The sequence below is a fragment of the Tachypleus tridentatus genome, chromosome 6, assembly GCF_004210375.1.
Source record: "Tachypleus tridentatus isolate NWPU-2018 chromosome 6, ASM421037v1, whole genome shotgun sequence".
In the NCBI taxonomy this organism is placed as follows: domain Eukaryota; kingdom Metazoa; phylum Arthropoda; class Merostomata; order Xiphosura; family Limulidae; genus Tachypleus; species Tachypleus tridentatus.
Window position 1 is genome coordinate 123,467,479 of NC_134830.1, and position 144,179 is coordinate 123,611,657.

At 34.8% G+C, this 144,179-nt stretch overlaps 5 protein-coding genes and 1 pseudogene across 17 annotated transcripts in view; 1 reads left to right on the forward strand and 5 right to left on the reverse strand.

Annotated features, from left to right (window-relative positions):
* Positions 1-8,738: 8,738 nt before the first annotated feature.
* LOC143253533 (zinc finger protein 277) lies at positions 8,739-31,250 on the reverse strand. Of its 3 annotated transcripts, none has more exons than XM_076507565.1 (13): positions 30,893-31,250; positions 26,964-27,156; positions 25,950-26,041; positions 25,448-25,530; positions 24,086-24,177; positions 22,788-22,852; positions 20,857-20,902; positions 17,137-17,269; positions 16,839-16,909; positions 12,909-13,005; positions 12,291-12,383; positions 11,769-11,890; positions 8,739-9,847 (listed from the first exon to the last, which is right to left on the reverse strand). In XM_076507565.1, exons 1-13 carry the CDS (start codon positions 30,933-30,935, stop codon positions 9,682-9,684), a joined length of 1,296 nt encoding a protein of 431 aa, XP_076363680.1. In that variant the 5' UTR covers positions 30,936-31,250; the 3' UTR covers positions 8,739-9,681. The 3 variants fall into 3 exon arrangements, with proteins under 3 accessions (XP_076363680.1, XP_076363679.1, XP_076363681.1); XM_076507564.1 differs by having other exon boundaries at positions 30,887-31,250; XM_076507566.1 differs by lacking the exon at positions 30,893-31,250 and adding an exon at positions 30,043-30,834.
* Positions 31,251-34,067: 2,817 nt separating this feature from the next.
* LOC143251708 (uncharacterized) lies at positions 34,068-34,829 on the reverse strand (annotated as a pseudogene).
* Positions 34,830-40,257: 5,428 nt separating this feature from the next.
* LOC143253535 (WASH complex subunit 1-like) lies at positions 40,258-64,852 on the reverse strand. 3 transcript variants are annotated; one of them, XM_076507571.1, is made up of 8 exons: positions 64,717-64,852; positions 61,278-61,528; positions 49,811-50,103; positions 49,068-49,285; positions 48,185-48,609; positions 47,771-47,852; positions 47,354-47,503; positions 40,258-46,113 (listed from the first exon to the last, which is right to left on the reverse strand). In XM_076507571.1, the coding sequence occupies exons 2-7, from the start codon at positions 61,509-61,511 to the stop codon at positions 47,358-47,360; spliced, it is 1,398 nt and encodes a 465-aa protein (XP_076363686.1). In that variant the 5' UTR covers positions 61,512-61,528; positions 64,717-64,852; the 3' UTR covers positions 40,258-46,113; positions 47,354-47,357. The 3 variants fall into 3 exon arrangements, with proteins under 3 accessions (XP_076363686.1, XP_076363685.1, XP_076363684.1); XM_076507570.1 differs by having other exon boundaries at positions 64,708-64,843; XM_076507569.1 differs by lacking the exon at positions 64,717-64,852 and adding an exon at positions 64,653-64,694.
* Positions 64,853-64,929: 77 nt separating this feature from the next.
* Positions 64,930-92,206, forward strand: LOC143253536 (IQ motif and SEC7 domain-containing protein 1-like). Of its 7 annotated transcripts, none has more exons than XM_076507578.1 (7): positions 64,930-65,204; positions 86,433-86,645; positions 87,065-87,146; positions 87,994-88,133; positions 90,459-90,555; positions 90,935-91,056; positions 91,782-92,205. In XM_076507578.1, the coding sequence occupies exons 4-7, from the start codon at positions 88,113-88,115 to the stop codon at positions 91,863-91,865; spliced, it is 324 nt and encodes a 107-aa protein (XP_076363693.1). In that variant the 5' UTR covers positions 64,930-65,204; positions 86,433-86,645; positions 87,065-87,146; positions 87,994-88,112; the 3' UTR covers positions 91,866-92,205. The 7 variants fall into 7 exon arrangements, with proteins under 7 accessions (XP_076363693.1, XP_076363692.1, XP_076363687.1 ...); XM_076507577.1 differs by having other exon boundaries at positions 64,941-65,204; positions 86,433-86,785; XM_076507572.1 differs by lacking the exon at positions 87,994-88,133 and having other exon boundaries at positions 64,958-65,204; positions 86,433-86,785; positions 91,782-92,206.
* Positions 92,207-97,715: 5,509 nt separating this feature from the next.
* Positions 97,716-119,062, reverse strand: LOC143253534 (transketolase-like). Of its 2 annotated transcripts, none has more exons than XM_076507568.1 (12): positions 118,872-119,062; positions 106,723-106,840; positions 106,281-106,394; positions 105,896-105,993; positions 105,344-105,535; positions 104,815-104,942; positions 103,552-103,751; positions 102,901-103,222; positions 102,416-102,630; positions 99,253-99,469; positions 98,303-98,500; positions 97,716-97,975 (listed from the first exon to the last, which is right to left on the reverse strand). In XM_076507568.1, the coding sequence occupies exons 1-11, from the start codon at positions 118,958-118,960 to the stop codon at positions 98,328-98,330; spliced, it is 1,866 nt and encodes a 621-aa protein (XP_076363683.1). In that variant the 5' UTR covers positions 118,961-119,062; the 3' UTR covers positions 97,716-97,975; positions 98,303-98,327. The 2 variants fall into 2 exon arrangements, with proteins under 2 accessions (XP_076363683.1, XP_076363682.1); XM_076507567.1 differs by lacking the exon at positions 118,872-119,062 and adding an exon at positions 111,949-112,349.
* A 10,949-nt stretch (positions 119,063-130,011) lies between these two features.
* LOC143253537 (uncharacterized) overlaps positions 130,012-144,179 on the reverse strand; it is an 18,101-nt gene continuing 3,933 nt past the window's right edge. Inside the window, exons 2-8 of one of the 2 annotated variants that reach the window (XM_076507581.1) lie at positions 142,376-142,516; positions 141,997-142,140; positions 140,945-141,094; positions 140,274-140,399; positions 139,146-139,257; positions 135,876-135,996; positions 130,012-132,670 (exon numbers count right to left, since the gene is read on the reverse strand). In XM_076507581.1, coding sequence (XP_076363696.1) covers positions 132,317-132,670; positions 135,876-135,996; positions 139,146-139,257; positions 140,274-140,399; positions 140,945-141,094; positions 141,997-142,140; positions 142,376-142,516 — 1,148 coding nt within the window. In that variant the 3' untranslated portion in view covers positions 130,012-132,316. Of the gene's footprint in view, positions 132,671-135,875; positions 136,027-139,145; positions 139,258-140,273; positions 140,400-140,944; positions 141,095-141,996; positions 142,141-142,375; positions 142,517-144,179 lie in introns of both variants that reach the window. The other variant, XM_076507580.1, reaches the window with a different exon arrangement.

Consider the following 144,179-nt stretch of genomic DNA (forward strand, 5'->3'; position numbering starts at 1 on the left):
CAAGTATTTCCTGCACCCTTAAAGCGTTAAGTCTTCGAAAACTGATTTGAAATGGAAGGTAACTGTTCATTGAACAAACACAAGAAGTACGGAAATCTCCAGACGATACACAGAGGTATTCAGTAGTCGTTTAAAACACATTGATAGATAATGTGCATCAAGCCTAGCAAAATATTATGGCTGTAGTTCCTTTCAAAGTGTTACTGTCTGTTCATCATACTATCATGATGCTACTAACTGAAATAAATATTTTTTTGTTATATCAATTTTGATCACAAAGAGGCTCAAAAGTGCAATCGAAGCAGTCAAATCATTAATTTTCTTTGTGAGCCAATCAAAATTAAGATTATTCATGAAATAAATGGTAGTATATTCATATAATAATTATTTGTAAAAATTACTTATATTAACTTCTTATATATATATATAAGCCAGCGCATTTTGGTAACATACATTACAACACTGGGCTTTATGTAATGTTGCCTAACAACAATAGTATAACCTGATATTGTTATTAGCCTATTTACTGAAAGAATAAATTTATGTAGTTCTAATTTTATTTCAACGTTATTAGACTATAACTAGAAAGCTCGTTAGTTACCTATGTATAGACATACAAAGATTCCATTTTAATGATTGTTGTTTTTGTTTTGAATTAAGCACAAAGCTACCCAATGGGCTATCTGTGCTCTGCCCACCACGTGTATCGAAACCCGGTTTTTAGCGTTGTAAGTCCGCAGACATTCCGCTGAGCCACTAGCGGTTCCGTTTTAATGATAATATTTAAAGCGTACAAGGTCGTAATCAAGGGGACTGTGTACAAATTATGTGGTTAGTTTTTTGTTTTTTATCATAAGGCGTATCTGTAAGTTCTAAGTATTATTTCTTCATTAGTTGTCGGCGTTTAACACCTTAAAATTATTTCTTTCTTGCTAGCGTAATAGTCCGAATAAATTACTTTTACAGTTTAGATTGTCTCTTAGGGCTAACTCCATAGGTTTACTGGTCAAACAATATCATGAACCTTATTTATAAGATAATATCCATAAGTTTATTGGTACAACAATAACAAATATCTTTCTTTTTTATTATAAGTTAACAACTACGATAGGTTTACTGACTTGACAGTTTGAAGAACCATGTTTTTACTGTCAAGTAGTACATAGCCCGTGAAATATAACGGGACAAGTAGCAACCCCCCCCCCCATCCAATAGCATACTCTAACGTTACGGTTCATAGCTAACTGAAATAAATAAATTTTGTTTAATCAAGCTTGACCAACAAAGAGGCTCAAAGGTGCAGTTGAGGCAATTAAACGTGATTAAATTTCTTTATGAACCAATCAAAATTAAGATAATTCGTGAAAGGTTTGTTTGTTTTGGAATTTCGCACAAAGCTACTCGAGGGCTATCTGTGCTAGCCGTCCCTAATTTAGCAGTGTAAGACTAGAGGGAAGGCAGTTAGTCATCACCACCCCCCGCCAACTCTTGGGCTACTCTTTTACCAACGAATAGTGGGATTGACCGTCACATTATAACGCCCCCCACGGCTGGGAGGGCGAGCATGTTTAGCGCGATGCGGGCACGAACCCGCGACCCTCGGATTACGAGTCGCACGCCTTACGCGCTTGGCCATGCCGGGCCTCGTGAAAGGAGTTCGTGGTGTAATCGTAAAATAATTATTGGTAAAAGTCAGTTAGATTAGCAACTTTCAATATGCAGGAAGCCAGTTTGAAACACAACGTTCAGTAAGTCATGACACTTAGCAAAAAATGTATCACCTAATACCGTTGTCAGTCCATGTAGTGAAAGTATAAAGTTAATTCTATAAAGTGGAAAAATACGTTTGAGTATCTGATGATTAAAGAGGTTTCTTTATTTATTATTTAAAATGTTGGTGATATAACAGAAAGTAGATTATTTCAGAAACGTTTTAAGTTTAAAATTGAATCTATATTTTTACTTTCATGATTAATATTATGCACTTGTTCCTAGGCCAGATGATTCCACACCACATCTTTACCTTAGGTTTATTATAAGAACACTCACTACACTTATAAGGTTTCGCGAAACCTTCACCCTCACGGTCCTCTTGCATCCTTGTAACTAAAATCGTAATGGGTATAGAGCAATCGAACTATTCGATCTGAATAAATGAATTTTAGGTTTTATGACATCTATTTCGACAGATCAAGCGTGACGTGACACACATTGGCTTTTATATAAATTGGCTTATGTGTGTTACGTTTCTTCTTATTCAGAAAACTTATATTACAACTTATAAATAAACTTACATCTGACTCACCGTGAGGCAGGGATATTAGTCAACTTTAGATTATGAAGTTAATATATGTTTAGGCGTCGTTTACTAAACAAACTACATAATTTTTTAAATCACTGGACAGTTGTTTCCTGTTCGTCATGATCACCAAGCAGATAATGACGGAGAAGGCACTAAATTGTCTAAAGTAAATTTTTGGCTGGCTAAATTCCAATAATTATGAACCCAGTGTCCAATTCTGGAATGGTATAATGTAGTTTATTCGCCAAACTAAAAAATATTACGGGATTATCAGTTTTTCACATGTTCTGAAATGTACGAACACTTTCTGCTCCTCCTATTTTTGGTTATTTGTTTATAAACAGTTTATTTGTCGCTTAATTTACATAAACATTTATGTAGATGTGTGTTCATATAATATTTATAATATACTATACTTCTATTAGCCTAATCATGATACTTTTTAAGTTATGAGCAAAAAACCGCCCGGGATGCAGGGGTACGAACACTTTCTGTCATAACTGTATTAGTCAACTCTAGATTATGAAGTTCATAAGTGTTTAGGCGTCGCTTACTGAACAAAGTACATAATTTTGTCATCTTTTCAATTTTCAACCTTAGCGACCAAGACCAAATATAAGTCCAAGATGCAGAAAAAGCAAAGAAATAAAGTTACAAGTGACAGTGAGAATAAACAAGCCAAATTTTATAATTTTTAAGCCTAACTGGCAACTTTCATAATACAATTTGCCAGTATTATTCAGTAACTCCCTGATAAAGCCCATCACAGAATGTTTGAAAAACACTTTTTTTCACAAAGAACAGTCAACATGCTGGTCTGGGGTCCTCACAAGAATTATGAAAAATATATGCTATGAGACTGAATCTGGAAATAATTTTGCATAAAATGTGGCTTTAAACAGTTGCATAGTTATTCACATAACACAACATCCGATGAAAGAACCAATGTTTTATTATAGTAACGTACTATACTATTTACATATATAAATTAGTTAATAACTGTTACATTATATCACTAATTTAAATAACTATGTACAGCAATAGGATATTAGATATATTAATCATTGGCCATCATATAAGAGTCAAATAATGCTAATGTTTTGTAATAAAAAACAACAAAACACGTTTATTACCATAAAATAGCTTTTTTGTACAATGTTTTGTATTACAAAAAAGTGGGAGTCGTCCCCACTGTGTACGTGCATATTACCTAAGATTTAGAAATAAGTTTTAACTAATTTAATAGTTACACAGTGAGATATAGCTTTGAATTTTCTCATAATATAATAAATTTAAGGTTTCATGAAGATGTTTATTTAGCCAGTCTAGATATTGAATCTCTGTTTTGTAACTTTCCACTAGACGACGCTGTTAATCCTGTTTTCAAAGACGTTGAATGTTTTGGCTAGAAACGTTTCACCATAAAACCTTATTTTTCAGTTTATTGATGAATTTTATGAACAGATTGGTAGAATCAGCTTAGTGCTAGTAATGACTGCCATTTTCATGAAAATAATTCGCAGCAACGACGTCAACTCAGGCCACTGAACCAAGACGTCACAAAGCCACAAGTGATGATGTAACGTACATAGGTTCATAAATGTTTAAGATAAACCTAAGCACCATAACCAACTGACTCTGTCCACTTCCAGTTTGTGTTCATGCATTTACTGAGAATTAAGAATATTTCAGGTCACTGAAAGTCAGTGTGCAGTTTTGTATGTTAATAACTGTACAGTGTTAAGTGCACAGTGACTTTCTGAACACCCTGTAGATCGTGACCAGTTTTCTCAACAGTCGACGTGTTATTTATTAATTCCGCTGCCCTTCATGTGAGGGCGATTAAGTTGAATCGAGTATTAGAAAAGTAGAGATCGTTTATTAAAAGAACATTCTCGTCCTAACTTTATGGGAAGGTTAATCATTGTTCAGTAAGGAACACTTTAACTCTAGCTTTTTGGACATTTCAACCATTGTTCGGTTAAGTAAATGCGATGTGGTGTCAACCCCAGTAGTTCAAGCTAATCGGTAAGATTATTTCACAGATGAGGGAGCATTTTCTTGTCCTTTAGATGAAACCTAGGCCTAGCTTAAACTATCACATAAGGAACTTTCTCTTGCAATTGAAGTTGTACAACATTGTTATACATTGACACTCAGCTGTGTAATTTAAGTGTTTCTTTGTTTGTATATAGAAACAAGTTAGCTCCAAAATGCTTTCAATTGAAATTTACATAATAAATGGTTCTGTCAAAACATTAATAAGAATAAACTCTTGTACAGTTAACTAGTGAGATAAGTGGTGGAGTTATCTGTTACCCACGTATAAACACTTCATTGGAGAGTTAAGCCTAATCGCTACATATCTAATAAAAATGTAAATCATTTTCTAAAACGCTCTTTCTATGTGTAATGCTTTTCTATTCACCTTTTGAATGAAACGTATAACTTCTCTGTCAGTCCTACATACTCAGAAATAAATGAACGTTTCACGTCATCATATCCTTGGGGCATGTTTCAGATCAGTGAAAACAATGACAAAATGTAGCCATTCTTCCCTGAATCTACAAACGAGAATCTTTTTCGAAAATAAGCTGTATCTCGTTTGTTTAACCAGCAAAAAGATAACACGTAGATCGTTTCCATGGAAAAAAAGAAGAATGATATTCCCAGGATTACTTAAAGTTCATGACCTATTAACTTCAACGCTTTATCCAGATACTTAGGAATCCATTTTGTAGTTCAAGACACGCTTTTTGTCGAACTTCAAATCTGTGATTTATTACATCACCTTCGTCTTATTAAATAAACATGAATAATTCCCCACTGAAACGATTTCTCGATAGCCATTCTAGAATTTATGAATCTCCATCACTAAATAATGGAGAACTACAAACACGTCAAATTATAACAAACAGTGTTAGAACAGGCAAACTTTATACCGCTGACTTTAAAATAATCAAATGTCAAAATGGGTGAGAACAAATATCAACAGATAACTAAAACACCTACATAGTATTTGATTATGCTAAAAGATGGCAACAGCAGGCCGAAACATATAAGTTATAAGTGTCTTTTCTTAAGCTACATTCGGCTATCTGCTGAATCCACCGAGGGTAATCGAAACCCTGATATTCTGATATAGCATATAGTTGTTACATGTAACAATTTTTCAAGTTATCTTCTAAACTGATATAGTTGTTACATGTGACAATTCTTGACGTGCATTTTGTAAACTCCTATAACGTGTATAGTTTTTACATGTAACAATTCTTGAAATGTTTCTTGTAAACAGATATAACATATAGTTGTTGCATGTAACAATTCTTGAAGTGTATCTTGCAAAATGCTACAACATATAGTTGTTATATGTGACAGAGTTATGGAGGATGTTACCAAGTGTCCATACGAAGTTGTGGAAAATGTGACCAAATGTCCATGTTGGGTTGTGGAATATGTTACTGAGTATCCATAAATAGTTGTGTACGATGTGACCAAGTGTCCATCTTTCACAGTGTTGTGAAAGGTGGTACTCAGTATCCATACAGAATTATGGAAGATGTTACCAAGTGTCTGCACAGAGTTGTGGATGGCATGACCAATTATACTTAAGAAGTTGTGACCAAATGTCCATGAACCATTGTGGAAGGTGTAACTGAGTATCCATTCACAGTTGTGGAAGATGTTACCAAATGTCCATACAGAGTTATGGAAAGTGTTACCAGGTGTCGATACAGACTTGTGGACGATGTGACCAAGTGTCTATACAGGGTTTTAAAAGGTGGTACTGAGTATGCATAGAGAGACGTGGAAGGTTTGACTAAGTATACATACAGAGTCGTAGTAGTTGTGACAAACTATCCATAGAGTGTTGTGGAAGGTGTTACTGAGTATCTACACAGATTTGTTGAAGATGTGACAAAGTGTCCATACATAGTTGTGGATCGTGTGACCAAGTATCCATACAGAGGAGGGGATGACATGACGAAGTATCCATACAGAGTTGTAGACAATGTGAACAAGTATCCATTCAGAGTTGTGGAAGATGTTACTGAGTTTACATACAGAGTTGTGGAAGAAGTTACTGAGTATAAATGCACAGTTGAGGAGGACATCACCAAGTATCTTTAAAGAGATGTGGAAGATTTTACCAAGTATTGATGCAAAGATGTGGAAGATGTTATCAAGTGTCCATACAGGGTTGTAAAAGGTGTTACTCAGTATCCATACAGGCTGTTGAAGGTGTGACCGAGTATCCATACAGAGTTGTGGAATATGTAACCAAGTGTCCATACAGAGTTGTGGAAGATGTTACCAAATGTCCATACAGAGTTATGGAAAGTGTTACCAGGTGTCGATACAGACTTGTGGACGATGTGACCAAGTGTCTATACAGGGTTTTAAAAGGTGGTACTGAGTATGCATAGAGAGACGTGGAAGGTTTGACTAAGTATACATACAGAGTCGTGGTAGTTGTGACAAACTATCCATAGTGTGTTGTGGAAGGTGTTACTGAGTATCTACACAGATTTGTAGATACTGTACAAAGTCCAGTATTGTACTTTGGAATATTTTTTTATATTATAAAAAAATATGTTTATTTTTTACATATGTATTTTATGTATCATCCATACATAGTTAGGGATGATGTGACAAAATATATTTGTGTGCACCTTTTATTCTTCTATTTTTAATAACTTGTATACTTTTTAACATTTTATTTTTAGTAACTCTTGTGTGTAGTCATTTTTATACTTGTGTAATTTTTATCATTTAATTTTTAGTCATTCTTCTAAAAGTACTTATTATTTTATTCTAGTCACTGTTTGAAGTGTGTACTTTTTACTATTTTAAGTTAATTATTTAACATTTTGTTTTTTACTCACCGTTATAAGAGTATACTTTTTACTATTTAATATTAGTAACTTTTATTGAATGATATTAAGTCAGTCTTGTATGTCTGTCTTATTATTTTGAGTCTCTTTTCTGTAATTTTTACTATTTTATTTTTGGTCGCTATTGTTAAGTCTGTACTTTTTATTATTTTAGTCACTCTTGTAAGTACATACATTGTATTATGCTTAGTCAGTCTTGCATGTACTTTTTACTCTTATTCTTCAGTTAGTCTTGTGTCTAGTTTTTAATATTTTATTTTTGTCACTCTTTTAAGTGTACTTTTTAATATTTTGTTTTTACTCACTCTTGTAAATGTATACTTTTCAATATTTCAGTTTTTAGTTGCTCTTATAAGTATACTTTTTAACATTTTCTGATCATTCTTATTAGTGTATTTTTCTATTTTAGTTTTAGTCACTCGTGTGTGTACTTTTTACTATTTTATTTCTTACTCTTGTAAGTGGATAGTTTTAAACATTTTATTTCTAGTCAGTCTTATAATTGTGTACTTTTACTATTCTATTTTTAGTTACTCTTTATACTTTTTACTCTTATATTTTAGTCAGTCTAGTAAGTGTACACCTATTGACATTTTATTTTTAATGTTTTAAGTGTATAATTTTTTAACATTTCATTTTTTACTCACTGTTGTAAGTGTACTTTTTACAATTTAATATTAGTAACTCATGTAAAAGTGTACTTTTATTATATTATATTTAGTTGCCCTTGTATCTCCTTTTTATTATTTTTAAGTACATCTTCTGTGTACTTTTACTATTTTATTCTGTAGTCACTCTTCTAAGTGTATTCTTAACATTTTAAGTCATTCTTATTTGTAGTTTTTACTATTTTATTTTGTAGTCACTCTTATCAGTGTGTACTTTTTACTCTTTTATTTTGTCACTTTTGTGTGTATTTTTTAACCTTTGATTTTATAGTCACTCTTATGGGGTTTGTTTTGGAATTTTGCACAAAGCTACTCGAGGGCTATCTGTGCTAGCCGCCCCTAATTTAGCAGTGTAAGACTAGAGGGAAGGCAGCTAGTCATCACCACTCACTGCCAACTCTTGGGCTACTCTTTTACCAATGAATAGTGGGATTGACCGTCACATTATATAGCCCCCACGGCTGAAAGGGTGAGCATTTTATAATTTATTTCCCACTCTTGTAGGTGTACTGTTAACATTTCATTTCTGTCACTCTTATAACTGTACATTTTAAAATATTTTATTTTTGTTCACTCTTGTAAGTTTATACTTCTATTTTTATTCACTGTTATAAGAGTGTAATTTAAGATTTTATTTTTAGTCACTCTTGTAAGTGTATACCTTCTATTTTATCTAGCACTGTTCTAAGTGTTTATTTTAAACCATCATGTTAGTGTAAGAGTTCCATGTCAGTAACCCTTGTACAATATTTTCATTCTGAGTTTGTGAAGGAGAAAGTTTCTCTATTTTTTTAAAACATTCTACATAATTTGAATGAAGTTAATACAATTGTAGATAAGGGACAACTTTCTATATGAAACCAACAGAAGCACTGAATGATAATGTTTTTATTTGTTGGAAGGAAATTACACAGACAAGAATGATTAATCCTTTACTCACATTAAAAACTTGTAAGCAAAATTTGACATTTGTGAAAAAAAAAATCACCAACATATTGAAAGGTTACAAGCAATATTTATTTTTTAACAAATTTAGGCATGTTAGCTGTGGTAATATCAAACAATTTTTGTTGGGAGTTAACCACATGTATCAAACCAGCAAATTAAGAGATTTAGTGCAAAAATTTCATCCAGGAAAAATATTCATTTGAGATAAAATATTATGTCAGTTGAACATTAAGAAAACAAAACAGAATATTTCCTAAAACTTTAAATAAGAGTGCACTTTAAACATCCAAAGAACAAGATGAAACATTATGCAAAGAAAGAAAATGTCATAATAATGAGGCATTATTATATTATATAACTGATGTTAAATACAACTCAGTTTTCACATTTATGTTTCAGCTGCAAAGTCTAATCACAGTGACTACTTGTGTATGAAAAATCACAAAATATAAACTACATTGAACAACTATATAAGATATGACTGCAGTCAAACTGATTTGTGTGAGAACAAAGTTATCTTATGTATAAGTTGGTGAAACCTTTGTGTAACCTGATGTATTCCTGATTCTTAGTAAAAACTAAAGCAGAAACAGCTGATTGTGTGTGTCAACTCACCTGTATGCATTAGACTTCTAAAGACCAGCAATGTTTTGGATTTGACATTTACACATCTTCAATATCATACTAACAGATGTTATCTTTACAATAACTTGTAATTTTTTCCTTAATATTACAGATTTCTTATTTTATTTTACGGACATAAAAATTAGACATCCGTTCTGACTTCTCTTATTCACTTTCCCATACAAAATGCAAAGAAATATAAAATAACAACACTGCCTTTACATAAGAGTACAGGAACACAAGATCATGCTATGGACTTTCTCAGATGTTCATCATGTAGAACTGAGCTGTCTGTCTTTACTGGCACAGGCTCTGGCACTACGACCACATCCTCTTCAGGCTGTCCTTCGCCTACATCATCATCTAAAGCACACAGAAATCTATCGTCTTCATAGGTTGGGAAGAAATATCTGTGTGTGAAAGAAACAAAAATTAGGGTCAGTTCTGTATTTCTATCAAGTTACAGTGAAAGCTTTTAGACAAAATAAAAACCTTCCACTGATAATGTGATTAGGTATGATAAAAATTAACAAAACTATCTACAAGTACTTAACATGAATCACCTTTTTAACAAAACTAGTACTGTGAACAAAGATTGACCAACAGTTTAAGTGTACTTCATTTTCATGAGAATCAATCAGCTAAGAGAATGTCCAACAGTTGACATTCAATACTTCTTAAGTCTGGTATATTTTACCAGTTTTCAGCAGTGAATACACCTTTCAAATGAAATGCAGAACTTCTACACCCAAACCTTGTATGCTTTAAACCTACTTTAAAGCTAGAGAAGTGTTAACAGAACTAACAGTATGGTATATCACAAATATAATGTGTTGTTCTTATGATTAATAAACATCAGAGTTACAAGAACCAATCTTAAGGTATTTTACAAACATAACATCTTATGACTTATGAACATCAGAGTTTACAGATATATAGTTGTATGGTATGTCATGTTCTCATGACTAATGAACAGTAAGAGACTGACTAAACTACATTTGTGTGCAGTCATAGCCTGTCTGTAAGCTTCACCTTACCCCTGTTTCGAACTGAACTAGTTACCAGTGCCCAACTACAACATACTAGATGGCTTCACTGCACACCATACCAAAACTGAAGATAACATACTAATTCCTTGGTCAACGAAGGAACTTGGTTGTAGTGATTAATGTATTAATAGCTTTTAAAAGTAGTTTAAGTTATGTAACAATAAGTAGGATGTTTCAAGAATATTTTACATAAAAATGTACAATAGCTACACCTTACAAAGTCAATATTTGAAGGATACTCTAAGTACTGTTGAAATGGTAGAATTTTATATTTGATAGTTCCTGGAGGACATTTTAGTAACGTTTGTACCCTGTATTTCCTAATGAAAGTTAAAGACTTTCAAACACTTTGTCACCATATACATTATAATTTCTAGAACCAGAATTTAATGTCATGTCTAAAATTTATTGTAAGTCATGACATCCCCCTCTCGTCCTACACAGCACCTTGTTTACAGCAGTGTTGTGGACTTAAGTATTAACACAGCACCTTGTTTACAGCAGTGTTGTGGACTTAAGTATCTAACTACACAGTTACTCAAATGCTTTGAAATCAAAACCAAGTACCTTAGTTTTGTTATTGAAATGTGAATGTTTACAAATTACTTATTCACAAACCATGGTAACATACAAAGACTTCCTGGATTTTTATCACACTACTTCAACTTGTAAATTCTTTTAACATTAAACCAAAGGAAGTGAATAATTATAATTAATGTTACTTGACAGGCAAACCTCGTATTTTATATTTTCTGAAATTAATATAAATTTAGTCCAACACAAAAGTAATGGCAAATTATTTAATATTAACTTTTGATACTTGTAACTTTTTCTTATAATAGTTGAAGGGTTTTGAGAAATAAATAAGAAAACCAAGAAATTTGTTTATGTAACAGTTAGTTAGGATACCAGTCCTTTACAGTGGACCTGTTGACCAACAAATAGTGGGATTGACCATTGCATACTAATGTCTCTACAGTTGGAAGGATGAGCATGTTTAGCAATGGGTTTGAATTCATTGACTTTTGATATATACATGACTAACCTTTAAGACGATGTTTCAGAAATATTTATGTTACATTAAGTCAAAAGCACTTACAACCTAAATCAAAAGTTTGTTATATTTCAGTTTTGAACTGTTTTCTGGGGAGGGGAGAGAGGTTAAAATAACCTTACCATAATTAGATGTAAGGATAACAATACCATAATTAGATTTACATTGTAACAATAGTCTGTTTTAAATAAGATGGAAGTAGCATACATCTGTACACAACACACTCACTCTGGCTGGTCCCACATCTCTGGATCTGGTGATGATATGTGGTTCGTATTTGTCATGTGACTCAATAAAGCCTGTTGAGTCTCAAACTTTTCTTCACATGCAATACAACCTTGTTGATTCACCTGTCCAAATCAAACAACCTGTTAGTTTGTATTTTAGTGAACATGAACAAACACTGTATGTCAAGTCTATTAAAGATTTCTATCCTGATTTGTGTGCCTAGAACCACATTTGTTTACAATATGGTCTAGTATATTGATGACAATATGTATCATGACAGCATTACATATGGTTATAAAAACATATTACACACGCATGTTCTGCGTCAGTTCTTCATACAAAAACAATGAAATGAGATTAAGGTGATTAAATAACTTACAGAAAGGTTTCCATTTTATGTCAACTAAGAAGAAATGAAACTCCTTTCAAATCAAAATGCTTTCTTTCCTTCACACAACTGATGATTTAATTTATTTCTACATTACTACTCTATAAAATCAATACAAAAATATTGATACACACCCTCCTCCTGATAAAATTGACTAGTTTAACTTGCTTGTAGAATGATAACTGGAGTTTTGTTTTAACTTCATGAAAGTCAAAGCTGTGAGTCTCCTGTCAAAATAAGAAATATAATATACAAACAATTGCAGACATTACTGTAGTTAACACCACCGACAGCTACCAGAGACAGACGTTACCATAGTTAACTACATCGACAACTACTACAGACAGACATTACCCAAGTTAACCCCACTGACAACTACTACAAGAGACAGACATTACCATGGTTAACCCCATCAAATACTACTACAAGAAACAGATATTACTGTACTTAATGACACTTGCAACCAATTCATTGTCATAATACCACCTAATCCATTGTTAAAATACCATTATATATAAACTCACTTTTATAAACAAATCGTATAATTAAGTACCATAAAGTGATCATATGTATCTAATCATCATCAAGAAAGTTACAATACAAAGTCTCCAGTGAACTTAGGGAACATAATTATATAGAATTCCTGATTCAATGGAAAAGATATATTATTTCATCAAGATGCCTACAGATGCCATACAGCAAGTAAACCCAAATGAAGAGATTACCAAGACAAAAACAAAGTACTGTCATACCTTCATGTGTTCAAGTAGAACCTTTAAATCAAGTGAAGTAGTATCACAGAAAAGACACTTGGCACCAGGTCCTTCTTCCTCCCAGTCCTTCCATTCACTAAGACACACAAAATACTGAGTTAGTCTTCAGAAAATAAGCAGCATCAAACATAATTCATTCATTCTTACATATACCTTCCTTTGAAATATATTTATGTGTAACTTATATGAAATGTACAAAAAAACAAACGTTAGTATAAAATTGTAAGAACTAAGATTGGATACCAGGTGTCCACACAGAGTTGTGGAAGGTATTACTCAGTCTCCACACAGAGTCACGGAAGGTGTTACCAAGTGTCGATACAGAGTTCTGGACTACATGAACAAGTGTCAATACAGAGTTGCAGATGTTACCGAGTATCCATACAGAGTTGTGGAAGGTGTTACCGAGTATCCACACAAAGTTGAGGAGCATGTGACCAAGTATCCACACAAAGTTGAAGAGCATGTGACCAAGTATCCATACAGAGTTGAGGGAGATGTTAGTAATTATTCATAGAGAATTGTGAAAGATGTTAATTATTCATACAGATTGTGGAAATTGTTACTGAATAGCTCTATAGTTATTAGGTATCTTAGGGTGAACTGTATAATTCATAAAACGTGCCTCATGGACCATTTTAAATTGTGGAAACATACAGTAAACTCTCATTGTTTCGAAGTTGCTAGAACCGAATATATCACTTGTATCGAAGTTGTTGACTGGTCCGGCCAACTGTCCATATAAATACATAGTAACAAAAGCCCCTTGAATCGAACTGCATGTATCGAAGTGTCGGCTTGTAACGATGTATAATTATAGTCCCTAGGGTGTGAAAAGCATCAATATTACATCCTTTGTATCAAACCAGGTACGAAGATATTTATTTTTCTCTTCTTTCCTAAATTAATTGTCACCGCTGCCGGCCACCCGCTACACCGCTAGCAAGTGCAATTAGTCTGTCTCCGCGCAACAATGTGTGGTGCCACCATCAAAATCTTACACTTGAGAAACAGCGGACTGCAGATGGGGTAGTAGATTAGCCTAGCAATGTTTTTACAACAATTATGGTCAATAACACTTTAAACCCCTACCCGCTCCAACTCACCCACCCTCCCAGCAAAAATTAACTTAGATATAAAATTTTCAGATTATGGCTTGAGTAGATTATACCTGGTCAGCCTGCATGCTGTGGCCTATAAAAGGCTAATCACAGTCAAATTAAACAGATCATTAATCATTGATAATGGTGAAGCACAAGCTTGTATCGATAGAAACTAAAATTGCAGCAATAGAAGAAGTTGAAAAAAAAGTTAAAACAAAAACAGAAATAGCAAAAGCATTTGATGTGCCTCTGAACACTTTGTCAACATGGTTGAAAAATAAAGAGGCCATATTGTCTTCTCGAGACAACTTTGTCCCAATAGAAAACGCATGCGAACTGCAAAACATTCTGACCTAGAAGCGGCATTGCTTCTGTGGTTCAAAAATGCTAGATCAGAGAATGTTCCTATCTCTGGGCCTGTTATGCAAGCAAAGGCAAAAAAACTTGCTGGTCAAATGGGAATCACTGACTTTTGCATGAGTGATGGGTGGTTAACCCGATTCAAAAAAAGACACGACATTCAATTTCGTACGATCTGTGGTGAGTCTGGTAGTGTAGAACCAGAGCAAACAAACCAGTGGATATCAACAACACTGCCACTCCTGCTAGAAAACTACAGCCCACGGGATGTCTTCAACGCAGATGAGCCTGGCTTATTCTTTAAACTTCTGCCAGACAAGTCTCTTGTTATCAAGGGAGACTCCTGTCACGGCGGGAAGAGAGCGAAGGAGCGGCTGTCTGTTTTGGTATGCGCCAATATGGACGGCACCGAGAAGCTTCCTTTACTTGTCATAGGTGAGTGTCAAAAGCAGGTAAAAATATTTTCCTGTGTTTTCTATAGAAGTTGTTATTTTATGATTTTCTTCAGATTATTGACATGTAAATGTTTCATTTTTAATTTCAAGACATTAACCATGTACATTTTCTTTCTTTTTTTTTTAGGAAAGGCAGCAAAACTGCGTTGCTTCAAAGACGTCAAAACCCTGCCAACACCATACAAAGCCAACAAGCGAGCTTGGATGACATCAGATCTATTCACCAAGTGGCTGAGAGAACTTGACCGAAAGTTTGTGCTGCAGAAAAGAAAGGTCCTTATGATAATTGACAATTGCCCCACCCACTCCAACCCCACTGGACTTAAGGCCATCAAGCTGGTGTTCCTGCCTCCCAATACCACAATCAAGACAGCCCATGGACCAAGGCATCATCGCCAATCTAAAACATCATTACCGCACCCTACTGCTACAGCGTCTTATTGATTCAATAGACAATAAAAGTGTTTTCACTGTGACTGTGCTTGAAGCCATGCGACTGCTACGCTTTGCCTGGTCATTGGTAAAGCAATCAACCATAGCCAATTGCTTCAGAACTTGTGGCTTCTCCTCTCCAGAGCCAGCAGAAAACAGTGAGGACCCCGAGGATGACATACCATTGGCCCAGCTCTTGACACGGCTGAATGACACTGGGTTTACGGTGGATGGCACAGCAGAGGACTACGAGACTGCTGATAATGATCTGATCACTATCGCACCCCTGACAGACAGTGATATTGTGGCCATGGTGCAAAATAAACAGACACCAGAAAATGACAGTGAAAGTGAAGATGACGACAATGAGGAACCCCCCATCCCAACACATTCTGCAGCTCGTGAGATGTGCCTGCAACTTCAGAGATATTTTGAACACCAGGCTAACGCAGGACAGTTTATCTCTCAACTAAACATGATGGAGAATTTTGTGACCAAGTGCCAGAGGGACAGCAGTTCACAAAAAAGCATTGTGCAATATTTCAAGTGACTCCAGTTAGACGTTCTTGCTGGTGTTTGTATCCTGTACATTATAATTACATATGTTTATATTATGAATGTTATTTTTTTTTTGACATGTTTTTTTTTTTACAAGTGCTGTTAATTGTCCTTTTGAATTTCATTAAATGTGTTTTAAGTGTTTACACACGTGTGACTTCTGAGTCTTTAATCCAATTACCGGTACTGCAACAGCCGTCAGTTATAGGGCCTACCATTACCAGACTTGGCTAGTGAATGAAAAAAAAATCCTTTTTAACGAACAATTCTCTTTGGTCTCTACGACTTCGTTACAACGAGAGTTTACTGTATCTAATATTTAGGAAAACAGTTAATATACAGTCTGTCTTCCAAAAGCCAAAGTCTATGAAGAAACTATTGTCAAAAATAGAGAATTTAGAACAGAAATATCAAGTCTGGTTTAAACCACATAGTCTTTTCCTTGTTTACAGCTATAAGAATGAAGGTTAAAAATGTTTTTTTTTTTGCCATGTATTAACAGAATTTCAAAAACAACTTTATTCTCATGCTGTTGTTAAAAGACAAAACTGAGACAGTCACCCAAAATATGCTTTTCAACCAAACTTTACTGGAAGGAAAATAAAACTAAATTGATTGCAAAATGATACAACCAGCTGAGTTAGAACCTTGCTGTAGTTATCCTGCTAGCCATAGGTGTGGCAAGTACATATAGTGATTCAGTTATAAACAGTTCACAGTGTTAAAACTTTCTGCTCTATCACGATCTGGCTTGCTTTGTAATACCAGTAATTAGTACTACCAATTTACAAAGTCATTTTTTCATACTTATAATTTCATTTCTCATTTTTTTACTTTCTCAGTTGAAATAGTCCACATCTTATATTTTGCCATTTTCTTGTATGATTCACTGAAGATGACATTTGTAATACACTGCATAACTTTAGAATAATCTGTCTAAGAGAACTGTTCTAAACCCACTCTGTTAAGTACATTAAACATGAGACACAAACATAACTTACTCTTCACCCATAGCTGATGGATCTGGTGCATCAGACTCGGCCTGAACAGCTTCCCAGTTCTTCCCTAGTTCCTGAAAACAAAGACCACATCTTGTTTATTAAGATAACTTTAACTCAAAAAAATGTTAAATATTATTTCTATTAATTAAACATATCAGGAAAGCCTTTTAAAGTCACAAGCTTTAAATAATAAATCTTCTTCTAAACAATACATCTTTACAAAAGTGAAAATATATATAAAAGTTTTATCACAACGACAGCCAGCAGCAGAAGAGAGATAATCAGTAACTGTACTTACAAGATAATTGATGATGTAGAATTTATCATATGACATATTTTTGGGGTTTATTCTTTTATGTTGCTTCTTTCTCATATGTTCCTTCAATACAGCCCAGTCTTTGAATTCTTTTTCACAAAATAAACACTGAAACCTAAATAAATACAAAAGAATTGATAATCCTGACATTCACTGGCATTAAACCAACATCAAATCAGGGATAAATAAAATGCCGAAATGAAACCAACATCAAATCAGGGACATTAAAAGGCTGGAGTTAAACCCATATAATATCTGGTAATAAGCTTCTCTGACAGTGAAAATCTTTTATTACAGCCCTGCTAAAAGTAAAAAAAAAAAGTTTATATGATGTTATTAAAAATAATTCAAGAAAAAAATTCATTTTTTTTCACAAACAGGTTTGAGCTGCAACTGACCACTGTCGAGAAGAGACCATCTCATCATGGCTAGTTATACCACTGTTAAAAAGAGACCTTCTAATCATAATGGTCATCCCATCAAGAAGGCTTCTTGAGAAATTCTGTGGAAGGTTTCCACAAGAGGATTGAGTACTACCTAAGGTATAAGCAGTTGCAAAGAAGCTGTCCATAGAACTGTACATGGATGAGGAATTATAGATACGGAAGTAAGATGTTTGTTCACCATAATTAAAGACTTTTAAGATTCTTTCTTATCAATACAGTGTTCTTTGATAAATATAATTATTACACAATCTCAGTTGCCAATGTAAATGGTCTGCAAAATTAGAAACTATATCACCAGAATGTAATTTCATTGCACACCATCACAGCTGGGTATAGGGTTACAGTCTCCATTTGATCTTTTAGAATTTCATCTCTAGATTCTGTCCACATTACCTGTCATACACACAATGCCAATCTTTTAGGAAGCCATTTGAAGAAATTTAGAAGATACTTCTCACAGGTTCTCTGAAGTTATCATATAGCTGAACAACTAAGACATTAAATACATGTGACATACAGTGGAACTACCCATACATAGCAACACCTTACCATTCAGAGCATTTTGCTTTATACCAACTATAAAATGGAGAAGTGTCAACACACCCCTCTTCACTAAACGTTTTTGTGGTGCTCTCCCTTTATTAAATGTTTTTCCAATCTGCTTTTCTCAGAAACAAATACAGTATATATGTAAACAGGATCACTAGTTAGCTGAGGAGAAACTTCTTAACATGTGACCACAATCACGTTAACTGAGGAGAAACTTCTTGATGCACATGAACACGATCATCAGTTAACTGAGAAGAGGCTTCTTACCACACGTGAATAGGATCACAAGTTAACCGAGGAAAAGCTTCTTAACACACATGAACCTGATCACCAGTTAACTGAGGAGAAACTTCTCAGTAAATGGGTATCAATCATTCAGCAACACAGTGTTAAGGTGTAGTCCCCCCCCCCCTTTCCAGGAGGTAAATTACAATTTTCATAAACACTAGATGTACAAGAGGAAAGGTTTGACTTCACCATGTTTGGTCATGTGTTTTGACATGGATTTCTTCTGTAAGAAAGATATATTTAGCCACCACTATCTGTGGTTTTGAAGTGACCAATATAAATCAATGTTAGCTTGCTTTTACTTTTTATACAGATATTTATTACTTTTGACACATTGTTTGGTTTATAGACTATAGTTGTTTGCAGGTTTCAGATAGTAAGATCATACGTAACTGGAACTTAGTCAAAGTATACTTGTGCTTTGTTTCACTTCCATTACTGTCATGGAACAGTAGTGGGAGTGTGAATTACTCAAACATTACTTTCTTGTTGTATAAGTCATTAACATTGGTTTCTATTAAAACATCACTATCACAGAAAACTATAAGAAACAATTTTTTTTCTCTCTCTTTGCAAAATTTAAAACATTTTTACCATGGACTTCCATGTCAACCAGTTAGGATATTTCACTCACAGCTCAGTTATGATGTTACCATAAATCCCACAATTTGTTGATATGAGAAAACCCAAACAACTGTTAACTAGATAAGCTGGCTTCCTTCTATCAGTTTGAGAACAGGACAACATTTGAGTAACTTTACATGGATATTTTACTAAAACTGATTTGACAAGTTTGTTCAATATGACAGAGATACACTATGGTAAGTTACATCAGTGTCCTACTGTGTTATGTAAACTGATTTGACAAGTTTGTTCAATATGACAGAGATACACTATGGTAAGTTACATCAGTGACCTACTGTGTTATGTAAACTGATTTGACAAGTTTGTTCAATATGACAGAGATACACTATGGTAAGTTACATCAGTGTCCTACTGTGTTATGTAAACTGATTTGACAAGTTTGTTCAATATGACAGAGATACACTATGGTAAGTTACATCAGTGTCCTACTGTGTTATGTAAACTGATTTGACAAGTTTGTTCAATATGACAGAGATACACTATGGTAAGTTACATCAGTGACCTACTGTGTTATGTAAACTGATTTGACAAGTTTGTTCAATATGACAGAGATACACTATGGTAAGTTACATCAGTGTCCTACTGTGTTATGTAAATTGATTTGACAAGTTTGTTCAATATGACAGAGATACACTATGGTAAGATACATCAGCGACCTACTGTGTTACGTAAACTGATTTGACAAGTTTGTTCAATATGACAGAGATACACTATGGTAAGTTACATCAGTGACCTACTGTGTTATGTAAACTGATTTGACAAGTTTGTTCAATATGACAGAGATACACTATGGTGAGATACATCAGTGACCTACTGTGTTATGTAAACTGATTTGACAAGTTTGTTCAATATGACAGAGATACACTATGGTAAGATACATCAGTGTCCTACTGTGTTATGTAAACTGATTTGACAAGTTTGTTCAATATGACAGAGATACACTATGGTAAGTTACATCAGTGACCTACTGTGTTATGTAAACTGATTTGACAAGTTTGTTCAATATGACAGAGATACACTATGGTAAGTTACATCAGTGACCTACTGTGTTATGTAAACTGATTTGACAAGTTTGTTCAATATGACAGAGATACACTATGGTAAGTTACATCAGTGACCTACTGTGTTATGTAAACTGATTTGACAAGTTTGTTCAATATGACAGAGATACACTATGGTAAGTTACATCAGTGACCTACTGTGTTATGTAAACTGATTTGACAAGTTTGTTCAATATGACAGAGATACACTATGGTAAGTTACATCAGTGACCTACTGTGTTATGTAAACTGATTTGACAAGTTTGTTCAATATGACAGAGATACACTATGGTAAGTTACATCAGTGACCTACTGTGTTATGTAAACTGATTTGACAAGTTTGTTCAATATGACAGAGATACACAATGGTAAGATACACCAGTGTCCTACTGTGTTATGTAAACTGATTTGACAAGTTTGTTCAATATGACAGAGATACACTATGGTAAGTTACATCAGTGACCTACTGTGTTATGTAAACTGATTTGACAAGTTTGTTCAATATGACAGAGATACACTATGGTAAGTTACATCAGTGACCTACTGTGTTATGTAAACTGATTTGACAAGTTTGTTCAATATGACAGAGATACACAATGGTAAGATACATCAGTGTCCTACTGTGTTATGTAATTGACCAACTATGAACTTATTACAAACTACACTCTAGATTGACATGTATAAAACCTACACATACATACATACAAGTTTTGAATATCTTTAACCATACTTACTTGTGTAATTTTTCTTCAATCAAATCCAGCAGTTCATTTCCAAAAACTGTAAATATAAAAAATGTAGGTTTTTACAAACACAGTGGTAAGATATATTAGTGACCTACTGTGTAATGTTTATACAGCTGACTTAAACAATGAAACTGCAGTGATACTACACATAACTCGCTTTAACAATGGAACTATAGTGATACCACATGTAGATCACTAACAATGAAACTCCACTGAGACTACATGCAACTCACTAATAATGAAACTATACTGAGACTGTGTAACGCACTTTAACAGTGAAACTATACCGAGACTACAGTATAACAATGAAACTATAATAAGACTACATGCAACTCACTTTAACAATGAAACTATACTGATACTACACGTAACTGACTAATAATGGTGCAGTCACTCTCACTGAAAGAAAATGTCAAAGGTAGTTTCAGAAGTTCATATCAGGTGACTACAGCTTAAGTGATATGCTACATTCAGATTGCCCTCTTGAGTTTAATGATGATTTGATGCTGGCTAAATTTGATGAAGATTGTGCTGTAACAGTTGAAGAACTGGCACAGAAGCCTAATTCAACCCATTCAATAGTTCACTGTCATCTGCAACAGCTTGAAAAGGTGTCAAACCTTAGAAAATGGGTCCCCCATGTTTTCACAGAAGCAAACCTTAGAGCAAGAGTGAACATTTGCACTTATCTACACTCTCATGAACATAACTCCTTTTTTGGACAGGTTAGTGACTGGAGATTACATACGGATATCTTATAAAAATGTTAAGTGCTGCAGACAATGGCTCAGTGCAAGTAAACTGGCTAAAGCACAGCCCAAAATGGACCTCCACTCTAAGAAATTCTTGTTAAGCATTTAGTGGGATATTGTTGATGTCATTTACTTTGAGTTGCTGCCACTCAATGTAACAATTACATCACACTTCTGTTGTCAACAGTTAGAGCCCTTGAACATTGCACTGAAAGAAAAGAGGCCTGGCTTTGATCACTCATAAAAGTGTTGTGTTACACCAGGATGCACGGCTCCATACAGCAAGGATCACATCTTCAAAGAATGAAGAGCTAGACTGAGAAAAACTTCCACATCCTCCTTATTCTCTAGACCTAGCCCCATCAGATTATCATCTATTCCAAAGTTTGCAGAATTATCTTGATAGAAAAGAGCTTGGAACACATGAAGATGTCCAAACTACCTTCTCTACATTCTTTTCCTCCAAACCCCAAAAATTTTTATAGAAGCAGCATTCAGATGCTTGTGAATCATTGGCAAGAAGTAATTAATAATGATGGAACATATATTATTGCTTAAATAACATTAAAATCATTTGAAATCCTTTCTGTTTTTCTAAACTTTAAATCAGACATTACTTTAGGTATGACCTGATACTTTCATTTTTATAAAGAATTTTCATGCGTTACAAATCTACTTACAATCTAAGTAGATTGTACTTGTATGGATAAGAAACCAAAACTTTAAGAATATAAACCTTATAATTTTAAAATACATTTTAGTGTAATGTTTCTTCACACAAATAAGCAATAAAGTAGTTTCATAAATGTTTATTTCCACTTCTGTAAAATCTTGTGACCCTTCTACATGTAGTTCATCAAGTCTAACCTATAATATGACAACATTCAGTTTTTACATACTTAATGTTCATGTTAAGAGTAAAATATTTATTCTTCAAATAATACTGATCAAGCCATTGTAGTGAAATATTTACTTTTATTACTATCTCAAGAGTGAAATAAATTTATTTTGAATTTAATTATCAAATTGTCTATTCACAAACTCAAAAAGGCATTCACAGAAAACCAGATAAATACATTTATATATTAAATATTAAGATATCAAAAAACAATAGCAAAACTAATAATTCATACTTAATGCTCTATAGGAAAATTACAAATTTCTTACCAATATTATCTGGCTGACCAATATTCACATGATGTTCACTAGTCATGTGATCAAACAGTTCATGTCTAGAAAATATAATACTCAAATTGAAAAATCAGGAACAAAATGACATACAGTATCATAATTAATTAATAGGAAAAAATCTACAACAGTTTAGTGATTTTCTTCCTCTGACTGGTTAGTATGGAACAGTTTATAATCTACAACAGTTACCAAATTACCTTCCTGTGACTGGTTAGTATGAAGAATAAGTTACTCTACAACAGTTTATAGATTACCTTCCTCTGACTGGTTAGTATGGAACAGTTTATAATCTACAACAGTTACCAGATTACCTTCCTGTGACTGGTTAGTATGAAGAATAAGTTACTCTACAACAGTTTATAGATTACCTTCCTCTGACTGGTTAGTATGGAACAGTTTATAATCTACAACAGTTACCAGATTACCTTCCTGTGACTGGTTAGTATGAAGAATAAGTTACTCTACAACAGTTTATAGATTACCTTCCTCTGACTGGTTAGTAAGAACAACAAGAGGTTAATAATCTACCACAGTTTATAGATTAACTTCCTTTCTACATGTAACATCAAGTATCAGGTGTAAGTAACTACATGACTATCTCTGCATACAACATCAAGTTCCACATGTAACTACACAACTCTCTACATATGACATCAAGTATCACATGTAAATAACAACACAACTATCTCTACAAATAACATCAAGTTTCACGTATAACAACATATGTATTTCTAAGTATAACATCAAGTAAATGTGACTACATAACTATCTATATATAACACCAAGTATCACGTGTAAATGACAACATAACTATCTCTTCATATAACATCAAGTACCACATGTAAATAACATCTCAACAAACATTATAAAATGTTGTCATTTACACATGGTACTTGATGTATGTAGAAGTAAACTATCTTTACTTATATAACATCAAGTACCATGTGTAAATGACAACATAACTATCTCTGCATATAACATCAAGTACCACATGTAAATGACAACATAACTATCTCTACATACATCAAGTACCTCGTGTAAATGACAACATAACTATCTCTGCATATAACATCAAGAACCACATGTGACTACATTAATATTTCTACATACAACATCAAGGATGTGACAACATAACTATCTCTATATATTACATTATTTTCTAAGAGACGTACACTCACAAGATAAATATATTAACAGCTGTGTCTTAATGAAAAAAACTTGTAATTATATACTTATTACTAAATTAATCAGTTTACAAGTTTTTCAAGACTTACAGATGTCCTTCAAAGTGTTTCTTACAAAAAAGGCAGTCTCTAGAGAAGGACGTATCAGTTCTTTCTTGCTGCTGAACTTCCAGGACGTACTCCTATATGATAGATACTAACCTCATTTGAATGAAACAAGTTGACATACTACTATGATATCCACAAATTAAACAATGTTATTATGTGTTCTTACTAGGGTAGTCACACTATATTTCAAACATTTTCATTCATACCTGATTTCTATCTAGTCAGATAAAGCTCAGTGAGAGGAAGAATATAATGCTTAATTTTTCAAAATATATTGGGTATATCAAAAGTTGAGCATTTGAATGTCAAAAATTAGGTGTTTTTTTTCGACAGGACGATTATAATGGAGGCCTTTTTTCACCCCACTGAATAACTCTGCATGTTTCTGACCAATTTTTTTATCATTAAATATATTTAAACTATTTTTTTTTGGCTTTCACACTGTAACTTTTAGTTTTGTGAGAAATAATGATCAAATAACACTGTTATTTAATAGATGTTCAAAGTCAGCCGAGACCTCGATTGGGAAACGTCAAATTTTCACAAACATTTTAATGGCCAGACATGGGAAGCTCTAACAAATGGATTCATATTTTGCACACAGAATTTCAAAGCTGAGAAAATTCTTTATCTGGCAGAGTTTATTTCAAGTAGATAAGATAAAACCTCAAGAGGTGCAAGCATTTCTTAATCACTGTATCAGCTAAAAAAAATGGTGCCAAAGATCATCCGAGCGAGAAATACAAAGGGCTTTCACATGCTTATTCTGATATTGATAGAAAATTGTTATGCAATTAAAACAAGTTGAATTTGGTATCATGAGAGACTATTTTTTCGAAGATTTTAGATGTAATTTTTAGTTTTGATAGTTTCAACAACAGAAATGTAGAGATAAAAATGACAAATCATGCAACGATTTCCCCATTATAAACGTCCTGTCAAAGACATCATCGACAGAACTGACTGCCCTATTCTTACATCATAATTAGCTTCACCTGGTGAAAATAACTAACAGTCAAAGAGCTCTATCAGTGTAATTGTATACATAATGGACATAAAACAGGGAATCTTTTACAGTAATCATTCAACCAACAAAAAGTGTACAATATAACATCATTTTTAATTACATACTTCAACACTCCTTACCTCAGTCATCAGGAGAGTTTAATATTTAACATGAGTTATATATAAATCATATGACACTTTATAAACCAAAACTACTTACCTCAGTCATGAGAAGAGATTTTAATATTTGATGTATATAATGTACAAATCATATCATACCACTGTTCATTAATAATTAATTCTCTATTAATAACATTTCACACTTATTAGTGGACTTACCAATCGTTTCTGCTGGAGTTTCTCACGTAATTCTCTATCTTCGGGCAAAGCATCACAAAGTAGGTAGAAATCTTCACTGTCCTCTACAGTACAGAGAACACTTCTTTAAATAATCATAAGTTGTTGGTAAATACACCAAAAAAGAACATCATCAAACTGAGGTATAAATGTTATATCTTGAAGGCTGAACCACTTTCTTTGTGTCTTGATTACTGTTGTCATATTGATAAATATGAAAACATTGCTTTCAACTATAAGTACAATATGCTACAAGACAACCAGTAAACAGTTTTGACTGACTGATACACTGCTGGTCCCAGTAACAGTCAGTCTGACTGACTGACTGACACTGTTGGTCCCAGTAACAGCCTCACTGACTGACACACTGTTGCTCGTAGTAACAGTTTGACTGACTGACACACCAGTGTCACATATCTTCATCGGTTGCTCCACTGTTGATCCTAATAACAGTTTGACTAATTGACACACCAGTGTTACGTACCTTTATCGGCTGCAGCACTGTTGGTCCTAATAATAGAGCAGAAATTGGTGATGTCATCTTCTTCAAATCTTTTCCTCCAATACTTTAGGTAGCTTGAAAGTAAAAGATTTCACCATTTGTTTCCACAGAAAACATTTTATTAACAAAAGTAATGCACATACAGTGATAACAAATTATGTAATTCTAAATAACCAACAGTTACTTGACAGAATACAAAACTGTTTCACACAAGATTAAACTAGTAAATAACCAGCAACTGTCAGTTGAGACAACACAAATGTACTGTAGTTTCACAACACAAGAACAGATGAATTCAACAATTAAATAACCACAACAAATAATATTACCCATAATAACCTGATATTCATGAATACGGACAACCATGAAAACCAATAGAAATAATTTGTTGATAAAATAAAAAATCTGATATTCTAAAAAACATCATCCTATCTCTGATTTATAATGACTTAATGAGATTAACAGTTCATACTGAAGGGGTCATGGTTCAAGTAACTGATGAGAAAGGTTCTCAAGAACCATTACATTTGGTGTGTACCAGCCAGCCTGATAAAACTTAGTACTTGTGTTACTAGCATGGGACATAACAGTGTATGGTTGACATAACAATGTCTTTAATTTCACCTGGAAGTTTCTGTAATAAACCATGACAAGGGAATAGAAACAAACATTAGTTTGAGGTTATTTCACATGAATTGCTAAGTATTACCAATAAATTATTTTACACTTCTTGTACCACTACTATCCTTGATAAAGCTGCAACAATGAAACATTGGCTGAAATAAAATATATTATCTTTAGTTTCATTTTTTTTCTCTAATTTTACTGAAAAACTTACTCCAGTTTGCCCTACAAACTTTATAAAACCAGCCATTCATCAAACACAAAAAACATCCTTTATCTTGTACAGAAATAGCCACTTGTTAAATGATACAAAAATACATTCTATATAAACAGCTCTTTATTAAATGACACAAAAACATGTCCCTTATTTACCTTCTCATATCAGCAATCAGCTTCATGTCAGCAATGACAAACTTGTGGGAAGACACAAGGTGGGCAAGGAGGTGACTGTATGTTGGATCTTCTGCTGGGAGAAATGTGGCTTCACAGAACAAACAACAGATAGGCTCTGATGTAAGGTTACGAGGCAGAGGTGCCACAGAGCATCCTCCTATCTTTCCACCACCTTAAAACAACAAATGTTTATCATAAAGGACAAAAGATAAAATGTCTCACTACTGTTTGGATGTGTCAGTTTACCTTTACACTAAGACTAGAAAGTAAATGAAACCACATAACAATTTCAGCTCTGATTAAGTTATTAACTTACAGCAAAATTAAAAAACAACAACCTGGCCATCAGTATATCTAATTAAATATAAAAATCACCCTGGCCAATATTATAACTAGTTCACTATTAAAACTAACCTGGTCATCAATATAACTACTTAAATATAAAAAACAACCTGGCCATCAGTATACCTAATTAAATATAAAAATCAACCTAGCCAAAATTATAACTAGTTCAATATTAAAATCAACCTGGTCATCAGTAAAACTACTTAAATACAAAAATCAATCTGGTTATCAGTATAACTAATTAAACATAAAAATCAACCTAGTCCTCAGTATAACTGTTAAACATTTACAAAATTTTAGAAGCTACATAAATACAAGGAACTGGATAAAACATTTTCTTCACACATTTCAATTGTCACAGTCAGATGGACTCCAGTATTTCACATACATGTCACACTTGTAATTTATATACACATCGGACTCCAGTAATTTACATACACAACTTTAAAAACATAGCTAAAAAAGAGAGCAAAACCTAACATCTTAGGAACCAAAGAACATTTTAACTAGTATCAAAACCTGACATCTTCGGAACCACAGAACATTTTAACTAGTATCAAAACCTAACATCTTAGGAACCACAGAACATTTTAACTAGTATCAAAACCTAACATCTTAGAAAACACAGAACATTTTAGCACCTAATATCTTAGGAACCAAAGAACATTTTAACTAGTATCAAAACATATCTTGGGAACCAAAAAATATCTTAACTAGTGCAAAAACTAACATCTTATGAACCAAAGAAAATTTTAGCTAGTATCAAAACCTAACATCTTAAAAACCAAAGAATATTTTAACTAGGATCAAAAGCTAAAATCTTAGGTACCAAAGAACCTCTTAGTTAGTACCACAAACTTCAAAAAACACTTGATTATATGCGAAACAAACATTTATCCCTAAGCTTTGAAACTATAATATATCCCACTGTGCTTTAACTTCTTCCAGAGATTAAAACAACTCAACAGCAAATGATATAGTGATTTATAACTAAGTATATAACACAATTATCTAAAAGCATTAATTAATATTATGAAAATAACCTTATCAAAATTAATGTTTTGAATTATTCCAACTGTCTAAGGCAAATAAAGAAAAAAATGACTGGTAGATTTGACATTCCAAAGTTTGGAAAACATTACCAAATGATGGTTTGAGCATCCAACAGTAACAATCTGGATTACATTTTTGTTCTCTCATCATAATAACTAATTACATTTTAATAAAAACTTTTATTTTATAGGTAAATCTATACAGATGAAATAAAACTGATTCACCATTTGAAACAGGTTATAGAGAATAATAAACATGTTTTTAGATCAAAGTAAATATTGTTTATGTCATGATAATTGTATAGCAACATAAGGAAAGCACCCTATCAAAAGAAAAGCAAGTGGCCCAAAATAAACCCTCATTTAACAAACCCAGTCCCTTCAACATAAAACTGTTAATTAGTGAAACATAAATAATATAAAAATCAGTACAAAAATGGAGTATCACTAACAGTTCTGTTAGAAACTAAATACAGACCAATCTGTTATTAATAACCACTGTTTTTAACAAAGATGCTAGTTAATTTAATGCATGTTTTGGGGGAGGTTTCAATTTTTCTTCTTTAGTATTAAAATTACTACAATTATATATCATTCTACCATTTCTCTTGCATCTTGTACATAAGACATTCAATAGCTTTTATTGAAACATTGTATACATCACAAAAATCTGCTCCAATGCATAGAAGCTGCTAAGTCTGTTTTGATGGTTATGTATTGTTTTTCTGTTAAGTCTGTTTTGGTGATTATGCATAGTCTTTTTCTGTTTTGGTGGTTATATCTTGTTTTTCTGCTAGATCTGTTTTTGTGGCTGTGTTTTTTCTGCTAGGTCTGTGTTGGTGGCTATATATTGTTTTTCTGCTAAGTCTGTTTAGTTGTAAATTGTTGTTTTCTCTTATTAGGTTGAGGAATAATTCGTGAGCATTTTAAATAATTTCATTCAAGCATTACATGCAAGACTATACAATACTTCAATGCGTGAACATATTACACCCAAAACATTTATTATGATACTTTATTTCATGTAATACCTAGGTATATAGTATGCATTGTTTTAAACAAAATTGCAAGAAATTAAATCCGAAAAGCAGATGGTGTCGAAAATGCTCGATTTTGTCCACTTGACATTCCATTTAATGAGCTGAAAATGAAAGCAAAAATTAAAGACATATGAAAATCAAACACACCATCTATTAGAGCAAAAAATTATCTACCAAATGGCATGAAATATTTTGTGAAAGCGTTTCATTTATGAATATATTTGTTTAACTTGAAAAAACGCTCACGAATTATTCCTCAACCCAACAGAATTGTTATTCAAGTAATAAGCATTATACAAGTCAATTTTCCACGATTGATATTTAATATGTGGTTACTATTCAAAAATCCTCTAATGGTTTTTGTTGACACAAGAAGAAATTTTAACACTGTTAAATTCCACCTGACAAATCTTTAAATGCTTAGAACTATCTCTGAATTCCTGGCAAGTTTACAAATCTTCAAACACAGCTTTAAATGAAAGAGCAACTGATTAGTTGATCAAAGTTAAAGAACACAATATTAAATAATTAACAACTTATTCTAATTTCCAAGCTATAACTGTGATACCACTTATTAATTATGACAAGTTTTAAACACTTAGAACATCAATACAAACTCACCCAAACTTTCATGAACTTACAACACTAAATGCTGGAACCAAATTCTGTTAAATTCCCAAATTCAGACACAAATTCACATAAAAATGCTTTTTGAAAGTTGTGACTAGTTATTAATACATATTTATTTGTCTTGCATTCCTTTAACATACTTTTCTCTGTTCTCATTAATTTTTCCATGAGACTTAAATATTTAATGCTTTCTGTACTCAGTGGTATAAAAGTAACGATTTTTGTCTTGATCCACTTCACATGACGACTGTCCTTACATGTTTGAAAGAATCAGTTTGATATTGCTAGCAACAGTTGGGCAACGTAACCACTTTAATTAGTACAAGTGGTTTAAGAATTAATTTAGATTATATAACATTCCAGATAAGTTTAGCTTGCAATTATACACTTGTGTTAACTTGTAAACTTGAAACTAAAATATATTTTAAATTAAATATTTTGCAACATAAAAAAAACAATTACATCCAGATATGCAACAAATACTTTTATCTTAGCCTAAACTGAACGAGAAGACGAGTTTGAAAACTCGTAAACGGCAGGCTAGACTAACTTGAGTTTTATTTTTCTAACACTAACACTAATAACATGGTTTAATAAGGCGTCGTCTATTGTGGAATCCGACACTTTTCAATTACAGGTTAGGGAATAAATGATTCCCTAAAAATCAAAACTAAGAGATATTTAATAAGAGCGGGAATGCGAAGACAGCCTTTAAGATATGTCTATGTCACAAGTACAGCTACTGAGTACCGTCATAACATAAATAGTCTACAGTAGTGCAAGATAGTTTAATGACGTCGTTTTGACATTCTTGTACAAATTATAGTTGACTTACTCCTACCATGACGTTTTTGCCTCTGCTTGAAATTGAAATTCTGAGACATAATTAACTCCGCTTTCCAGCAATTATTTTTTCAATAAATTCAGAAAATGCGATTTTTGATTTGCGAAAGTCTAAATTTACTATCCTCCAGTTCCGCATATGACATCCAATAACTGCACCTCGACTCAAAGTATTAACTAAACCGTTAAAAACAAATTCCCGTATCGAACGACCATTATGATCCGCGTGTAAAACTCTTCCTCTTTCCTTTACAATATTTCAAACACTATTGACACGCACGATATGTCAATAACTACATTCGAACTATTATGCAACAAGCATAAAAACAACATGCAAAAAAATTCAAAACAAAAAACAACCTATAAGATACACCTTGGAAATTTTGGTGGCATTTAAAATGTTTATAATAATTCATTGTTACCCCAGTTCATTTTCTGGGTTAATTCCAGTGATCTTATAAAATATTTAAGTCTGAGTATTTACACTTATGAAAACCAACCCACAAAAGTCTTTTCTAACATTATTGATTATATTACGCCATGAGGAGTTTACTATTTATACCATGAAATTTGGCTTAAAATTATCTGTGATACTTTTTATAACGCTTTTATTTTCCAGTAAATGACACTGATATTAAGTTAATTTATTATCAATTAAAAACTACATGCCTCAGAAGATCTGAATTTTTACAAGAAGCGCATTGATAACCGTTCGTTTATTTAGAAAAACTGTCACAGAGAATGTTCAATAGCTTTTCTAAGTCAGCGTATGAAATCAATAACTTTAATGAAGTTTTTAGAAAGGTCAGAAATAAATGCTAATATTTGGGGTTTTATTGAAGACAGTTCATAATGTAGCTCTCTGCACAAAGCGAATCTTCATGAAGGTTCAAATCATTAATCTAGTACAGAGGAAAGAAAATAAGATAAAAGATAAACAAAACGGAACTAATAGGACTAGTATTTGTTGTAAATATCATATAAAAGTAGATTTTGTTCACATTCCTATAAATTTTTTGAAGTATATAATGCGCAACTTGAAAGTAAGGTGAATATTAAACCACCTTTCGGATTTTAAGCCGTACCTTTGAAAAGTATTGTGTTATCCAGACGTACTAGGCATTTTCTACTCCTACTTTCCCCAGTGACACTGCAATATGTCTGCAAACTTAAACGCTGGAAACTGGGTTTAGAAAATCTTGGTGGACAGAGCACAAATAGCCCATCGTGTAGTTTTGTGCTTAATTATACAAAAAACAAACAAACAACATACAAAAATACCCCGTTATGTGTTTTCCTTTAGAAAAGGAGGCCAATGTAGCACGAACGATGATATGAATTGAAACAGTGATCTCTTATAGTGACAAATTATGATATCGTTTATGGGTATTACTCACTTCTTGTTCACATGAGAGTGGCTGCCAATAACATGAGTAGTGTGTGTACCTGGAGAGAGAACTATGCATATAAAGCAACGTTTTCCTTTGTTTAGCAAGCATACATAGATTTTGAGATTAACAATCATTTTACTGAAATTCAGGCTTTTGAAATGTTCCTGAAAGTGGTAATTTGAGACTGAAGATTTAGACAGAGAGTCAGATTCTGATTGTATTGAAATCTCTCTGAGAAAGCTGTTCAAAATATAGTTTATATCTGAACGTATATTTGATTTACTTAGGGGATAAATACACGGGTGCTTGGTCTTAAATGTGATTTAATACCACATTATACTGTTAGTAGCAGTACAGTACTGTGGCACCGTACTCATACAAATATGATTTAAGACTGGGCACCCTCGTTTTTATCCTTAGTTATAAACAGCCAACAAAATTTTGTCAGATATGCCATTTTTAGATCAAAAATGTAGATCATAATTATATTCTCTTTACTTCTTCCTTGATCTTATCCTGACACGATAATGCCCTGACCCGGCCTGGCCCTCTGGTAATATTTTTTATTAAACGAACGATCAATCCGAGACAGAAACGCGGACAACGACGACAAACCTTTAGGTGTAAATCCAGGTAAGTATGTGTTCTGTTACATTTCTTAAAAGCTGGGAAAACAATTGACTGATCGAATAGTCCAAAGGCGATAATTTGACCTTTTTAGGTCAAAATGCGTAAGATTTCGACATGTACGAACGAATCTCAAATCGATTCGAGACTGGTCTCAAATAGTTTTCAACCAATCAGAATGCAGTAAATCAATAAAAGTATTTATAAATTCATGTTTCTGCGCTGATGGACCTTGGTCCTAGGATAACGTTTTGAAAATCTTTGTTTAAATGTAGACCTAGAGTTTAAATGTTTGACTGTCTTACAAACGTTTTTCTTTATGAATTTCAGTGTTTTTCTAATCATCATAACTATATATGAATCCACATTATTTTGTGTTTTTTGTTTCTGTATTTTTCAGACTGCAAGATGAAACATGTTCAATTAAGTGGTGCACAAAAAAGAAAACTGGCAAAAAGAGAACCAACAAAATGATTTGGAGTTAGTTACCAAGACTCGAAAGATGACTAATTATTTTACTAAACTTACACAACATATTTTCCAAATAAAAACCCATTTCTGCCATCAGAATTGACTTGTACTGCATATGACTCTAACAAGATTGAAGTTGAACCAAGCTCCACACCTACAAGCACCACTTTGTCCACTTCAAGGTCAGAACATCATGATGATGTTGAGGTGTCGCAGGCTGGCTCGACTGGTACAAGTCTCACAACTGATCTCACTTTGCCTGTAAATTCTCCTGATATTTCTAGTGTTTATGTTGATGCAAGTTGCTTTACAAGACAGTCTGAAGTTGAAATAATTGCTGAATATGAAAATCTATTGGACTATAGTAAAATATTTTAGTCTACAAAAGATGAAGAAACTAAAGCAAAAGATCCAGGATTGTGGTTCGATTTCTCTGCTGACTATGTGGCTTATTGGATTGCTTATGGACCCATTTGTTGATATGTGTTTATTCATTGAGAACACATGTACAGAAAGAAAAAATATTCATAACTACAGGTGGCAGCACTTATCTCAATATTCTTAACACTCCCACTTAATTTTAAGTTATACACAAACTTACAATTACTGTTAATAATCTTACAGTTATTCTAAATGTTTTACAATTACTTTCAATCTGTTATTATAATGGTCACTTTATCTGGTTCATTTATCCATTGGTGCCAGTCCAACATTATCTCTGAACCTTTCAAATGCATTTCTAGCAAGTGGCTTCGTAAGAATGTCAGCAGTCATACTGTTTGTAGGACAATATTCCAGTTTTACTGATCCGTTCTGCACACATTGGCGAATGAAGTGGTAAAGAATATCAATGTGTTTTGTTCTTGCATGACCCACTGGATTCTGTGTCATGGCGATTGTACCTTGGTTATCTTCCATTATATGAACAGGGTCATCAACTTCGGAACCTATTTCTTGCAGTAGTCTTCTCAACCTTACTGTTTCCTGTGCTGCAAGACTCAAGGCTATATACTCTGCCTCTGAGGTGGACAGGGCCACCGTGGATTGCTTTTTGCTAATCCAACTTACATCTGCTCCTGGTTGAATGAAGATATTTCCTGATGTTGACTTCCTATCATCCAGGTCTCCAGCAAAATCTACATCTGAGTAACCAGTAATGACGTCTCCTGGTACCTTTTCAAACTTAAGACTAAGATCAACTGTTCCTTTTAAGTAACGTAGGATTCTCTTTGCTGCTGTCAAATGTGCTGTGTTGGGCTGAGCATAATATTTCAATATTGCTCCCACTGCATATGCAACATCTGGTCTTGTTCCCATTGCAGCATACAGAAGGCTGCCTACCAACGACTGGTACAAACTGCGGTCAACCTGAGTGCTAACACCATCATCCTTTTGCAGTTTCACGTTTACATCTGATGGAGTTGCAACTGCCTCACACTCAGTCATTCAAAATTCCACCAGCATAGTTTGGATATACTGTCTTTGATTTTACCATACACAGCCATTCTTTTCATCCTGAACAACATCCTGAGTCCAAGAATGTAATGGATCTTTCCAAGGTCTTTCATGCGGAATTTTCCTTCAGTGCTTCCTTTATAGTGATTATTTCATCATCACTATCAGCAACTAAAATAATGTCATCCACATATACTGCAACTATTGCTAGATTTTCACTATTCCGTATGTAAACACATGGATCTGCTGAACTCTGAACAAATTCCAGTTCCATCATCTGTTCATGAAATGATTTGTTCCAAGAGCGTGGTGACTGTTTTAATCCATACAGTGATTTTTTCAGTTTACACACAAGGTTTTCCTTCCCTGGAACAGCGTAGCCTTCCGGTTGTTCCATGTATATCTCTTCATCTAGATTTCCATTTAGAAATGCAGTTATGACATCCATCTGGTGAATTTTCAAGTTGTTCTGCACAGCAAATGCAATCAAGGAGTGAAGTGATGCATAGTGCACCACCGGGGAGAAGGATTCCTCGTAATCCAGACCATAATTCTGTGAGTAACCTTTGGCCACCAGCCTACTCTTGAACCTCTCTACATTTCCAGTATTTTCATACTTAACTTTGAACACCCACTTGCAACCTATAGGTTTTCTTCCAGCTGGTAATTCCACCAGATCCCAGGTGTCATTTTCTTGTAAAGACTCAAATTCAAGATCTGTGGCTGACTTCCACTCCTTTGCATTGTCACTTGACATTGCTTCACTTAATGTGCTTGGCTCTAACATACTGCATAAGTTTGCAGTGTGACAAACTGATTCATTTGCTGCTGCCATATCAGCATACTCATCATATCCATAGCAGATGGGGGTTTCCTGTTTATTGCTGGTCGTTCAGCTTTAACTTCTGTTTCTTGGTCCACTATCTGTTCACTTGATGAGATATACTCATTTATCACAGGCTCTTGACCAAATTCTGTTTCATTAAAGATAACATCTCACCGTATGAAAATCTTCTTGGATTTTTCATCATACAGTTGATATCCCTTGGTGCAGTTATCATATCCAATGAAACGTACCTTCATAGACTTGTTGTCTAATTTCTGTCTTGACGCATCTGGCACATGTGCATATGCAAGACATCCGAACACTTTCATGTGTTCTACATCTGATTTCTTCCTATACCATCTCTCATATGGCGTACTACCATCTTTTATTGCTTATGTGGATAGTCTGTTACCCACATACGCTTCAGTAGCTACAGCTTCCGCCCAGTACATTCTTGGTAACTTAGCATGTGACAGCATGCTTCTTGCTGATTTCAAAAGAGTTCTATTCCTTCTCTCAGCAACACCATTTTGTTCTGGACAATATGCTACTGACATTTCATGATGAATGCCTCTTGACTTCAAGTATTGCTGGAACTCATTTGACGTATATTCTCCGCTATTATCTGTGCACAGGATTTTTATGCGCTCTCCAGATTCATTTGAGTACAACTTCTCAAATTCCATGAATTTCTCAAAGACTTCTGACCTCTGTTTCAAGAAATACACTCTGCAGCATCTTGAGTAATCATCAATAACTGTAACAAAGTACTTGCTACCTCCAATAGATGGAGTTTGCATAGGACCACAGACATCACTGTGTACCAGTTGCAGTCTTCTCTTTGATCTGATTTCTCCCACTGGCTTAAATGGCTTCCTTTGAATTTTATCTTCAGTGTATCCCTCACAGAAACTGGCTTCATCAGACTTCTGGAATTTGGTTCCACTTACATTTTCACTCCTGACCAGCTTCTGTAACTGTGAAACACTGACATGACCTAGTCGTTGATGCCATATATCCAAGTCATTCATGCTGCTATTTGAGGCTACTGAGGCATTCTCAATAACACTGGTCTTACAGTCCAGTTTGTATAGACCATCATCCTTTCTTGTACCCATGCCAAGGAGTTGTCCTGATTTACCTCGGATGTAATAGCGACTAACTCCAAACCACACAATATTTCCTTTTTCAGTATCAGCTTCTACTGAAAATAGATTGCTAGCTAATTTTGGTATATGAAGGACATTCTTCATTGTGACATGCTTTGAATTACTGACTTTAAATGTCATTTCTAGTTTACAGTTTCCAACTCCAAGAGCTTCAAGAGTTCTTCCATCACCAATCCTAACTTGTTGAGGAGTGCTAAACTTGTGATAATTTTATAATATGTTCCTCTTGTGTGTCATTTGCCTAGACGCACCAGAATCCACCAACCATTCCCCATTTCCTTTATCCTGGTTTGTTACAAAGGCAACACCATTATTTCCATCAGTATAATCTTCTGCCACATTAATATCCACATTCTTAGCTTTGTGGACCATTTTCTTTTGTGTTGGACAATTGCATTTTATATGTCTCTCTCTACCACACTTGTAACACTTGAAGCTGTAACCCCTTTTCTTTGTTTCTTGTGTTCCATGTGGTTTGAGGTTGCTGCGAGTGGCTAATGCAGTTGATGATGTTTCATTTGATGTGGTCTTTTTCTTCTTTTGTTCTTCATTAATCAGAGCATGTTGCACAAATTCAAATGAGATATCATCAATTTTGGTTTCCAGGACTGTTACAGTTGTATCATAGCTAGCTGGCAGACTACCAAGTAAGGTAACAATCTGATCTTCTTCTGCTATTTCTGCCCCAACCGCAGCAAGCTGATCTGTTAATTCCTTCATTTGTTTGAAATGTTCCTGGACTGTCATGCTTTCTTTCATCTCACATCGAAAATACTTCTTTTTCAGGAATAGTTTATTGGCTAGTGTGTTCCTATCAAAGTGAGCACGCAGTACATTCCATTCCATGCTTCCTTAGGAGTTGTGCATGAGGTGACAAGGTAGAGTTGTGCACCTTGAATATTCAGAACAATTATTGAAAATGTTCTTTCCCTTTTCCTGTTGAAATCTGCCCTTGTTTGATTATTGGCTGTCTCTGCCAATACCTCTGTTTCAGTCACATGGCCCCATAGGCCTTTTCCTCTCAATAAATGTTCCATTTGAAATTTCCGTGTGGCTCAATTATTTTCTCCCAACTTATCAATTGATATTTTATCTTCCATTGTCATACTATTTCAACCACAACTGTAATACTACAATATTCCTTTCTTTGATTTAAATAATTTCTCCCTTTATATGACTCAAGAAAATAGAGTGCCAATCAATATGTTACTTACAGTTTATCTTAGTATTTCACAATGGCTTCCAGACAAAGGAAACGAATCACCCAGCACTTGTGATAAAGTATCCATGTAAATCCTGTACCATCCAACAAAAATTGTCATCCAAAACTGTTCAACAGTAATCCTCAGTATTTCCTGAATTACTTGTACTAACAATTTTAAAACAGTTTCATCTGTTTAAACACTATTAGAGCATTCCTGGGCCCATAATCTGTTGATATGTGTTTATTCATTGAGTACACATGTACAGAAAGAAAAAAAATCCTAACTACAGGTGGCAGCACTTATCTCAATATTCTTAACACCACAATGGGCCATTTGGCAAATCTTGCCAGACTTTCAATAGTGACACACCAACTAGATACTATTCACAAAAATTTTTCTTTGGGGTAAAAACCAGTGGTGACCAATACAACAGAGAGTAGTTATTGTATTCACCAGCAACAGGGTCAGTTTACTGTTTTGTTTGTAAACCTTTTACCCAAAATTTTCCTCATGTTTTGTTGTAAGAGAAGGGTTCAGTGACTGGCAAAATACTGTTGTAATTGATCATCATGAAAGAAGCACTATTCACTACTCTATGCTAACATACTTAACTCACAGACAAGGTTTAGGCTTGCGACAAGAGTTGGAAAAACAAATTACAGAAGAATGCAATTACTGGGAACATGTCTTGGAGCGTCTAATAGCTGTTATTCATACGTTAGCAGAATGTGGCTTGGCTTTTCGAGGAACAGATGAAAAAAAATTGGTTCACTGCAGAATGGGAATATTTTAGGGCTGCTTGAGCTCATAAGTCAGTTTGATCCATTTTTAGCAGGGTATATTTCAAACTGGAAATTCTGGAAAAGGAAATCCTTCTTGCTTGTCCAAAACCACCTGTGAAGAACTCATTGAACCAATGGCTCAGAAGGTCCACACATTCGTTGTTGATGAAGTAAATTTTTCTGGTTGTTTTAGCTTCTCAGTTGATTTGATGCCACATCTATCACACACATATCAATCAAATGTTGTACTTTGATACATAAAAGATGGGCAGCCTATTGTTTAACCTTTCTGGAACTGGAAAGCCATACCAGTGAAGAAACTGCAAACCATATATTACAGTACTTGTGTAAAGTTTGCAAACTTAATTTTTCAAAATGTGTCAGTTTTACGACAATGATGCTAACATGTGTCGACATTATAAAGGTATGTTGCAAGAGATTTTAAAAGAAAATAAGTTTACCATATATGTGCTCTGTGCAGCCCATTCACTAAATTTGGTAGGCCATAGTGCTGTTGGCTGCTGTCAAGTGGCAGTTAATTGTTTCTATACAATGCATTTGCTCTATACATTTTTTTGAGCCTCAACCAGCTGGTGGAAAATTCTTAAAGTTTGTAAATGAAAGTGTATTAAAATCCCTCTCCGATACCTGATAAACAATCTGGTTTGGAAATAGAATAAAACCCAAACCATACAAGTTGTGAGGCATGAATAAAAGTCACAACTTGGATGATTGAAAGCTGTGTACTTCATAAGACTGTTCTGTCAAAATCAGTGTAAAATATCCTCATCTCAAGATACTGATGTTGTGTGGAAGTTTGATGAAGTGTAGGAGTACAGAAAAGCTTTAATGGAACATTGAATAAGTACAAAAAGATATAAATAACAGAACAAAACATCTGGAAAAAGAATTGGTAAATGCAAATCCCAACCAACTACATTTCTGTCCAATAACTGAATCTAAAACACCACCTACTATAAACTATAGAACAGGAGAACTTATTCAGTTTATGTCCACCATGGCTGTGTCATCTGTAAGTACAAGACCTTCTTAGACCTGTCCAACTGTGGTCAGTTCAACAATATCACATGATCAAGAAAGAAACGTACCAAGATAAATAGGTACCATGGGAGTTATGTCAGACTCAGTTCAACAACATCACATCATTAAGAAACAAACAGACTATGAAAGAAAGGTACTGTGTGAGTTATAACAGACTCAGTTCAAAAGTCACTATTCTAAATGAGTTCTACAATAGATAATATTCTACAGTATTAGATAATGTTCCCATTTTGTTCATTATTAGATTAACAGCCTTATGTATCCACCACTGACCATCAACACTGTGTTAGTGGTACAGTATTGTTTCCACATGTAGTTAAGCCTTATCCACCTTTACAGTGTCTACATTTGACACACTTGTAGTCAACAGACAAATTGTACATAAAAGTTTTTATTTTCAAAGTAAAATAGAGATTCTTATGAACCATATTGAAAAGTTCACGTTTACAGTATCTGAAAGTTTTTATACGGCAATTATGATATTTTCTGTGGTTTAACGAGATAACAGGACATCAACAGTGACATTGTAGCAAAACATTTAAATAATAAATTTTATCACTTAGAGATTTAATAACAAAACTACTGTATTCTTAAGACGACTGCCAAGTTAACTATAGTTTAAAATACTTTTGTCTGTTTTACTTCTGGCACATTTCAGTTTAAACTGTAGTTTTGAGTTAGTTGTTTTGTGTCTAAAATTATGTACAGATATCCAGAAATAACAGATGTCTTATAATCACTTTACATGTTTGGCAACCTTACTGTTCTACTTTAAATCTAACTTCAATAAGTTTTGAAGTTGAAAACTGAATTAAATCAACTGAACCATACTCATACTACATTAGTGTCAGTCTATAAGTTTTAAAAACTGCATTAATTTATTGTGTTCTTCAGTTTCCTCCTCTTAAGGGGCATATCAGTTCTATTACAATTCTTATTTCAACTTTGTCTTAGGTGCCACCAATGTGTAGACATGCTGGTGGGTGTACCAGCAGGTAATTCATGGTAGACTGTCACATTACTGTAGGGATTTCACTGTTCTGTTTTATATTGAGGTTTTAACCATGGTTATAACCATCATCAACTTACAATACATTATTAACAATTTTAATAATTTAAGCAACATACCAACCTTACAAGTCTTATGAGTGAGAGAAATTCATAGAATGTTTTTTGAATTCTATGTTGAAACACTGTACCTTTCTTATGATGTACATTTGTGAAGGGCTTTCTAGTGATTAATGTATTTTAGGCAATACGTATGAATAGTCAGATATTGTCTGAAATTTGAATATTTATCATACTTTATTTATTTGAAAATATTCATATAATTTCTCATCTCACTTTGAATAAAGAAACACAAAGAATGCACATATTTACACACCTCAACATAAATCATTTTGAAAGTGTGAAGAAGTGAGTTTTGTAATGTAAAAATTAATACTGTTATCCAAATGGAATTATTCCTGTAATACAACAAACTGATGTACAAAGTGTTTCTTCTATGTGATTTTTACACTGTGATGTAAAGTAAAACTTGTTTTTTCCAGTTAGTTACTGCCAAATGTTTATCAACAATAATTAGACTTAGCAGCCTTATGTCACCAACAGTTTCGACATGAACTATGAATATTCTAGCCATAGGCTTAGTATTGTTTCATGTTAACAACAAATCCTTCACAACTTGTGATGTCCTAGAGACAATTTTAGTAGTCTCATGCTGCCATTGTTTTTTCTAATGATCTATCACTAACATCACAGTAAGCAAGTTTAGCACAGCTTTGTGTTGTAAGCAGTTTCTTCATGGTCTGCAAATAACTATGCAGTAAGTAGGCTTAGAATATATTTGTTACTAGATAACAACGTACACAGCCTTCTAGTTTGTCACATAGGATAATCAAGGGTCATGACCAAGCCAATGTTTAAGTGCAGGGGAAGAACTGTTCTTGTTCTGTAAGCTGAAATTCTATTATTTAAGGATTTCATCTAGGCACCATAGGACTGGTAGCTAAGTGGTAAGATCAAGAGATAGGAAATGTTTATGTACTGTTGTTGCTTACCATCCTAGTTTATATCTTGGTCAACATAAGTGATATAACATCACTAATATTTAACCCAGTCACAGCAGTAAAACTTATGATTCAACATCTTGTTACATGGTTACATATAATGAGCTATTTAATTACTTCTGTCTAAAGACCTCCAACATTTAATCCAGTCACAGCCATAAAACTTACGATTTAATATCCTTATACGTGGTTACATATAAACTATCTAACTACCTCCATATACAGTTAAGACAGAAAGTGTTCATACCTCTGAGTCCCGAGTAGTGTTTTGCTAATAACTTAAAAAATATCACGATTAGGCTAATTGAAGTATAATGTATTATAAATATTATACTAACACATATCTACAAATTTTTATGTAAAATGAACGACAAATAACCAAACATAGGAGGGGCAGAAAGTGTTCGTGCATCTACTTTAATGGTCAGTTATGTAGCCTTTCAGGTGAATTACTTGGTGCAATCTCTCCTCATAGTCCTCTACGATTGGTTGACAGTACTCGACTGGTATTTTCTCCCATTCTTCTTTACAGAAGGCCTCCAACTCTTGCAAGTTTTTGGGAAGACACTGATGAACTCTGGTCTTCAACTCATTCTAAATGTTTTCAATTGGGTGGAGATCGGGTGACTGCGATGGCCACTCCAGAATGCTTATATGGTTCCTCTGCAACCAGGATTGCACATATTTCAATGTGTGCTTAGGGTCATTGTCATGCTAGAAGATCCAATGACGCCGAAGCTGCAAGTTCCGAACATCATTCTTGATATAAGTTCCCAATACCGTGTTTATCCGAAAATAAGACAGGGCTTATATTAATTTTCACTCCAAAATATGACACTAGGGCTTATTTTCGGGGGATGTCTTATTTTGATATATTAAAAAAATGAAGTTACAAAGTAAAACTATTAAACTAACCATTTAAAATAAACTATTATTAAACTATTAAACTAACTGATTAATACTTAAACAAACTAATTAACTAACTATTAAACTAATTAATAAATTAATTTTTTTTTATTTCTTTCCTCTTCCTGCCACTCTTAACTAGGGCTTATTTTAAGGGTAGGGCTTATATTAAAACTATCCCCAAAAATCACACTAGGTCTTATTTTATGGGTAGGTCTTATTATCGGAGAAACACGGTATATCAACGTACTCTTCTTTTATCATGATTCCGTTGATGCGGTGAAGGCTGCCTACACCAGAAGAGCCGAAGGAACCCCATAGCATGATTGAGCCACCTCCGTGTTTAACCTAGGGACGGTGTTCTTTGGACGATTTCGTTCCCCCTTCTTACAGAAAATATTGCAAACATCATTGTGGCCGAAAAGCTTGATTTTATTCTCATCTGACCAGAGAATACTCTTCCAATAGGTAAAGGGTTTATCTACATGCTTTCTTGGATACCTCAATCGTGCTTCTAAATGAATATTTAAAAAAAATATGGAGTTCTACGAGGATGGCATGCTTTGAACCCAGAAGACTGTAACATGTTCGTAACTGTAAAGATGCTTACTTCAACCCAAATTTCTGTATTTCATTACGTGTTAAACGAGGGTTCCTGCTAACTTCTCCGAGAACCTTCTTCTTAGTTCTCTCTGTAATTTTGGTGGGGTGTCCGGAACGAGGGAGGTTAGCAGTTGATCCTGTAAGCTTAAACTTGGCAACTATGCTTTGAATAGTAGATTTAGGCACACTAAGTTGTGTAGCAATACTGGAAAGAAACACACGAGACTTGTACTTTACAATAATTCAGTTTTTAAACCACTGGACAGTTGTTTCCTGTTCGCCATGATGACCAAGCAGATAATGACAGAGACGGCACTAAATTGCCAGAAGTAAATTTTTTGCTGGCTAAATTCCAATAATTATGAACCCAGTGTCTAGTTTGAATGGTATAATGTAGTTTATTTGCCAAACTAAACAAAATTTTTGCGGGAATATCAGTTTTTTCACACATTCTGAACTGTACGAACACTTTCTGCTCTTCCTATTTTTGGTTGTTTATAAACAGTTTATGTGTCATTTAATTTACATAAAAATGTATGTAGATATGTGTTAGTATCATATTTATAATACATTATACTTTTATTAGCCTAACTGTGATACTTTTAAGTTATGAGCAAAAAACTACTCCAGACGCAGGGATACGAACACTTTCTGTCGTAACTGTAAGGACCACCATTTTTTCAGTGATGCCAGATTAGCCTCTTGAAGATCACATTTATTCCAAATTTCTATCAATACAAATGTTAGTTACACACAGCTTCTAGAACCCAGAAAATCACCATGTTAATCTTTAGGGTGTTATTAATAAACATCAATGTTCAAGTCTACATGAGAGGAAACAAGTCACTTCAGTAAACTGAAATTGTATTTAATGAGCCACTGAAGGTGGGATGTCATGTTACTTTTGTTCATACAAACACAAAGTGTTACTACTGTTTGTGTTATTTTTAGATATTCACCAGTTTTAAATGGTTAACTTGTAAATATATTAAATAATTTAACCATAACCTTCACTTTGTATGTTAACATCCAAGGAACCTTCACATTGTGGATGAATTATATCCAATAATTATAACACAACCATATAAATTTAAAATATTTGTGCTTCCTAAAGCTACACACACCCACTTGTCTGATTTAAAAACATTTTAACAAAAGGTCACCATCAACACATTGATGTACAGATAAACTGGACACTTAAAGGTTATGTCTCCACAATAAAGTATTTCATTATTTGTTGAATCATTGAATCTTAGAATTAGATAAAGTTCTGAAAAGCACATTATCTTACACCCAGTATTAAAAAGTTTTGTTATACCCAGTATTAATAGGGGTTTGTTAATTGTTATCTTATTAATAATAGATTTTTTATTAAGTGTTATTTTACACCCAGTATAGGGTTTTTATAACAGTGTCATCCAATAATCAAAATGAATGGGGTTTTGTTAACTGTTATGTTAGAGCCAGTATTAGTGAGATTTTGTTGAATGTGTTATCTTACATACAGTACCTAAAATTGTAAAGTAATATTTCTTAACAAGAGGTATGGAATGTCTGAATATAACACAGAAAATAGTTTAAGAAATAAGATGGACATATGACTAACTATATATATGGTGAAGTAACATATGGGTAACTACGGTATCTTCAGTATCTAAGTGTATTAAGTCAGGAACAGTAATATGAAACATTATATTGTACTTTGTTGTTATGTTTTATATGTAATTACAGGTGAGCCAAAGTTATTGTACAAAACGTGTAAGTTAACCTGAATGCTACTAACAACTGGCAAAATTATAATAAAACAGACTTAGTTTCTGTTTGTTGATGAACTTACTTCAAGTTAGTTATCTGTGATAACACATTCTTTTTCACTACTTAAACCAAAATAAATGAACAGGTGAACAACTCTCATTACAATAACAACTATTCAAATCTCTGACAGCATTTTTCAAGTTACTTTACAAATTTATGTTATTATCTACACTAATAATCCCTCCTCATATTACAAACAAAACATGTTGATGCTCATAATCATAATGTCATTATGTTATTAACCAACAAGAGTTACCAATGTATTAAAGCTATTAAATAATAAGAATTACCATTGTTTTACAGCCAGTAACTAGCAAGAATTACCAACTTATTTGTAACTACAGATATTATCAATTTATGAATCACTAATCTGAAAGAATTATGAGTCTATTACTTCTATTAACAAACAAAACTTGTCCTTTTATTAAATATTTTTCTAGTGAGCTTTCATTAACTATAACTATTAGACAGGTGTGCACTGTATCTCTTGCACACCTGTCTGTATCTGTATATCTTCAGGGAGGCCAACAGTACATTGAATTGCTAATTTGAAAGTTAGAAGTATAAATACACAATATAATTCTCAACAGAACGTCAAGATGTTCAGTCCACTGAAGCATCCATGTACATCTGATGTGGGATTGCTATTGTTCACCCTAATAGAAAATCTAGATGTTCAGGTCCACCATAGAAACCAAATACACCTGATGTGCAATTAATACATTTAACATGTTTTTCACCCCTATAGAAAATCGACATATTAAGGTGAACTGTAGTAACAAGTGCAGTTGAGACAAGCCTTTAATATACTGTCTATTTCAGTGAGGTCTGCAGCATGCTGGAAAGAAAGAAAGAAAAAAAACAATAACAAATTTTCAACTTCAGAGAAAATAACGAAAACATGAAATGTGATAATTTGAATTCACTATTTGAAAAAAAGTTGTTTTTTTTCAAGGAACCATGACATGACATCTTCGAGTAACCGAAATGCTGACACTGGAAACACTGGAGAGGGTTTGGAATGTATGACAGTATTCTGCAATTAAGATAATCTGCTTTGATGATGGCAGGTGGACGTGGTGATGTAAATGTGAGAATGAGGACATTGGTCAGCATCATAATTCCATCTTTGCGAGTGGAAATACGCCTCACTGCAGAAACTCCTTAGGTGGAGAAACCAGCAAGAATCTCTAACTCAGGGATGTTCTTCAAATCCCTCTCAACAATAACTCCTTGTGAAGAATTCAAAGTAGCATGAGGTGTAACCTTAATAGGTATATCCCCAATTGCCTTTGAATGCAAGAGGAGTTCACTATGTTGAGATGTGGATGTTTCCACCAATAGTCACTACATCGAAGCTTCTTCACTGACTTTGGAGAGCCAGCAAGTCCCTTCTGAATGAAAAAGGGAGACATTTGCCCTAAAGATTTGTCTGAAAGTGAATGCAATATAAGAAAATGAGGTACAACAGGTGGTAAAGATGGTGAGGATTGCTGCTCAGAATCGTCAAGACGTGGTCGTTTACGTATAGACTGTTTTATCACTATTTTATTAAGATTTTTAATTGGAGTATTCATAATAAGAAAATTTTGGTGTCCACTGACCACACACACCATGGAGCCCTACGAGGGGATGTACTACAATGCCAAACAAGGACACTGCAGCAATGCCAGGGTTTCGTGAGCACTATACTCAAACATTACCATCAGATACAATGTCCACAACACCTGATGAGAACATCCAACACTGGTACTTGGTTGACCTTAATCCAAGTGGACTAGCCAATTGACCCAAGGGTGGCCACCCCAAGGCTGCACGTCTACAGGAATTCAAGGCTTAATTGATGTGTCAGGGTTGGACCCTCAACCACCAGGATCCTCTTGTCCCCTTCATAGGTTGCCACGCATGGCAAACACGTGGGTGGATGTTTAGATCCCAAAGGAGGTAAACTAAAAGATCAGAATCTTCCCTTAGAGGTACCCTCACCACATACAGGAATCCACACTGAGGGGTACAATCAATGAAACCATAGTACAAAACAAAATTATTTGAACAACAGACAAACAAACAGAACTCACAAACTTAGTCCCACTCTTCATCTTCACCAACATCTGAGGCAAGTTTCGGTGGAGAAGGTATCATGGCAGAAATACGTCCCAAGGCACTGGATGCTGATGCTGGAGAAGAGGCTTCTTTTTGAGGTTCTGCTGTATTACCTTTTACAGTGCCTGAAAGAAGAATTAACACTGTCTAACAAAAACAACTTAAACATAATTCATACTTGTGTACATCTAACAAAACAAAATACTTGAAATCACTTCAAGTAATTCACACAAACCTTGTTTTCACTTCACTAGAAATGTTGTGTAGTACACTGTTAAAACTTGTCATCAAATCATTTCAATGTTGCACTACATATTGTAAAACCACAACTCTAAAAGAAATTAGTTCTAATGAATGTTTTATTTGTTATTTTTCAAGGTGTCAAAACGTGCCTGATATTCCTTTTCTTCTCATCTGTAATTTGTTGAAGAGATCTGTCATCAGGTCACCTGAACCAGCTACAGTTTTTTCTTCCTACAGAAGTAAAACTTTATTATTAGACTGTTTTCATCAGTGCTACGAGTGTTGAGAAAACAATGAGGTGTGAAGTTAAAGCATAAAGGAAGTTTAGATGACAGAGTGAAACTTTAATTATTTGATCAGTATAAGATCCATCATCACCTAATAATTAACCAGAAGTGAAATTTCAATGTCTAAGTTATTTTCTAAATAACATTTAGAAAAAAAAAAGCATAATAACAACAATTATTTTGTAAACTATAAAATATATTGTTTCTAATTTCATCTTTGATACCTTGAAATTTACAACCTAAAATAGCTCTACTATGAAACCAAGATATCCCTACTTGTTTCTTCTTCTTTGCCTCAATCTTTCTCTCCTTGACACTTCTCAACTTAGCCTTCCCACTGCCTCCCACTTGCCTAATAGATTCTAACAAGCTAGCCCTGGCATCACCAGGATGAACTACAGATTCTGGTGCACCTGTGACCAGCTTCTTGGATTCTACTGCAGGCTGAGAGCTGTCCAAATTATCTCTAACCTCAGGTGGAGGTGGTGATGGAAGCTCCTCTGGCAGAGGTGGTGGTGGAGGAGGGGGTGAAGGAAGATCCTCTGGTGGAGGTGGTGGTGGAGGAGGAAGAACTGCACTGCTTTTGTTAAGAGCTGGTATTTCAGGTTCAATGGTCGGCAATTCAGGTATTGCAGTATTAGGAAGCGATGGTGCAATGGATGGACCCAGATCAGCACTGTACAACAGATCATCAGCAATACCTACAGAATATAGGGACAATTTGTTTAAAATTATGTTTAAATAATATATAAAATCACATCATAAAAAAAGTTAAACATAGTACTCTGTATTGGTATTGCTTGTTCAAAGTTCAAACAAATGAAACACAGTTTGGTACTTCAAAGAATACATAATACCTGTTAACAGTAAGGAAGTATTTCAGTTAGAGGTAGTTTTGGTAATAATAAACTGGACTTCATAACTTAAAGAAAGAAGTCCAACAATAGTTAACAATAAACATATAGTATAAATGATAGCAAAACTACCTTACATGCATACAAGAACAAACACTGACAAACAAATATGAACTCAGTAATGATGAACTTGTACCAATGAAATTATTCAAATAAACATTATCAAACTGCTACTGCTATTAAAATGTATTATTCAAGTGTACAAACACTATAATACAAATTTTATACTTCATAGAAATTCTTACCTGGCAGGTCAGGTAATGCTAAAGGTACATCCATTTCTGGTACTTGTCCAAGGCCAGGGCTGTAAAAGTAGTTATGCTTGTCTAACTTCTCCAAGTGTTCTCTTTGTAAGATTGTATAAGGAGCATCTCCAAGACATTCCTTCTTTACCTCCTCCTCAATGCTCTTCCTTGTTTTCGTAACAGCTCCAAGAGGGTCCAGTATCACATATTTCTTGTAGCTGGAGAAATAAGAACTTTTAGAAAGTGATAACTGTAATTATCAAGTTACTCATTGTTTTTGCATGTAATTAATAAATTATCCTGTAAAATAGATGGGGAAAATAAAGTTCTGATAACCTGTATTAGGTGAAGCTAGTATTACTGATAATAATGGTACAGTTCAGGATCTAGTTGTTATTTACAGAATTGGTTTAGGCCTAGTAAGTACTCTTGGTATGGTTCTAGGTATAATTGGTATTTTGAGTATGGTTCCTGGTCTAACTGGTGTTTTTAGTATATATGTCTAAGCCTATTGGTATTCTTGTTATGATTTTAGCTATAGGTGGTTTTTTAATGGTCTGGTTAAAGATAGTACTCTTAAAATGGTTTTAGGTCAAACTCTAGCTCCATATGGTATTTTTGGTATGGTTCTAGGTGGAGTTGTATTCTTGTAGAGAAACAATACAGAACATAAATAATTTGACACAAAGACTTTAAGATAAAAAAGATTTTTAAACGCTCAGCTGTTGTTTGTCACGACTCACGGATTCTCTGAAGTATTAAACAGTAAGAGTGTTGTAACAGAGTCCAACTCCCTTGGTAAACTTCCCAAACCTTCTTCAGTTAGTTGTTCTTTATCTCTAGTTCGTTCACAAGCTCGAACATTGTAAAACTGAAGTTTCTCTTTCAAAATTCGCTCATCAGGAAAAGGGTGTTTTGCAGCGATGTGAGGTACTAAGTGAGGCATCTCTTCCAAGCTTCTGTCACCACTTTTTCCAAAACAGCAAATGTATTCCTCAGCTTGGTCAATTCCTGGATACTTGTAACTAGAGAAAACCTACAATACGAATTTTTAGAATGTTTATACAGTATCTCCAATCATTTTGCCAAATAGATTTTTCTATACTAAAAACAAAAAGCAAAGAAATATTGATTCAGTCAAATGAAAAAAAAAATCAAATCCTTTTCTTATAATAAACTGTAGTTACTAACATAGAACATCCACAACTGACAGCAGTGATTCACAGGAAATCTCATGATTTAAATGGCCATTACTACCAGTTAATTTATACTTGTCACAAAATTTATTCTCAGTAACTTGTAAGTTTAGGAATGAACAAAGTTTCAAAAATAACAGCCCTGCATCTAAGGGGAAGCAATACAAAATTGGATGTCAGATTAGAGTTCAACGATCCTAAAAACCTACTCTTAGACCCCAGTTATGTGTGGGTGGTTTCAGACAAATTCTGCATCCCATTCCCACTGGTATCTCAATAAATGTGTGTAGTTGGTTAACCCACATGCACATAGATATCCCAAATCCATTGGGTAGTCAACATACATATTGTTCTTAACAGTAATAAAGTGTGAACTGAAGTTAAAACACACCCAAAAATATTCTTAAACAACAACATCTGTTGGATTCTAAAAACCAATAACTTTATAATTTTCCTAAATGAAAATGCCTTTCCAATAGGTACTTCCCTCTTACATAATTAGCTTTTTTCATTTTGTTCTGCCCTCTATTTGTAAACTTCTTTGCATGTATGCCACAAGCATTTATCATTTCTCTGTTGGATTTCAAAGTTCCAACACATCTCTCATGTAAATTATCATGTGTCACCTTTCTTACAATAGGAAAGCATACTCTCAAGTGATACATGTGAGACTCTCTCTATGCACCTGTACCGAATTATTACTTCAGAGTTTGGCAGAAGACATGAGCACTGGAAATGTGTGGGGAGGAAAGGTAGATAGTGGGAGAGGAGGGAAGTAACTACTGGAAATACATTTTAATTTAGGAAAAATTGTAACTTCCAATATGGTATTCACCCTCTTTTCACAAGATTAGCTTTAATCTCACATTGAAATGGAGGATGGACCTGTGTGAGGGAAGCATCTAAATGACACTTCCCAAAAGGAGGAACAGATCAGATTCTCTGAGAAATGGCATTGCACCACATCTAAGCCAGGTATCTCTTAGCCATGAAATGTGAAATGGTCAGGAGGACCAAGACATGGCAGAACATGTAGGGAAAACATCCACATGGTGTGAGTAAAAGACAGAAAAATTGGGTAATCACTCAATTACATGGTGAAAAGTGAGTAATGGATGATGTGCCCCATGGTATATAGTGGCTAGGGTGTGACAGACCACACTTGGTAAGTCAGCTATATCCAAAACCTCACTTGCTGGGTACTGACATCCTTGAGATGATAAGAAAAAAATTATACCATCTTCACCTTGAATTGCAGACTTTAGAGGGAACTTACAGGAAGGCACAGGATGGCCTAATGCCAGAAATCCAGAAATGTGTCACCCACAATCCAAGGGATGTCTATTGCATGCATTCAACCCTCATGATTCTGAAACAGTTCTGCAACAACCTTGTAACAATGAGGAAAACCCATGACAGAAGTATAACAATGCCACAGAGACCTCTTCTGACCCACAAAACAAAAGACCCATCAAAAGTGGAAGATGGTCAATCCAAAACTTTTGTGAGGACTCTGAAGTATAGAATAACTATGAATGTATATTGGTCTCTGAAACATCACTTGCTGGTCCCAACATCCATGCTAGGATAGGAGAAGGATGCTCGGTTGGAGGGGTGAACTGCATTTGGGCATCTCAACTCCAGGAAAATCATGCATCTGGAGGATGTTGTGACTCCTTCACCAGTAGAAGATCACCACCCTACTCTGAACTGAATAGTTATAGCCATTGTGTGAAACTTATCCAGCAGATTGTCTCCACAGTAACCCACCCCAGTAGCTTGGAATTGGTAAATGGTAAGGACTTCCACACTCTACTGGAAGAAAGAGAGGAAAAAATGCACTGGAGAGTCCAGAGGAATAGCAGCACCCAAAACAGTGCAACTGATGATCATGAAACCCTAGTTTTAAAAGCAAACCTCACCAACTTATTCAATCTAGGCATGAGAACGATGGGCAGCAATCCCATTTTGGATTACCTATGTCATCCATGTGTCATATGGTCTTAGATGAGCATATCATGATGCAATTATCATAGGGAATTTATACTATGATTATTTTGTAAAATACCCCACCTAGAGGGTGAATAAACATAACCATGGAAAATATACAAGAATCAACATGGCTTCCAGGGCAGATATGAAAGCAAAATATCTAAGTGGATTGGTTGGTTGATTTAGTGTGTTATGGCACAAAGCAGCTAGATTATATGTGCCAAACATCCAGTTAAAAGGTAAAATTAAAGTAAATGTAGTAAAATTCATAAAAGGAAATGAAGTTAAAACAAAACAGCATTTACAAACATAAATAGCATAAAACCAATGTTGACATCCAGTCTACAATGTTAAAAGAGAAACTACAGTAAGAGAAGTTGTAGTTGTAAAGGACTTTCTGTAGCATAATGGTAATTATCATAACCCGCAAGGAAGAGTAACAGGTAAGTACAAAAACCACCATCAGTCACCTGAAGTTGGCCTTTCCAGTCCTGGTTCCGGGTTATGTGTCATTATAACCATTTTCAAAAAGAAAAGTAATAAAAGTTTTAAAAACACATGCAGCAAAATTGTAATAATAACTCACCAAAATGATTAAAGGGTAGTTCAAACAGCAGCATTAGTCACCTGAAGTTGGCCTTTCCAGTCCTGGTGTCAAGTTATTTAATGCTACGGCCATTTTCTAATTTCAAATCGAACTAGAGAGATGGTGATTCTTAAAAGGGAACCACATTAAACAAGGTTTAATGTATAAATTTACAACACTTAAATGAGAGTCACCTGATTTGAAACCATCTGTATAAATTGGAATGGAAAGATAATTCAAATGATGTTCAGTAAATAAAAGATGGTACTTCCAATTGGGTGTATCTGCTTTTCTCAGATGACTTAAAGAAAGGTCACATTTGAGGACTGTAATAAGCCATGGTGGGATGAGCTGACCAGTGGATACTGCAGTCTTATCCAAGGACAGACCCAATTCATCCAATTGCACCTCGACGTGAAGGCCAAACGAAGCAATGGCAGATCGTCTGTCCTAAAAAAGGATGGCCCACCGAGGAAAAAAAACCCCAGGTGGGATGCTTTGGTAAGGAACGAAGTTGTGAAGAATATAGTAAAGACAGTTGCAAACAGCAAAGGTGCAAAGAAGGTTCATGAGATTCTACGTATAAGCTCTGAACTGGGGAGGTGCAGTAAGTCGAAGTCCTTGATGATGAATGGGGTCCAGCATCTTTAAGGCCGATGGTCTGGCAGAGCCATAGAACAGTGATCCATAGTCGAGTTTTGATCAAATAAGAGCATGATATATCTTCAACATAGTACATCAATCCACTCCCCAACTGGTGGTAAGAGGACACGGAGGATGTTCAGTGCTCTTGTGCATTTGACCAGTAGCTGCTTAAAGTGTGGTATAAAGGTCAGCTTAGGTCAAAGATAACCCCCAAGAACTTGGTCTCAGGAACCACAGGTAGTGAAACTTCACTGATACAGAGTTCAGGATCAGGGTGAATACCCCATTAGCAGCAAAAGTGCATGCAAACGGTTTTAGAGAGAAAGAAATTAAAGCTGTTTACCGTGGTCCACTTCAGTACACGATCGAGGGCAGTTTGCAGTTGCCGCTCAATATATCTCATGTTCGACGACTGACATAAGATGTAAAAGTCGTCGACATACAACCCGTTTCCAACAGCGAGAGGGAGTTATTCAGTGATGGCATTAATCTTTATACTGAAAAGTGTGACACTCAAAACACAGCCCTGAAGGGCTCCAAGTTCCTGTAGAAATGTATGGGAAAGTGTTGAAGCGACACGAACTTGGAATTTCTTGTCCATTAAAAAATTTACATGGGTTACATGTCCATTTACCCATATATATGGAGGTCTTGCAAAATGCCATACCTCCATGTTGTGTCACAAGCCTTCTCAATGTCAAAGAATATTGATACAAGATGTTGTTATTTGAGAAAGGCTTCTCTGATTGACATTTCAAGTCAAATCAAGTGGTCCATGGTGGAGTGCTGTTGTCAGAACCCACACTGTGTGGGCGAGAGGAGGTTGTTTGATTTTAGGAACCAAACAAGTCGAGCATTAACCATCCTCTCCAAGATCTTACAGAGACAGCTCGTCAAAGCAATTGGACGGTAGTTTGAAGGAATCTTGGAATCTTTCTCAGGCTTAGAGAAAGGTAAGCTAATAACCTGGTGCCAGGCATTAGAAAAAACATGCTCCTGTCAGATCTGGCTAAAATCAATTAGAAGAATATCAAGAGAAGCAGGAGATAAATGGCACAGTGTACAGTGATGTCATAGTGTACATCATCATTTGGCAACAGATGTACTGCCAGACCAATGATGGGCCAGTTTCAGTTTCACCAGTGTATAGAGACGATTATAGTCATACAGACAGTCAGTTCGAAAGGAAAGAGGTGAATGCTCTGCCTGAGTCTTGATGGCCAAGAAGGTGGAGGAATAAGCAGAAGTGCTAGATATCTGGCAAAAGCTTTCACCTAGAGTATTGGTGATGCTCCGGATATCAGCTACATTTTGGCCATGAGAGAGTAAGATCAAGAGGGGGCAGAATTGTAGTGCCCACTGACCTTTTGAACCCTGTCCCATATGACTTTGGAACTGGTGGTAGAAGATATGCCAGTTGGGAACTTAATCCAAGATTCCTTCTGGCATTGATGTCTTACCCACCTTGCATGTGCATGGGCCCAATGGAAAGTGATGTGGTTTGAAAGTGTGGGATATTTACGGAAAGTATCCCAGGCTCATTTTTCAGCCTTCCATGCCATGTGGCAGGCAGGATTCCACCACGAGGATATAGTGGAAAACATGTCAAGGTTTTAGGAACACATTGAGCAGCGGCTTGTATAATAAAGTCAGTTACTGCTGCCATACAGTCGTCTACTGATGGCTGGCAGACGATGGCAGGATCAAGTTCTACAAGAGAAGTGAAAGTGGACCAGTCTGCCTGATCCAGCTTCCACCAAAGCACGTGGGTTGGGTGGCATCGATCACGGCCAGTCTCTCTCAAAAGTATAGGAAAATGATCACTACCTCATGGATTATTGTCAACCTTCCATGAAAAATGGGAAAATAATGAAGGGGAGCAAACTGAGGGATCAATAGCAGTAAAGGACTGACTAGGTGCATGAAAATAAGTGGAAGAACCAGTATTGAAAAGAGAAAGGTTGTGATCAGAGAGCATAAGCTCTACAGAGCGACCCCTCCTATCAATAACAGCACTTCCCTCCCCAGAGGGGATGATGTCCATTAAAGTCCCCCAGTATTAGAAATGGAGATGGCAACTGTACCATGAGAGCATCAAGGTCTGATTGATCATATGTCTCCAGGTTACAGGTAGAGAGAACAAACAGTGATGATATGACCCAAGGAAACATGGATGGATATGGCCTCCAAGGGTGTGTTGAGTGACAAAGACAGGGTGGGCACTTGCTGATCAACCAACAGTGCCACCCCTCCATGTACTCATCCATCACACAGACTCTCATTTCTGTGCAGTGAAAACTGCCGAAAGGAGACTGTATTGGCAGGTTTCAGAAATGTTTCCTGTAAAGAAAGACATACAGGATGGTAGGAAGCAATTAGCATTTTGATGACATCCACATTAGAACATGAACCTCGACAGTTCCATTGTATCAAGGTAGCCATGTTTAATGACATGTAGATGAATTGGCTGGAGAACTCTTCTGTTTAAGACCATGTCTTTTTTCCTTAATGTCCTTATTCAGGGGAGGTCTATCGACCTCCATGGATCCTGCCCTGGGTCGATTGGGCAGGTCTTTGTTGCTGGAAGGGGATTCCTGGGACTGAGGATGCAATCGAATGATTGTTTTGCATCTTGGGGTGGGAGAAAAGATGTACCCAAAGAAATGCCTGGACCTGGAACCAAAGGCTGTGGATCTTGGGGTTTGTTGAAATGTATGGGAGGAACAGAGATGGGTGTTGAAGTTGATTCATCAACTTTTTTACCCATGGAGGTCAAAAGGCTTTTCATTTGTTTTGAGAACGATTCTCTTGGAGGCACAGAGAGATATGTGTGCACTCCCACTGTAGTTGTGGAACAAAGTGCATCAGCATATGTCCGAGATGAAGTGGTGGACGGCAATTTCAGAGTTTCAGGATAAGTAATGTCATGAGTCATTTTCAAACGCTGCACCTCTTTTTCCTCCAACCATTTAGGGCAAGAACGAAAGTAGGAAGGGTGAGAACCATTGCAGTTGACACAATGTGGATCCATGCCACACTCATAAGCATCATGGTCCTTGCCACAACAACAAGTATATGTCAGGGAACCACGACATGACATTTTTGAGTGACCGAACATCTGACACTGGAAACATCTAAGAGGGTTTGGAATGTATGGCCATACCCTGAAATTTAGATAGCCTGCCTTGATGGTGGCAGGTGCACGTGATGATGTAAATGTCAAAACGAAGATACTTGTCATCAGTGTAACTCCATCTTTACGAGTGGAGATGCGCTTCACTGCAGAAACTCCTGAAGTGGAGAAACCTGTGAGAATCTCCGACTCGAGGACATTCTTCAAATCCCTCTCAACAGCAACTCCTCATGATGAATTTAAAGTAGCATGAGGTGTAACCTCAATAGGTATATCCCCAATTGCCTTTGAATTCAAGAGGAGTTCACTTTGTTGGGATCTGGATGTTTCAACCAATATATCTCCAGATTGAAGCTTCTTTACTGACTTTGAAGAGCCAGCAAGTCACTCCAGTCCCTTCTGAATAAAAAAGGGAGACATTTGCCCTAAAAGTTTCTCTGAAAGAGAATGTAAGATGAGAAAATGAGGTACAACTGGTGGTACAGATGTTAAAGATTGCTGATGAGAGTCTTCAAGACATGGTCATTTACACATTGATTGTTTTTCACTATTTTATTTAAATTTTTATTTGGATGATCCATAGGAAAAAAAGAAAATGTCGGTGCCAACTGACCCTACCCACCATGGAGCCCTATGAGGGGTTTCACTACAATGTCAAGCAAGAACACTGCAGCAATGCCAGGATTTTGTGAGCACTATATTCAAACACCCATTGAGAACTTCCAACATTGGTACTTGGTTGACCCTAGCCCAAGTAGACCAGCCAACTGATCGAAGGGTGGCCACCCAAAGGTTGCCATCTACAGGAATTCAAGGCCAAAGTGGTGTGTTAGGGTTGGAACCCTCAACCACCAGGATCCTCTCCTCCCCTTCATGGGTTGCCATGCACAGCAGACACATGGGTGGATGTTTAGATCACAGAGGAGGTAACCTGAAAGAACAGAACTTTCCCTGAGTGGTCACCTCACCACGTACAGGAATCCACACAGAGGGGATCTAAGTGGAACCCATTCCATGTAGAGACACAATAAGAAAGGAAAACATTAGTCAAAACTTACCTCATGTCACAGCCACACCAATGTCTGTAGAGAATCAACAGGTGGTAAGGGATACCCATAGGAAGCAGAAACAGCAATGTGGTGTAGACACTGGGAGGTGAGCATGTGCTGAGCCATTCATGAGCCCAAACTTAGAATCTCCTCCATTGGTCAATGAAGTTGAAGGGCACGAGAGATAGATGATGGATTTGATGTGAGGAAACATGAAAGAAAACATGGTCAAAAGTAGACAAAGCAGAAGAAGCCAACTGGATCAAACATTAAACAAAGCCATGGTATGAAGCTGTGTGAGCAATATAGCAATGAAGGGCATAAACAGGACAGAGGAGTTTATCCTCATCAGGATGAGAGTAGAGCTGAGAAACAGAGGATAGGCTGATGGTGAGAAGGAAGATTGACCATCTTGAGTCACAAAGTCTTAGAAACAAAAGCACAATCTGGATAAAGGATAAGGTATGAAAAGTGGTACAAAGTCTTGGTAATGTTGATGTCAAAAATATCCAATCTACTATCTTTTGCAGGCCAGGAGGAAGAGGAAATATAACTTCCAAGTGAGATGAAACAGGGAACACATAGAGAGTGGTTCAAACAGAGGTAAAGTAATAATTAAGAACCATGTTAATGTTACAGTCTGGAAGTGATAGATGCTTAGGTGACTAATGAAGCCAGAAGAAATGTTTGTTTGTTTGTTTTTGAATTTTGCACAAAGCTACTCGAGGGCTATCTGTGCTAGCCGTCCCTAATTTAGCAGTGTAAGACTAGAGGAAGGCAGCTAGTCATCACCACCCACCACCAACTCTTGGGCTACTCTTTACCAATGAAAAGTGTGATTGACCGTCCATTTATAACGCCTCCACGGCTGGGAGGGCGAGCATGTTTGGCGCGAATCGGGCGAGAACCCACGACCCTCAGATTACGAAGCTCATGCCTTAACACGCTAGGCCATGCCAGGCCTCAGAAGGAATGAATCAACATGGAAAAGACAAGAAGCAAAGACCCTGTGGAAAGGAGGAAATGGAAGGCATGTAATAATGCTACTCAAAACCTTGAAATCAAGGAGCCTGAAAAACCCTTCTAAGAGCCACTTGAGAAACTCAGAGATACAGACAGTTGTAAAGTAAGAAGCTCAAAAAACCCTGAGCTAAAGCCCAGAAGTGAAAAACATTGCACTTCCTCAGGTAAACAGCCAAAGAATGGATAAATGGAACAAGCTATGTGAGAAACTACACTGTGAGAGAATCCAGAACTCCTTGCAAGGGGCTGGACAAAAGCCAGGCTTAAAGATTGTGGACAGGAAGTGCAGTAGAAATGGCAAAGGGGGTTGAAGTAACTGGTCTGGAAGTGAAGGAAGAGAGATTACCAGGAGCTGAAGTAATTGAGGAAACAATGCTTGTGTGGGCCAGTAACAAACATTCAGAAGAAAGCTACATGGAATGACAAGGGTAAGGGAGACTATCTGATAAAACAATCACATTGGAGAAGAATCGAGTGGGATAAATTCCTATTGAAGATATTTTTGATACTATTGTATAACTGTCAGAATGGATCATAATAGCTGTTGATAGAATAGAAGAAAAAAGGATCTAATGTCCAATGCAAAGTCAGGAGTTCCAGAACACTGATGAAAAGAGAACGTTCTTCAGCAGACCAGCATCCCCAAAATGTTGGTGATCAACCCATGTACCACAGCACTAAAATGATGCATCCTTGAAAAGGTGTAATTCTTGCCTCAGAGGAGAAACTGGTAAAAGTACTAACACATGGTTCTTTTCTCACCACCAATGGAGAATGTCCATCAAGGAGAAGGGAAAGAGAATAGGATTATTCAAGGGATCCCATGAAAGGTTTCACAGGTCATGAAGGGCTTATTGAAGCAAACACGAGTCCTGCCAAGGGGTATGAAGATAACCACCTCCTTAAAAGCAATAGAATCTTGCCAGTAGTAAGGCAGCATACAGAACCTTTCAAATGGTCAGTTTCATAGAAAGAAGTTGAATAGAAGGTTAGTCCTGACCAAATTGGTGTTGAAGAAAACATCTAGATGTACAAAGTATTGGGGAGGATGAAGAAAGGACCTCTCCAGTGTGATCAAACATCCCATCCACACAGTTTAAGAAGGAGCTGATAAGCAGGACTAGCCATCTACCATTTAAAATGGGAAAGAAAAAGCCAGTCATCCAACTACATGTATCAGAGTAAAACCAAGGCAGGTATAGAAGGCACAAGTAAAATGAAATGAAAAAAATGAGACCCATTCCCCCAAGTGGGTCAAACTGAATACACAACAAGTGGTAAAGAATTAAGCAGCCTGTCCTAAATATTACAAGGGTGGATTGACCTGAAACATGCAATAGACTGGGCATTCTAATGCCATCACCCCATTTGGGTAACACCAGCTTTGTTATACAAGTTAGATACTAAACCAGTAAAAAATGCATAGCAAACATACTGTAAATCAAATGTTCTCAAAGAAAAGTGAAATAAGACTAAATTAGGTTCAACAAAGGTAAATAAAGTTCAACCACTTCTAGGATAATCAGTGTTTTAAAGAATGACATTTGCATTGCGAAACAAGAAGTGACAGTTCAATAGTGGTAACCAGAGGGAGTCCTGTGACAGAGTGCTTTCCTGTTCATGGGAAGATGATGCATGATAATTTCATGTATTGGAACTTTGGATTCCAACAGAGGGATGATGAAGATTTATGTCATGCATTCTAAAAAGTTTACAAAGAGAGGCAGCAAAAAACTAGTCAAACTAATCTTGTGATCAAAGAGAGAGTACCCTATTGGAATTTATACTGAATGACATTAAAAACATTTGTTGGATTATAAATATCATTACCTTTACACTGATGACATTAGAAACATTTGATTCTAAAGGTTATAAACTTTATATCGGTGACATTAAAAACATTTGCTAGATTCTAAATGTCATTAACTTTATACTGATGACATGAAGAGCATTTGTTGGATTCTAAATGTCACTAACTTTATACTGAATAACATTAAAAACATCTGTTGGATTCTCAATGTCATTAACTTTATACTGATGACATTGAAAATATTTGTCAGATTCTAAATGTCATTAACTTTATACTGAGTGACATTAAGAGCATATGTTGGATTCTAAATGTCATTAACTTTATACTGATGACATTAAAAGCACTTATTCCAAACAATAATTTGAATACTCTGTTGGTGAACACTTATTCATCTTAACTCCTTAATCCTACTCAGTGGTGCATTTAGATCAGGTTCAGCCCTAAGGCCCATGGTCTTAATGGGGGCCAATTGATAATTTTATGTAAAATTACATAGGATGTTGGGCCTATATAATTATCAGTCCCTGAGCCCACACACCCTTAAATACACCACTGACTATACTGTAAGAAAACATTCCAACAATAAAACATTTGATTGAGTACTTTGCTGGTAACCACTCCAAAAGACTGTCAAAATAAAGATAACAGTAGGAGGCTGATACATTCAAGAGTTGAGATGAATGTTAATGTAATACTGGTTCTACCATTGGTAAACATTTTTCAGCTGGTTGCTGGTAGGAGAGACCATAAGAATTCTTTTGCTAAAAAATACATACCTTCAGAGCCTTACTGGTCCCTCGAACTTTATCAATTTTTGCTTGGGCAACAGAGGCTCTCTCGTTGATAGCTTTAAGACGTTGATGATATTCCGAAACCTTGGAATTAATTTTAGAAAAAATGTCATTCGTTATCTTTTCTAGATAATCTAGTGAATCTGCAATACAGTGAATAGTTTCTTCTCTCCTCAGGTCAGGAGGAATCATATTTACATTGTACACTTGGACTGTCATCTTGAATGTTGTTTTCCCTGTAGAGAAAACTGTCATTAAGACTTTATTCACACTTAGACAACCCAGTCAGTGCCACAACTGTGGTTATTCAACACCCACATATACACTTATCCTTGCACACATAGTTACTATGTTGTGTCTCATTTCAAGAATACATACACAAAACTGTTTCACACCCAGTTACTACATTGTCTTGTTTCAATACATACAAAAAACTGTTTCTCACATAGTTACTATGATATGTATTATTTTAAGAATGCATTAGTGAAACCTTCATAGTTACTAATGATGAGTCTTCTTTCAAGAATACATAAATGAAACTGTTTCACACAGTTACTATATTATATATTATTTTAAGAATACATACATGAAACTTTCAGACATTTACTATGATGCATCTTCTTTCAAGAATACACCTTCCTATTTGTATTTTGGTGGGAAAAAATAACTTCCCATCAAATTGCATTTAAAAACAGAAAAAAAGAATTACTAGAAATAAAAGTGTGATCAGATTTAGCTACACAAACATGTTTATGTAAACTAACAACTAAATATATTTAAATTTTGGTAGTCATGAGTAGCAGTCAAATAATTCTTAAAATTACAAAACAAATAATAAAAACTGCTGGCAATGCTATTATACAATAATTTCCTGCAAATGAAAATTACTAAGTTTTGGACATAGATATAAATTGATACTTATGTTTTAGCTCTAGTTAAAATTTTCATTTATCTGTATTTGTAATACTACAAAATTTTTTGTTTAGTCCATAGAAGGCCTACAGAAATCATTATATAATTAGCAACACCTTGTTTATCAGAGCCTACCCTGAAAGAATCCAGGAAATCACAAAGAATAATCTCAAAACATTTTCCATGATGCCTCACTTGATAATTTGCTAAGCCTTGTGCTCATCCCAATGGACACAAAGAAAGAATCTAGACTGTATGACTGACTTACGAGTTTGTTATGAAACACATGGTGAGTCTTGGTAGTACCAAAGGGAAGTGGACTGTATGACTTACTTACAAGTTGTTAGGAAACATATGGCAAGTCTTGGTTGTACCAAAGGAAAGTGGACTGTATGATTTACTTTATAAGTTGTTAGGAAACACATGGTGAGTCTTGATGTCAGAGGGAAAGTTATTCGAGTTACCAGATATTATTTTTATTATTAAAGTACAGGTAGTCCCTTCTAGATTATTTTAGAATCTACAATTTATGAAGAATGTTTAAAACACAGTTTTTCTATATACTAGATATCAGGAGAACAGTAACAAAGGGTAACTTATGGCCTTTGAAAGTTTAGATGTCAAAGGTTCCAACCTACAATAGCACTAATTTGCATAGTTGATTGATGACGTTATCATAATTTAAGTACTATTTTATATTTGACTGAAAATTCATTTTATACATAATACATTGCTAATTGATTGTTTTTTAACATCACTGAAAAACACTTAAATATAGCTTAATGGATAGACTTCATATGATTTGGTCTTAAATCTATCATGACATAGCAATCAAAGATAAACTTTATAAGTGATAATTTATGGAGACAGTTCAGTTATAGAACACTGTTCTTGTCATTCATATATAACCCAGTTTTCTACTGTCTTGTCATCCACATATGATCCAGTTTACTTCTGTCTTATCAGCCATACATGATACAATTTACCTACTCTTTCAATGGATTTTGTTCCCATGTGGATTATATTTCTTACAAAACCAACAATAGAAAGGCTTGAGCTATTAAGTTTTTAATGTCTTTGTTCAGAATAACTGGAAACAACACGGTTAAAGTTTCATTTCTTAAAAAATTATACATAAACTAATCAAGGTAGAACAAAAAATGTTCACTTATTCAGATGTTCTATAACTTAGATATTTCATCACCAGATCTAAAATGTCTGTCACAGAATATATGTACCTAAACATAAATACATATACAACAGTTTTTCTTCCCTCCTTAATAACAATATTTTCTTCATACTAACATTTGTACTGTGTATATCATACATACATATGATTTATGAAACCATTTTATACTCTTGATGATCACGTGTTAATTCTGAACCTTATGAATATTAAACATTTTCCTCTTCCGATTCTGTTTTTAAATATACTTCATTTTCTACCTAATGAATCAATTGGAAAAATAAAACACTTAAAAAGAGTCTGGATTTACGGACCAACCAAAGTGTCTAAGAACATTGTTTTATAAGATGTACCAGCTAATTCCATTAGGCTCATATATATGCTATTACTAAGTTAGCACTTCCTCACTGTGTGTTCAGTTTTTATAAGGTTTAACACTTGGAATACTGCTGTCTCTGTAATAAGAGAGTGTCCCTTCAGAATAATTAACTCGCACATTTAAGTTATAAAATTATTAGTTTATATGAATAGTAATTTAGAACATACACAAATATTTATCGTTAACATATTGCTAACAGTAACTTGCTAGTATAGCTAACCTTGGCTGTGTACCAGTGGTATATTCAGTGTATCCACATATAACCAAAAATTGAAACCACGAAAATAACATAAGGTTGTTACTATAAATAGTTAATTGATAAACTAATGCTATACGAAAATATCAGGTTTACTGAAAAATAGTTTGTAACATATTTACATATGGTCAGACAATAAAAAAGCACAAATACAAAATAACATAGGTAATACGAGGTATTAGTAACATAATCAAATAGTAACAACCAGTCTAGTTTAAAGTTAACAGTCGTATTTCTATCAGAAGTGTAAAAAAGTGCACTAAATAAGAAACTGTTACTTGTAGCTATGATTTAAATTAGTAGGCCTACTTTATTACAATTCGCTTAGATGCATCAGTTATAAAAGCCTATTAGTATAATAATTTATAACATATCACACATTCTCACAAAATTACAATTAACACATAACTATAAGCGTGAAGCCAATTGAAAATTTAGTTTTAACTTAATTACGGCAGTTCAGAAGTGTTAAAATTGTGCTTTATCACTAGTTCGTATTACTGAAAGTATTTAAATCCTATCCTCCTGGATTCATCATGTAAAATCGCATAACCAAAGTTATAATATCTAGCGAAAAAACAGTTTGGAGAACTTATACTACATCTTACAAAATATAATTATACAAACATAAAAATATATGCATGTGCTATACTACAAGGTATAAATCTCATATACATCTAACCTGACACACCTCCACATAAACCTTGATGTTTCTATGCGTTCACGTGATAAACATACAAAAAATGTGCACTTCCAATTTTAGTAATGCAACATTTTTATTCAGTAAGTAAATTGTTCTTCATTTAAAATTACATAAAATAGTTAAACTTGGAGTTATTAATTTTTTATATATGATAAAATATATTTGAAACTAAACATTTCACTATGATTTACACGTCGTGTTCATTTGTGGCGGACACCAAGTAGTAATGTCTATCTATACAGTCCTCACGTAAACAGAGTTTAGATGTCCGAAAATTCGAGGAACGATAATAATCGTTTGGATGAACTCCAAAGAATCATCGATGATTAAATTAGTCACAAAACAGTTTATCAAGATTGTGTTATTAGAAAAAGAAAATGCATTTTTGAGTCAGCAAAAAGAGGTTTGACAATTATTTTACGCAAAGTTCAATTGCAGTTGGAAATGTGTGAAGGGAAACGACGAATGGGTAAAAGGTTAGTGATATTTTTAGTTTTTTTTTAAAGATAAGTTGTATCATATATCTGTTTACTGTCTTGGGTCAATAAAGAAAACAACTTGTAAAAATCATGCGAGTATGAGGCACAAGTCTTGGTCACAACTAGTGAACCGTTCGCTAGATACGTAATCGTCAGCTTTAATTTAATTACGTTAATTAATCATGTACTCTACGTTAACTTCGTTGACACTGTATCAGAACTTATTTCGATAATACATGATATAATACGACGGTCAAAGAAATTGTTTCTCGAGTCCCAGATAAAAATAAAAAGTTTGAAATATGTTCTTCGTCTTTTTATTAAGTGTCTTACTGTAAATAGGTTTGAACCTTGAGTGTACTTCATTACTTGTAAATTGTAGTTTACAGACTTTATTTGCTGCTTTAGATATGGGCGTTTGTATACCCATAGATTGTTTTGTTTGCGAAATAATGTTACAATTTATTTTCATTTTTCAGTGTATGAAGGTGTATAGTTATGAGAAGTGTCAAGGCCTGATCTTCTTGCTTAAAATCAATAAAAACAAACAACTGGTGTAAAATGTATGAAAAAATCACCTTTACTGCAGTTGTATTCTTCACAGTCCTTTAACTTATCTTTGCTTTGCCAGTATAAGTTGTAGTAATATTTTACTTTCTGCTAAAACGTATATAAACTTAAACAATCTCGGTTACTTCTGACAGAAAAACAATGATTTTTTTTTTCCTTATTTTAGCTCACCTCAACCTTGTAACTACAACTGATTGTTAGTTCATGTAGCTGTCTGTTCCTCGAACATTGTGTGCAAATAGACATGATATTTGAGCTTCGTGTGTTTTGAAAGAAACATTTATACGCGTTATTTTGAACTTTTGAAGCAATAAAACTTTAAACAACTAGAATTTCGAGTTAAATATTGTTCGATTTTTTTTTTAATTTTGCGCAAAGCTACACGAGGGATATCTGCGCTAGCCGTCCCAAATTTAGCAGTCTAAGACTAGAGGGAAGGAAGCTAGTCATCAACACCCACCGCCAACTCTTGGGCTAGTCTTTTACCATCGAATAGTGGGATTGCCTGTAACAGTATAACGCTCCAAGGGCTGAAAGGGCTAGCATGTTTGGTGTGATGGGGATTCGAACCCGCAACCCTCAGATTACGAGTCGAGAGCACTTAAGCATGAGCTTGTTTAAACACGCATGCGTGTTTCGTGTTGTTCGTTAATAAACGCTTATTATCTGGGAAACTGATGTGCGCAGATGCCTTAGGGTCCAGATGTTTTTTGCACACGCGTTTGCAAACAGATTTTATTTCCTGAAACGCGTTCTTCAGAGTGGCGTGTTTGGCCAGCTGTAATAGTGAACTACCTGCATGTTCTTAATATATTTGTTGAACGGGCTACCACCCAACGAGCTTAGTAGAATGGTACATGTAGTTACGTTCATGAGTGTGCAGTTCTTCGTTAGATTGTAGATAATAAAATATTGCTGAAGCATATATTTTCAAATATTTGATTTAGATGTTAGGTAAAGGGTGCGTGATATTAAAGTAATCCTAGAGCACTTAGACAATTTTAGATGACGTCAAGAAAATCTAGTAACTTTGTTGAATTTCTAGACATCAGGTATCGGTTATAAATAGGAGTTAGAAGAGTGAAGTATTCATTGTGTGAATGCTGAGCAATTATTTATCTAGTTGTTTCCAATCGGTATGGTGCAGGGCAGTCAGGTTTAATATTAGTTATTGTGTATATGCATTTATTTGATTGATTACCTGTAAAATTGTGGATTTAACTTATTTTACATTAATTATAGTACCATTAACTAAGTATTATCGTTTGAACGTCACTTGTAAACTTAGGCTTACAACTACAAATGTACTTGAGTATAAGTAATTTATCCTTATTTGGACTGGAGTTCAAATAATTTTATCAAATAATTTAACAGAACTCTCCCAGTGAAATAACAAAAACAGTGTTATATTAGTATTTATTAGAAGTTTAATAAATTAAAAAGGTATTAATAAATAGTATTGATCCGAAAATAAATGTATATTGATGGAGATACTTGTAATTATCATATTTTAAGTTTGAAGTCTTAAACACTTTTCCTTTTATTTTTATTTTGTCATTTTGAAAAGACGAATAATCGAATATTGAATAACGTAAAATTACAATATCTGTCATTAACACTAATAACAGAATTTATCCAGAAAAGAGGGGGAAAAACTTTTAAGAACTGAGCTTAAACTAAGTGATAACCCACTTCTATTTCCCATAAAATAATTTTAATTACAAAAACGGACTTATATAACTAAGTAATCCCAATATTAGTGGCTAGAATGATGAGAAAAAATCACTTAAATGCAGTTGCCTAGTAACACCCAAAAACTGCTGTGGTTATTTTTTCTGGTGGGTGATGTTTTTTGTTTTTAATTACTAAGTAAAAAATAAAAGTGAAAAGTTAATCCCTTTTAATGATAAAACGACTTATTTCTCTAACACCTGCAGTTTCATTTCTAATCTGATATTTTCTAATACACACTTATGGAATATAGTACTATTCCACAAAAAGTGGATTGATTGGATGCTTTCCAAATTTCCCACCGATATATTTTCTTGACGTAACAGTAAGTTAAATTTAATTTTTGATTAAGATATTCAAAACAGTCACAGTTTTATACTGACGTTCAATTCGAGTAGCGAAAATCTTTGTTTTCCAGATATCGATTATGAAGTAGTAACTGCTAACAATATCCCCCCGTCAGTGGCTTAGCAGTATATCTATGGATTTACAACGCTAAATTCGGGTTTCGATATCATTGCCGGGGAGAGCACAGATAGCCCATTGTATAGTTTTGTGGTTAATTATAAACAAACAAATAATGTTAATGCTAAATTTAGATACTTGTGAATGTTGTCTTGGAATACTTGGAATATTAATAATCCAGAGACTTTGCGAAATATCTATAAACAAGAATATGTTACGAAAACTAGAATTAGTGAGTTCTCCAGTTTCAGTTGTACCACATTATTTCTTCCTTACCACTTGCGAATAACTCATCTTAAACTATACTTTAGATTGTTTCCTCCTTTTTACATTATTTAACATTTCCCTTATTCAGTCTAGAGCGATGAACGGTGTTAGTTTTACACCTGAAGTTTTTGGTGTCATCTTACTATTGACCTTCTGGATTCACTGACTACTTCATTGTTGGATGATCGTTTCAAAGTGTAACATAAGTAATGATGCAAACACTTGCTAGCTCTTTCCAATGTTTATAATACCATCTTTCTGCAGCACAGCCTTGCTATAAGAGGAAATCAAGTGCTAGACGTGTGACAGAACTTCTCCCCATGCAAAACAATTGACATCTGTGTGTCAAATGAATGGATTTTCAAGGGTTGGGTACACTAATACAGGGATAGCTGTTAATTATTTCTTCGATTTGCTGAATGCTTTTTCATATCCAGCAGTACTGAGTAGCTACCTTTCATCTAGTCTTTCTCTGATAAATTAGAGATGGCTAGTGCAGAAATTCTCTTAACTCGCGCAAGTTCTTTGGTGATGGCTAGCTCTAGGTAGTGTCAGTCTTTAATAGGTTTGTTGAGATTCTCCTGACTGTTTGTCTCAGGAAATCAAATTTTGATAGAACAATTCACACTTCTTGCGATTCAGTTAAAGGTTCTCTTGTCTAAATTAATGTAAAACTTTTCTCAGTATATCTTGAAGATTATCAAAGGTTTTCCCATCTGTGGTTATGTCATTCACGTAGATGAGCATACTTCTCCAGGATAGTTCAGACAGAGCACACATAATATTAGGTATTGAAATTTAGTAAGAGCAGTAAACAATCCAGATGGTAACATAACGAATTGCCACAGTGCTTCCTTCAGTCAAGGCTGGCTTCTCTTTATTTCTGCTTGGTTTGTCGATTTGTACTTTACAATATTCCCTTTCTAAGATCCAATGTTGAAAGCCATTTTATTCCAAGCAGACCATAGAAGTAGATTTAGTTTTTAGCAGTGGGATTTTTTGTTAATTCACCTTTGTCAGTTCCTGCAGAACGTTATGGATCCACCATTCTTTACAACAATAACAAGTGATAACCAGGACTAATACTTTGTTCTATCACTTTTTGTTCTTTCGTGCTTCCATCTCCTTGAAAGCCTCATCCTGTTCTGCAAGTCTATGTTGTCTGGCTTACTGTTACATTGGGACTGCATTTGCAGTAATGTTACGAGATATTTTGTTTAGCTATGTCATGATATCTACTAGGGAAGGTATATTGATGTTCTGAGTAAGTCATGTATTCTATGGCACTACGTTTATTTATATAGCTCTTGTAAGTGGGATGGTCAACTGCCTTAAATAAGGATTAGACATCACATGTCGTACTTTTTTCCTCATAGGTGACAACTTCTAATTTCTTTTGATGGGAAAAGACTACTTTTAAAGCTCCACATTTTGCAGTGCTTTATCCATAGTTCAGTGTTTGTTTTGCTGCGTTCTTGAAACTAATGACAACATATCTGCTCTTGAGTTGTATGTGAACTTTTAGTAATCCTCCAGGATATATTGGAGTATTTGGTTATACTACCTCCCCGTCTCTAGATGTACATTTATTGCTAATAACTCGTGGTGTGAGTATTTCATTTCTTGGTGGTACAATGACCATCCACCCAATTGTTACTAAAATTTCAGCATTTAGTGTAGTAATTATAACTAGGAATTTCCTAGTTGTAGACTGTGAAACTATTGAAATTAGCCTAACCTCTCATCCATGTTTTCACAATAACTCACTTCCCAATGTGTGTTATTCTTCAATGCCGATGACCCACACATCATAATATCAGGAGAAGCTTCATACAGTAAGGGTAACCCCTCCAACTTTCCTCTTGTTGGAACTTTGTTCACATATACCCGTCTTCTTGTATCATTGCAGTTTATCACCTTTCACGACCAAATTGAGTCGAACTATTATACCTTTTAGAACTATCTTTAAGAAGCTGTAAGGAATGCCGTCAATAAACATGTGGGTTAATTTCTTTAAATAATGAACTTCTTATTTTATTTGCGATAGATGGGGTATTCTCAACTTAACTTTACCCCACAAATCCAGTCATTTCTAGTTTCATAATATCTGGTTAGCACTCTGTTGTTCCTCTGTTCTGATTGAGATTGGCAGTATTGTGTCCTTGGTGTAACAACAAGTGTTATTTCCTTACAGTTTCAGTTACAATGGTTTCTGTTGTGTTCTTGGTGTAACAACAACTGGTAATTCCTCCCAATTTCCTATATTTGTGTCAGTTCCTCTAAAAGTTCTTATTCTCTATATATGTTTACAGTTTCTGACATTTCCTGTCAAGTTAAAACATCGATTGTCTTGCAGTTTATTTCTTCAATTCTGTGCAAGTGGTTGTCTGAGAAATCTGAAAATTGTCATTTCAATATTATTCAAATGACAATCTTTTAAATGCTAGATGCCGTCTTTAGTTGTTTATCTGCGACTTTTAATAGATTCAAGATCCATCGCCAAGTGGAAAGTTAATTAAAGATATACAACTTCTTTGTTTTATCCAGTTCTTATATCTCCATCTTTATGGCACCTTTTTATTGCTCGTGGCAACAAATCGATCATTTCAAGAGCAGCACTTGAGCAAGATAATTGGGCACGTCTTTTCAAATCTTCTACAAGTTTGGCTAAGGTCTCTTGTTTTCTTTGATCTGCAAATTTGCTCTTGATACTTCTTTCTGGTGTGTCACTTTAAGCTTGTTTTGATATGGTAGCTATAAATGCTTTATAATTGTTACAACTGTCAGCTGAAAGTTTACCTAATGTTTTTAGAGCTGGTTCCATTAAATGGGTAGTAATATGAATGATTTGTTCACTGTTCCACCTGTTAACTCTAGGAATTATTTTGAGTATAGTATAACGTTCATGGCTTCTTTCCATCAAAATCTATTTTCTAATTGTGTGATGTTTTTGAATTGATCAACTAAATTTTGGAACTGGATTTGTTTGCGAAATAGATGGACTAGTCCAAGAAAATATTGTAGTAATACATGGCATATCAGTAAAGATAATAGGTTTAGACTATATTAGTTCTTTTGGTAAATAGTTTTGTTTTTAGGTTGGGACTGTTGGTCACATGGGTAGTTTGTGTTTTTCATTTATCAGTTCTTCTCCCAAATGTTTTAGTCTGTTATTAATGATTTATTGGACTTTTCTATTTTTGACAATACAGCTTTATTATATTTTGTTCATGTCATTTTGTACTTATCATCATGGATTTCTGTATTCTTTGGTAATCTTTGCAACTTATTGCCACTCATTTTTGTTCATCTTCAATAACTTCGTAAATATTTTTGTATCAGTTTTCTAATTTTCAGTCTATTTCTTAATTTTTTCTTGCTTTTTGTTACTTTCTTTTAAATGTTTTATCATTTCTAGCAAAGCTTGAATGTCGTTTATAAATGTGATTTGCCATTTTGAAATTGATTGAAGCAATATTTTGTTTTCACCAAAATAATCCCACTTCTGAAATAAATATTGCAATATTATTCTTTCGTTCGTTATTTGTACACAGATGCAGGCTCAAGTTCAACGTACATATATAAACTTGGACAGTTTCAGGGCTAAATAACTGAATATATACGATGATCAACACACATCTGAATATAGCACTGAACGACCTAAAAATGAAGACGAACGCAATAATTCAGTGATTGTCGTATTTATAATGTATTCTTGTTTCTAGATATTTTGCAAAACCTTTGATTTTTAATATTCGTGCACATTGTAGGTATTCTACAATTATTATGAATGTTCTAAATCCAGCGTCATCATGTGAATAGCTCCTTCAAGCAAATTACTAAATAACAACTTCGAAAATATAACTCTCAAGGACATTATACTTTGTTGTAGTTACCAGTATATTTCAACCAGGTTATTATAAAAGTATATTACTTCCATTTAGGATTTCCCGACATGCATTTATACTCATGCTAATTCTTTCTCTTTACTTAAACATCCATTTTGTAATATTGACTGCAGTTGTACCGAAGACGAGACCTTGGACCGAAGATACGTCAGAGCGGCTATTTATTAGTATTTGGCTAGGATGTTACCAGGATCGAGATTTTAATGAATATATTATCTTCTAAGTGCTTCCATTTCTGTCTATTATCCTTGACAAGTCCAAGACAGGAAGCTGAATGGGTGGGGGGGTAGCTTCTTTCTGGTATTAGAGAGGATGGTTAATGCTCGTCTTGTTTGGTTCCTCGAATCAAACAACCTCCTCTCACCCACCCAGTGTGGGTTACGACGACAGCACTCTACCACGGACCACCTAATTCGACTTGAAACATCAATCAGAGAAGCCTTTCTCAAACGCCAACATCTTGTATTAATATTCTTTGACATTGAGAAGGCTTATGATACAACATGGAGTGCTATTGGTGATGGTAACACTGTCCACCTTGATAAAGTTTTTAGTTTTTTAATGGCCATTAAACTTTTTAATGTCATTTAAGTGTTGGATATTTCTTCATTACACATTTTTAATTGTGGCTCCCTTTTTAGTCTCAATCTCTCCAGTTCAATTTGAAATTGGAAAATGGCCGGAACATTAAATAACTCGACACCAGGGCTGGAAAGACCAACTTCAGGTGACTAACGCAGCTGTTTGAACTATCCGTTTGAACTACCCGTTAGTCGTCCTGGCGAGTTGTTATTCCAATTTTGCTGCATGTCTTTCAAACTTTTATTACTTTACCCTTTGGTACTGGCCATAATGACACATAACCCGGAACCAGGACTGGAAAGACCAACTTCAGGTGACTGACGGTGGTTCTTGTACTTACCTCTTAGTCTTCCTGGCAAGTTATGATCATTACCATTCTGCTACAGGAAGTCCTTTACAACTTTGTAGACTGGATGTCAACATTGGTTTTATGCCATTTTGTATTTTTAATTGCTGTTTTGTTTTTACCTTTGTTTCCTTTTACGAATTTTACTACATTTACTTTAATTTTACCTTCTTACAGGACATTTGGCAAATTATTATTACAATTTTGCTATATGTCTTTTAAAACTTTTATTATTTTACCTTTTGATAATGGCTGTTATGACACATAACCCGGAACCAGGACTGGAAAGGCCAACTTCAGGTGACTGACGGTGGTTCTTGTACTTACCTGTTAGTCTTCCTGGCGGGTTATGATCATTATCATTATGCTATAGAAAGTCCTTTATAACTTCTATTATTCTGCTTTCTCTCTTAACATTGTAGACTAGGTGTCAACATTGGTTTTATGCTTTTTATGTTTTTCAATGATGTTTTGTTTTACCTTCATTTCTTTTTCTGTATTTTACTACATTTAATTTATTTTTGCCGGACGTTTAGCGCAGATAGCCTAAATGCTTTGTGCCATAAAACACTAAATCAATCAATCAATTTTTCTGGTATGAGATTTGTTTCAAATCAATCCAGACCCTGTGTTTGGCCTGAAACATCGGTTGTCTTCATTAATTTGAAAGCTCTCGTTGTATCGAGGACAACCTGTCTACCTGGTAAATAATCATCAGGAAGGGATCACATGGGTATTCTAGTAACTGTGGGTTCTTTGTTTTTATTCCTGTGTGCTTTTTCTATGAATTGTTTGTACTGATTTATATTCTGAAATGCTTGGTGAATGTAATAGTGGGATTTAAGCCGTCGTATTTTTATGCAGAAAATAATTATATTTGTACAAATTACAACTGAAATACTACCAACCAAACGGTACGATTTCGTTTGAGTTCAAAGCAAAAACGTAATTACTATTTTAACTTATAATTGTTTGGATAGATGGCAGTTAAATCAGTTATGTTAATTTTTCCATCATTTATAATTAAATAGTTAACGTAAACTAAACGAATTGTCTTGGTTTTGCCATTTTCAAAGGTAGATTGTTAAATGTAATAAACATTTGTAACTAGTGTTACAATAACACTTGAAAGAAAATACTCATTAATTTATCAATAATTTTAAAGAGTTACCGTTTTATCGTACATTAAATAATATACCCAAATACACTACATATTCAGTTAATACACTTTATAGTGTATTTTATCACCTAAAGTAATTAAAGATGTTTATATGTTAATTGTTTTACCATCAAAGTGTGAACCGTGTTAACATTAAGCCACAACCAGGTTCGAACAGAATATTTGATGGAGAATGTGATAGGAGTTCACGTATTTTTCATTGGTTTTCTTCATTTCTCTTCCTTCTGCGAATTTCATGTTCATCTTTTACGAGTACGTCTGTGATTGGCTACTGTTTATAATAAAGCTCTCTTAAGGTGATTAACAAGGACGATAAACTCTGTTTCTGAACTTTTACGTCTGTAGAAAAACGAACTTTTCTTTACAATGGTACAGTGTGCCTACTGACGCAAGTCCTGATGGTCTGGTGACCAAAAAAGTTCTTTCTGATATAACATTTTCAAAACATTTGCTACCTGATGTGGATCAACCGCCTGTGTTAAAGTGAACCTTGTTTCTACGAGGTATTTAAATAAACTCGCAGGTGGATTGTGACAGTTAATCTCCTGTGTAACATAGTGGTAAATAATATCGTGTGTGTCAATAATGCAGATTATTCTGAAGGTTGTGCAATTGTTTGAAGTGTGACAAACCTTTCAGACTCCAGATTATTCTGAAGATTATTGTAATGTATTAATACTCTTTCTCCACGGGTACCTATTGTGTAGAACATTTAAAATGTTTCCTACTCATCTAAATGATGGCACAATAATCAAAGGAAGAACGTCATGTTTCTCATCAGACGATAAGTGTGTATAAGAGGCTGCGTACTACTGACTCTTTTACATGCCTGGTAGATAGAGCAAGAACTGTTTGCAATGAAGCTGACATATTGTGGTTTCGACATTTGGCCAACATTTTAGATATAACTATAATGACTGCTTGTAACTTTGCCTGTAGCTGCTGTCATATACTTTCCAATATTTGGTTGAATGTATCATTAAACTGATGCACAGTAGTAAAATATTTGAAGGGCATCACCTTGAAGTCAAGCCAACGACTTTGGACTTTCGGACTGTTCTTTAAATCTGACCGTCGTTTGACTAGCTCTGTCTTTGTCTCTTAACCACAGGCTTTACAGAGCATGATGGTTTGGGCGCGGGGTCGAAACTCGTCACCAAAATGTTCACACTTTTACCCATGAAGCGTTATGATCAGACCGTCAATCCCACTATTCGTTGATAAAGAATAGTCCAAAAGTAGGCAATGGCTTGTTTTGACTAGCTGTCTTCCCTCTTGGATATCACTTCAAAACTAGGGACAGTTAGCGCAGATAGCTCTCGAGTGGCTTAGCGCGAAATACAACATCAAACAAATCACGTAGATTATAGCGTTATATTAAGTATAAGGTGAAACTTGACTCAATACAAACTCGGGACAGAACTTTTAAAATATGCTATTCTAGCTCTGATAACGAAAGTAGTACTTACCAAGTACTTTTTTACAATAGTTTGTAAGTCTTAGGATTAACATGATCATCTGGTGCCTTGGAAGTAGCAAGTGAGTTACCAATTTGTTAAAGCATCAGTATAACTCATAATATACCGAAACTTATCTTTTAGTTCTTTCAATAATAATAATAATAGCTGCAAATTTCCTTGGTTTTCAGTCATTACCTTCTAAGCTTCAGTTCCCAATGTTTTTATACGTTAGGTATTAACGTATAGAAAGTAGCCGGTTTAAAGTTTTAAAATAGAGGGAAGTAACGTATTTAATATAGAAGTACACATAATGTAGATGGTGGTATGTAAAGTACACATTTTCTATAGGAATTATTTTCTATTGTTAAATTGCCATGTTTATACAGACAACTTGAATTTCACGTAAGGTTTGGTAACGAAATCCGTTTCTGTACATATGGTGCATCTACGTAGAAACGTCCCGACGTGTAGCAAGCTATTCTGGTTCTTGATAACTTTTGTTCTTCGCGGTATTTTAAATGTGGAATATTATTTTATAGATATTAATGAAGTGTAAAATATTTCAATTCTACTAAACGGGGACTGTACATAATGTAGGATATTGTAGCATGTGGTCGCTAGTAAATTCTGAACGTTACTGTAGTTTCAACACAGAAGAACTCTGTTGGCGCACACTAGAAACATAACTGTAACACCTGCTATGACTAAGCACAGAGCAGCTTTAGTTATATGTAACCTCCCACCTGTGGGATCTTATGTTTCTGAAACTATTGTTTCAGGTCAAATCAATTTGTAGTTGGTTTACAGTATTTAGCTAACACTGCAGTTAAACCATATCAGAATAGATAGAAAACAAATGCGCCAATTTCCATCCCTTTTACATATAGTCTCTCTAGCTGTGAGCTGTGCCCATACTTATAGTGTCGTAACACAATCCTTGCTGTCTGCGTTATCTTTAGTTCGAGGGTCAGGACCCGACTTGTTCCCACACTAATTCGTTCTTGAAGAACTGTACAACTGACAAGTAAATCAAACGTAATCCAGTCTAACGTAGCGAATCCCTTGTTTCCTATCCAAAACATGACTAGTTGCTACACTATATATCAGCTCCGAAAGAACCGTTTTGGTGTCATCTCTCGTCTGTGGCTCCAAGGTTTCCAACCTTCGTCGTCTGCAATGATTCCAATTGAAACTTACTCTACCATTCGAGGAATGGAAAGGAATACGAAAGAATCTGACAAATGGCAACAACAGAGAAGCTCTCGTGTATTGCGTAAAAGCCACGAGACTGTTGTAGAGAGACGTCGAAAATCCGGCAGGTGAACCTAATTTCTTTTCTCATAATAAAAGACAGATATAGATATACATGTTACTGAATGAGTAAAGGCTAATTTTAATTTAATTATTGTGTTATTATTATACATGCTATTAAGCCTCGCGCTTGTGTATTGGCAGACAATAAGTAACATGTTAATGGTACGTTACTTGTCATATATCTGATAACAAGCGATAACAGATAGGTAAACAACGACTTTCTACGAATTAAAAAATGTTTCATTGATGGAAAAACATACTGGAACATAGGTCTGTCTTCAGTTCTTCGTCAGCACTACAAACTTTGTTCTGATGTACTAAAAACTGTTCTATGGAAACATTTCATTATAGGTCGTTATTTACCGACCTATTATTAGCACAGCATACTTCCTTAAGTATTTTAACCCTTTCTCTTGTGCACATTTTCTCATTGACAGGAAATGTGGTGTTACACTGACCTATGGCAACCAAAAGCAATTTATCGGTTCTTAGCCGTAATTGATAGATTAATCCATTGTACAGAGTACGAGAGGTTTCATTTAACTTCAATCGTGCTTGACGAGTAGACAGATTTCTGGTTCGTGATGCTTATTTTAGACGTCATAACAATGTCACTGAATGTTTTTGTGAAACACAACAGTACCTATTAACTATAGGTCAAACATTTTCCAGCAAATAACAGTAACGCAGTCTTGTTACCAGACGTCATATCCAATTACCGGTTCTATGATAGCACGTGAAATGAGTGGTATTCTCACCAATAATTTTATTTTTGAACTATGCAGGCGGCCTCTTTTGAACGAAAATTAATTATTGATGTATCTCGAGACGGTGAGTATTGACGTAATTACAACGTTTATTTGTACCAAGTGACGGGTGTCGCTTTCAACTTTTGCCATAAATACTTTGTGCAGGATTTAACTTGCTCCTGTATTTCATTTAGATTAATTTTTTTAAGCTGTACAAAGTTGTTGTCTTTTTTGTAACAATAAGAGAAACTTGGAAGGTGGTAGAATATTTTGTATATCGACAACTTCCAAAGTTCTGAATTCTTTCGTGGTTCTAAAACTGCTCGCCCAGTTTTCAACTTTCTTTTTAAAACCTGTCATTTCTTATGACGTTTAGTTTCGTGCATGCAATAGAAATCTGCATGTGTGCACGCGCTGATATTCAGTGAATTAAATATGGCGTTTAAAATGGTTTTAATTGTAACAGCGCAAACATAATTTTAATAAAGCTAGTGTATAAAGAGATTCTTCCATAAAGCAAAAGATGGCGCTTTAATTAGCGTTTATGTTATGAATAACTACGAAATATGTGACCTGTAATATCGTTTTTTGTTTTTTAAAGGACTGTAAGCACAGTAATAGTTGTTTTGTGAAGCGTAAGACACATTTTGTTATAACTACGTTCACTACCTAAGAGACAGTGCTGGCCAATATCTTAAGGCCAATGAACACAAAGAAAAAAATGCGTTTTGGGTTATTAGTTTGTTTTTGTTTTTAGAATTTCGCGCAAAGCTACTCGAGGGCTATCTACGCTAGCCGTCCCTAATTTAGCAGTGTAAAACTAGAGGGAAGGCAGTCAGTCATCATTACCCACCGCCAACTCTTGGGCTACTCTTTTACCAACGAATAGTGGGATTGACCGTGACATTATAACGACCCATGGCTGGGAGGGCGAGCATGTTTTAGCGCGACGGGGATTCTAACCCGCGACTATCAGATTACGAGTCGAGCGCCTTAACCCACCTGGCTATGTCAAGCCCTTGCGTTGTTAGATTCAACCACTTGTTTGAGTAGAGCTTCGAAAGATGAAAATAAAAAAAGGGAAAATAAAAAACCTTTTAGCATTTAACAGGGAAAATGTGAACACTATGAAATTAGCCTAAATACCAGCTGGTCAAAAGTTTAACACCGTACTGAAACGAAGCATTAATCGGTAAACAAGTAACAAAATTTAGTCATTTGTGTCCAAGCATTAGCGTTGTCAATATCTCCCACTGACATCTCCTGTGTTACATTGGGTAAAAACATGGCAAAGGCTAAAATGTCGACAAAGTTTGAACGTGGCAGAATTGTCAAGCTGCAAAAGCAAGGTCTCTCTCAACGTGCCATCGTTGGTGAGATTGAGCGAAGTAAAACTGCTGTTGCAAATTTCGTAAAAGACCCTGAGGGATACGGAACGAGAATTTCAAGTAGTCGGCCCAAGAAAATTTCGCCGGCATTGAGCAGGAGGATTCGATGGGTTGTCCAGCAAGACACCAGCTGATCGTGAACCAGATTAAGGCCCTTACGGACGCAGAATGCAGCTCAAGGACGATGAGACGGCATCTACAAGAGAAAGGCTTTAAAAACCGTAAACGTCTTCAAAGGCCACGCCTCCTTCCATGCCACGAAACAGCTCGGTTAAACTTTGCTGAGAAGCACCAAACATGGGACATAGAAAAGTGGAAGAAGGTTTTGTTTTCTGATGAGAAAAAAAAACAACTTAACCTGGATGGTCCATATGGCTTCCAACGTTACTGGCACGATAAGGATAACCCACTGGAGACTTTTTCTACACGACATAGTGGAGGAAGTTCCATCATGACCTGGGGTGCTTTCTCCTTTCATGGAACAATGGAGCTTCAGATTATACAGGGGCGTCAAACAGCAGCTGGCTACATTTGGTATGTTGGAGAATGCATCCTTATTAACTGAAGGCTCTCGCTTGTGTGGAAATGACTGGATATTTCAGCAGGACAATGCTGCAATCTACAATGCCCGAACGACAAAGGACTTTTTCATGGCGAATAACGTGATTTGTTTTGGACCATCCAGCGTGTTCGCCCGAACTGAACCCCATTGAAAATGTTTGGGGGTGGATAGCAAGGGAAGTCTATAGAACTGGACGTCAATTCCAAACTGCATGATCATTGTGAAGCCATCTTCACCACTTGGAATAACATACCAGCCAGCCTTCTGCAAACACTTATATCGACCATGCCAAAGCGAATGTTTGCAGTTATTCGCAATGAAGATCATGCAACTCACTACTGAGAATTCTTGTTGAACATTTCCTGTTTAGGACTTCGTTTTGGTTTGGTCTTAAACTTTTGACCAGCTAGTATTTAGGCCAATTTCATTTTCCCTATTAAATGCTAAAAATGTTTTTATTTTTATTTTTCCTTTTCATATTTCATTTTTCGAAGCTCTACTCAAATAAGTGGTTGAGTCCAACAACGCAAAATGCATATTTTTTCTTTATGTTCATTGGCCTTAAGATTTTGGCCAGCAGTGTATATGTGTGTATATATATATATATATCAACGTGTTGTTATAACCACGTACACGTAAGGGAACCAAACAGCTGCCGTCAGGCTGTTATGTATTTGTGTTAAAGCTTTTTATTTGTCAATGTGTCCCACGTTTTTTGTTAGCTAAAAATATATTTTATCAGAAATTTTTAAGGTTTGCATGATGTATTTTTGTACTAGTGTAATATTGTTTTGTGTGAAAAGTAATATAGTGCCATCTTCTGGCAGTACTTTTACTTGATCCAGTATTATGTGACAAATGTTTTGAATCTCGGTAAATAATTTGTATGCTATCTTAAGCACTTTCAATTTGTTATTAAAGTTGTTTTAACGTTTATTTCAACGCATACTGTTACAGTGTTGATTAATTAGTCTAAAATTCAACACATTGTTTTAACGTTTATTTCACAAAAAGAAACGTATAATTAAATCCACATAGGTAATAACGTTATCAAGAGACATTTGGCGAATATTCACCATATTAATTAATGTTAATTTCGACATACACTGCAAAAATAATGTTTGATATTTTTAATATTAAATGTTGAATTACACTCTCAGGGAGTTTTACCTTTGTCATATTTTATGACTTATTTAATTATGTAAATTATCGAAAATAAGGGCTCGTTTGATAAGCTACTCCATGGTGTAAATTCCTAATGTTTTTATTTCATTAGGATAACAACATTACCTCTGAATACTTGGCTTGTTGTCGTTGTATCAGTTGTACAAAACATCAAGCCGTTAAAACAATAACATCCTAATAAGAGGGATTGCTCACTTGAAAGAGATCGCTGTTTTGTGACGTTATAACCTGCGATTGCGAGAATTACCGCATTTTGTTTTCAAACGTCTTGCAAACAAACATCTTGCATATTATTTGTTGTCATTTTGACTTTTAAAGTTTTGCTTCGTGAAAAGTTTTTGCTGGTTTTGACAGGTACCTGGTGGGTATGCACAAATAGTTTTGGTTTTGCTTCATCATGTAGGAACTCTGAGAAATAGACAGTTAACTGTTTACGGGCAATAACGTATTTAATTGCGTGTATGTTTCTAATATGCTATTAAGTTCAACATAATTAAAAGTGTTTTGCTACTGATTTTCGTTTGTATTCAATGTCCGGTTCATCACGTTGCAGTGTCCAACAGTAGTCAACAAGCATTGACGGATTCCAGTTGCCCTGATATCATTTTTCCATTGTAGCAATGTCGTGGTGAAACTGAAGATTTCGATGAAACGGTACATGATGGGCAAATCTGGATGTGATTTTCGTGATCAGCAGCCAAAAATCTATAAGGAACACCCAACAGTGTTCAAGAAGCAAAACCTTTGTTGTGCAGTGTTATGATACGAGAATCCCATGTTTGAGACTCAATCGGATAAGAACTGCGCAAGATTTTGATTTGGATGTTGTTGAGTAACTGCCTTCTATCTAGCATTAACAGTACCAAAATAGGGGAGGAGATGCCATGTGGCCCTCATCTTGTTTAGGGTGGTAGTACAGCGGAAACACTACGGACTTACAACGCTAAAATCAGGGGTTCAATCCCCTTCGGTGGGCTCAGCAGATAGCTCGATGCGACATTGCTATAAGAAAACATATACATACATACTCTGAAGGCTGGTCATTTTACCACCACAGTAAAAAATTATAGAATTAAAAATTTAAGCTTTTATGGTTTTAAATGTAAGATTGTGAAAACAAATTACTTTTTACCGAAACTGCTGTTAAATTGTAAATATGAGATTGTCAAAAGTTTATTGAAAAGGCCACATAACGTAAGACTGTAAAAACATTTTAATTATTTTGTGAAAATTCGTAAAACGTAGTTTCCCCATTGCTGTTAAGTGTTAGTTCGTGCAAGCTTCAACAGGTAGCGAGTGATATATCCTAAACTGTAAATTAGTTTTAAAACACCAATAGATGGTGGGTAGATAGTTATATTTTAAGAAGGAACGTGAAAAGGCTGTTTGAACACCGAAAATATGACTAACAGTACACCGGCATGTCCAGTTGATCATGGCGCTCGACTCGTAATGTAAGGGTCGCGGGTTGGAATCTCTGTCGCACTAAACATGCTCTCTCCCTTTCAGCCGTAGGGGGCGTTCTAATGTAACGGTCAACCCCAATATTCGTTGGTAAAAGAGTAGTTGGGTGATGATGATTAGCCAGCTAGCTGCTTTTCATGTAGTCTTACACTGCTAAATTAGGGACGGCTAGCGCAGATAGCCCTCGTGTAACTTTGCGCGAAATTAAAAAAGAAACAAGGTAACATATAAATAAATATCCACCACGTTAACTCCAATTTTGATGTGAGGCACTACACATATTTCAAGGTTTAACAAATAGTGTACCTTCTTTTTAGAGAAATGAAAGTAGGTTCTGGGATATAACGTCAACAAGCTACTGCTACATTTCATTTTCAAACTGTATTCAGATAATCTAAATTTTAATAAAAACCTGTTAACGATGAGACAGAAATTGTGCTATTTTTCAATTCCATATTTTCTCATAAATAATTATCAGAAGGTTATGTTTCTGACAAGTACCTATGTGAGTCAAACAACCATTATCTTGGAGTTTCTGTGATAGAAGCAAACAATAGGACTCTGGTAGAATAAATTATCAAAATAATGAAGAAAAATACAGCGACTTAACGTTGAGAGCTTATTTTAATTTTCGCGTTTGGTTGAAAGTTGAGTTTAAAATTATTCGTAATAAGTTTACTTTTCATATTTAATTTTCGCACTTTAGAGAAACTTTTTATAATTACAAAGGTTGGTTATGTCCGGTTATCCGACTGTCGTTGTCACATAGATTTCAGTAAAAACAGGAAGGACTTAAACCGCACGAACATAGATTACATGTTGTAGATGGCCATTGGTGTGTGTTGGTAAGTACGTGCATTCAAATATTTTTTCTTTGACTGGAAATATTGGCGATTAAACGTTGATGTCTTTCCGAGAACAGAACCAGAAAGTGTTTATAACCGGAAGTCATTACTATTCAAACACATCACTATATACTTCTTCCATTGCACGACTGTCTGCTGTCGTGAACATTACGAAAGTTTTCAATGCTTATAATCTGAAGACTTCACTTCTTCCATTACACAACTCTACTTGGCATAGTAGAAATGATGTTTAACTTGACTATTGAATGAACCAGTTAGCTTAACACTAAAGTTATAATTTGTGTTTCAAGGAAGTTTTAGAAATGCAAGTACAATACATAAGAGAAAACATCCAGGATTAAATGAAACCTGAGGCTTTATTTATTAATAAAATTAAGCCTATCATTAGTATCGCCCGGCATGGCTAGGTGGGTTAAAACGTTCGACTCGTAATTTGAGGGTCGCGAATTCGAATCCCCGTCGCACTAAATATGCTCGCCCTTTCAGCCGTGGGAGTGTTATAATGTGACGGTCAATCCCACTATTCGTTGGTAAAAGAGTAGCCCAAGAGTTGGCGATGGGTGGTGATGACTAGTTGCCTCTCCCCTCTAGTCTTACACTGCTAAATTTGGGTCGGCTAACTCAGATAGCCCTCGAATAGCTTTGCGCGAAATTCAAAAATCAAACAATCATTAGTATCGTGAAACTAAGTTGTACTTACAGAAATTATAGTTGGAGAAATAAAATTAATTTGTTAACATGAAATCGAATGGATTTTTATATTTCTTTTTATTGAATAATCCAAGTGTAAAACTGTTGTAAACTGTTCTATCGTTATACAGGTTCTTTCAAGTTATTTGGTAGAAATAATACGAAGTACAGTCCACGAAATAATGACGATATTTTTTCATTGTAATTTACTGCAAGCTACTTTTGTTCAGAGGCCTACCTTCAAATACAATGGTTGAAATAAAGTTTAACATAACGTCTAATTACTTAGGAGCACATAACTCACACATACAAGAACCTGGAGAATTCTAGTTACAGGTACACATAAACTTACTGTCAAACCTGCATTAACTGATCACACGTTATTCTTGTATTTATATCGCACGCTTGTTTTTAGATACTGCACGAAGTACGTATATTCTACAGAAGTCTTAACCGTCATGAACTTTCTAGATATGTTACATTATCATTATGATTAGCCACCTCTAGCAAAAAGCGTTTAAATTAAATTGTATAAACAAGGATTACAACAATATTACCAAGGAGAAAAACTGAAGATATATGCAAGTTTTAGGGGTGGAAGTAATCTTTGCCGTACGTTGCTTTAGGCTAATAATCAGGGAATACCTGGACTCTCTGATTGTTATTATTGTTTGTTTGTTTTTATAGTTGTGGAATATATTTTTTCTTTGCTGTAAATTACCAAGCATACAGTGCATATATATGGCTGTAGCTACACGCCTGTCAGTTCTACCTCTCTATCTAACAGATGTTGTATGAATACCATCACAAAATATTTTGAAGCAATGAGCCTACCTATTATTACAAGCCCCTAAAGCTAGAGGACTGAAAAGACCAGGGGTTTGTGTGTGTGTGTGTGTGTGTGTGTGTGTGTCACGCACTTTTCTAGAACAGCAACAATGCAATGAGGCGCGTGGTTGGCGCTCGTGCAAACTCTATGCTAAACATTCCATACACGCCAGGTGTTAAAAGATTTGAACTTTTTTTTTTTTTTTTTCATCCTTCTGAGAAATAGTGAAAACAGATATTTTGTTAACAGAAGTCGCAAAAGACGTCTTCTGTAATGCAATGGTTTAATACTGGGCAATTCCTGGAGAGTGGAAGAAGTTAAACTGACAAGAACTTTTAAGACTGATAATCCGTCATAAATAACTGACTTTGGAAGTTAATATTAAAAAAAAAATTAAAGTGAGAGCAGCGGTCAAAATGCAATTACTGTTTTGTAACCAAACTCTGGGGTGTTTTAAAATCACTGTATCGGCCTGGCATGGCCAAGCGCGTAAGGCGTGCGACTCGTAATCCGAGGGTCGCGGGTTCGCGCCCGCGTCGCGCTAAACATGCTCGCCCTCCCAGCCGTGGGGGTGTATAATGTGACGGTCAACCCCACTATTCGTTGGTAAAAGAGTAGCCCAAGAGTTGGCGGTGGGTGGTGATGACTAGCTGCCTTCCCTCTAGTTTTACACTACTAAATTAGGGACGGCTAGCGCAGATAGCCCTCGAGTAGCTTTGTGCGAAATTCCAAAACAAACCAAAACAAAATCACTGTAAGGTTTATTAATTCAGGCTCTTTAGTAATGAATAAATGTTGATTATAATACTTTCTTCTTGTTTCGTCACTGGACCACGTTTTATCCTTGCTGTTATCTAGTTCACCAGAGTTTTTGTGTCGTTGTTTTGTGGTAACACTTGTTTTAGCTGTGAAATATAAAACAGTATAAAACGTATTTTGTTTAGTTAGTTTTTTAGTTATAAGAAGGATACATTTTGTTGCAAGTGATCTTTTGTGTGATGACTTCACTGTTTGATTACTAGCCAATCGAGGCTTAAAGAATATTAAGAATTATGTGAAGGTCATACATCAGTTTATTATGTGTAGACGAAAATCTATTATTTCGATTTATCTGCTGTAGGGCCTTATCGCGCTCACCATCTGCTACAAGATGTTTTACAGGGCTGGCACGAGCCTGTCTTGTGTTCCCTTTTCCATTTCACATCCTTTCTTCTTCAATATTATTAGGTTGTCGTGGTTTTTGGTATTTTTATAGTATGGTTGAAATTATCATTGTTTGATGTATACAAGAATCTTTGTCACAAAATCTTCGTGCCCAGTCAACAGTAAAGCACATCTGCTACGCGTGTGGACTGGATTCCGATTGGTCGAATATTGAAACACCATTTTTAGCACATACTTTGAGGGGAGAAAAGCGGGGATGCCAGAGTAATAAGCTCGAGACATCTGTTGAAGCTTAAGAGAGGTGGGTCATATTTGTTGATATGAGACACGAGTAAGAAGATTCTTGGATATCAAGTAACACGTTTTGAAAATGTGAATTTCTAACAAGCATAACTAATATGTGGGATTTCTAGAAATATTTAGCTAGTCCAAATGTCTAATCTCTTCATGTAACTCGAAGATGAAAGATTCTTATCGTAATTGGTGTTATCTTTTTCCTTCACAGATCTCTGGAGCTCACAGAAAATGGCAGTACAGAGTTGGCTTGAACCTTTTTAACAAGAAACCTGAGACAGGGATACAATACCTGATTACACATAACTACCTAGAAGCAAGCCCAAAAGCAGTAGCACGTTTTTTAATTTCTCGGAAAGGTCTTTGCAAACAAAGTATTGGGGAATATCTTGGAAATCTGCAATGTTCATTTAACATGGCCGTGGTAGAGTGTGTTGTATGTTTTGCTGTCCTCTATAAAGTGGAACTTACAAATTAGTTGTTAACAGATTCTCTCAATATTGAAGATTTGTTACCAAATATTTTATCACATGAAGGGATGTAATTACAAGAGTTCCATGTTGGGTCAGTGCTACCTTATTACCTTTACACATCAGTTATGAAAATATTTGAATTATTGTTCCAACATGTTGCCATAAAAATATGTAACCAGTACATCTTCTATAGTTTCTATTGTAGAAAGTGAGTAATCTTTGTGTTAGGTTTATTCATCTTAGCTATTTTTGGATAATGAACTTTACGAATAAAAACAGGTTGGGACTTTCAAGGCTACGAGCACCTGTTTTGTTTTTGTTCGTATTGTAGAAGTGTAGCTTAATATTGTTTTGATTATTCTGTATTTAGTTGTTTTATTGAAGAGATGGACCTGACAGGAATGGAAGTTGATGTTGCTCTACGAAAGTTTCAAACTTTTTTCCGAATGCCTGTAAGTGAACAGTTTTCTTGCTTGTTAACATTTTTGCAAATAAAATGTGCAATATCAAGGAACATTTGCCTGACACGTAAGGTGGTGAGCTCCAGTTGCCACAATAAACTGTTTAGTTTACTATAAAATAATCAAAGTAATTATGTAAGAGTCATTATAATGTAAGTCATATCTTAAACTCGTGGAGATTCAAATACCACAGCAGTTCAGTGTTTGCCATCTTAACATAACATAAGTTTTATGATCGTGGTTTAATTTCTGGGTCAAAGGGTGAAGCTCAGAAAATAGAAAGACTGGTGGTGGTCTTCAGTCATCAGTATGTCAAATGCAACCAAGACATTATTTCCAAATTTCACAACCCTGAAACAAACTTTGTTTTATTCTTTGCCATTAATTTGCTGAACACTAACCTTCACACACCAAGCATGAAAGCCCAGAAAAGAATGATGTTGGAAGACTTTATAAAAAAATCTGCAAGGTGAGATGGTAATTTCATGTCTGTTTATATACTGGGTAAGTAGAAGAAAACATTGTGATGCCAGTTTCGTTTAAACATAATTTCACAAAATGAAATTAAACAGAGGACGCCCACGATGCCAAATTTGTATTTACTTTCTAGCACATAAGAAAATAGAGAAATATTTTGTAAATATCAAAGAAAAAGCTTCAAAAACTTGGTTGAACTTGAACTTTTTAGATCAAGTAGTATGTAGAACATTAAATTCTTGACCCAATAAATTACTGAAAACGTCGTAGGAGGAAATACTCAACAGATGGATATACATTTCTTTAAACGACACTCTCAAATATAATGAGTTATCATAGCTTAGTAATAATATTTTCACAGGAGTGGACGATGGAAACAATCTAGATAGAGACATGCTTGTAGCCATTTATCAATGAATCAAGGCCAGAGAGTTCAAACCGGGGCTGGATCATGTTTCACAGGTGATTAAGCTTCAACACATGATTGTTGGTAAAAAACAGGTATGTGTGAGAACCTTTTAAAGTTGTTAGTTTAACAGTTTAGTTGTGGATACCACAGAGTTACTGGCCTTCTAAGCCTAATATGTGTAATTACATAAGAGGAACAAGGAATAATTGGAATATTAATATATCTTTAGAACTAAATAAATTTAATGTAAAGTGATAAAGGATGTAGTTTTACTTACCTTTGTTTAAACAAGGTTTGATATATAAGCAACAATTAGGAACCTGAACAATTTAATGATTGTAGTTGGATATGATGTTTTCATAAGAGTGAAATTTCTCATAAAATCAACTAAATATGAAAGTAGTACTCCTGATTCTGTGAGGAATTTCACATAACTGTATTTTTAAACTTATGTTTTTTAATTATCTATGAAGTAATGTAATGAAATCAACTTTGCTTATTCGGGGCATTTGCAAATGTAGCACTACCCTCATTTGTTGCTTAAGTTGATCTTTAAATACATTGTGATTAAAACCAAGCAACCTTCAGTGGCTTTAGCTATTTTTCAGTTCTTATTTGCTAAAAACATTCCAGCAAGGACAGTCTGGGTTTCTAAAGTTGTTTCTCAGAAACATAACTCTTCACATGATAATCAACTCTTATGTTAGAATTTCTGATCTGCAACAGTATTGATAATGAATGGCTGGATTTTTATTCCAACTATCTTACCACTGTTATCATTTCTTTATTCTAAATATTCTGGAGCATAATTAAGATAAAGATGTCTCAAATTTTCACAAAACTTTGAAGGTGTAATCACCATGGTGGCCTTGTATTGCAGGTGCTGTAACAAGCGTTATAATTCGAAATTCAGCTTACATCGGTAGAGAAATTCAACGCTCACCCCTGTTAAGTATACTGAAAACTTTTTTTGGTTTCTGGTTCCCTTCTTCCACAATTTGAGAGAAAAGTTGACTGTACATCTTCCTTACTTACATTCTTAATACTCAGTAATCAGCATCCAAAGGTAACAAAATTTATGAATGTAATCCTCAGAATAAGGAGCATGCCTGTCTGGAAGCATTTGCATTACATTGTATTGAGAGCTGGGTCCTGCAGGAGTCAGTAAAGCTTTGAAGTTTCCCAGCACAGAACTTTTTGATGTCCAACTACAAAAATGATGATGGAATTGTTAGAAGTAATAGTATGCAGAAATTGGGTATTTTGATTCTCCATACATAATGTTTGTGGCTTTACCAGGGTTTTAGAAGAGACTCAGTGCTGTTTCTCACTTTTTGCTTCGTACTGTGGGAGATATGTTGTCCTAATCCCTGCAGCTGTTGCAATCATCAGTGAGGTTTTGGTGGCCACGGATCCAATGAATGAATTTCAACATTCTGGTTAAATCAAATAAGTGGTGTCAAGTGCAAAGCAATACAATTTGTATCTGTACTGATTCTACCATGGCTAATGAAACCCTTTTAGGCTTGCTCTTACTGGGTTGGATCAAATAAAGCATAAAAATAATCAATTCAGCAACGTTGTGCAAGAACCACTTTAATAAATGCTGGTGGTTAAAAGTGGGCCTTGTTCTTAAGAATCTGAGTAAGCTTGATAAAAACCCAACTTGGTATATATCTGTTAAGAGTAATGGTTGTTTAACCAGTTTTGTGAATGATAAAGTGCAACTCTGCTTTTAACAAAGACATAGCTCTATAAAAGCAGTCATTCAAGATAGAAGAATAACCTTGTTGGGCCTTTTCTCTTCTAGAATTTAGCACGTGCCCACAGACGTTTAGTCTGTTATTGTCGACTGTATGAAATATACGACATCAACAAAAAGGAATGGCCTGGAGTTCATCAACGAGATGCATTTCTTTTCAATTATCTGATTATGGTACATCAACTTTGTGTACAGAAATTTGCATACCCACAAAGATTTTATTAACTATAGGCTAGGTTTTGTAGCTATTAACAGATATTTTTGTTTTGGGCAGTGGTGTGCAAGCAGTACAAGTATAAAACTCATGTAAATTCTCCATTAGGAAATAAAACTGTTTTACAACCACCTAAACGTTGTTTATAAACAAACATTCTCAGTAACATTGAAAGATACTTTTTGAGCTAATGTTTCTCAGCTAAATAAACCGATATAAAATGTCTTAATTTTAATAGAATTTATGGTGGTTGGAAGAGGGCAGAAAATCCATTGTATATCACATTATTTTTGGGTGTAGACACTGTAATGGTTTCCTGTTTAGAAACTTAAATGTATGCAGAAGCACTAGTAAAACAATCTGTTACATACTTGTTTAATTGTTGTAATTATCAAAATATTCTATACTGAGATGTTCTAATAAAGGTTTTTTCGTAATTAGATCACTAAAGTTCTCACCAAGAAAAAACACGTGACCTACGTGCTAAGACAATCATTCCCACTTTATGGCCTGACTGTTACTGTCTTTGAAACATCATGTAAGATCTTTGTTTACAGATGTAAATATAGAATGTGAAATGGTCCAGCAAATTTAGTTTAATGGAGTCTGTAAAATAATTCTTTATTTGATGTTATTTTGAAAGCAATTTTATTGTTTGAACAATTTACTAGCTTTCTTTACCTAATGTTAATTGTTATTTTTATCCAACTCTGTAAAGAATCAAAAGTAGGGAACTTCTTATCCTTCACAATATTATTTATGAGCTACATTACAGACCCATGTATTTGAAAAAGTTGGAATAGTTATTTTACCCCCCAGAGTCAGGACTAAACTAAAGGTAAAGCTTGTTTAATATTTAGTGGTATGGAACAAGTATTGTCATGAAGGTTAGCATGCTTGTCATCTTCTCTCGCTAGATTACCCATGGGGGATCCAATTATGTCGAAGAGCAGACAGTAAAGAACTAATTACTTTAAATGCCAGAATTGGACACGATCACTCAAAATTTGTGGAGGATTTAAAAGAATCCATCCTTGAGGTAGGTTGATGGAAGAACCAAGAGCAGGTTAAAAATTGTGTGTGTGTGTGTGTGTGTGTGTGTGTGTGTGGTTGTGTATACATAATATATATTCCATGACATTTAGTGCGTTTCTAAAAAGCTCGTATCAGTGGGCTGTCCTGGAATCTGACATATCTCATTATTAAAAACAGCATGAAAGCATTTTAAAAGTAACATTAATTAGTAATTGAAAATCTGTTACCATGAAAAGTTATATTTTGTACCTTAATCCTATCAATTTTGCTCTGTGACATTATTGTAAGACATTTCTCTTTCTTTTCTAATCTAAAAGTTCAGTTGCAACTTCCACTTTGTTTTGTAGAGTCAGGGAAGAGTTACATTTTAATTCTTCCATATACTGTAATTGATAAGATAGCTGCACTAGTTTTAGTATGAATTCTGTCTCTACTGCGTTAAATATTACTTAACCTACGAAAACTTAATATTTTCTTCCTCCTTCATTAGAAATTAACACACCAGCCAGAAGAGGCAGTCTAAAGTCCAATGACAATGGAAGGGTGTCTTTACAAAACAGAGCCTCTGGCCTCCATAATATGTCCTTAACTTTAATATAAGCTGTAATAATTCTTGCACTTCAATAGAAATATTTATGGCAAGGGTTTTCTTTCTTTCTTAAAGTGAAGGGTTTGTTAAGAAAGCAAGTTACTAAGTTTAGAAACTAACTAACCGTTTTTCTTTTGTAGGGACTAATACTGTGCTTCAAGGATCTGAACAAAAGAAGATTTCAATTAATAAAACAACAATGTTCCCTCTCCCTGGTGGAGTGAATTCTGTATACAGTTCACAAAATCGTGGTTGTTTTAGTACTCTTCTAGAAGAAGGGCCAGACTTGTAATAGAACAACCCTACCTTGTTTCTCGTAGATTTGGTTTTATCAAACTTGCAGTACACAAAGCAAAATGATCTTCTCATACTGGACCATCGTTAAGAGAAATGTAATTAATTCACTGTAAATTAGTGTGAGCAGATGGGCTCATATTATCTAAGTAATATTGTATGGTTTTACTTTTTTTTTTCCCCTCCTATTTTAGAGTAACTGGTCTATTAACATAGAGAGCGTGTGTGTGTGTGTGTGTGTGTGTGTGTGTGTGTGCGGCCATAACAAAGGAAAATTTCTTTAATAAAGGAAGCAGTGCAAATTTAAAACAGTTTATATTGACCATTGAGAATTACTTATTTACATCACCCAAGCTCGACTGCTCAGGCTTGATACAGGGTTAATATTACCCACATCTGAAGCACATAAAAAAACTGAACCAGTGATTAAGTGAAGACAGATGATAGTGCACTTTAGCACCAAATTTCAAAAGACCCCTACGAGAGTAAAAATAGGGGATTGTGCATATTTATTTACCCAGGGAAATTTAAGGTTACACTAACTTACAAAATTTCTTTCTTTACAGTTTGATTGTCTATGTGTATTCTAAAATTTATAAAAATCAATGTACAGCATAACAAATAAATAGTTTTCTGTAAAACAAACCTTAACACACATTACATAGGGACAGTTACCTCAATTGTATGATATTTACTTGATGTCAGGAAGAGGCTTTTACTCTAAGGCCCCTCGAATCCTTGCAGTGTAATGAATCCCCACCTCATTACAGACCAAATTATCTGACTTAAGAAAACAGGACAAAGTGTTAGTGTCAACTCCATATTTAATAGTTTGGGCATACACTACCACACTACAAGGAACATTTGAATTTAAGTTGAATTATGCTTTAAGAAATCACAGCCACGTAAAGTGTTAAAAATTAGTTCCCATAAGAAGCACTACACCATGGGGAACAAAGTAACTGGAGTGAGGTGCTACATTACAAATAACTGCATTTTCAGTTGCTAAATATATACCTCCTGCAAACTTAACAATCCAATGGGTGATAGTTAAATTTAAAACAGTTCATTAATGTTTTTATGGAAGATGGGGTAAAGTTTAAGCAGTCCACACCCAACTGTCTGACAGTAGAGGTGATGAGGGGACTTCCCACAGAAGGTTTTGGTAATTTAGTTTACCTCCATGAAATCTTAAACATCCACATCCACGTGTGATAGCCCGTGAAATGGAGGAGGGGGTCCATCTCCAGGGTAGGGTCAAAGTACAGGTGTTGCAGAAATGATGTCTGATGCTGGGGTTGGTGCAGTGGTCTTGTTTGACATTGTAGGACTTCCTGGTTGGTAGGGACAGTGGGGTCCTGAAATTATTTATTATGGATTCCCAACTGCTTGCAGACTGTTCAGCAATCAGTCTGACTCAAAACCTTAATTTCTTATTCTGCATTAATTGTTTGAGAAATTGTTAGGGCAGATGTCTCCATTTAAAACATATTAGAGGAGCTTGCTCACTCTTCCCAAATCAGTATGGAAGTTGTGCTCTGGAAACATGGTGGAAATATCTACCACAACAGACTCAACTCCTCCTGAATTCAAAGAGCATAGGAAATGGACCCATTGAAATACCTCCCCATGCTACTCTGCATTCTTGAAGAAGGATCTAAAGAACATGCCTGTGTTGAAGATCTACAGTGCAACAAATCTTTACTGGTAAGGACAAAATAATGCTGCCTACCACCATTACTTTAACGTTTACAGTGCTACATTCATCTGCCCTTACTAAAGAAGGTTACTTGAACTGTGAGCTATGGCCACACATTTCAAACCCTCTCTAATGTTTCCAACATCAGAAGCTTGGTCACTGAAACAAGTTGTGTGGTGGTTCTTTGACATGTGCTCCTTAGGGTGGTAGAGACCACAATGTCTAGGAGTGCAAACTAGAACCTTCCTGTGTTAACTACAATATTCTCATCTCTCTTACTTGCATTCCAACCCTAAAGGAGTGGAAGAGAAGGAGGTGCAGCATTTTAAAACTGAACAATATTTCTTGCTTAGAGGCTCAGAAGTTATTATCCCCTACTCTATCTCAGACATGTGCTCTGTACCACTGCTAAAATAGAAGTGGAGACAGATTTCTCTGTCTTTGACATTCCTTCTCAAACCATTTGAGATTTTACCCTCCCTGGTAAGAGTTGACATGTCAACATCTTACTTCCATTTCTTGTCTCCACCCTTCCTTCTGCCCCAAGATACAGATCAATTTTTGTCCTCAATCACTAGAATCTACGTCTACTGACGGAGACCTGCCCCCACTCCACCTTAAGCAGGATCCAAGGAGATTGATAGACCTCTTTCCAAATAAAGAAAAATGACACGATTGAAAACAAAAAGGGATCTCCAACCCCATTCTTCTCTACCCAAGTAGAAAAATAAAAAGCCATAATAATAAAGTGGAACTGTTGACGTTTCCATTCTACTGTAGATGTCAAAGCTTTAACTGTTTGTATCTGCAGGTTTGAGAAACGTTTTCTGTAAGAAAAGATGCAAGATAACAGTCACCTTTATACAGTTTTATTGTACTGGAAAGACAGGGCATGTGATGGAATAGCACATGCTTGTCCTATTTCTGCTGCTCAACATTCTCTTGGAGGCCAGAGTTGTCTGTTTCCTTGGGTCATACCATTGCTATTTGTTCTCTCTAACCAGCTCCTGCAGCAACCTTTTATCTATCAGACCTTAATGCTATTATTTAATAGTTGTCATCTCCCTTTTTAATTCTGGGGCACCTTAATGCACATAATCTCCCCTGGGGTAATGCTGATATTCAGGGGAGAGGTTGTGATCTAAGAGCATATGCTCTATAGACTATGGGTTCCTATATGCATCTTCATGCACTTAGTCTATTACTCATTTCTTGATGGGGAAGGTGATATTGGCCTCTAGGACAGTGAATCGATTTTCTTATTTTGAGAGACTGGCCATGATAGATGACACCTAATCCACATGCCTCAGTGTAAGCTGGAACAGGTTAACTGGTCCTCTTTTACTACCTCTGCAGAACTTAATCTTGCTGTTGTTTGGAAGACACAGATAAAGGACTGTGGCAGCAGTGACTGATTGTATAAGCCAAGCTCAAATTGATTCCTGAACCTCACATTTTCTACTGTATCCAGATCCTGCATGCCAAAGGGCATGGCAGACAGAAACAGGCCTGGGATGACTTTTGTAAATATTCTACACTCGTAAAAGTGCTTTGCTTTTCAGCATGCTCATGTATATGCTTGGCAGGTAAGATATTAGAGCCAGCAGCAATATTCAATTAAGTTTACCACCAGTTCCAACATCGTAGGGTACAAGATTCAGAAGGTCCGTCGGAGAGGTATACATGCTTGCCTCCTCCCTTTTGACGTTGCTCTCCCAGGGCCAGGAAGCTGCTGATAACCCAAGCATTGTTGAGACTCTCAGCAAAAGCACTTCTGTTTCATCCATTACCTTCTTAATCAAGTCTTTGGCAGAGTAATTGCCTCTTTCCTTTCAAGCCCAATGTCCCTTTATACAGGCAGAACTCAAACTTGCTCTTCCTGGGTCTGGGAGAACATCACTGGGACATGATGGCCATTTCTACTGCCTCTCTTGCTCTCTTTTTTTTTTAAACCAGATCTGGCAAGAGAATGCTTGTCCTGATGCCTGGCCTCAGGCTACTGTCCCTTTTTCTATGCTGCAAAAGATCCCAAGGTTCCTTCAAACTATCCTTCAATTGTTTTGACAAGCTGTCTCTGGAAGCTTTTGGAAAATAATTAATGTTCATCCTGTTTGGTCCCTCAAATCAAACACCCTCCTCTCACCCACCTAGAGGTTGTTCCCATGACTGTGGACCACCTGATTTTAAAATGTGGATCAGAGAACTTTTTCTAAAGTAACAACTTGGTTCTGTACTCTTTGAACATGTCCAGGGTTATGATACTACTTGGAGATAGTCTTTTACAATACTTTCCTGCACATGGCTCACCTGCCCCTTTATCTACTTCTATCAAAAACGTAGTTAATGTACCTGCAATTCCACGTCAATGTGAATTTGATACTTTCCCCCAGGGCTGTGTTTCGAGTGTTGTACTTTTCAGTGTGAGATTAATGGTATTGCTATACATCTTCCCCCTACCCTTTCAAACAGACTATGTTGCTAACTTCTGTATCTTGTGTGGATTGTCAAGCATCAGAGTTATTGAGCAACAACTCGAACCTGCCCAAAAGCCTTTGAAGTAGATGGACCCCAGTCCTCAGTTTTACTTTTCTCCAAGACCATTTGCTTGCACTTTTGCCACCACTCTGGTCTTCATTGCAGTTACAAGCTCCATCTGTTCCTGAGGTAAAGTTCATGAAGCTTATTGTTGACCACAAGCGGTCCAGTGTACAAGGGCACTGATCATCCTTTGTGTTCTGTGCCAGAGATCTATTGTGCTCTCATTTGAAAGAAACTGGATTAGGGGTGTCTGGTTCTGCAAAGGTCTCAGGCCTGAATATGTTGGCTCCTGTTCATCAGCTCAGGTCTTCCGTTCTGCATGAGAACTTTCCACATTTCACCAAACCACTGTTAACAACTTTAGCATATTCTTCAACACTTTGATCATTATCATAGCATCCTACCTCGAGTTGTCTTCCTTGCTCAGTGGGCCATGCTTTTTTCAGAATAGACAATTTCCCATTGTTACTTTTTGCCTTTGTATCCAGGTCCAGCTGGCTGAACTGGGTTTATTCTTGGATGATGGTGTCTCCAGGGGTCAGCCTGGTAATATCCCACCCTGGGTTATTACCATCCCCAACTTGACATTTGAGTCATCTGGAAAATGGAGATATTCACCATTGGAAGTAGTCTTCTCTTTGAAAGTCTTGCAAACTATCCTTCTCATTTATACAGATGGTTCAAAATCAAAAGCCTCTGTGCTCTGCCATGGTGTGTTGGGGGGGGGGGGTCAGTGGATGCAGACAGGATCCCCTCCTGTTTGTGTCCACTGCTAAGATGGATGCTATTTTGTGTGGCCTGGATCACACAGATGCTCCATAATATACCAAAAGGTATTTATACCCAACTTTCTTAGTGCACTATTGGGCTTGGAATCACTTGACATTAGTTCTTACCTCGTTCTCAGTTGTCTTCACAACCAACTGCCCCATTTTTCTTTATCTTCCATTTCTATGCAGTTCTTCTACAAACTGGGGCCCAGTGATATTCACAGAAACAAACCCTTCACACCACAGCCAAATTTATGTGCTGTTATATGGTCAGTCCTGTATTCCAGGAGTGGCACTGTGAGAAGCTTTTGCAGGTTAAATCTTGTGTTGATTTTTCAGCCATGTTGTTACCAGAAGGATCAGAAGGAATAAGCTGTCTGCACTAGGCTACAGATTGGTCACATTTGTGTAATGTATTGTTTTGTTAGCAGCAACTGATGCACCAGTCTGTGGTCTCTGACACTCAACTCACAATAGCCCATATTTTAGGGTGATGCTGTTATAACTGACTGACTACCCCAGAGCAGCACTGGCAAGGGTGGCACTGTTCACCTTACTTATTTTTAAGGGCCATTGACTGTTAAGGTTTAATGTAAACTTGGGTCATTATTTTTAGCTTGATGAGTTTTTATAGTTGATAGTGACTTTAGGTGTTTTTTTTAATAACTGGTTGTTTGAGGCATATAACTCCACTTCCTTTTTGGCATTGAACACCAAACAACCAACTACCTGCATCAGAAGAATTTGAAATATAAAATGTATTACCTACTGCATACAGACATTAGATGCTGAGGCACCACCTTTATTACTATCACATCACATGCTTTACATTACAATGGAATGGAATGAAGTTATAGGTAGTTTATACATTGTTCTAAAGAATATTACCAACTGTACGTTGAACACTAAGCTAGATACTAATCACTGTTTTCTCCATGTATTATTGGTGCTAAAGATACTGGAAGTATCCTTACAAAATAACTGATGAGTACTAGTACAAGGGGAGGCAGCTGTCCATATGCTGGTGGGTGCCCTGAGAGAGAAAAAAACATTTTATATTGACTATCTCCTAAGATACAGATTAACACAAGCAGTGGTAAAGATTTTCTACAATTACAGCTGTAGTTCTTAATGTTTCATAGTTGTAAGGGAATTTATTCTACTATAGAATTGAAAACAAAGCAATTTAAGTAGCATTAAGTCACAGCTCTTCTGATCAGAATTTACCTTAATGAATGTTTACCACCACCCCAACACAAAGTGGTAATAGTATAGTTCTTGGGTGGTAGCATGGTGCATCAACAGTCAGTTATTACAAGTAAGGCAAAAAGTGAAAAATTACTCTTAGTAATCTACTCACATCTATTAAACATCTCCACTAGTGCTCACACAGTAACAATTTCTTTAACAGCTTCTTCAATACACTGGGCACTGATACCAAACATTGTCAGTAATACATCTGATGGACCGCTCCGTGGAATTTCTCTCACAGCCAGTCGTTTTTGAATGATGTTCCTCTCCATTGAGATGACTTCAGCAACAGCATCACCCAGGCCACCTACCACACAAGCCATGTGTTTCTTTAAAAAATTAAGTACTAAAGCTACCCATACTGTCCTACTCTCAAGGCTGGATCTTTTATATGTCTCACTAACTGGTTCAAACATTTGTATAAAATAACTTAGATTCGTTGAACAGAAGTCTTACTACAATAATAAGTAAATCAATACTCGGTCTAGACACAAGGATAAGGGACAATGTAAGCTACTTGACAAACTTATTGCATTCAACAGGCCTCTGGAAACTTAAACATTTATAGGAGTGAGATATGTTTAATCATATAGGACTCATATTAACATACACTAAAATGTAAAAAAAGACTGAACAGCACTTATTCCATTTCATACAGATCATTCCATACCAGTGGAAAATGTGATTAATATTTTAGCAAAAGCTAGCACACTGAAGTGTTTGTAATGTTGGGAAGCTGACATTGGTTGGAGACAACAAAGAGTAATTTAATTACAGATTCAAAAACGATGTTAAAATGCAAGATAAATTAGTGTGGTAGGAGTTTAAGTCCTTCAAACTAAGGTACATTTAGTTTTATTTAAATTCCACTTATTTCCACCCCTATACAACACTATACTCCCTTCCAGCTGACAGTATTCCCCTATAAAAAGATATTTCCAAACCTTAACTCCTCCACCCCTTCAGCTTAAAGTCCCTTATAAGTAACCCAACTGCCCCACTTATGGGGTGGCTTCCCCTCCATCCTAACAATCATTGTGCTTGGTGGAGACATTTTACCTTCAGGATAGTGGTCTTCCACTGTAATAATCCTTCCACCACATTCTCCTGCATTTTCAAGGATTGCTTCTTTGTCAATGGGCTTCAAGGTGAATGGATCCATCACTCGAATGTTGATACCTTGCTTGGTCAGCGAGTCTGAGGCTTTCAGAGCCTCATGAAGAGTCACACCAGCTCCAATAACCAACACCTGATCCCCATCAGTCTGCTTTACCACCTTACAGATAATGTTCATATTTGTTATAGTTCACACCTGCTCCAATAACTAGGCCTAGTCATTCTACTTTACCATCTATAGCTTATGTTTACAAGGGCTACACTTGGACTTGCAAAGAGATTTAAACATAAATGCAATAAGGTTCTGCAATGCATGGTACACAATGACATCTTTTGTTTTGTTATTCTAAATAAGCATATGAAATAATCCTGCTCTCACCTTAAACATATGTACACAAGCTTTATGTGGTTAATCTACTAATGAACTTAACTCATCCCAAGATACTTAGGTTGAAGACACTTAAACATGATTACATTTTAAATAAAAGACCAATACTGAAAGAAAGAAATACAGCACCATTCATTCCATAAGTCACAATCTGTCAACAAGATTACAGACTAAGCTATAATTAAATTACACTATGTCACAAAATTTACTTTTTTTTTTGTTCCTGGGCAGAAAGTGTTATTTTCCAATTGCTTATGCCTAAAGTAAATGGAAAAAGACCTATTTTACTCTTCAAACTTTGCTTTTGTGACCTGGGTAATAAAATTTAAGCTTACCCATTTTCTAGAACATGCCAGGCAGATTCAGTGCTGAGTAGATGATAGAGAATTTTTCCAGAACTTTCCCTAGTAATATATATATTACAGGGCCTCACTACTCACCACTTCAGTTTAGTTCTAGCTGCCTACATAAACATATAGACCTATATCTGATTTTATCAGAGGTGGCAACAAGAAGCTGCAAGCATTTTCAAGACTCATTGTGCTATGTATGTGGCCATTTATCAAGACAAGAGTGTAAAAGTACTCTGTGACAGCATCTGCTAAAATGTGTGAAGCCTACAAGGTACATTTCGACATGCCTGACCAGGATCAAGACAAACCGTGGGCACCTCTCATTTTACCTGCAAGCACTGCAAAAACAAAAACTCTAAAAGGCAAGAAATACAATTTTTGCTTGCTTGAAGAGTAAGATTTATTATACAAATTTTAGGCCTTTTAAAATTTAAACATCTTTTCATTTATTTTATTTTTTGTAATTTCCAATAGTACAGAAAAAATATCAAAAATATTTTGCAACCTTTTGCACATTAGTTGTGATTAAATAAATTTATTCTTCATGGTAATTTTATTTTGCTCTTTTGCAGGATGATACAAAAGGGGAAAAAGAGAGCCATGAAGTTTGCTATTCCAAGAATCAAGAAATTGCTACTTCTGTATGGTAGATCCTGCCAAATGTCAAGCTGTCAAGAATGCATCTGCTATCATGGAGCTAGACCTCCCATCATCCCTTGCCCCAAAGCCACACTGCCCTGAGCTCCCCTGTACCCACTCTGCCAGAGAGAAAGCAGCCATCCTCAGGAAGAGAACAACAAATCAGGAGAGGAGGTAGACATTGAAGATCCAGCTTACAATTTCAGAGGTGCAGCTAGTGAGAGAAACCATACTACCCCAACCAGAGACCTCAAATGACTTGATCAGAGATCTTGGTCTAACACAGTCGAATGCCAAGCTTTTAACATCTAGGCTAGAGGACTGGGATTTGCGAGATGAAAGTGTGCAACTTTCAAGTCAGAGGAAGAGTCACTCCTATTTTTCAAGCTTCTTCACTTGTCAAAATGCCAAAATGTATCTGGTCTGTGTGAGGCAATTGGTATTGCCTAAAGACCAACAAGCAGCACCTCTTCTGTGAGAGCACACCTAAAGGCCTCAAAGCTGTGCTGCTCCATGATGGGAATAAGTATCCCTCTATTTCCCTGGCTCATTTGGTGCACCTGAAAGAGGAATAACACTATCAAGACTTTGCTAGAAGCTTTGAAGTATGATGAGTATGGCTGGGAGGTTATTGGCAACTTCAAGATGGTGTCATTTCTGACGGAGGATTGACTAAGTTTCCCTGTCATCTTTGCATTGGGACAGCAAGGACACTGCAGTGCACTACTACAGGAAGCACTGGCCATAACGACCGAGTTCTCTGGGAAGGCAGTGTCAAGTGCGAGTCACTAGTGGACATCCAGAAGGTGTTGTTCTCCCCCATTGGACATCAAATTGAGGCTTGTGAAAAAATTTGTCACAGCAACCTTCAAGTACCTTTAAGACTTCTTCCCCAAGGTCAAAGAAGGGCAAAAGTTGAAGCTGGTGTCTTCATTGGACCACAACAAAAGAAGATCCTGGAGTGCACAGAATTCCCCAAGAAGCTCAGTAGGAAGGAAAAAAGCTTGGGGCAGCTTTGTTGCACTGGTTTGGGGCTCAGTGGGCAATCACAAGGCCAAAATTTATGTGGAACTGGTTGAGGCTCTGGTGAAGAACTACAACAAAATGGGCAGGAGGATGTTCTTGAAAGTATTGTTGATGCTTATCTTGATAAATTCAAAGGGAACATGGGAGCACACTCAGAAGAGTATGGCAAGTGCTTCTACCATGATATACTGGACTTTAAATGCTGCTACCAAGGAGCATATAACAAAACCATGATGGGAGACTATATTTGGGGTCTGATATGTGAAAGTGATGTAGGTTACAGGTGCAAATCTTGAAAAACTACTCACTTCTAAACATTTTTGTAAAACTTTAACATAACTACACGTACATTTTGATTCATGTTTTATTCAGATCTTTTGTAAATGAAAAGGTGCAAATTTGCCCATTTTTAAATTTTGTTATCTAGGTTACAAAAGCAAAGTGAAGGGAATAATAGCCATTTTCTGTACTTTTACAATATAAGCAAGTAAGAAATAACAGTCTCTAGGAACAAAATTTGTGGTGCATAGTATTATACTTTAACTGGATCTAGGACTGAAGAGATTATGCAAATTTACACATTAACAGATGAAAAAAAGGAATCCAGCTTTTCTTAAGGTCACTAATATATATTTTCTGTAGAAAGTTCTTCAAACTTAAGTTACAGTAATATTAAATAGTGTAAACCTTGTTAACTTACCTTTGCTTTCCCAACTTCAAACTTTTCATCATTTGAATAAATCACAGCAGTTGCAGGTCGAGATGTACGAATGAAACAGATTCCTTGGGTTTGTGCAGCCAGCTCACATGCTCTTTCTGCAGAGACAGCTTCACTAGGATAGAAGACTGTCGCTCCTGGAAGAGTACGGAACATAGCCAGGTCTTCAAGTGCCATCTGGGAGGGTCCATCTTCACCTGCGTGTTCAATATATTTATTACATGCACCACAACACTAAAGCAAAGTAACAAACTCCTAGAAGTTGCATATAAAACTGAACATTTGGTTTCAACATAAAAGTATTTTCTGAACCAAAATAATCCTTACAGACAATCACACTATACCAGACTCTGCTATCTTTGAAATAAGAAAATTAAAGTGAGCAGGTTGTGATATAATAATTTGCTTTTTTTGAAATAAGGAGATTTAACTAAAAGCCAGTCCCACTTGTTGTTCGCCTAACTTACCAATAGATACTCCAGCATGAGAACCTGCACATTTGATGTTCACTTGGGAAATTGCTCCCATACGGAGCTGGTCAAAAGCCCGGGAGAAGAAAGCAGCAAAAGTGCTAACAAACGGAACTGTGCGCCTTCTTGTAGAGCAACCTATGGCTACACCAACAAGATTTTGTTCAGCAATATAGCATTCGATGTAACGGTCAGGAAAGGCTTTCTTGAACTTTTCAGAGTAGGTAGAATTCTTTGTGTCACCATCCAGTGCCACCACCCTCTCATTGTTGTGACCAAGCTTTGTTAGGGCTACACCATAGGCCAACCTTGTTGCTACCTGCAACAAAATAAACTTCAGGTCAGCTGTTGCTCAGTTTTCCCACAACCTGTGGTGGAAACAGTTCACTTTCTTCCTTAAATGTGCTATACCTTAAGAGACAGTTTTTAGGGATCATCTTCTATACTTTCCTTAAGTATTTAGTAATTAAAAAAAGTTAATACAATATTTTAGATTAATCTATATCTTTCCTCATGAATTATGTCTCAGGGCGAGGGAGATTCTAACACTGTTTTATTTTCTTTACACAAATTGTTCCAACTTCAGAAAAACTAACAATTAACTCAAAATATAATACACTTCTAGGGTATTTTTGTAGTTTCACTTACCTTGTCTCCAATATTGTAGTTTGGAGGTTCAGATAAGGAAATGTTAGAGATATCCACAGAAGGTGCATCTTCCTTCAAGGGCTTCTGGGGACACAGCTGCAGGGGACCCTGGTTAGATGTAGACTTTAGAATAGCATTAATGGCATCAGCAGCTTTCTCTCCTAGAGGCTTACCATGCCAGTTTTCTTCATCTTCAATACCTACCAGAACAAGATATTATTACACTGTCAACTGAAAGTTTAGAATTTTAAAGGACAGGAATGATTTGTTTAACAAAGTCAAAATGTCTTACACTGATAAAGAACATACTAATAGAGTGAATGTATTTGTATATGTGAAGTTTATACCTATAAGAATGTGTAACTAACTTGCCCTACAGTTGGAAACAAGCAAACATGGTGATGTTCAGGGAAATATCCCAGTTTCTTGACAATCTACGGCTTGCCCAATACCAAACATCTGACTAACCTTTACAGGTTTTCTTAATGGCTCTAATCTGTAGATCCATAACTGCAACATACAGAACAAGAATACCAAATTCTACCAAACTTTACACTAGCCTATTCTTACATTTGTATGAACAACACCTGTATCCAACTAAATTCCGTCCTTGGTAGGGTAGAAAATTTACACTTTCAATTATGAAAACTAATCAGAACATAAGATTCATTCAGAATTAAAAAATATCCAGGGTTAGTTCATTTATCAGTGGTGTCACAGGGTTGCTTCATTTACACAAATGACATACACAAAATGATGATATCAGGTTTGTCGTCATGCAATATTCATCTTCCTTTAACCTCATGATAAAGTTTCAAACTGTACCTTATTACATGTAACTGAATAATGCTAAATTTAGTTAATTTCTATTATATGTTATTACTATACCACTCCAAAAGCTTCTATTGATGTCACTAGCTAGGAACAAGACAAACAAAAGAGCCCAGTACCAAAACTTCTTACAGTAACTGGACCAAAAACTCAATGAATAAGCTGTTAATACTACAAGTATACTGAGAGTTATTAATAACACTTAAGTATAATAAAGTGACTAAATTATCCTAGAAAATAACAGTCTTTAATTTACTTATTTTTGCCAAATAAAAACTAGAGGTATTTTTATGTCAGTAAAAGCATGGCAAGAACCCAAAAGTTATTTACTGAGAAGTAACATTCAAAGAGGAGTTCCTAATACTGTTCAAGTAACTTCTATTATTTTAACAAAACCTTATACAATGGTACACTAACAGAAGCTTTACAAACCTGGAATGCCTTTTCCTTTATAGGTTTTGGCCAAGAGAGCCGTGGGTTTATCTTTAATGGTCATAGCTTCATTAAAAGCCTTGCACAGGGCTTCAACATCATGACCGTCTATAACATATGTATTGAAACTACAAAAATATAGAGAACTGAGTTAAAACTTTTCAAAACAAAACCAACAAAAATATTACTTCAAGACAGATGTAAAACACAACCACTGCAATAAAAAAACACTTCAAGACAGCTGGTATGGATGATAGCACTTTAATTAAAATATAGAATAATGTTTCGATCTTCTTAGGTCATCTTCAGATTAACAAAGAGTTTGCAACTGACTGTTACTGGGCACATGTCTAAGGGACAATAACATGGCCAGCGACCGTCAATGTTAACCTTAACATGACCTAAAAAGTTCGAAAAGTTGTTCTGTACTTTATTTTAAGAGTGCTTATTCCCATTCCAGCCATCTCGAGAATACATTTTTACTTCAAATGGGTTCTCATCATCATGAAAGCAACATTTCCATACTTACCCAAAAGATTCTAGACGATTTTTATACAACTCCATCTCATGCTGAAAAGCAGTGGGTTCACTCTGGCCAAGGCGATTAATATCAAAGATAGCCACTAGGTTGTCCAGTTTGTATTTACCAGCAAAAGAAAGAGCCTCCCAGATTGAACCTTCTGCTGCTTCACCATCTCCGATGACACAGTATACTCTATAACTGTATCAGAGTGAAAACCATTAACTGGGTAACAATATACTAAAACTGAAAAAAATATTCAATATCTATTTGAACTCTTTTTAAACTTTTTATTAAATTATATCATTGTTGAGTAAAGGGCAGTAAAGAATTCTTGTCTCACAGTATTTGGCTATAACACATCTAAGTTGTGACCAAACTCACAGAATATAGAAACACCTAAATCAGCAAACAAGTAATTATTTTCAGATATATGGATGGAGTTGAAAATATTGATTACCAAGACAACAGAAATGTTTCTATCCATCTGTTTCACTCTACCTTACTAGGAAGTGTATTTGTGACAAATCTTTGCATGTATATGGATGTGTAAACACATACCTAGCTTTGTCAAAGTACTTGCCAGTGTAAGCCATACCAGCAGCACAGCTAAGGCCTTGACCTAAAGAACCTGTAGCAACATCAACAAAATTCAGTCTCTGAAAAGAAAAAAAAAAACTTTAATCATTAGAGGTTGTGTTGTGTGCTATCTGTTTTTAGTCACTAGACATGTTTGCAAACTTCCTCAAAAAAATAGAGCCAGTTTATTTAATCACCTCTCAGCTTCCACATCTAGCTATGTATCAACCCAGTACCTCTATGATAACTAATTTTTAAACTACGTACTTACCTACTTCTAAATCTACACTAATTCAACCTCATCTAACTAGTATTCTTACAAACTTAAGAGGTCTATACTTTACTAAAAATCATTCATTTGACTTACAGGAGTAGGATGGCCCTCAAGGTCAGAGTCAATTTTTCTTAGATTTAGCAAATCATCTACTGGAAAGAGTCCAGCTTCAGCCCATGCAGCATAGAGTATAGGTGCAGCATGACCCTAAAGAAACAAGTGGTACCATTTACAGCAAATGTTTTTTTTAATATAAAGAGACACCTTATACCACATTCAATATCTGTTTGACTGATGAACATTTATAACTTTAGAACCAACTTGTTTCTATAAATGTTTCATTTACAAAGTTAAAATGAACAGTTATGTAGTTAATATTTACACCTGAAACATTATCACTGTTTAGTTCATCTAGATTAAAATATAAATTTTTAATAGTGCAGTACATCTCAAACAAAAATATTTTTTTAAATATTCAGTTCATAATGAACTTCTTAGATGTGCAATTTAACACAAAGGAGGTAGTTAACCTCACCTTAGAAAGAACAAACCGGTCATTTGAAGGATGCCTAGGTTCAGTGACTTTGTACCTCATTGTGTTGAAGAACAGTACTGACATGATCTCTGCCATCGAGCAACATGATGTGGGGTGTCTAAAAAGAGTTTAATAAACAAATCGTAAAGATTACAATGGTTCTTCAAAACTAAGCAGAAACAAGTTTCCTTTAGTTGTTACAATTAATATCCACTTGGACTTCTTTCCACTTTCATTTAGTAAACTATGATACATAATAAAAAGTTAAACCTAAAAAACAATTATTGCAGTGCCTAAACAGCCATTATCAACTTGTCTAGCTATTCACACTTAAATTCTTTATAAAGAACTTTTGTAATGTTAATCTGACAGCAGCTAATAACTGATATTAAAAAAGAAAGTGCTTTGCAGTTCATACTTTATCTTGTTAGGGTTAACAAGATATCTTGAGGATGTTAGTCTAGGTTATAACATTACCACACCTAAATTGACCTGGAACAATGGACATTAGATACTGCTACCAGTATAAAAAAACTTAACTGATTTCTACCATAATGGCTATAAAAAATAAAACTAGATTACAGGTTTTCAACAATGTAGGAGAGGAAATATATAGAAAATATTTCTACAAATCATGTAAACAGTAGTGGATTTACTTTTTAGTTGTCCACACATAATTCGCATGTTTCTAGTTTTGAGCCAATGTTTCATTTTTCTTTACTATACATGCCAACTTCAGCAGTATCACAGAAAAACTCAAAATGTCTAATGAATAAATGAAGCATTATTAAGTAGAGAAAATTCTAAATCAGTATAATACTGTGCAAAAGTGTTAGGACAAGAGAATATCTTGTCATTCTTTCTAATTTATGGAACTAATTCCTTCCATACTATTATATGACCTAAATTCCAACTTTACAATAATGCTTCACCAATTCTGTTGAGTACCAAGAGCATGTTATAAATGGTACTGCTTGAATGAATGTATTGATCAAATTTAGGGTCAGAAATAACTGTCATGGTACCCCATGCAGCATCTTAAGGAGCTAATATATGGTACCAATATATTCTAGAAGAAATCAATTTAATAGCACTTCACAAATAAACCTTGGTAAAAGTGTTTACACACAATTAGATTCTGTTGTCATACCATGGCCATAAAAGTTTAGAGAATTGTCAGTAGAGTTCACATAAAAACTTTGTGATGTTGGTTGAACTCATAAATTTCTGCACACTTGAAATGCTCCCAATCACTGTCAAATACACCTTAGCTTGCAAGACCAAGACAGGTAAATTTCAAAATAGAAATGCACGAGGCAAAACACCTAAACTCAATGATACTGATGTTAAATATTTGTTTATGTAGCTTTCAGGACAGAAGGAACACTGCCACTGATCTCAAGTTTGAGATAAAGAACCATGTACCAAATGATAGAAAAGTGTCCAGATCTACAATGTTAAGATGATAGCAATGGTTGATTATTTGGTCATGTAGCAGTTAAAATACATTTACTTTGATCACCAGGTATTATCAAATGACTGAAATTTGCTAATAATTATAAAAACTGAACTGTTGGTGATTAGAAAAAGGCATTATGGGCAGATGAATTCAACTTTCAAACATTCGATTCAAAGCATAGGTTGAATGTCTACCAGCAGAAAAGGTGAGGGCTACTCTTTTACCAGGGAATAGTGGAATTGACTAACATTATATCACCCCCATGGGTGAAACGACAAAACATGTTTGGTGTGCCAGAGATTCGAACCCGCGACCCTAATGTTGTTACTCTAGCGCCCTTACCACGTGGCCATGAATGACTAATGATTAGACTTTTCGTGTGGTACGAACAGGGCTCCAGGTAGATAGCCTAACCGCAAACAACACACAATTTGAAATACGTATTACTATTATTTTATTTTACACGTATTATTTACGGTTGTACTGTCAGAGATATGTTAGCACACTACTAGGTTACACACTAGGAAAATGGCTGTTTTTTTTTCGCGTAGACGCTAGCATTTCTTTAATTTCAAAAAATGTAAGTCACAACTACCGATAGAATGTAGTTATGAACGTTGCAATTACAATGTATCGATGCCAAATTACACAGTCGATAATCGCCGATATTTGGCTTACTTAACGATGTTTTCGACAATTTGCAGATTTTAGTTTCCTCATTCTGTTTGTCATTTGAACCGTTTATCGGAATATACCTTTGTTTCAAACTGGTTTTACAATGTTTACTTATCAGTAAGCCTAAAAGTGTGCATATCACAACCGCGGAATTAAACCTGTATTGGAAGACTAATTCCAAATTCACTATGCGCATCTTCACGAAAATTGGCAATATTTTGGTAAACATGAAATGTTTGTATGTGGTATACAAAAATCTAGTCTATAAAAAATTAGTAAAGTAACTGTGCGAAATTCATGATATAGAGAACTTATTTTCATAATGTCTAGAAGATCCCGAGAGAATTAAGTTTTTTTTAGTAATATTGTACGTTTAATTTTTAGGTTTCTCTAGACGAACATCGTAATTAGTTACAGGGTTATTACAGACATGAACTAAGAATAGTAAAAAGAATGACTGAAAAATAAAGTTAACAAACACAGTTGTTTCATTTACTGTATTGATTACGAAGTTGCATATTAGTTGTATTTACAGTTTAAAACCTGTAGGTTAAGTTTTATTAGACGTGTTTTCTGGTGCTTTTTTTTTTTTTTTTTGCAGCAAGTGGAACAGTGCTAAGAACAAGGACAGAGCGAGACTTTCACAACCACACAGGGAAGTAAAACAAAAATAAATCTGTACATACATATGCGTATGGGAATTTTTGAAAAGGGAGGGACATACAAGTTTGCTCGAATGAACGAACCTCCGCTTCGTACGTCTAATTTTTTTTTTCAGCCAAATACAATGCTAATACATTCAACTTTCTATAATATGAACTGTTCAGTCACTATAAATCAGCATCCAGACGCACGATACTGAATTACCGACCACATTCATTACTAATATAATAATAATAATAATAAAAGATCGATGTCGCACTGATCATAGCAAAAGTTACCTGGAGCAGAAAATGGATATAAATGGTGAAATAAATTAACAAGAATCATGAAATATTCAGTGACTTAGGTATTAGCTATCCATTAACGACGAATTCTGAAAATATGTTTATTTACGAGTTAAGCGTAGTACCACGAGTCATTACAATTTCTGATAAAACGTTGTTTGTAAACTTGGGCCTACAAGTGAACGTAGTTGCAGTCTATAACAAATGTTACTGAAGAATAAATTAATTCGTTATCTCTATATAGCCTTGGTTTGATATTATTTTTACTAGATAATTTAAAAAAAAACCACCGAATGATGGAAGATACTGTAATAGACAATCACTTTTAAGCGAAGTTAAAAAATTAAAAAGCTCAAAGTGAAATTCATAAGAAAGGCCTAAAGATTTTTTTAAGGAAAAATTTTCTAAGTCAATTACAGCCCCTCGTCGAGGCCTAACAACTTGACTATGAAAATCTAGCATCCATCTAACTGATATTTGTTCCTAATTTGTATGTAATATCACCATATTGCTGCGAGGTCAAACTTTGAGAAATGTTATACTAATATAGAAATTACTGACGAATTATTAATCATGAGTAGTGTAGTGGTACACCAGTATGTATAACCCGCCACTTGAACTGGAATTTATTTTATGAGATTATTAAATCAAGCACCATTCTGAAACATCTTCACACTACGTAGAAAGTCCAAGTCCTGTTCTTAAGAATTCAAAATATAAATTACCAGAATACACCATACCAGACACTCACAATCGATCCGTCTGTTGAATGAACATTTAAGGGTTATGGTCGAACGGTTGCCCTTAGCAACGTAACGTCATACAGAAATTCTTCCTGATTGACTTCAGTCAGAAGTTTAATTTATACTTTACATCAACAGTTTAAAAGTCATCGAATTCAGTGATGTTTGTATAAAATCAAGGTCATATTTGATAGTGAGTCCCAACACCATTAAAACTTTGTACTACCATCTACACGTCGTTCATAGCTCGTACTATTAATAAAACTGAATGTTTATTGTATTTGGCAGTTACGCACGACGTAAAATGATGCTATTTGAACTTATCACCTACATAGGTGGTTCCTATATTTACAAAGTTTAAATCAACTCTTCAGGTTCGTGGAACCTCTAAGAATAATACTTTCCTTTTTCTTTTTTAAAGCCAGCACAGAGGATAACTAGTTAGGATTTTTTAGAACCTACCGAACTGGTATTTTTCGGGAAAATATTGTACTCCAATTTGTCCACGAAACTTTCCCTCTGAATACGAAAGCAGATTTCACGTAATCAAGAAAACTGTCTTATGAAATATTTCACTTCGATCCTTCTTGCGCAGTAACGTACAAAAAGATACTCTAATAGGAATCAGTTGTAATACGTCCAAATAATTTAAACACCTAAAACACTTTTCTGCAACTTGTACTAATTTATGAAATGAAGTTTTTGTTACTGATGTCTGTTCGTATTACAAAAGGTAAACTTTCTGAAAACAGGGCCACTAAATAAGTTAAGTTTATCTCAGTTGTTGAACATTAAAATAAATGAAGCGAAGTAGCGTCTCGGGCTATGTTTAAAATTTACGTCATGCTACTGCCAAAGAAATATCCCACCTCCCCCCACTTTGTAGCAGTAAGCCATCAAAACAGTGACGTTAAATCTCAATGTTTTATTGAAATGACTGAACATTTAGTTGGCAGTAGGTATTGTTAACTCGTTTCATTCCCTACAAAGTATTAGTTTAGGTTTAAGGACGGCTAGCACAAGCAGCCCTTGTGTAGTTTTCATGAACATCCGAAACAAATGCAACAAAATCAGTCTTCACGGGTGTAATACTGTCTTATTTATGATTATACAAATAAGAACACTGGCAATTATAAATCACTATTAGAAGTTAAAGCATTTTTTTAAAAATCGACCCTAAAATAAATACGTTTCCGACGAAGGCAAGAGCTCATACTGTAGCAGCGTTATTCGAAAATGTCTTTAATTACAAAAATGTTAAGTAATACGTTCACACAAACACACCTAGAAAAAACAGGAACTAAAAAGTTATTGTTAATGTAAGTTATCCAACAAAATCTACCAAGTATGTCAATTTTGTCTTTTTAAAATTCATGTTTTACACAAACTATACAAGTCTTACCCGCTAGTGGCTGCGTTCGTAGATTTTATTGAGTCGACTCTAAGCCTATTGGCTATGTCCCTCAACGCTTCTGAAGTGTTTTTCTCCATAGCCTCATCAACTTTGTAGCCTCGCTTAATCTTTCGAGGAAGACAGAGACAAAATCGTGGCATTTTTACACTATAATTTTAAGAGTATACCGAAAGTTTCGTTTTAAGGAGTAGTTTAGACGAATAACAATTTTAACCGGAGCAAATTTCGTTAACCATATTCACCTACAAATTGTGGACCTACAATAACTGGACCGAAAACAAGGTACTATTGCACAGCGTAACAAATACAACTATCTAACCCATTTGATTTTTTAAACTTTAAGTGAACGGTAAAACCGCCCTGACCTATTTGTTTCGATTATCAGTTCTCCAAGAACTTGTATCACGACGTGAAAAATTAGAACGGAACGCATGAAAGAAAAACAGAATATATAACCAGTTAGTTCTGAAAGGTCTTATATTTTTTACAAATAACCAGTTAAAGAACGTGCTTTGTAGTAAGTAGCTTTGTATTCAACTGATGTTCCTAACCCTTAATTCTTTATACCGACAGTATAAGTACGTACACACGTTAGTTCATTTTGTTTGTTAGAAATGGAAGTATGTTCCATCTTCTATGTAGTCTCAAGTTATTCGTAACAAAAATCGCTGTTTTTCCTTAAACTATTTACTGATAACTTATAGCACGCAAACGACGTTTTATTTACTTAAGTAACAAATAAATACACGCTCCAAGTGGAGCATCTTTGTTTTAAAACATTAATATTAGGGCTTCGTTATTCATTATTATTTAAAGCAAAGTTTAACACGCATATCCCGACTTTTAAATAGAATAGACAATTAACTGTTTACTAGTTTTCACACACCGGTTCAACTTGAGTAATAATACAACTAGTAGTATGGTGATCAATATTTTATGTTGTTATACGGTAGAGATATGTAGACGACACGACTGCGGAATTCATATCTACAGAACACACAAACTTAACTTTTCCAATCACATTAACTCTACACATCCCAACATTAACTTCACCTGTGAACAGGAAGGAAGCAATCAAATATCATTTCTTAACCTCAAAATTACAAGAACTGTTATACAATTTAAAACAGAAATTCACGGAAAAATCACCCATACTGGACTATACATTCCTGGGGAACTTAGCACATGAAACAAAACAAAAACTCAACATACTAATAAACCAAATAAACACAGCCATAAAACTATGCTCACCAGATAAAATTAACAACGAATTAGACAAAATAAAACAATACTTCATCAACATCAATAAGTTTCCTCCACAAACCGTAGAAAACTTTATACGCACACACCTAGATAGAAAGCAAAAATCAACTAACAAAAGTAAATATTTCCCACGAATTAAAAAATCACGAAACCATATACAGCTGCATACCATATATTCCCGACATCAGCAGAATAACCAACATTTGCCAAAAACTAGTAACAAAATGACAATCCAGTTAATACCAAATTTATTCAAAAACCAGGCATAAAACTATGTAAAAACGACACTGACAAACACCACACCAACATTATTTATAAAATACAATGTGATAACTGCTACGACTTGTATATTGGAGAAACAAGTAGGAAAATGAAAACCAGATTCACAGAACACAAAAAGTCACCATTACACGTTTTCGAATATTGCAAATCAAATGAACACAACATAACCATAGAAAACACCCAAATACTAAATAAAGAAAACAAACAAACGCAAAATTAAAGAAGCCTTACTTGTACAACTCAAGTAGAAAACGAAACAATAAAAAGGAACACCTTAATACCTATATTAATAAATACAATCCAACATCTGAGCACGCCCTCCAGATTCCTACACTCAATTGCACAACTGCTTTCAAACATGTAGACAGCTATCGGTCAGTTACTTCCTTCTTTCTTTGTGAACCTGACGATGACCGAAGGTCGAAACGTTGTTCGCTCTTCTACAGAGTTTTCTCTACCTATACCAGCCGTTTTTACATATATTTTTCTCTAAAAGTGGGTTTATCACGAATCATTAGTATATAGCTTTTCATATTTGTTCACCACTCCTGTGAATTATTAAGATAAAAGAAATGCTATTGTTTTAGAAAATGTATGGTCTCTTTGTTGTTTATTGTGAAGATACGTCAATGGCGAGGATCGTTCGTGTATATTTACCGTAGAAATTTTGCCAGAAAATGCAGTGCAATATAACGTTTCGTTAGTCTTCTCATGCCTTACAAAAAAAAAAAAAAAATTCCTGCGAAGCTCACGATAATATTACGGCCTCGTTATGTAAAGTCACACCTCCAGATAACAGTCACAGTAACTGATAATACCTCTTATTACAGTCCATCAACGTGTATTTTATTTTCGGGGCTCTCGGTGGAAAACTGAATAAAAACCAAACACTTAATTTCATAGCCTGATCCCACGTATGTGTAACCAATACTTCTATTACACCTAGAATGACTATGGTTGACATCCTTTCATAATGCGACAGGCATTGCGTTTACCGAAGCAGTAACTGTAATTACAGAACGTGTTTCAGCATCCTGAACGCAAGAGGGACACCGTGACGTCATACAAGATAATAAATGACTGGTGCCTACGTGCGCCCGTGGTGTACACGGTTTTCAAAGCATGAATGTTACGCGCGGGTTCTCTGGTCACTTGTTACCACCTACTAATGTCCAAACTGACCATAAATCTATCCTATAATAAAAACGTAGAATCAAAAATTTAGCAAGAATATCGGTTTGTTTTCAAGGACTATCTTCGCTAGCCGTCCCAAATTTAGCAGTGTAAGATTAGAGGGAAGGCAGCTAGTCATCACCACCCACCGCCAGCTCTTGGGCTACTCTTACCAACGAATTGTGGGATTGATCGTAACTTTATAACGCCCCCACGGCTGAAAGGGCGAGTATGTTTGGTGCGACGGGGGTTCGAACCCGCGACCCTCGGATTACGAGTCGAGTGCCTTATGATGTCGGACCCTAAGTACATCAGAACTTAAAGTCTTTTCAGGCATCATGGTAATAAAAAACTCTCTCATTCCAACCGCCCTCGCTACAAGTTACTGAATTATTTAGATACATCACTTAAGTACACTCAGTGATGTCGAGAAACCCACTTGTTGAGAAATTTATATGCAAAAACGGCTCGTTTGGGTTGAGAAAATATTTTACATAGAAGAGCGAACAACGTTTCGACCTTCTTCGGTCATCGTCAGGTTCACAAAGAAACAGGTAACTGACCGGAAGCTGACCACATGTCTGAAAGGGGTTGTGTAACTGTGTGTCGAAATGTATCGGGCGGTATTAGATGATAGAATATATAATTTTATTTATTTTAGTATATTAATATAGGTATAAAGGCGTTCCTTTATATTGGTTTATTTTGGGTTTAAGTTGTTGTATAAGTAAGGCTTCTTTAATTTTGCGTTTGTTTCTTGATTTAGTATTTGGGTGTTTTCTATGTTATGTTGTGTTTATTTGATTTGCAGTGCTCGGAAACGTGTGAAGGTGATTTTTTATGTTCTTTGAATCTGGTTTCCATTTTTCTACTTGTTTCTCCAATATAGAAGTCGTGGCAGTTATCACATTGTATTTTATAAATAATGTTGGTGTGGTGTTTGTCAGTGTAGTTTTTACATAGTATAGACCTCAGTTTTGTGCCTGGTTTTTGAATAAATTTGGTATTAACTGGAATGTCATATTTTGTTACTAATTTTTGCCAAATATTGGTTATTTGTTTGGTGATGTCAGGAATATATGGTATACAGCAGTATATGGTTTCGTGGTTTTTTGATTCGTGAGTTGTATTTACTTTAGTTGGTTGATTTTGCTTTTTTTCTAGGTGTGTGCGTATAATGTTTTCTACGGTTTGTGGAGGAAACTTATTGATGTTGATGAAGTATTGTTTTATTTTGTCTAATTCATCGTTAATTTTATCTGGTGAGCATAGTTATATGGTTGTGTTTATTTGGTTTCTTAGTATGTTGAGTTTTTGTTTTGTTTCATGTGCTAAGTTCCCCAGGAATGTATAGTCCAGTATGGGTGATTTTTCCGTGAATTTCTGTTTTAAATTGTATAACAGTTCTTGTAATTTTGAGGTTAAGAAATGATATTTGATTGCTTCCTTCCTGTTCACAGGTGAAGTTAATGTTGGGATGTGTAGAGTTAATGTGATTGAAAAAATTAAGTATGTGTTCTGTAGATTTGAATCCCGCAACCGTGTCATCTACACATCTGTACCAGTATAGTGGTGGATGTAATGCTGTGTTAATTGCTTGTGTTTCAACTTGTGTGATAAAAATATTGGCTAGAACTGGTGATACTGGGTTGTCCATGCTTAGGCCATTTATTTGTATATAGTTTTGGTTGTTGAACATGAAGCTTGTCTTCATCGTGGTGAATTCTATGAGGGTTGCTGGGAATGTCTATTGATGGGTTACGGTCTCGGATATAGAGTTCTAAGGCTATCTTGCAGGCTTCAGTGGTTGGAACTTCTGTAAAGAGGGATATAACATCGAAACTGGCCAGTAAGGCTGTATGATTAAGTTGATTTAGATTAGACTTGAAATTAAAAGAGTCTTTGATGAATGAGCTGGCTGATTTAATTACAATCTTGGTAAATACATAGCATGGGCATTCTCCAAATATGTAACATCTACATTGTTTTTTTTTTTAGATTAACATTGATTTTTGGACTTATTGATTCAGTCAATTTACAACGTTCAAAACTATAAACACTAAAAATGTAACTTAAGTTTATGGTCTTAAATATGCGAATTTATCTAAAACAGAAAAGTTTACACCGTGAATGGTAACAAACTAAATACGTAACGAAATAAACGTGTTTCTTGTTTGTTTTTCTGTCCGTATTAAAAGTCTTTTCTCTACATGTTAAACAAACGCTTCCTTACTGTATCTCAATCATCTATACAAGGAACTACTGTTTAGCCTTGCAAAACTTCATTTATTCCACGAACCCATTCAAACCAACAAAAATGCTGTGTTGTACAAAGCGAGTCAGCTGCAATTAGCTTCTTCGGGAAAGTGAGGTACATAATAAAGGGGGTGGCACTGTAGATGCTTATTTGTAAGGGAAACTTGCTCTTACGTCATGATAACGTAAGATCAAGAAATCTGATTATTGCTTTAGCCTTGTGAGAATCTCGGAACTTACTAGCATAACATAAAATAAACGAACGGATTATTGATTTAATTAGTTATTGACTTCAGTATCAGTTAGCGAGCTCGATAGTGAAAGTTAGTGTGTTTGATCGAGACTTAGCATGCTTGTTATCTATTGCTTAAACAAGGAAATCCTGCATGTATGTGTATAATGATGAACGTTAAGCGCACATTAATTTCACGGTTTCCACTGACACGTTGTTTCTGAAGTTAGCCCTGCCTGTGAATGTAATTTGTATTCAAGAAATACATTTGTTATCGTTTCCTCCACTTGAATTCGCGTTGTTTTAAATAAATAATCCAAAAGAACCCTCCCAATGTAGAACACGTCATGAAAATACTACAGTTCACAATATTAATAATTATCAAGTTATCTTTTGCATGTCGAGTTTATAACAAGGAAACAAGATTGACTGAAACTATATTCTTAAACTTTCTATACAAGGAATAGACAAGCCATTTGTTTAAAGTCTCAATACTGAAAAGTTTCATGGAACAACAGTCTCCCTTCTTCTGTTTAAAGATATAATAATTGTTATAACAGATTTGTCTGCGATTTCGAATAGACATCAGTATGTCAACACGGCCTGTTATTAGGGTTGATACTGTCCTACATAATTTAAGGATAAGTATGTCTGCTTTAGAGTAGCCAGATGAATAATGAAAGTATTTTGGAAATACGTAGAAGAAACACTGGATCACCTTAAACATGGCGTGTACGAACGTTGTTGTACATTAAGTAGGGTGAAGAAATTCTGAAATACCAAGAAAAAACAAAACTCATGCTGACCCTACTTTAAATTTTCCTACACATACATGTGCTTAAACACTTCTATATACACAAGTGTCTAAACTTATTTACCAACAAATTAACTACAGGTAAGAATTAAATAACTAATACATCATTTTAGCTAGCTGTATTTAACAGATTTAATAAAATAAATAAATACACAACTAAAACCTACATTACTATAATTACTAGAATGTAAAAGGAACTATGATTCAGCAGTTTGATAACTTCCCTTTTTTAACCTAGCCACTGAACATAAGAACGGTCAGAAAATGTAGTTTCAAACCTTTTTAAGACCTAAAAACACTAAAATAGTCAGGTAATATTGTACAACTTACTATTTTCATTTTACGGTTCACTGGATACTTCCAACTTTACGACTACAAATAAATCCAACCTCGACCGACATATTTCTAATATACTTTTCTTTAAAATTCTTATGCAAATATTTTTCTTTATAAAGTCGTTATAATTATATTAACACTGATCTTTCAACAAATCTGCTAATCAAAAACCATGAAGTTAAACATGTAATTTGATCTACTAAAAGTGTATTTTCGTAAATTCATAAGAAAGAAATTAACTACATAAAATTAAATTTTAAACCACTACCAAATCTAACAAGTGTACTTTGAAATTTTAAAATCATATGAACTTATTTTTATTTCTAATGTATTTAATTATTTTAACTATCATCCTTAAAATATAATAATCTAATTTAAAAACACTGCCTTATTTAATATTTGAACAATATCCTGTAATGTAGCTGGAGAAAATATCACTTTGCCGCATTAAAAAAATGTGACGTTTTGCCGCAGTAACCATGACATCAAATCATTCGAGTACTCTTAAAGAAATAATCATCTTAAGTTATTCTTTTACATGAAAATTGTACTTGCCCAGATTTACTTGCATTAGTAGAATTTATGCTGTGAATCCGAAGTTTGTTGGCTATATCTCTCAGTTCTTGAAGAGTTTGTTCATCCATGTCTACTTCACATACACAACCCACCGAAACTGTAAATGGGAATACACTGATGCAATGCAGAGTCCAATTTTTATGAGGGTAAATACATTCACTTTTAAAATGGTGCTGCCCTCTCACTATAAATAAAGTAAATATAAAATACGCATTATTTTAAATAAAATACATATACCTTTTTTAATGCATGTAATAGGTTTACGAGTTCAGTCCCTTTTTATCTCACCCTCTTAGCGTTTTCAATAAAATACCTGTGTCTTTACATACTAATGTAAAAAACTTTGTTATTTACTCTTTGCAATTCAGCGATAAGTTTGCGGACCACTACGCTAGAAATCCGATTTTGATATACATGGTAAGTAGAGCACAGATAACTCATTGTGTACTTTTGTGTTCAACCAAAAACAAAACAACAATAAAGTAGATTTTGATTATATATTGCACAGAATATTGATTGTTTATACATTAAAAGGCTTGTTTGTTTTGTTGTTTTTTGAATTTCGCACAAAGCTACTCGAGGGCTATCTGTGCTAGCCGTGTAAGACTAGAGGGACGGCAGCTAGTCATCACCACCCACCGCCAAATCTTGGGCTACTCTTTTACCAACGAATAGTGGGATTGACTGTAACATTATAACGCCCCCACGGCTGGGAGGGCGAGCATGTTTAGCGTGACTCGGGCGCGAACCCGCGACCCTCAGATTACGAAGCGCACGCCTTAACGCGCTAGGCCATGCCGGGCCACATTGAAAGGCAATGAACTCATAGACTTTTCCCAGACGCTTTGTTATAATAATCATTTTAGAATAAAACAATCCATGTCAGAAAAATAACTTCTTTGAAAAGACAGGCCCAAACAAATGCTGTTGAAGAGATTCTTGATAGAAAGTACTAGCGTATTAAATCCATCCTCTTATGTTGAAATATATTGACGAAATAAACAAATTAAATGGACTATTTCAGACTACATACAAAATGCGCTTGGAATGAAGACCATCTTGCGGGGCTTCGAGACTCATACTTTCTGGTCAAATGAATGGATTCTCCTAAAGATAAATAACCTCGGCAAAATAAACAGATTAAAGAAGAAATACTTAGTGCACGTTCATAAAAAAAACATTAATAGCATATCAGCATAATTGATTACAGAATTAACAAAACATAAAACCCAACAATTTCGAGAGAACCCAAGGGACGCAAAATAAACTGTTTTCATTATTTTGTATGTTTATGCCACAAACGTCTAGAGCAGTTAACATTGTTTAAGGCAGTAGACGTTAAAAACGTATTTACCAAAACAACAAAAAACCCGACTTCTGAAAAGGTTTGAAAATCCATTTCAATATTGAGTATGTTTTAAATAATGATATCGACTATTTTGTGTTCAGTTAATAGAAAAAAAAAAAAATTGGTTCAGCAATGAAATTTTATTAACTGAAGTTATCTTTGTGGTTGATTCTGAGATTACGTAATGGAGGTAAAATTTTACTGTCCTCTAACGTTAACCTTCCTGGATATTACCAGTGTCAAGAAAAAACATACGAATTAATTAACAAAAGTCAAATATCATTGTTTTATTTCGACGTTATATCCTGAATTTACAATAACAGGTGAAATAAAACTGAAAACTATAAAAAAATTTAATTCAAGCTCAAATAAGGTTTACAATATTGTATTTACGATGTTATTAAATCAATACTGATTTAATCATTTGTCATTACAACTTCTATTCAAAAACTACAATTTAATATCAATATATTCCATTAAAATAATGCATTTATTTAAATTTCAGTCGATTCAGTCAAATATTCTTTTTAACAGACAAGAAGCCACATGTGAAAACTAAAGTAAACAAAATAATATTATTATATTATGTGGCATATTGTCAGTTGTAACCAGTGTTATTTTTTAAATATTCTGTGGTAAGTTGTCTAATATAAACAGCATTACTTCCAAAACATACTGTAGTAAGTTGTATAATATAAACAACATTACTTCCAAAACATACTGTAGTAAGTTGTCTAATATAAACAACATTACTTCCAAAACATACTGTGGAAAGTTGTCTGATTTAAACAGTTTTACTTCCAAAATATATTCTGGTAAGTAGTCTGTTATAAACAGTATTGCTTCTAAAACACATTGTGGTAAGTAGTATTATATAAACAGTATTACTTCCAAAACATATTGTAGTAAGTAGTATTATATAAACAGTATTACTTCCAAAACATATTGTGATATGTAGTCTGATATAAACAGTATTACTTCTAAAACATATTGTGGAAAGTTGTCTGATTTAAACAGTTTTACTTCTAAAACATTCTGTGGTAAGTAGTCTGATATAAACAGCATTACTTCTGAAACATAATGTGGTAAGTAGTATGATATAAACAGTATTACTTCCAAAACATATTGTGGTATGTAGTCTGATATAAACAGTATTACTTCCAAAACATATTGTGGTATGTAGTATGATATAAACAGTATTACTTCCAAAACATATTGTGGTATGTAGTATGATATAAACAGTATTACTTCCAAAACATATTGTGGTGTGTAGCCTGATATAAACAGCATTACTTCTGAAACATATTGTGGTAAGTAGTATGATATAAACAGTATTATTTCCAAAACATACTGTGGAAAGTTGTCTAATATAAACAGTATTACTTCTAAAACATACTGTGGAAAGTTGTCTGATTTAAACAGTTTTACTTCTAAAACATACTGTGGTAAGTAGTCTGATATAAACAGCATTACTTCTGAAACATATTGTGGTAAGTAGTATGATATAAACAGTATTACTTCCAAAACATATTGTGGTATGTAGTCTGATATAAACAGTATTACTTCAAAACATACTGTGGTATGTAGTCTGATATAAACAGTATTACTTCCAAAACATACTGTGGAAAGTTGTCTGATATAAACAGTATTACTTCCAAAATATACTGTGGAAAGTTGTCTGATTTAAACAGTTTTACTTCTAAAACATACTGTGGTAAGTAGTATGATATAAACAGTATTAGTTCCAAAACATATTGTGGTATGTAGTCTGATATAAACAGCATTACTTCTGAAACATATTGTGGTAAGTAGTATGATATAAACAGTATTACTTCCAAAACATATTGTGGTATGTAGTCTGATATAAACAACATTACTTCTGAAACATATTGTGGTAAGTAGTATGATATAAACAGTATTACTTCCAAAACATACTGTGGAAAGTTGTCTGATATAAACAGTATTACTTCCAAAACATACTGTGGTATGTAGTCTGATATAAACAGCAATACTTCTGAAACAGTGGTAAGTAGCCTGATATAAACAGTTTTACTTCCAAAACATACTGTGGAAAGTTGTCTGATATAAACAGTATTACTTCCAAAACATACTGTGGAAAGTTGTCTGATTTAAACAGTTTTACTTCTAAAACATCGTGTGGTAAGTAGTATGATATAAACAGTATTACTTCCAAAACACATTGTGGTAAGTAGTATGATATAAACAGTATTACTTCCAAAACATATTGTGGTAAGTAGTATGATATAAACAGTATTACTTCCAAAACATACTGTAAAAAGTTGTCTGATTTAAACAGCATTACTTCTGAAACAGATTGTTGTAAGTAGTATGATATAAACAGTATTACTTCCAAAACATGTTGTGGTATGTAGTCTGATATAAACAACATTACTTCTGAAACATATTGTGGTAAGTAGTATGATATAAACAGTATTACTTCCAAAACATATTGTGGTATGTAGTCTGATATAAACAGTATTACTCCAAAACATATTGTGGTATGTAGTATGATATAAACAGTATTACTTCCAAAACATATTGTGGTATGTAGTATGATATAAACAGTATTACTTCCAAAACATATTGTGGTGTGTAGCCTGATATAAACAGCATTACTTCTGAAACATATTGTGGTCAGTAGTATGATATAAACAGTATTATTTCCAAAACATACTGTGGAAAGTTGTCTAATATAAACAGTATTACTTCTAAAACATACTGTGGAAAGTTGTCTGATTTAAACAGTTTTACTTCTAAAACATACTGTGGTAAGTAATCTGATATAAACAGCATTACTTCTGAAACATATTGTGGTAAGTAGTATGATATAAACAGTATTACTTCCAAAACATATTGTGGTATGTAGTCTGATATAAACAGTATTACTTCCAAAACATACTGTGGTATGTAGTCTGATATAAACAGTATTACTTCCAAAACATACTGTGGAAAGTTGTCTGATATAAACAGTATTACTTCCAAAATATACTGTGGAAAGTTGTCTGATTTAAACAGTTTTACTTCTAAACCATACTGTGGTAAGTAGTATGATATAAACAGTATTACTTCCAAAACATATTGTGGTATGTAGTCTGATATAAACAGCATTACTTCTGAAACATATTGTGGTAAGTAGTATGATATAAACAGTATTACTTCAAAACATATTGTGGTATGTAGTCTGATATAAACAACATTACTTCTGAAACATATTGTGGTAAGTAGTATGATATAAACAGTATTACTTCCAAAACATACTGTGGAAAGTTGTCTGATATAAACAGTATTACTTCCAAAACATACTGTGGTATGTAGTCTGATATAAACAGCAATACTTCTGAAACAGTGGTAAGTAGCCTGATATAAACAGTTTTACTTCCAAAACATACTGTGGAAAGTTGTCTGATATAAACAGTATTACTTCCAAAACATACTGTGGAAAGTTGTCTGATTTAAACAGTTTTACTTCTAAAACATCGTGTGGTAAGTAGTATGATATAAACAGTATTACTTCCAAAACACATTGTGGTAAGTAGTATGATATAAACAGTATTACTTCCAAAACATATTGTGGTAAGTAGTATGATATAAACAGTATTACTTCCAAAACATACTGTAAAAAGTTGTCTGATTTAAACAGCATTACTTCTGAAACAGATTGTTGTAAGTAGTATGATATAAACAGTATTACTTCCAAAACATGTTGTGGTATGTAGTCTGATATAAACAGCATTACTTCTGAAACATATTGTGGTAAGTAGTATGATATAAACAGTATTACTTCCAAAACATATTGTGGTATGTAGTCTGATATAAACAGTATTACTTCCAAAACATACTGTGGTATGTAGTCTGATATAAACAGTATTACTTCCAAAACATACTGTGGAAAGTTGTCTGATATAAACAGTATTACTTCCAAAATATACTGTGGAAAGTTGTCTGATTTAAACAGTTTTACTTCTAAAACATACTGTGGTAAGTAGTATGATATAAACAGTATTACTTCCAAAACATATTGTGGTATGTAGTCTGATATAAACAGCATTACTTCTGAAACATATTGTGGTAAGTAGTATGATATAAACAGTATTACTTCCAAAACATATTGTGGTATGTAGTCTGATATAAACAACATTACTTCTGAAACATATTGTGGTAAGTAGTATGATATAAACAGTATTACTTCCAAAACATACTGTGGAAAGTTGTCTGATATAAACAGTATTACTTCCAAAACATACTGTGGTATGTAGTCTGATATAAACAGCAATACTTCTGAAACAGTGGTAAGTAGCCTGATATAAACAGTTTTACTTCCAAAACATACTGTGGAAAGTTGTCTGATATAAACAGTATTACTTCCAAAACATACTGTGGAAAGTTGTCTGATTTAAACAGTTTTACTTCTAAAACATCGTGTGGTAAGTAGTATGATATAAACAGTATTACTTCCAAAACACATTGTGGTAAGTAGTATGATATAAACAGTATTACTTCCAAAACATATTGTGGTAAGTAGTATGATATAAACAGTATTACTTCCAAAACATACTGTAAAAAGTTGTCTGATTTAAACAGCATTACTTCTGAAACAGATTGTTGTAAGTAGTATGATATAAACAGTATTACTTCCAAAACATGTTGTGGTATGTAGTCTGATATAAACAACATTACTTCTGAAACATATTGTGGTAAGTAGTATGATATAAACAGTATTACTTCCAAAACATATTGTGGTATGTAGTCTGATATAAACAGTATTACTTCCAAAACATATTGTGGTATGTAGTATGATATAAACAGTATTACTTCCAAAACATATTGTGGTATGTAGTATGATATAAACAGTATTACTTCCAAAACATATTGTGGTGTGTAGCCTGATATAAACAGCATTACTTCTGAAACATATTGTGGTCAGTAGTATGATATAAACAGTATTATTTCCAAAACATACTGTGGAAAGTTGTCTAATATAAACAGTATTACTTCTAAAACATACTGTGGAAAGTTGTCTGATTTAAACAGTTTTACTTCTAAAACATACTGTGGTAAGTAATCTGATATAAACAGCATTACTTCTGAAACATATTGTGGTAAGTAGTATGATATAAACAGTATTACTTCCAAAACATATTGTGGTATGTAGTCTGATATAAACAGTATTACTTCCAAAACATACTGTGGTATGTAGTCTGATATAAACAGTATTACTTCCAAAACATACTGTGGAAAGTTGTCTGATATAAACAGTATTACTTCCAAAATATACTGTGGAAAGTTGTCTGATTTAAACAGTTTTACTTCTAAACCATACTGTGGTAAGTAGTATGATATAAACAGTATTACTTCCAAAACATATTGTGGTATGTAGTCTGATATAAACAGCATTACTTCTGAAACATATTGTGGTAAGTAGTATGATATAAACAGTATTACTTCCAAAACATATTGTGGTATGTAGTCTGATATAAACAACATTACTTCTGAAACATATTGTGGTAAGTAGTATGATATAAACAGTATTACTTCCAAAACATACTGTGGAAAGTTGTCTGATATAAACAGTATTACTTCCAAAACATACTGTGGTATGTAGTCTGATATAAACAGCAATACTTCTGAAACAGTGGTAAGTAGCCTGATATAAACAGTTTTACTTCCAAAACATACTGTGGAAAGTTGTCTGATATAAACAGTATTACTTCCAAAACATACTGTGGAAAGTTGTCTGATTTAAACAGTTTTACTTCTAAAACATCGTGTGGTAAGTAGTATGATATAAACAGTATTACTTCCAAAACACATTGTGGTAAGTAGTATGATATAAACAGTATTACTTCCAAAACATATTGTGGTAAGTAGTATGATATAAACAGTATTACTTCCAAAACATACTGTAAAAAGTTGTCTGATTTAAACAGCATTACTTCTGAAACAGATTGTTGTAAGTAGTATGATATAAACAGTATTACTTCCAAAACATGTTGTGGTATGTAGTCTGATATAAACAACATTACTTCTGAAACATATTGTGGTAAGTAGTATGATATAAACAGTCTTACTTCCAAAACATATTGTGGTAGGTAGTATGATATAAACAGCATTACTTCCGAAACATACTGTGGTATGTAGTCTGATATAAACAGCAATACGTCTGAAACATTGTGGTAAGTAGCCTGATATAAACAGTATTACTTCTGAAAATACTGTGGTAAGTTGTCTGATATAAATGGTATTATTTCCAAAACATATTGTGGAAAGTTGTCCAGTATAAACAGTATTACTTCTAAAACATACTATGGCAATTAGTCTGATATAAACAATATTACTTCCAAAATATACTGTGAAAAGTTGTCTGATATAAAGAGTATTACTTCTAAAGATACTGTGGTAAGTTGTCTAATATAAACTGTTTTACTTTCAAAACATACTGTGGTAAGTAATCTGCAACTATTGTTAACAATATTAGTTCAACAAATAGCATTGTAAATTGGTTTGTTTTGTTTTTTGCTCATTACTATCCCTACTTATTACAAGTAAAGCACTAGCCAATCCATTACTAGCTCGTTGGAGAGACCTGTTGACAATTAAGGATGATGGATTCTAAGACAGGTACCATTGGTCCCACAATTTAAAGCATGTAACTGCAGTGTGAATGAATGAATTGTTCAAGGGAAGCCAATGTTCCCCAAAACAAAAGAATCATGTGTATAGGGTGTGAAAAAGAAGCACAAACTTAGGCAACAAGACATTCCATTGTTCATGTGTGAAGTGGAGTAGGTTGAGTAAGACATTCCATTGTTCATGTGTGAAGTGGAGTAGTTTGAGTAAGACATTCCATTGTTCATGTGTGAAGTGGAGTAGGTTGAGTATGACATTCCATTGTTCATGTGTGAAGTGGAGTAGGTTGAGTATGACATTCCATTGTTCATGTGTGAAGTGGAGTAGGTTGAGTAAGACATTCCATTGTTCATGTGTGAAGTGGAGTAGGTTGAGTATGACATTCCATTGTTCATGTGTGAAGTGGAGTAGGTTGAGTAAGACATTCCATTGTTCATGTGTGAAGTGGAGTAGGTTGAGTAAGACATTCCATTGTTCATGTGTGAAGTGGAGTAGGTTGAGTAAGACATTCCATTGTTCATGTGTGAAGTGGAGTAGGTTGAGTAAGACATTCCATTGTTCATGTGTGAAGTGGAGTAGGTTGAGTAAGACATTCCATTGTTCATGTGTGAAGTGGAGTAGGTTGAGTAAGACATTCCATTGTTCATGTGAAGTGGAGTAGGTTGAGTATGACATTCCATTGTTCATGTGTGAAGTGGAGTAGGTTGAGTAAGACATTCCATTGTTCATGTGTGAAGTGGAGTAGGTTGAGTAAGACATTCCATTGTTCATGTGTGAAGTGGAGTAGGTTGAGTAAGACATTCCATTGTTCATGTGTGAAGTGGAGTAGGTTGAGTAAGACATTCCATTGTTCATGTGTGAAGTGGAGTAGGTTGAGTATGACATTCCATTGTTCATGTGTGAAGTGGAGTAGGTTGAGTAAGACATTCCATTGTTCATGTGTGAAGTGGAGTAGGTTGAGTAAGACATTCCATTGTTCATGTGTGAAGTGGAGTAGGTTGAGTATGACATTCCATTGTTCATGTGTGAAGTGGAGTAGGTTGAGTATGACATTCCATTGTTCATGTGTGAAGTGGAGTAGGTTGAGTAAGACATTCCATTGTTCATGTGTGAAGTGGAGTAGGTTGAGTAAGACATTCCATTGTTCATGTGTGAAGTGGAGTAGGTTGAGTAAGACATTCCATTGTTCATGTGTGAAGTGGAGTAGGTTGAGTAAGACATTCCATTGTTCATGTGTGAAGTGGAGTAGTTTGAGTAAGACATTCCATTGTTCATGTGTGAAGTGGAGTAGGTTGAGTATGACATTCCATTGTTCATGTGTGAAGTGGAGTAGGTTGAGTATGACATTCCATTGTTCATGTGTGAAGTGGAGTAGGTTGAGTAAGACATTCCATTGTTCATGTGTGAAGTGGAGTAGGTTGAGTATGACATTCCATTGTTCATGTGTGAAGTGGAGTAGGTTGAGTAAGACATTCCATTGTTCATGTGTGAAGTGGAGTAGGTTGAGTAAGACATTCCATTGTTCATGTGTGAAGTGGAGTAGGTTGAGTAAGACATTCCATTGTTCATGTGTGAAGTGGAGTAGGTTGAGTAAGACATTCCATTGTTCATGTGTGAAGTGGAGTAGGTTGAGTAAGACATTCCATTGTTCATGTGTGAAGTGGAGTAGGTTGAGTAAGACATTCCATTGTTCATGTGTGAAGTGGAGTAGGTTGAGTATGACATTCCATTGTTCATGTGTGAAGTGGAGTAGGTTGAGTAAGACATTCCATTGTTCATGTGTGAAGTGGAGTAGGTTGAGTAAGACATTCCATTGTTCATGTGTGAAGTGGAGTAGGTTGAGTAAGACATTCCATTGTTCATGTGTGAAGTGGAGTAGGTTGAGTAAGACATTCCATTGTTCATGTGTGAAGTGGAGTAGGTTGAGTATGACATTCCATTGTTCATGTGTGAAGTGGAGTAGGTTGAGTAAGACATTCCATTGTTCATGTGTGAAGTGGAGTAGGTTGAGTAAGACATTCCATTGTTCATGTGTGAAGTGGAGTAGGTTGAGTATGACATTCCATTGTTCATGTGTGAAGTGGAGTAGGTTGAGTATGACATTCCATTGTTCATGTGTGAAGTGGAGTAGTTTGAGTAAGACATTCCATTGTTCATGTGTGAAGTGGAGTAGGTTGAGTATGACATTCCATTGTTCATGTGTGAAGTGGAGTAGGTTGAGTATGACATTCCATTGTTCATGTGTGAAGTGGAGTAGTTTGAGTAAGACATTCCATTGTTCATGTGTGAAGTGGAGTAGGTTGAGTAAGACATTCCATTGTTCATGTGTGAAGTGGAGTAGGTTGAGTAAGACATTCCATTGTTCATGTGTGAAGTGGAGTAGGTTGAGTAAGACATTCCATTGTTCATGTGTGAAGTGGAGTAGGTTGAGTAAGACATTCCATTGTTCATGTGTGAAGTGGAGTAGGTTGAGTAAGACATTCCATTGTTCATGTGTGAAGTGGAGTAGGTTGAGTATGACATTCCATTGTTCATGTGTGAAGTGGAGTAGGTTGAGTAAGACATTCCATTGTTCATGTGTGAAGTGGAGTAGGTTGAGTAAGACATTCCATTGTTCATGTGTGAAGTGGAGTAGGTTGAGTAAGACATTCCATTGTTCATGTGTGAAGTGGAGTAGGTTGAGTATGACATTCCATTGTTCATGTGTGAAGTGGAGTAGGTTGAGTAAGACATTCCATTGTTCATGTGTGAAGTGGAGTAGGTTGAGTATGACATTCCATTGTTCATGTGTGAAGTGGAGTAGGTTGAGTAAGACATTCCATTGTTCATGTGTGAAGTGGAGTAGGTTGAGTATGACATTCCATTGTTCATGTGTGAAGTGGAGTAGGTTGAGTATGACATTCCATTGTTCATGTGTGAAGTGGAGTAGGTTGAGTATGACATTCCATTGTTCATGTGTGAAGTGGAGTAGGTTGAGTATGACATTCCATTGTTCATGTGTGAAGTGGAGTAGGTTGAGTATGACATTCCATTGTTCATGTGTGAAGTGGAGTAGGTTGAGTAAGACATTCCATTGTTCATGTGTGAAGTGGAGTAGGTTGAGTAAGACATTCCATTGTTCATGTGTGAAGTGGAGTAGGTTGAGTATGACATTCCATTGTTCATGTGTGAAGTGGAGTAGGTTGAGTATGACATTCCATTGTTCATGTGTGAAGTGGAGTAGGTTGAGTATGACTGAGATAAGAGTGGAAGAACACATTGAGACATACTAAGTACTGAGAGAATATGAAGAACACATTGAGACATACCAAGTACTGAGAGAATATGAAGAACACATTGAGACATACTAAGTACTGAGAGAATATGAAGAACACATTGAGACATACCAAGTACTGAGAGAATATGAAGGCTTGACAAGCTAGCACAGCAAACAGCCTACTGCAGAAGAATGCAAGTTTGAAAGAATGAGTCTTCTCAAGAAAGAGCAAAGAAAATATAATCATGCTTGTAATAGTGGAACCTCAGCCTTAATCTATGAACAAGGGAAAGGCTAATACCTCATGAATTGGATAGACATATGTGGAAGATACAATGCCAAAAGGAAGAGCAAAGAACTGAAGGACCCAATTCCAATGGATGAAACAAAGAAAATGTCTAGTGGATGAGGCATCTGGAAATTTTTAAAATGTGTCTAAAATATTGACCTTGGTTATCTACAGCATGAGTGAAAAGAACTGCTGGAGAAAGAAATAAGAAACCTTCCAAAGGGGGTTCCCTTAGAGCAGTGGTTCTTAACCTTTTTCAGTGTTTGCACCCCTTTCAAATCAGTAATCATTTCTCGCACCCCCTGGAAAAATGTTTCTTCTTAGGAGAAATATAAAGCATACTCTTATGTAAAAATATAGATTTGCTTTAATTATTCATGGGCATCCTCGCACCCCCTAGGGGTGCGGGCACCCCCGGTTAAGAACCCCTGCCTTAGAGATAAGAAAACACTTCAGAAATGGCAGGTTGATAACTGGACATTGGTTTCTTAGAGACCACAAAAAGATTAGAGTAATAACCATGTAAATATCAATCAATGGTATTCCTAACAAGGAGTACTGAAACCACATTCTTGAGAAACTGGGGGTAAAGGGGAATAGATGGAGGAGGAAATGAAAAGGAAAGGAAGTGGGGAGATAGACCACAGGTGATAACCTGTGCATCAGAGAATTGGAGACCAAAGGCTACCAAAGAGAGACATGTACACTCACAAAAACCAGATTCAACATGGTTGTCACCAGAGACAACTCTGACATTAGGAAATGGAAGAAGGCCAGGAAATTGGGATTTGTAAGGTTGAGAAAGATAAGAAAATATAGTAAAGAATGCAAAGTAACTGGATGGAATTGAAACAAGTGATGGGTAAATAGCCCTGTGCACATAACTGTGTGTCTAGGTTTACATGTGAATTGCAGATTGAACATTATTGAAGTAATAGAAATGAAAGGTAAAATATTAATGAGTGCTATAATGTTATGTGACAATAGAACTGAAGTTTCAAGTATTGTTTTAATGGTTTCTTAGATAATATAAAACTTTGAATTATAATGTACTTGGATAACACTATTTCATTAATGGTTTGGTTAAATTTTTAAAAGAACTTAATAAAACCTTGTTGCATGCAGAGAAAAGAGTTTAAAAAGTCTACAATTGTTAAAGGAAGTTATGCCATTTTCTCATGACAATGTAATTGTGGGTTAGCATGATTCATGTTAAAGGAAGTTAGCTTATGGCTAGTGCCATGTAACTAAGTTATTCTGGTGGTGTTTCAGAAACTTAATATTGTATTCCTATGTGACTAGATAACCAAACTAAAATAGTTGAAACTGTGTTTTATGTTGACAGACCTCAATGTTCCTCTGTCATCTTAAATAAATGTGTCTTTGATTGCTGGATCTTGAATATTTTGTAAGTGCTCATCAGAGCTATTGTGTCCATCTTCATCCCCAAACTTATTTATACATATTGTTATAGGTAATCATAAAAGACTTGCACCAAACTTCTCTCAGTAACATATCTATTCTACATAGTCATTCCATAGTGCACAAACACTTTGGTGAGTGTTCAACACAGTAGTATTTAGGAAATCTTATTACAAAGTCATAACATGGATCTGATTAAAATTCAGATGTATTTGTTGAAATAAGACAATCAGTCAACCTGAACCAACAACCACATTCTTCTTCCACCATTGCACATCCACAATGAAAATATATAATGAAAGCTCTGTTGTTTAACAACAGTTCCTAGTTTTGTTTGGTTTTTGCAGACTGTTCATAGTTAATAAATTGTTTCAAAGATGTATCTGTAGAGCAACATCCAGAACTATTGCTTTTAACCTTCTTACATCTGATTCCATCCATTAGTAAAATCTGTTGCTAGTTCATTCTTGAAAGGCAACTTGATATATACACCCATTAGTACCATGTGTAGTTGATTCTTCTAAGATATCTTGATGTATACACCCATTAGTGCCATCTGTAGTTGACTCTTCTAAGATATCTTGATGTATACACCCATTAGTGTCATCTGTAGTTGATTCTTCTAAGATAGCTTGATGTATACACCCATTAGTACCACCTGTAGTCAATTCTTCTAAGATACTTTGATGTATATACCCATTAGTACCATCTTCTTGTACAACATTCTGAGTAGGTACTAAGCTACTGTCAGCTGAGTACACTGGAAAAGATTCTATTCTATTGTTGGACACTGCTGATCCAGAAATTCTGTATATCTGAAAATAGTTCACAGAAATTACTTTGTCAAATCAATTTAAAAAACTAGAAGGGCACCTGTTCCTAATTCATTCTACAAAATTAAAATATCAAACATTGACTGAAATGTTGAAATATCAAACACTGACTGAAATGTTAAAATATCAAACGTTGACTGAAATGTTAAAATATCAAACACTGACTGAAATGTTAAAATATCAAACATTGACTTAAATATTAAAATATCAAACATTGAAATATTAAAATACCAAACATTGACTGAAATATTAAAACTGACTATAAAGATAAGAAGGTGCTCAACCTTTATGTATATTTTAAACTAGGTTTGTTAATAATTAAACACAAAGCTACACAATGGCCTAATAGTACTCTGTCATTCTTGATTTATCTAGTGATGTATATCTACAAACATACCATTGTGCCACTGTGGCATGTTCCACTAAGTAAGAGTACTTTGGAGAAATATTACATGAGGAACTATAAAGTGTTGTATTTTATAATCTATGTACCATTTGATCAGATGGACAAAACCGTGAGTAACACGTTTTCAGTAATTCAACAAATACGGCAAGATGAGAGAGAACTTTGAAGTCTAAGATGATTAAACATGATAACATAGGCTCTGTGTAAGTCATCTAAAGTATGACTTAGTAAACACAATGAGATTAGCTCTGTATAACTCCTTCTGAAGTATGACTTGATGGCTAAAGCAAAATGAACTCTGTGTCACTTCTCACAAATTCTGATCCAAGGAGCAAAACAGTATTAACCCTATTTTCTCCCTAAGAAGTTTGACACAACAGCCACAACAAGATTAGCCCTATGTCACTTTTTCCAAATTCTAACACAGCTATATACACCCTTTGTCTCTCCTTCCAAAGTCTGACCCAAAGGATACATCAACATTTACTGTGTCATTTCTTTAAGAGTCTGATTGAATAAATAGAACAAAATGAATCCCATGTAACTCCTTCCAAAGTCTGATATGACAGACATATCAAGATTAGATCAGTTTGATGACTATCAAATACACCCTGTAACCAATAAAACAATATCAGTTGAAGTGAAAACAACCTTATTAACCATGTTCAAACTGTTCACTTTGTAAAAAAATAGTTTAAATAGAATCAGGAGGAGTTCATTTGAAATAAATTGTTACTATTTAGTTGAATTACTTACAATAGGATACAATGAAATATGCGGGTTTTTAATGTGTCTCATTCTTACAGATCTACACAATAATAACATACATACAGAGATGGTAACAAGTACCCTGTTACAGCAACCCACATCTAGAGATGGTAATTAGTAACCTATAACAACCCACATCGACAGATGGTAATTAGTAACCTCTGACAACAATCCACAATTAGAGATGGTAATTAGTAACATAACCCCAAATTAGAGATGGTTATTAGTAACCTGACAACAATCCACAATTAGAGATGGTAATTAGTAACCTATGACAACAACCCACAATTAGAGATGGTACTTAATAAGGTATAACATCAACCCACCATTACAGATGGTAATTAGTAACTTATCACAACAACCAACATCTAGAGATGGTAATTAGTAACATATAACAACCCAGAATTAGAGACGGCAATTAGTAACTTATGACAACAACCCATATCCAAAAATAGTAATTAATAACCTTGGACAACAACTCGCATCTACAGATGGTAATTAGTAACCTAGAACAACAACCCACAATTACAGCTGGAAATTAGTAACCTATGACAACAACTCACCTACTGATCCCAATATAGTTACTTGTTCCTACCTCACAAAGAGTCTGGACTACTACTTCAACCAATTAGTGATCCCAATATAGTTTCTTGTTCCTACTTCATGAAGAGTCTGGACTATTTCTTCAACCAACTAGTGATCAAAATATAATTACTTGTTCCTACCTCACAAAGAGTCTGGACTACTTCTTCAACCAACTAGTGATCCAAATATAGTTCCTTGTTCCTACTTCACAAAGAGTCTGGACTATTTCTTCAACCAACAAGTGACCCTAATATAGTTACTTGTTCCTACTTCACAAAGAGTTTGGACTATCTCTTCAACTAACTAGTGATCCCAATATAATTACTTGTTCCTACTTCACAAAGAGTCTGGACTACAACTTTTACCAACTAGTGATCCCAATATAGTTACTTGTTCCTACCTTACAAAGAGTCTGGACTACTTTTTCAACCAACTAGTGATCCAAATATAATTACTTGTTCCTACTTCACAAAGAGTCTGGATTATTTCTTCAACCAACAAGTGACCCCAATATAGTCACTTGTTCCTACTTCACAAAGAGACTGAACTATTTCTTCAACTAACTAGTGACCCCAATATAGTTACTTGTTCCTACTTCACAAAGAGTCTGGACTACAACTTCTACCAACTAGTGATCCCAATATCGTTACTTGTTCCTACTTCAAAAAGAGTCTGAACTATCTCTTCAACTAACTAGTGATCCCAGTATAGTTTCTTGTTCCTACCTCATAGAGATTCTGGACTACTTCAACCAGCCAGTGATCCCAATATAGTTACTTGTTCCTACTTCAAAAAGAGTCTGGACTATTTCTTCAACCAACTAGTGATCCAAATATAGTTACTTGTTCCTACTTCACAAAGAGTCTGGACTACAACTTCTACCAACTAGTGATCCCAATATCGTTACTTGTTCCTACTTCACAAAGAGTCTGGATTATTTCTTCAACCAATAAGTGACCCCAATATAGTCTTGTTCCCACTTCACAAAGAGTCTGGACTATCTCTTCAACTAACTAGTGACCCCAATATAGTTACTTGTTCCTACTTTACAAAGAATCTGGACTATCTCTTCAACTAACTAGTGACCCCAATATAGTTACTTGTTCCTACCTCACAAAGAGTCTGGACTATCTCTTCAACTAACTAGTGATCCCAATATAGTTACTTGTTCCTACCTCATAAAGATTGTGGACTACTTCAACCAGCCAGTGATCCCAATATAGTTACTTGTTCCTACTTCACAAAGAATCTGGACTATTTCTTCAACCAACTAGTTATCCAAATATAGTTACTTTTTGTACTTCACAAAGAGTCTGGACTATTTCTTCAAGCAACTAGCGACCACAATAGATACTTGTTTTTACCTTAAAAGAGTCTGGACTACTTCTCCAACCAACTAGTGATCCAAATATAGTTACTTGTTCCTACCTCACATATAGTCTGGACTGCTTCTTCATAGCTAGGAGGTTTGTCATTTTCATCTTCTACTGTTGCACTGGCAGATAAGTCACCACTTGAATTCTCACCATTGTGTTGTCTATACCTCCATCTGAAAATGTCACGTGATCTAAATATGTACCTAGGGGAAGGTCAATGATCATTATCTTGAAATGAGATACTTAAATAAACTATATACACCATGAGTAGACAAAGAGTAAATATAAATAATATTTCACAGATATTTACATCTGAGTAGATATCTAAAAATGAACATGAGTCTCAATGTTTACACTAAGTAGAATCTTGTATTTTGAGGTTGATTTTACTCACTCGTGAATTTATTTCTCTTTTCTATTAGAGTTTATGCATGAAAACATGTCACTTCACTTCAGTCCTAAACTTTCCTATAAATTTAGCTATTTTTTTACTCTTTGAGTTTGTGTAGAAAAAGTTGTCTATTTTTTACTGTTGCATTTGTGTATAAAAATTTATCATTTTTTACAGTTGCATTTGTAGTAAAAATATTTCTCATTTTAATTACTATTGCATTTGTGTATAAAAAATCAGTCAATTTTTCAGGTCTGAGTTTGTGTATAAAAAAATTAGTCAATCATCAAAGGCTGTAATTTGTGTATAAAAGTCCAACACTTAAATTTTGTTTGTCTTGAGTTTGTTTACAATGAAATTAATTGTCTAATGAACATTTATTTATTTACTTTGCTAATCCAGGATAAGTAATAATATGAAATGCTAGAAAGATACAATAATCATATTAATTTGAAGAATTGATAATAAGTGTTTTTAAAAGAGATAACATTAAAAACAAAACATAGAAAATTCTAGTACGCTGAAAACATTTGGCCATGGTAGTCTTACGAAGAAATGTGACCTCACCAGTATGTCACAGGTGACATATCACTGCAACATCACAGACACATCAAAAGTGAAAATTCCCTGAAATGTCACATCTTAATCTTTCCAAGAATTCATTGAAATTTGCCTTAATTTAAAAACAATTGTTGATTTCTTTCTTTTTCTTGATAAAAACAAACACATCACACTTCATTGAGTAAGTAAATTTTATTTGTAATTGTATATTGAGAAGTAATAAAATACTGAAACATTAACTGTCAGAGACTGTATAAAGGCCTGGTAACCAACAGTTACTCAAAATAGTAAACTTGTAACAGTATCTCAGTACAAATGTGCAAAATAAAAATAATATATATAGTAAATACATGAACTCTTAAAAGTGAAAAACCTGCAAGAATTATCACATTGTGTCAGTATAAAATTGGTTTACATATCAATCCTTGACACCAAGCATGATAAAGAAAAATAATAAATGTGATATTACTCTGTTATAATTAGATTATATGAATTTGCTGAGAAGCAAATTTGCAGACTGCAACTGATTTGTTATTGCCCATGTATAAGGTGTTTTAAAATTATTAAATCTGTAAATGGTCAAACAGCTCTGTTTAAATGTTTCTGTAATCTTATGGTATTAAAAAAGTATTTCTCATACTAAAACTGTTTTAGAAAAATTTGAATATTGAAAGAAGAAAGAACCTAATTCTTCTATCTTACAGTTAAACAAACCAGCATGCATCAAGTCACAACTTCAAAACTTCTTGATGACAAGAAACCCTCTTGAAATAAAAATATATCTCAAAACAGCTGATATGGGTATTAACATTTTTATTGATAAGCAGAGAATAATGTTTCAACCTTCCTAGGCCATTTTCTGGTTAAGAAAGAGAGTTTGCAATTGACCATTGCCGGACGCATGGCTTAGGGACCAGAGTATAAACAGATACGGGATTGAATGGGGTGTTGCAGTTAAATATTAGGTTATGATTTAGTATTGGTACAAAGATATTCCTTTATATTGGTTTAATTTCAGTTTTAGCTGTTGTATAAGTAGGGCTTCTTTGATTTTGCATTTGTTTATATTTGTTTCCTTAGATAGTACCTGGGAGTTTTCTATGGTTATGTTGTGTTACTCAATACACCCCAACATTAAGTTCACCTGTGAACAGAAAAAAACTAATCAAACACTATTTCTTAACCTCAAGATCATTAGAACTGATACACAATTCTGAACAAAAATCCACAGAACAATCACCCATACTGGACTATACATTCCCTGGGACTCAGCACATGAAACAAAAATTCAACATATTAAGAAACCAAATAAACAGAGCTGCAAAACTATGTTTACTCGATAAAATTAACAATGAAATCAACAAAATAAAACAGCACTTCATCAACATCAACAAATTTCCTCAAAAAAACCATAGAAAAAATTATACACACATACCTAGACCAATAACAAACAAACAATAAATCCCAAGATACAACAAAACTGCAAAACCTTATACTGCTACATACCATATGTTTTTGACATCAACAAAAAAGTAATCAACATTTTGAAAAAAAACTTATAACAAAACACAACATTCCAGTAAACACCAAATTTATTCAAAAACCAGGTATAAAACTAAAGTCTATACCATGTAAAAACTACACTGACAAACACCAACATAATTTATAAAATACAATGCAACAACTGCCATGACTTCTATATTGGAGAAACAAGCAGAAAAATGGAAACTAGATTCAAGGAACACAAAAAGTCACCTTCACACATTTTTGAACACTGCAAATCTAATAAACACAACATAACCATAGAAAACGCCCAGATATTAAGTAGGGAAACAAATATAAACAAAAGCAAAATCAAAGAAGCCCTACTTATACAGCAACTAAAACCAAAATTAAACTAATATAAAGGAACACTTTTATACCTGTACTAATTAATAACATAACATTCAATTGCAACGCCCCCTACAAACACGTACATATTTATACTCTCATCTCTAAGACATGTCCAGTGATGGTCAGTTGCAAACTCTCTTTCTTAACTTGAAGATGACCTAGGAAGGTCGAAATGTTTTTCTCTGTTTATCAATAAAATTGTTAATACACATACCAGCCATTCTGAGATACATTTTTATTTCAAATGGGTTTCTCATCATCATGAACTAACTCATGTCTTCAAAACTTTCTCACAAAACTGTGGAGCCTGTGATCATTAAGAAAAGAATATGTCATGCATATGAAATGATTAAAACAAGCACAAAATTTGGAACACAGAATGATGTCATAGATATGCCTTATCTTTAGTGTGGTGGATTTAGATAATAAACATCTTTACAATAATGTACAGACAAACGTAAGGATGGAATCACTTACATTTTCATGAATCCGACAGCAAACAAGAATGCAAGACCAATCACACTTCCTCCAGCAACCGCTAGGGCATACAAAGGATCATCAGTACTTGTGATTTTAGAAACATTTGGTCCTAAGAGATAGAATTGAAGGCATGACTATGTACAGCTGAATATACAAATGGAATAAAATACTGTACGTCATCAACTTTGTAGTTTATTCTGTGGCTGATTAACCATAATGACCCAAGAACTAGGCACACGTCCCATACAAGTTAAACTTGTGCAGTCTCTTTCTGATTGTTGAGGCATGCACTTTCACATCAACAGTAGTCAGAGCCTGCTGTAGGTCCCGTGATGACATGTTAGGGTGTTTGGAGACCTCTTTTAGCATCTTGTGGTCTGCTCTTAGGGTGAACTTGCTTGGACAACCAGACCTGGGCATGTTGGCAATTGTTTTGAAAGCCCTCCACTTGTTGACTATTTTCTGGACAGTGGAATGGCTGATTTCAAAATCTTTTGGGATCTTTTCAAATCCCTTACCAGACTCATAAGGTGCTACAATTTTCTTTCTGAAGGCCTCAGACAGCTCTTTTGTTCTCACCGTGGTGCTCACTCTCACTTCAATAATCAGGAGCACACCAAACTAAATGTCTGAGGTTTAAATAGGGCCAAATGCTGAGTAACGATCTTCTAATCATGTGCACCTGGTGTGATACACCTGTGTGTGATTTGAGCCATTTTAAGTGGGAATAAATGTGGGGGGTGTCCTAACTTTTTCCTCAGTTAGAATATACATTTTTGTAGAATTACATTTACAGAAGATCTTGAAAAGTCTTTTCTTCAGTTTTAATTGTTTAGTTATATTCCTATAGTATCTCAGTATTGTTAAAATTGAGATTAAATATCTATATATCCCAAAACATTACAAAATTACACAGGCTTTCATAGGGTGTCCTAACTTTTTCACATGACTGTAGATACTTGACATAGTAGACAGCAGACAAAAGATATATTTACTGGATCTACAGTCTCTGTGGAATGAAGTTTTCATTATAACAAAACAACAACAACAACAACAAAAAATACATAAATATGGCCAACCGGCTTATACCATTTGAATACATTGTGGGATAAAAAAAAAACTCACTTCGTTTGCAGACTTCTCCAAAATAATAATAGTCACTGGTGCATGTGCATAACCTTGATGTTAAGCTGCAGTAGGTGTTGGATTGTAAACACTGCTTGTCAGTTTGACATCGGTCTCCAAGAAATGCTGAAACAAAACAATGATACTGACAATAACTGTTCTTACAAAACATGGTCTTCTATTACCTGAAAATACTAACATTAAACACTGGTACTAAACACAGTATTGTAGTACATAAAAAATACTGACATTAAACACTGGTACTAAACATAGTATTGTTGCACATAAAAATACTGACATTAAATGCCAGTACAAACACAGTATTGTTGTACGTAAAAATTCTAGTACAAAACATAATATTGAGACAAAGTATTAACCATAAATACCAGTAAAAGCCATTGTTATGTATTACATAATAACACTGACAAGACAGTATTTTATTGCATCCAAATACAGAAAAAAATAAATTAGAATACTTATGAAAAACAAGGAAGTCTTGCATCACAAGAGTGATGTAAATCTGTAAAGCCAGCATGTAGTGTCTCTTACTCTATAAAATAGCTCTTTATTGTTATGCAATATTCTTTTTTTATTACTTTAAAGCTGATCAACACCATAGGGATTGATCTCCAAGTTTTATAAATAATTCTTTCTATACCAACTGGTGCTACCTTCTTTGAAGCATCCTGAATTTGACCATGTTTCAAGAAAGACGTATCCAAGAGGACAGTCACACAGTCCACGAAGACACTGTAAAGGAATGTCCCCTCTCCCTCTTGAGATGCACTGTGCATTTGCTAAGCAGTGGTCTCTCCAGTGAACTGCCAGGAAATAACATATTATATAAGGTGAACCAAAGAATAAGGTTGTTCAACTTTACTGAACAAGTTGCTAGGGCAACAAATTTAACACAAAATAACGATGATGTTGTTCTACTAGGAAATCAAAAAAATAATTTTCTTCTCATCAGTTGTTATACTGATTTTCTTTTATAGAAAAACCTTCATTTCACATCACATGCTAATAAACAGACTCATTAAACACATGCAAATAGAGGCTATAAAAGTTCTATAATTTACATTATTTGTACACTGTTGAAGTTATTCTGAGGACTATTAACAATATTTACATAAAAACTGCATAAGTTTTTAACATTCAGGCAATCTTTATTTTACTTTAGAGAAACCTCCCGGAGTAGTGAAAGTTGTATTATATATTTATTTTATCAGCTGTCAAACATAACAATCATTAACTGAGAAAGGTGTTGTAGAAAGTATCATCTGTCAAATGTAACAAGAATTTTCTGAAAAGGTGTAGAAAGTATCATTTCTGAAATGTAACAACAATTCACTGAAGGTGTTGTAGAAAATATCATTTGAGAAATTTAACAATAATTCACTGAAGAAAGTGTTGTAGAAAGTATCATTTGAGAAATTTAACAATTAGCTGAAGGTGTTGTAGAAAGTATCATTTGAGAAATGTGACAATAATTCACTGAAGAAGGTATTGTAGAAAGTATCATCTATCAAATACAACAATAATTCCTTGAAAAAGTGTTGTAGAAAGTATTAATTGTTGAATGTAACAATATTTCCCTGAAGAAGGTGTAAAAAGCATCACATGTTAGATGTATCAATAATTCACTGTGGAAGGTGTTGTCAAATGTAACAATTATTTGAATGTGTTGTAAGAAGAATCTGTTTAGTTTACTTTCTCCAGTTACCTTCTTTATAACACACTTGTTGGAACCCAAAAACCTCTTTGACAAACCCTCTTCTACACTTGCAGGAACCCGTTACACATTCTGTGAACTCTGTGGTGTACTGGCATTGCTCATCGTAGACACAGGGCTCATCCAGGAATCGTGCTTGTAAAAGAGCACACGTAAAAATGTTATAATTTCCAGAAGAGTTAGCTAAAATTGACAAAATTCTTTGTTTAATCAAACCCGCTTTTCATATTCAATAATATATATAATTCTTCTTTCATCCACAATATTTTATTTCAATTTACCAACTATTAAGAAAATATTAGTAAATAATAATGTGCATGCAAAGAAACCTAACATGCAAACTAGAATAGGAAATAAACAGTAAAATTACCTTTCGAGCAAGCGAGTACACGTCTTAACACCTGGACAGGGAAAGAAGAACTGCAACTGCAGACGCGATTCAAGCAAACACCCTTCGGTGGTAAAATTAGGCAGTCGGTGTTAAAGATACAACTTCCACCTAATGATACACCTTGAAAATAAGAAGAATACATATTACCTGCTGGTTTTGAAAATATAAATATATGAGTAAATCGTTCAGAAGTAAAACCAGTTATAATATAATGATAGCAGTATTTAACTCTCACAAACGTATTTAACTCATGTTTATAGTGCTTTTTTTGTGTGTAAAGATCTATGTGTCTACTGATACCAAACATATCAGGCTTAGCTTGAGTTTGACAGAAGTTATTTATATTATAAAGTTATATGAACAACAACTGATTTATTGTGAACTAGACTAAGTTGTTCAAGTGAAATTCTGATCAGTTTTATTTGTGTTATTACAAACCAGAATTAGCCTTATGATTATTGTTAACAACGAATGATTTATCTATCCATTTCTACACAAAAACAAATTGGTTCTGTTCTTCTTTAACCCACCAAACCATGACAACGAACTTGCCTGTACATCCCGGATAACCAGATGCCTCCTAATGGTAATAAACTAATGCTACATATGTAAGGTAGCGACTGTTCGTTCTACACCCACTGATCTGAATTAAAAAGTTATGTATTATCTGTTCTGGCTGTAGTGTTAGAAAAACTTGGTTACTTGTTTGTGGCTTTATGATGTTTTCTCGTCATATGGTTAAGTCTGTGGTTGTACGTTCACTGATATAATTTACACGTTTACTTGCGTTGGGGCAGGGCCTGGCATGGCCTAGTGCGTTAAGGCGTGCGCTTCGTAATCTGAGGGTCGCGGGTTCGCGCCCGAGTCGCGCCAAACATTCTCGCTCTCCCAGCCGTGGGGGCGTTATAATGTGACGGTCAATCCCACTTTTCGTTGGTAAAAGAGTAGCCTAAGAGTTGGCGGTGGGTGGTGATGACTAGCTGCCTTCCCTCTAGTTTTACACTGCTAAATTAGGGACGGCTACCACAAATAACCCTCAAGTAGCTTTGTGCGAAATTCAAAAAACAATCGTTGGTCCTACATTCAATGATGTGGTTTAAAGGGTTATATATATTTGTACCCACAGCTTCGTCATAAATTTGGCATGTACTGTTGGTTGTACTTACAGTGTTTTAGTAAAGATGGTGTGTATTGTAGATTGTACCTATAGTATTATGTTAAACTTGGTATTTATTGTTGATTTTACTTACAGTGTTACTGTAATTTTGGTATGTATTATTGGTTGTACCTTTAGTGTCATGTAAACTTGGTGTATATTGTTGGTAAAAATTTGAATATTGTGTTACAAAGATGATTATAAACAAATACTATAATATGACAAGAGTATTTTAATTAGTTAACAGGAGGACAAAAATAAAATATTATTAACTTATTACACAACAGCTGAGTTAAAGAGAATAATTTAGAACAATTTTAAGAGTCGGGCAGTCTTTAGCTATGAGTAGACTTTCTTTAATGTAGAGGTCAAAGTTCTGTGGTGATGATAGAGAAATCGTTAAAAGAAATATTGTAACCTGTGATTTTAGAACGTGAACAAATGGATGGTTGTTTCTGATAGATAATTCTGAATGTTCACAGACTATAGTTTTTAAGTAGAGTTTCGTTTTTCCAATGTACATGTCACTAGGCGTATATATATACACGAGCATTGAATGTAGAAGTTAGGGAGTTTATCCTTTTGGCCCGGCATGGCCAAGCGTGTTAAGGCGTGCTACTCGTAATC

Bases quoted from the DNA above. Each gene is read 5' to 3' on its own strand.
- LOC143253533 (XM_076507564.1), bottom strand. From the start codon at position 30,935: ATGTCTCAGAATTTCAATTTCAAGCAGAGGCAAAAACGTCATGGTAGG. The intron at 16,910-17,136 runs GTAAGTACAGTT...CTTTGTTTTCAG, and splicing joins TCTACATCATCAATTATCTT to GAACTAGGGAAGAACTGGGA. The intron at 12,384-12,908 runs GTATGACAGTAC...TTATTTTGACAG, and splicing joins TTCTACTTGAACACATGAAG to GAGACTCACAGCTTTGACTT.
- LOC143253535 (XM_076507569.1), bottom strand. The intron at 50,104-61,277 runs GTATGTATTTTT...TTCGTATTGTAG, and splicing joins GGACCAGTAAGGCTCTGAAG to GTTTTCTCTAGTTACAAGTA. The intron at 49,286-49,810 runs GTGAGTCGTGAC...TTATTTCTCCAG, and splicing joins TTTAATACTTCAGAGAATCC to CTACAAGAAATATGTGATAC.
- LOC143253536 (XM_076507572.1), top strand. From the start codon at position 87,081: ATGGACCTGACAGGAATGGAAGTTGATGTTGCTCTACGAAAGTTTCAA. The intron at 87,147-90,458 runs GTAAGTGAACAG...TTTCGTAATTAG, and splicing joins AAACTTTTTTCCGAATGCCT to ATCACTAAAGTTCTCACCAA. The intron at 90,556-90,934 runs GTAAGATCTTTG...TTCTCTCGCTAG, and splicing joins TACTGTCTTTGAAACATCAT to ATTACCCATGGGGGATCCAA.
- LOC143253534 (XM_076507567.1), bottom strand. From the start codon at position 112,100: ATGCCACGATTTTGTCTCTGTCTTCCTCGAAAGATTAAGCGAGGCTAC. The intron at 106,395-106,722 runs GTGAGGTTAACT...TTGTTTCTTTAG, and splicing joins ACCGGTTTGTTCTTTCTAAG to GGTCATGCTGCACCTATACT. The intron at 105,994-106,280 runs GTAAGTCAAATG...TTTTCTTTTCAG, and splicing joins TTGAGGGCCATCCTACTCCT to AGACTGAATTTTGTTGATGT.